Source organism: Indicator indicator, chromosome 23 (assembly GCF_027791375.1).
Source record: "Indicator indicator isolate 239-I01 chromosome 23, UM_Iind_1.1, whole genome shotgun sequence".
Taxonomy (NCBI): Eukaryota; Metazoa; Chordata; class Aves; order Piciformes; family Indicatoridae; genus Indicator; species Indicator indicator.
Window position 1 is genome coordinate 10,172,579 of NC_072032.1, and position 103,767 is coordinate 10,276,345.

The window sequence follows — 103,767 nt, forward strand, 5'->3', positions numbered from 1 at the left end:
AAACCAGAGGAAAAGAGTCAGTGGATCCTTTTATGTCAGATGTGCTCAGTATTCCTTCAACAGTATCCTCTGTCTACTGTATTGCAAGCGACCTCAGTAAAAGCACTGGGGAGAGCTCTGCTTCTGCAGTGCTTTAAATAATCATGTTAGTAATGTGATTCACTGATGAAAGAGGAGCAGATAAATCCCTGAGCTCTGAACTTGGAAAGCAGAAAGAAATGATGGATGAACCTTCTGCAGTGGCAATTCAATTGGATTCAGATAATGAATCAAAAGTTTAGCTGCTTTTCCCAACCCTATCCCAAAAAGCTCTCCAAACAGTTATGTCTGATACTGGGACTCCGTCCAGCTCCCTTTGAAATCAGTTAACAGACTCTCACTGGCTTCGACAGGGAGGACATCAGGCCCTATGACTCAGATAGCTTTCCTTTCATGTGACTTACAGACTTTGTTTCCATTTTGGCTGAGATAGGGGCAAGACTGACAGAACACTAATCTAAAGGCAAATTTCTAGTCAGGGAGAAATGGGATAAGCAAAAATGACAAGGGTTTCAAATTTCTTCTAAGGAAATCCCTAGTGGCACACCGTTATTATGTATTTCTTTTCTTAAGAAAATATTTGATTCAATTCAGACTTTCTGAGGGGGGAAAATCAGATTTATTTTATCTTGACCATTCTGGATCTCCTGCAACAGTAAAATGCATTATATTTCATTGTCAATAGATTTGAACCCCATATCTGAAAGATACATTTTGTTAATGAGGACCTGAAAGAATCTTTTTGGAGAACATTCAGATTTACCTTTGTGTTAAATAATGGCAGCATGCATAACAAATTCTCCACCCATGGTCAGGGAAGAGTTTAGAGACTCCTTGTGGCAAACAGCTTCAAACAAAGGAAGCTGGCCAAAAAGGTTAATTTGCTGGGACACATCGTCTCAAGGTTTTGCAGTGTCATTACTATCCAGAGATATTCAACAGGATGTGGTTCCATTTTGTCTTCTTAGAGTTTCAGAAATGTAGCTGAGATGGCATCGTTGAGCCCTTTTCTGATTTAAGAGCTGTGAGTTCCAATACTTCTGTGTGACAGTGTAAATAAGAAAAGGATGTATGTTTATAGGGAACTTGTCAACACAGCATTCATGTATCTGGGGAGGAGGGAATCTCTATATTTCTATTAACTAGGCATTTTAAATTTTTGTTTAGGGAACAACATTAGCTTTTTGAGGTTTTGGTTTTTTGTTTTTAATTTTCTTTTCCTAGCAGAAAACATAAAACATTCCTAATGGAAATGCGGGGGAGGGGGGGGGGGGGTTTCATGTTAGGATTAAATATATTTTCCTCATATTTTTCTTGTAAAAAAAAAACTTTCAGTCAACAATTTTCTCATTAAAAAAAAAAGAAACAGATACAAAACCCAGACTCTGATCAACAAAATTACACTTTTTTGATAGGAAGAATCTTGGTGCTAAAAAAATGAGCCAGTTCTATTAATAACCCCTTGGATCTTCATAACTACTTGGGAGATATTTCTGCACTCCTAGTATTCCTGTATTGTATTCCTTCCAAGTTAACCTTGTTAATGTGAAGGGGGAAAGCAAACACAGACGTTTCACTCTCTAAAACAGTTGGGGACAGTTGCAGACCCTTTTTGTTAACCTCTTGGTCCCTGGACACCCCCCCCACCAAAAAAAAAAAAAATTACATAAAGCTATCAGAGCACTGAGCTCATCAGACAAGAGCAGCTGACAAGAGCAGCTGCGGGGATAACTACCTACCTAGTGTGGCCATGCACAGACAGGCTCCTTATCCAGGAGCACAAGTCACTACACAGAGCTGTGACAAACAAGACCATACACATTCTAAAGAGCATCCTAGTCTGAAGCATGAGAATTGTTTCATGAGCTTTTGACTTTGGCTTCTCTGGTGGTTTTGAGGAAGGTACAATTTAGTATATACCTCTACAAAGAGGCACAAATGACAGACAAAATTGGGTCCAAAACATTTTTTTAATCCAATTTTCTTATTATTAGCTTTCATTTCAGTTAAATGCAAATGGAAAACAGAGCAGTCCATGTTACTCGTTTTTTATAGCTGTTTTCTGGCATGGTTCATAGTCTGGTTCTCAGGCACTCCTAGGGTGTTAGCTGGTCTCACAACACTGGAAGGGTATGTTCAAATGCAAAACATTTCCCTTTATAATGAGCATAGATCATGGCAACATTTCCATTCCTACTGTCTTTCAAAAACCAGCTTCATGAAACCCAATATGAGGCCCCAAACCACATGGCAGAACCCCATCTTAAATAAAACGTTCTTTTATCTATTTAGTTACTATTTCTGAAAAGTGTCACATATTTTTTATTTCCACAGTTGAGGGTGCAGTGGAGGATGTTGTTCTCTTGAGGAAAAAGGCAGACCTTATGTTGGTTCTGCTAAGCGCTAATGTGACAACTTCGCTTCTTCTGATGTAGAAAAAAAAATCAGGACTTCAAGAATGTTTTCTTCTGTGGCTCTTCCTTTGTGTCCTCTGAAAGTAATCTAATATTGGTCTTGTCAGTGTCAGGTTACCTCTCATGTCTGGATCTGCTACTAGTGGTACAACATACACAGTGCTTGAGAAGACAAAGCATACTTGATGTGCCACATCAAAACCACAGGAATATCATATGGCTTTTTACTTAGTCTGAAGGAATCAGCCATACAAACATGATTGCTATGAGGTGCAGTTTGGCAGATACTGCATCACAGTGGTGTCCAAAGGCTGTTCTTAAAACATCTCCCGAGAGTGGGCATAAAGATTAGATGACTTCTTCAAAGAGCTGGCCAGTGGGGATCTCAGGTAAAGGAACCATAATCCACCGGAATAACTAATGAGTTTTTTGCACCCTAAGTACAAGGTGTTAGAACCCAGGGCACAGACAATAACCCTGTTCAGAATCGTTTGTTGTGAACATCCAAATTCTACAAAATTTACAAACCATTCCTCATTCCTTGTTTGTCACAACACAATGAAGCTCTCTTTCAGACTGTTTTGGACAACAGATGTTTGTAGAAAACCATTTTGTGTTGTAAGTAACCTCACAGGAGAATTTATTATTCCATTTAGGAAGCATTGGGAAAAATACCTTTGAATTCACATCAGCGTACTGAAGATCAGATATAGTTCACAGGTCAAACATCTTGCCTGTCTGTGGAGATTATTTGGGAAGACTCTGCAGACGTTGCAGTTCCAAGCCTGATGTCACCATTCATGAGAGCCATTGACTCTTTGTTGTCTAATATGCAGATATTAGAACCAATGCCACTGCAGTTTTCCTGATGGAAGGTATTCCTTCTGAGCTGCTCACACTTGTATTTCAGAAGTAATAATTCAGCACAGAAAGCACATGGTTTTTTACAGTAATTAATTAATCCGGTTTTTAAAAGAAACAGTGGGACATTTCTTCATAATGAAGTGTCTCAGGTGATGTAATCCTTAATAGTCAGGTCAAACCACACATTGGCAAGTCTAACTGCTCCCTGGAAAGGCATCCTAGAGCACAACCATGACTGAAGAGCAATTTAATTGAAAACTGGAAAAGCAAACCAGCATAATGGACAGAAGAATGGCAAAATTATATATCATTAGTCCTTTTCATTTGCTGTCATCAGAAGACCATGTGCTGAAGTCCTTATTCAGTTCTTACTACTCTTTCTAAGTAAAACCACTGTTAAAGTTAAAAAGTAATAATTAAATGATAAATCAACACAGGAGGCAGATTTGGGGATGAGGGGGATAAATTGACTAAAGTTGAAATTTGGAGTATTTTATGCATAAGAACAGCCATGTTTTACATACCTAACAAAGCCCTAATTTTTCAGAGAAGTGGAACCCATGCAGAGAATGCTCTTTTCCCACTTGGAAAATTCCATTTTTCATGCTTATTCTTTCCAGAATACCCTGATCTTCTCTTCTTTTGGCCTTCTTTGCTAAAGACTATACCCACCATGATGCCTAGGTGTTTGGAGAAAGAAAATGTGTTGATAAACCTCCTCACTTAATTATGGGCCGAAAAGGCGATTGCAGCAATTACATATAATAGTGGCAATATATTTTTAAAAGCCTCCCTGAGACAACTGTTTTGAAACAATAACAAACATACATGGTTTAAATCACTTCTGACTGAGATTAGCTCTTTTGCCTTATTTATGCTCCCCTCCTTCCAAGAAACGTTTCTGGGAAATATTTAAGGCAGAACAGCACAGACCTGCATTGAAGTTTTGTGGCAAAACATGCAAGAAGCAGAACTTAAAAGCAGAGATTACAGTCACCTACTTAATTGCTCTAATTTCTTAATTACTTATTCCCACAAGTAGAAGTCAGGTTCTTAGGGAGACATGAACTCCTTTTGTGCCAAAATACATGGCTGTTCTTCAAGACTTCAGCACTGCTTGACAGAAGAAAATCCCTCCCCATAAACTCTACTGTGGGATCTGCTGTTTGCCAAGCACATTTGAAATCTAAATCCCACTTACCTGTCTAGGTGGGTGCTGAGCTTTTCTGAAACTTTGATCCTCTGATATTCCAGTGCAGAATTATCTAGAAAAATCTAAGAGTTACACTGTTTCTTGTGGCTTAGATGACAAAATACTTTCCAAGTGTTTATCCCCTAAAAACTCTTTTGGCTCTTAACCAAATTTCTGCTGACTCCTTAGAAATGCCTACAGATCCAAGCTGGTTTCCACTTCTTCATTCGACATCAATTGACAGACACTTCCACCAGAGGTAGTTTTCTGTAGAGAGGGAGTATACAATCAGCATACAGCTACAAAGTTCCTGCTTTACCTCAGGCCTCATATTACCTGACTCACTATATTTTCAGACATTATCATCTCATATTTTTAGACATTTTGTAATTAACGCTTTACAATGACTGGAGACTTCTGGAAAACTTGGATAACACTACAGCATTAGTGTAGTGACAAACATTGTGCAGTCTTTATTCTGTACAAACAGGTGTCACTGCAGTAGGCATGTGCAGTAGATATGTATCTATTTGTGTATATTTACAGTGACTGCAGTATGGTGGTGTTTTCTCACAAATAAGGACTTAGACTCCCAAAGTAGTACTTAAGTAGAATTAGAGACTTTCTGTCTCACTCATTCTTAACCTATAATCACCAGTTAATAAACTTCATCTTTTTTCCCCTTCATTGCATTTGTTTTTTTAAACATCATTCTAAGTAATTTAACTTCTGAATTACATGAGAAGCTTTGCAGTATTAAACTCTTCATTTCAGAGGACAGATTCGAATTTCACTATATGTTAGTGTTAGCTATAGCACTGTCTTGGTTTTAACTCTGCTGGCAGCTGAGTCCTTGCAGCCCGGTTACAACAGAGGGGCTTTTTCCTGCCCACCATCTTCTCTCTGGGTGGGCAAGGAGGAAAGGATCCAGGAAAGCCAAAATATCAGTTGAAATAAGGACAATTTACAACTTTATTGCAGGGATATCAGATTACACAAAGGTGAAACAAAAGAGGAGAAAAGGTACCAGCTTACACAGCAGATGAAAAACACAGAAAACAATGGAAAACCACAGAAAACCGCTGCCACCACGTGCGAACCAAAAACAGAACAAAAGGGACAAACCCCAGCCCAGAAACTGGGAAATAAAAACAATAAACCTGGAGCAGGAAACTTTACAAGCTATAGAATACATTACAAGTCCCATAAACCCCAGGTAATCCCTTTCCTGTCATGCAGTGAGCATGACATCAGCATGGTGTAGAGTATACGACCCAGCTTGCTCTGTTGCTCTGTGCCACTGGGGAAGGGAGAGGTAGCACCATCCCCACATGCCCCACCCCTCATCCCTCCTAGTGGGGCCAGTCAGTTTAAACCAATACAAGCACTCTTAAGCATCTTCTGAGATACAGTTCCTTAAGTATTGTAGGTGAAGTTTTCAGAGGAAGAGCAGGTGAAAATGGATATAGTACAGATAGTAACATTGGACAGTAATGTTTGAACAGGAACATTTTAGTCATTAAAAATGCATCAACATGCAACAGGTGATTTATAATCCCATGCAACTCAAATGCATTTGGAGATCACAAGGAGAGCATTTGAGATGAGTTGGGAAGCATTAGGTGTCTTGCAAGATGAGATCTGCATGAGGTTGTCCTTAGAATTACCTTTTTCACTCATCACTAATCACTTCTAACTCCTTCTTTAATAATTTTTTTTTTTGTGTGTGTATAAGGGGCTGGTAAGATCCTTAAGGCAGACCCATAATGATACTAATTAATTAATAATTGCTGGCAATTTGAGTGTGCTGAAGAGCTGACCTCTGATAATTCATGCATTGTGACATGATGTTCTTTACAGTGCCAGCAGCAGAAACAGCAGGAGTGCCATCCTCCAGCTGCCAGAACTAATTATAAGTAGTTTGTCTTTTCTCTCAATGGCAGATTCTGTTTGTTTCACAACAGCCAGTTTTAAAGTCACTTTTAATAGCAGCAGCAACAAAAGAATACCTGGGAAAATGTGCTTACTTTTGACTGAGAAACTGCAGAATGAGTTGGATTTCCATGGTCATTTTTGTTAATTCAGAGAGTGAACAGAAGGCAAAAAGCAGATATAAATTCACTTACAGGAAAACACAAAAACTATTACTGCTCTTGCACAATCGATGTGGTACTGATGGCTTAGTTAACCCAGCAACTTAAAACATGAACTCCCTTCCTGAGGCTCTTAGGTGACCAAGAGTCTGACAAAGAACCACAGGCTACATTCTGTATGAAAACTTACTCTGTGTAAGCCTTAGCTGGGAGAAGGTGCTGAGAAAGTCATGTAGTCCTGTAGAACAATCCAGTGTTCATTGAAGTCAGAGATAACTCACAGTTATGAATTCTATTACTCATTACACTCACACTATTAAAACCCCTTCTTAAAATTTCATCCTTCCTCTATAGTAAGGTGAAAAGGTTAATTCCCAAAAGACTAATCCTGTGAGGTGCTGGGCTCTCTCCTCTCCCACTGACTTCAAAGCTCAATATTTGGTTCACATGAAAGCCTCTTTAATTCCCCATTACTGTAAGGTATACTTGTATACAACAGTGGGAGCAGTTGTCATTATAAATCAGACAGTTTATCAGGGGAGCTATTCTCCAGGGCAGAGCAGATTCTAACACACCACGACATACTTTATTTGTTAGCCTCAATTCCACAGGAATTTTATTCAAGCAGACACCTCAAGGCATGCATCTTTTCAAAGTGTTTAGGCAGGAAGTGAAATTCAAATTAGATACACTTAGGATGCAAATGCATTATTATTTAGCTCAAAACGACTGAGGCTCAGGGGTCGTAAATCCTGCCATAAAGAGATCTTTCAATTACCTTCTGTTCAGTGAATCAGAGGAGAGGAACCTTTTCCCTGGCTTTTTCATGCAGAACAAATTTGACTCCCAAACAAATATCAATCACCATAATACTCTATATTTTGGCTTCTATGTAGATTTAACTCCAACCTGTTTTATATGGGGTTTTCTTTTAAGATGGTGTCAACCCAAAACCTTGCATCTTTAGTGTGACTGAAATCTGAACCCAGTCTTGAATGGCTTCTCCCTCTGTGAGCTGAGCCAAAACTCCAGAGTAAAGGACGTTTGAAACCTGGAGCCAGATCTAGATCTGACTTAAGAATTATTTGCTTTCCTTTGAAATTTTATTTCTTCTTCAGCTCTTCCCTGTCCTTCATTCCAAGCATCCAAACTACAACTACAATGTATGACTGCTTTCTCCCCGGTGTTTCCACAGCATGCCTTTCTTCTGATAGCTCATATTTCCCTTCACCTCCTTGCTTGACTTCTGGCTTTTCTAACATGCAGTTTCTTCTCCTTCTCCTCTGCTGTCCCCAGCTGTTCCAGTCTGCTCTATATACCATCTGCCCACTCAAAACACTATTGCTTTGCTTGTAATCCAGCATATTGACCATGGTATCGATCACAGGCAGCTTGAATTCTTTTCATTAGTTACTCTCATTCCACTGCATAAAATTCACACTTTATTCCTCTCATGATGCCTTGAACCGATCTCCTCCTCAGCAGACAGATTTTATGTTACCATCCTTGAGTTCTGTTGCACAAAACACTGGGAAATTTTTTATGTCTGCTTCTGCTTTGATCTTCTGAACAGGTATAAGAGCAGACAAGAACAACATCTCTTTTCATAGTTCTTTAAAAGCCGTGTGAACTCCTGTGTCCACAGACAGTGCCTTGGCTGAGAGTGCTGCAGTAAGAGTGAAGTGTTTGCAGCCACCATAAGGCTTCAGGCAGTACAGCTGTTGGCACATATATCCACTCTTTGCAGAGTCTGTAGGACATGTCAGTTTTCTCATTGCACACTGATGATTGTATAAGTGGTGTTTTAAAGTTTCTGTATGACACAACCAAAAGCAAAGAAACATCTCTTCAGATATAAAAAAGCCATTGCCCAAAAATATCTCTATTTCTCTGACATAGAAAAATCCTTAGGTCCATATTGAAATATTATTTGAGTCCATATTTATAACAATACATATTCCAGCAGCATTTTATACAAATGTTTATCATAGAATCATAGAATAGTCCAAATTGGAAGGGCTCTCCAAAGGTCATCTAGTCCAACCCCCTCTGAAGTAAGCAGGGACATCCTCATAGATCATTTTCAATGATCTAGTTCAATAAAACAATATGTTCAATGAAACAGCATTTAAAATATATCTTCTCAGCAAAACTTGCTAGTGAAGTCCACAGTCATCAGATTAAGTCCTTGGTTTATTCATCAAGTTAAGTATTTTGTTGTATTCTAACTGTAGATATGCATTTTCTCACAGAATAGATGGATTGCTCTGGTTTCTAGTGTATTTAAATGGGAGTGTGCTTTTCAAAAAATAATGGTGTGACTGCAGTGCTAGTGAAAGGTGCCAAATAAATATCTTCAGAGACTGCAATTTTCTATGGATTTCATCTAGAGACTATTACTTTACATCAGCTATTATAGAAGAAGCACAGATCCTGTGGTTAGGGAACAGAAGTGTGTGTCAAGAGGTCAGGTCTCCATTCCCCATCCTGCTGGACCTGCTGCTTCACCTCAGGCCTGTCACCTGATCACTTTGTATCTTGGTTTGCCCATCCATAAGGAGAGCTTACTCTTTCCTGCCTACACTGCAGGAGAGCTACAGGGCTTATTTTGCTAACATTCATAAACTGCTTTTAAATTTTTGGCTTGAAAGCAAAGCATCTCTCTTCTTGTGGGGCTTTTATCCATAGAACCAGTATTACGGCCATGGTACTAGCTCTCCAACACTACTAATAAAACAAAATTCTAATAGAAAGAATGACTCCTACATTGTAACTTTCTCATTTTTTCTTTTCTGTTTCCAGTTTTCCTTCTTGTGCAGGCGATTTATTTTTTAATTTTTAAATTTGTTTTTCCTTTTCCGGACTAAACCCAAAAAGGTTCAAAAGCAAACAACATACTTTTCAGACTACTTCTCCCCATTTCAAAAGAAACAAACAAACACAAAAAAATCCCAAAATATTTGGACAGTATACATTTAAATTTATTTGTAAATTAAGCTTTATGAAGGTGCATAGCAAATAAATACAGTGGAAGCAACCACGTTGCCATAACTTAAAGGATAATATCATTGGTTCTTGAGTTTGTGCAGGCCTACTTAGGTCTTTATCTGTGATTCCACTATCTAAACAAAAGCTTATCTTTCTTTTGGTCTCCTTATCTTGTTCGTCAGTTGATTGTTTGCTAAGTATCTCAGTGAACAAGACCTAAATGAAAATGACTGTTCATGTATAATTTGTTTGGATCAGATTAAATTGGAAGGAAGGTAAAAGTGAGAGACAGGGAAAGTAGGATGGGCCTTTGCAGGTCAAAATTAATTAGCAAACATTATGCTTTTCTCTTTGTCTTGTCTGACTTTTCTCTCTCCTTTCTGGAAGAGGCTAGCTATAACAGTATGTCCATGGAAATTCTTTAGGTTTTGTGAATTTGCAGTGTCTGTTATTACTGTAAAATAAGAAAATGTCTTGGGAAGAATGAAAGAATTTAACACAATTAAAGTTAACCTAGTTAGCTCCCTTTGTCACACTATTGCCTGCTGACAGTTCTAGTGGTGGCTGTTACCTTTCTGTTCTAGTGTGCATTGCTCATACTGATTTATTTTAACTGTTGTATCACTGAAAGTCTTTGAAACTGAACCTACATTTCTCACAAGAAGACTCAAAAGCCTGACTGGGATGTGATTTGGAAAGGAGGAGATAGCCATGTTGAAGTCCTTTGTTGTTGTTTTGGTTTTGTGTTGCAATAATACCTGTATCTGAGATTTGGACTCTGTTCTGTTCAGAAGCAGCACTATTTTATGACTTTGTTTCAAATAGATAAGGTAATCAAAGGATGCCTGGGGAATTAAAAACCTTGCAGGATGTCATGACTTGCCAAAGGCACAGCAGGCCAACAACAGCAGGGCCAAGATTCTGGAGATCTGTTGTGCTTCAGCAGCATCTGCAAGCTGCTAGTATATGCATCTTTCCCACATCTCACTCTCTCCTCAGCTCCTCTTTACTTCACCATCTCAAAGATATAGATATAAATACAGAGAAAGAAAGAGTATTTTCTAGTTAATGCTCCCTCGTTCTACAATGTGGATAATTTTGTTGTGGTGTACTTATTTCATCCTTTTTGGTCTATTTTTAATTAAGACAGACTTGTTTATTTAAAACCAGAAAGAAAGCCACAACTCCCTTATGTAACCTTGCACCCATGCACAATCTCCTTCAATTTTCTAAAATGTGTGATTTACTTCTATTGTGAATTTGTCAGGTTTTGGTTTCCAGATGCTGATCCTTGTTAAGCATTTTTCTGATAAATTAAGATCTCCCAACTAAATGGATGGGTTTGAAAGGTCTTAAGCTTCTTTCAGATAAATTAAATAGATCAGTATGCTTAGTCTTCCACACAGATCTTTCCAGCTCTTTTCTGTACTTCTACCTTGTTAGTACTTTCTTTTGGGAGAACAAGTATCCAAACATGGTACAATAGTCTGCTTCTGCAGTGGTTCCAGAAAGACCATGTACAGTTGCAATACTTTCTGGCTAGTTTTCTGCTAACACATCCAGAGATTTTCCAGTCATGTTATATTCAGTTCATTATTTACCGTGATGACTAAAAGTAGATAACCTCTGCATGCCTCAGACCACACAGTACTGCTGGTCTCTCACTGACACAAGAGACTAATATTGCTGGATGATTCAACCACCCTATTTAACTGAATCCCATCCTCCACCAGGTTACCTTTCCTCCCATGCTTAACCTCACAACTCCCTGTCATCCTAATTCTTTCCTTGTTTGGAAACCCACAAACCCACAAACTCCACAGAGCATCCTGCATCCCTGTTGTGAGCATGTCCAACAAGATGTGATCAGTGCTAGCAATAAGGAAATTATTTATGTCATAGACCTCAAAATGAAAAGTCCTAAATCACAATATTAAACAGCTTTCAGTCCACAAAATGCCACCTCTGAAAAACCTCTGAAGCTCCAGGATAGTTAGTAGCCTGACATTTCCAACAGCACACCCTGATTGTCTCTTTCTAACTCCAGTAGAAACTGGAACCAGAAGGCTCATTTCAGTAAGACTCCTTCTCTGAGAGCTTTAACAGTTAGTAGCTCTCACCTTAGCCCCTTTCAAGAGAAGGTGATGGAGCACATCCTTTTCCAAACTGCTATGGTTCACATTCAAACATGAATTCGACCTTTTCTGTTTACTGTGAGCCTCGTGCAAATTTCAAAATGCTGCCAGGCAGGCTATTCCTACAGGGAATATTGCATCGTTAGAGAGTGTATAGAGGAGAACAGCTTATCCCGTTGCAGTGGAGGAACAGCAAGTGTGCCTCTGCTCTGCCTCGGTGTTGATGGACTTGTTCTGGCAGAAGGCAGTGTCACTAAATAAAGAGAATCATTTATAACTGTGCTGGAAACGTGAAGAGTTGTTTAGCAGGACGTTAGAGGTGAGGGCTAGCCCGGATGGGTTCAGTTTTGCAGTGTCTCTCCCGTGCAGAGCAGGCTGGGGCCCTGAACAGCAGCTCGGACTTGTCCCACGACAGCTCCGCCCGTCGGACACAGCCCCGGGACGGCCCGGGCTGGCTGAGCTGAGCTACACCAGGCTCCTCTGCCCCTGAAACCCGGCATTCTTCACTTGAAAGGCAGACTTGCACAAACAAATATTTTGTGTAACTGTTATGATTATTGTCAGTAACTGTCCCCATTGTTCAGGCGCAGGAATTCCTTTGGTCTCATAAATGCTAAACCGAGTCCTCCCCTCCCCCCTTTAACTGTCAGATAATTACACAGTTGGCTTTAGAGTTTAACTTGTCAAAGGAGTTTCATTACTTTGTTCCTTTTGGGCAGCTTCCACTATTGTGCTTTCTGAACACTAAACAGAACCTATATTAACTGTCAGTTAATTACACACCGTTTTTCTTCAGTATTTACCAGTCAAAGGGGCAGGTAGGCTGCAATCCTATCATCTCAATCACTGTCTCTGCTCACAAAAGAATCAATAAAGATGAGTCACTTAGTGTCACCCAGTGTCTGATACTCAAAGCCACCCATTCCTAATTGCCTTTAGAGATGGATGATAATACAAACTTTGAAGTGATAATCAGCCTAATGAGTGGCCTTGCTGAGAGGGTAGATCATGTGTCAGAACAGTTTGCAGATGCTTACAGGCAAACAAAGCCAGCTTTCCTTTTAGACCTGAGAGGACCATGGCAAGTCTGGTACCCAGAGCCCAGCACAATGGCAGAGACTGGAGCACAGCAGGACGCTGTAGCCTGCTGATCACAACTGACTCCATCCATCTTGCTCTTTGCCTTTAATCAGCACAGTCAGAACAAGTCCTCCAGATCTCTGCATGTTTATGCTGGATGTTTAGGCAATAACTGTGTAAAAGATAAATTCTCCGATTCTGAGTCATTGGATTTAAATAATAGTGATTGGACTTGATAGGTAATGGCCGGGGATCCCGGCTGAAACTACTGAGTAAATGTAATTAAATACAATCGGGTGCAGTCAGCCAGGCAAAGGCAGAGACTATAAAAGGCTCATTCAGACAGCAATGAAAACAAACAACGTCAGCAACAAAAACAAAACCAGTGTTTGGTTTGCTAATAAGAGCATGATCTGAGGTCTGATCCACATTCAATTTTTGCACCCAACAATTTGACCAAATCAATAATTTGGAAAAAGCCATCAGCAAACAAACAAAAAGACAAATTAAATTGTTATAATCCCTTAGTCTGGGTGCAGTTATATTATCATAAAGATATTCTCCTTTCAAAATGTTAAGCTGTCATAAATTCAGTCAAGTGTGAACAAAAAAGTTTTGCTCGTGTTTGTGCTGATATAACTGTCTCAGTATAAAAGGGTTGTTTTGATTTAACAATCTTTTATCAATTTAGCTAAATTTTGGCAAGGGTTGACTATGGACATGGCTTCAAGATCACCTCACACAAATACTGAGAATCTGTAGGATTAGACCAATTTGATTACAAAGTAGAAGTGAAATGTAAGTATAAATCAACTGAATGCGTATAAATGGAGTGGTGAACATGTTTAGTCCTTTGGATGTAGCAATTTAAAACTGGTTTGGGGGGAAATGCTAAAGTCTGTATTCACTCTTTTTTTTTTTTTTTTTTAGCACTAGTTTTCAATGATTCTCTGTGTGTCAGGGAAAGAGGGGTAGTGAAAAAGCTGAACAAGCTGGTTCAGGATTCAACACTTTTAATAAGATGCTGTCAGGAGTTTTAATGTTTTATAGTCACTATTTTGCTTGTAAAACTTGTGCAAACAAGGAATTATTTTGATAAATCAAACGAAACCCAAAAATTGTCGTAAAAGCAAATTTAAAATGAAAAACAAAACTATTGTTGACTTCTGAAAAACTACAGAATGAGACCCATTTCAGATAAAACCAAACACATTTACATATTTTTTACCAGCTTTACATCTGAATTTCTTCCTAGCTTCAAAAAACTGCAGTGTTTAGGACATGAATAGCAGATTTTTTTTTTTTTAGCTCTTGCATGAGTATAACAGAAGTGTCAGTGGAAAGGTCTTACAGCTGCCTGATTGTACCAAAGCTTTCATTTTGAGGCAGTGCTCCTTAATAAGTGATGTCTATTAATACCTGATGTATGATCATACAGAAACCTACACCTTCAAGATCTCTGCCATAATTAATACCAGTAACTAGCCTAACTTAGCACTATCTGAAACTGAATGTTTCATTCTTTTGGTGAAGAACGTGAGAAAGAAAACCCTTTACTGAATTCCTAAGTGGGCTCCAGAAATATGTTAACATCAGAGGTCACAGGCTGCCAGTGATTACGCAGGATACCTAAGATTCCTGAATTCACAGAGCTGTAAACACATATGACTGCCTGCCAGCACTGTGCTCTCAGGCCTATGGCAGACAGGCTAACGCAGCTCTGCTGAGTTCCCTCAGTGGCAGCTGTGAATGACATGAGTTCTCCACGAGTTGAGGCTGTGAGATTGTCCCCTGCAGACTGACTGTCACCTTGTCCCTGCCTACAAAGCAATGCAGAAAAACAGATTTTTCTAACAATGTCACCACAGATTTTTTTAGGAAGTGGTTCACCTTCCTTCTTACCTGGGGAATCAGATGGGAAAGACCACTCTGGCCATCCTAATAGAATATATTTCTCTCCAAGGCAAATTCTAACCCGTTGTTATGGTTCTCCTACAGGTAAAATTCCTTTAAAATCATTCCCATTTATGTGTTATATGACTCAAGTTATTTTTTTAAGTAACAAAGTTACTAAAATTAAAAAAAAAAGTAAAAATCACTGCATATGCACTGAACTGAAGGAGCTCATAGGTCAATGCTCCTTTGGTTAAACACAAGCACATTCACAAGCATGCAAATCTAAAAATGGCCTTTTGAAGCACAAAATGCTGCTATCATTACATGTCTTATCACTTATAATCATATTCAAAGTCCCCACCTGAGCTCCAGAGTTGTGTTGGACAAAAGGAAAACTTACCTGTGGTCAGACCTATTGAAATGAAGTTGATAATTTGTGATTAGTTAATGGAAATGTGTTGACATATGAATTACGGTTGCAAGTTTAAGCATGTACGTTACAGGCAGCTATGGGATGGAAGTGAAAAGGGACAATGATTTGAACAAATAAATGGGTTTGATGATGCATGATAGCTGATACCCACTCACATAATCTTGATTCAAAATTTGCATTGTAGGTACAGATGTTAAAATCCATGTGATAGGATACATTGCAAGGAATTTACTAAGTTTTTTTTTTTTTTCACACAAAACAAACAGAAATTTTAATGAATATTTGAACCCCACTCTGTTGACACCAACCTTAGAATATGAGTTTAGTGTTATTTTGATATCCTCTATTTGTATTATTGCATCTCATAATCATAAAAGAGGGGGATTTGCTGCTCAGCTCTGTACCGGTAACAACCAAGTAATCCATCTTTGAAAGATTTCCCTAAATATAAAGTCCTAAGAAAGACAATTATAGCTGTGGCTTTCATAAATTATTAATTTTTTTTTATTATCTCAATTTGAGCACTTTAAAGGATGTAATTATTAAGGGAGTTTGAATTAGATGCCCATAAACAGAGACAGCCAGAATCAACAGTGGTCTTCAAAAATCACAGGTGTGGTTTCTCCATCAGTTTATGTCATTCTTACACAGGGTCATTGCTGAAAAGGAAATCCTCACCTCCCAGTTGCCTCTGGTTATGCACTCTCACTGCATTAAATATGCCTGCACTCATGGTCATGAGCAAGCCAATCTGATGGAAATATAAGCCTACAGAAAATGCAAGGTGATCTGGTTGACTGGGCAGCCACACAAGTGGTAATGACAGCACACGGGCACAGGCTGCCAGGGCTGGCAACAGGCAGGACGGGTCTTTCAGCACCAGCCTGAATTTACATTATCTTAAGAGTGGATGTAACTGCACCCTGAGTCTGTGAGCATTTGCTTCTTGTAGCAGGTAAGCAATCTGCTGATGTTTTCCCAACAGCAAAGAAATGCTGTAATGAAGTACCTCTAACAAAAAAACCACTTTCACTTCATATTAAATTGAGAGAAGAACAGAAAAGGAAAAGACTGGAAAGCTTACAAAATAATGTAGAGAAAGTATCCCCTTAATTTAAGCTTTTGATTTACATATTGAGATTTACAACAATTATGAGTTTAAACCATCATCTCTGAGATCTTTTTCAAAGAAGCACCTCTAAGTGTTTCATAAAGGCATACAAATTCCATAAATCTTTCCACGAGGCAACAAAGTGTACCAGGAGTTAGACAGCTGCCAGTGGAAGGGAAGTACATCTTGAACAGAACAGAGCAAGGGAAGTAAAACCTATTGATACTAAGTAATGGAAATCGTGGGAAGAAATAAAAGGGGTTAAAAATAGTTATTGAAGATGAAATTTCTCCTAGAAGTGATAACGTACAATACTTATCCCAGGCTTAGTCCTATTAAAAGTGCCACAAAACTGTTAATGACAATCAGGAATGGGAAGCTCCTGTTGTCTCACCTGAGATGTAACGTTAAAAGCTTGTTTTTAAAATAGTTGGCCCTGTGTGCATTCCCTTTGAGCCAGTGTAAATTTTACCAATGGTTTTAATTGGACCAGATCCTTAGTGTGCGTGTTACTGAAGAGATTACCAGACCCTCTTCCTACTTTTCTCAGAAACGTCTCCATTTCCCATACTTAGTACAGCTCTTCCCTGAGCTATATCTCTGTCAAAGTCTTGCAAACTATTAGGGCAGGAGAGAACTGTACTGTGGGACTCTGTAGCAAATTTTGGACATTTTCTTTGCCACATGCTGTGTGGTAGCATAGTATTAGGCAGCTAAACTATACAGCAAAAGTCATACTCACAGAATCAAATGTGGCTTTTGTGAAGGCTTTTCCTATTTTTTAAAGAAAATACAGTATATGACTGCTGTTATGTTAAAATGCAGCTTGATTCAGCACTGAGCTGTATTGCCTTTCCTCCCATTGACTTCAAAATGAATAAGCTCAGCCTGGGTATTTGAGAATTCATCGCTGCTAAGACATATTCTGGCAGGTCAACACAAGCATTATTCATAGGCCTCAATTCAGTCTGTCATCTGAAATGAAAGAGAGTCTTTCTTTAAAAGGCTAAAATCCATCTTTAATTTGTTATCCTAGTAACTGTATCAAAACCTGGTTTAAAATAAATATTAAACATGAGAGCTAGCTGATGAGCAATTGAAACATAGTGAAACAAATCTGGAAATGACTGCAGGGCCACCAAGCTCATGCTCCAGCTATTGCAGGCAGCTAGCTCATGTAATCTTTTTCATAAATATATCAAGCTTTGTCTTAAAAGCAGCTAGTTTTCTTTCTTTAGTTACTTCTATTGCACAATTATTTGTATTTCCTCCAGTTAGAGTTACAGACATACAGATTATATGCCATGGGGGACCACTGTGATCATCAAGTTTGACCTCCCGTATAACATAATCTCTAGGATTGCCCTGAGCTTGTTTAAGAAGCCAGTGATTTTGCAGCCATGAGGTTACTGGATAAAGGGCACAAAAGGCATAGTATCAGTGTTAGACTGGTGGGATTAATCAGCTCATGTTAACACACTGATTATCATATAGTAAAGGGAAATGTTTCAAAAGAATACTCCAGTCTGAAATGTAAAGTGAAATCATTTGGACTTCCAGAGAGGTCATGGTTGAAATACCACAAAATTCTCTTTACTCAAAGCAGATGCTTATTAAGATTAATTTAGTGTGAAAAATGAACCAGAATGCATATAAAAGACAATGCCTCCTCAATTATGTAATAGGACACCTCCTCATTATATTGTGTTCACTGAAGATGATGGTATTTTCCTAGGGGATGTATAACTACAGTTTGCCAAAGTCCCTCTCCCTCATTTTAGATTAAATACCAGACTGCAGAGCATGAAGCCAAGTGAACAGAAACAAGAGAACTCAAATAAACATCAGTTTCAGTGAAGAAGAAAAGGCCTGTTATGTATGTTTTTAAGTATATGTGTTCAAAATAGAAAAGTTATAATGATACCAGGATACAAACATAAAGAAACAAAAAATACCTCTTTCCTGCATTTGCACATGCATGGAAACAAAATGCAGTCTATAGGTGCAAATATTTACACAACTTTTCACATAACTGGAACAACTCTTTCTTGCTACCTTTTCTATTTTGCTTTTCTTGTCTCTTTCTGTGAGCTCCCTCCAGTGTTCTCAAGGAAGTACTGAATCATTTCACTTTGATATATTCAATTTGTATCACAGGAAGTACCAGGCCAAGAAAGATTGCACCCACCTAACCGAAAGTCATCTGCGTCAAAACTAGATGTTCAGTTTAAGCTGGAAGTTTAAACTAGATTGTGAAAATAGGCATAGCAAGAAAAGGATGCATCTCACCAGCCACAGGTGTCCCTTAGAATGAATGGCACACTGTATCTAAAGGACTACTGGTTGTGGAGGTGGCTAGAAAATGATCTGAGACTGTGTACCAGCTGCGAGGTAATTTAAACAGTACCAATTCTTTCCTTCTTTCCCCCTTAGAGACTAACAAGAAGAATTTCTGCTCTAAACTAGAAGTTCATCAGGTGGAAAAGACAGATGACTAGGAAAGCCTGGACACCAATTCTCAGTTATCAACACGAAAAGAACAAGTTGGCTCTAAGACCCCATCAGGTAAGGTACATTTTGTATAGCAATAATAATGCCTTTGTACAAGACTCAGCTGAAAAGCTAAGGGGATATGATTACACTCTGGCAGAAAGCATTCACACACTGAATCCTGTATCCTGTGGACATCCTAGCCTGCTTGGAGCCAGCTCAGGGATCTCTATACAGTGCTGCTATGCAGGCTGTAAACATGCCACAGGTGCTCTACAACTCTTTACACCAGTTTAAATCCTGTTTCTATCAAGATAAGCAAGAACAGAGTCAGACACTGCATTTTCTATGCCTCTTCCACTGACTTTGTGAAGTTACTAAACTGAGCTGATAAAAATAGGAATAAAATTATTCTCTAGAAAGCTAGTCTGCCTGGTTTACTTCTGTTGGATTGGGTTTTTTGGAGGTCTGTTTACTAAGAGAACAAACCAATACAAGCTGGAACTGTTGCAGTCCCTTCCTACTCTTTCTTCCTCAAGCTGTGTGCTCCTACCCCTTTCCTTGTACCCACACTAGTGCTTTGTGCATCTCAGCTCTGAAGAAGTTCAGGGAGCTTAACTGCAATGAAACTAAGGCAGTATTGTGAGAACATGCAGAAGCCTAAAGTCATGAGCAATAGAACTAAAGAGAACTTAATTTTGAGTACTGCAACGTCAATTAATTTGGTGTCTTTACTGCTGCTTTAGTTATTGTGAAAGCCACTATGACAAGCCACGGTACTACTAATCTGTATGATACTCAGCAGATAGTGAGCCATTGCCTAACCTCAGAAATGTCAGAATGGAGCTATGGAATTACTCCAGTCCTTTGTGGGTTTGGCACAGACTTTGTAAAATCTCTAGTGACGTATACTGGGCCTGATTCAAATCCCAACAACGGAAGTGTCTTTGATTTGGCTTATTGTTATTGCTGACCCTACAAATGTGGGAAGCACTCAAGCATTAAGTAAGATATTGTTTCTCTGACATATCAGTTAGTCACTGCAGAGAATATCAAATGAAAAAGAATGAAAATCCAAGCTTGACTTTTCCTCTTTTATTTTTAAAGCACTAATAACATAAATTCAATGTTTGTTCAACCATAATGGTTTGTTATATACACACTGAGATTTGAATTTCTTATGAGAACATTGAACAAAAATGGTTCATACTGCACAATTTTCTTTCTTATACAAATGTCTGTAAGTAACTTCAGAGAAACTCTTTGCTTTTCCTCTCCTCTTCTCCCTTAAAATAGCTCTTTAGGTTCTTTTCACATTTTAATTTTTTTACCCATTTCGCATTTTTGTTCTACCCCACCACTGTTTCTGCCTGTTGATAACATGGGCTCAATAGAAGATTTCATTTAAACATAATTCCTCTTTGGAATCAGTGGCTTTGGAAGGTCTGAATATATTTTTCATTCACAAAGCATTTTTCTTACAAATATATGTAATGTGCATGCACCCCCGGAGATGAAAGTGAAAGGTTTGCAATAACAGCAAGAAGAGTAAGAATAACAGCAAGGTAATTTTTTTCTTCCTCACTTGGAATTTCACCTGCTTTTTACCTCCAAAGGAAGGTACAGTGTTTCCATTTATGTGAAGAAGAATCAGCATGCCTGAAAATTATTCTTGCATGCAGTAGCCAGTTGTTTAACATTTCTATAGTTTAACTGCATTGAACACACACTTCTTTGACAATGTGGTTTGGATAGCATATATCATGTTAGAAGTTATGTTATAAACCACTAGAGAATGGTTTTTACGTAATATCTCTAAAAATTGAACACAGTTCTGAATAACTGGAAAATCAAGTGGGTTTTTCCCCCTGAATTTCTATTGCTAGACATCATGCATACATACATACATCTTAAGCAAAAATACATTTTACCTTACAGATTTTCATCTTTAGGGTTTTTTGGTGCAAATTTTGGTGTGATAATCTAATTTTGAGAGGAATAACAGAACCTCGATGTTACTGCCAATTGAACTGGTTTCTAGTGGTCAATATTTCATAGAATCATAGAATCAACCAGGTTGGAAGAGACCTCCAAGATCATCCAGTCCAACCTATCACCCAGCCCTATCCAATCAACCAGACCATAGCACTAAGAGCCCTATCCATTCTTTTCTTGAACATCTCCAGGGACAGTGACTCCACCACCTCCCTGGGCAGCCCATTCCAATGGCAAATCTCTCTCTCTGTGAAGAACTTCCTCCTAATATCCAGCCTATGCCTCTCCTGGCACAACTTGAGACTGTGTCCCCTCGTTCTGCTGCTGGTTGCCTGGGAGAAGAGACCAACCCCCACCTGGCTGTCTGTTGCCACAGACAACACAAATTGCTTATAGCTGTGCAGTTCATATCCATTCTTGCCACAAAATGTAGTTGCATTACACACAGGGATCATATTTCCTTTGTACAGGTTGTACTGTCATCCAGTCCTGTTTGTAAATGCCAAAGATTTCTTTCCACATCCACAAAGTTGTTGTATTTACTTTGAGTTTAAGCCAATAAGGACGTATGCAATTGGCTTAAAAGTTTAAAGTCATCAGATAGAGCCTCTCCCCTTCTGACTGTTCTTGATTACCAATGCATGCTGGAAGCAAATTGCCTTCCTTTTGATATTTTGTTCAGGAAGTTGACAGAAGAAAAAAAGAAAAGAGAGAGAAAGAAAGATAAATGCACCATATGTCTGTGACCAGTTAGGATCTGTTTGAGAGATTTATCCCTTTTGTTTACATCTCACACAAAAGGAAATCACAATTTGAGAAGTTACCTGTGTCTGAGTGGAGATGAGCTGGCCCTCTTTTTAATGGGCATGTTGATTGATAACCACAGGGAAATATTGACTCCTTTCTGCTGACGGGTTTGTCCAAGATATTTTACTGGACATGCCTGCTCAGCAGGTACACCTAGACCTGGTGATCAGCATGCTGTTCTCACATTGAACAAAACAAAATGTTGTAGTTTGCAAACTCATAATTCCTCCCCTTCCTCAGACACGAATGAGTGCACAGTGCATGCTTTCTTGCAGACTTACCTGCACTGCCTGTGGTGGGACTGTAGTCCTTTGTATGTGTTCAGGAATTTTACTCCAAATCTTACATTTCAAGGTTAGTGTTTTTAGCAATTACAGGAAGTTCCAGCATGTGCTATTGAAACCTATCTGCTACAAAGTAAGCTTTAAGCTTTCAATACAAGATGGCTGTGGAAGTGCAAATGACGACTGAGCAGATGCAGTTACTGTATACAGGAAGCCAGGATCAAGTTCAAATAAAAGCTTTGGGCACTAGCAAATGATTTTAAAGTTGTTAATCTTCAAAGCTATCTATGTATCTCTACAGCAGAGGCCCTGGGTATTATATACCTAAGGAATTAGACCATTTGAGCAACCTTCTTTCACATTAAAAAGGTACTTTAACTTTTTGCTTTGCCAGATTAACTCTGTAGCCCATTTCTGACAGACGAGATCAGCTTTATGGAATTTGAATACTGTGTTTCTTTGAAAAAGTGCTTCTGTCTATTTCCTGGTGCCCAAACTGAAGTTTTAAGATTGCTGAGGCTCAGACTGGCTCAGTAATTTTACTATTACTGTTTTGGGGTGATTTGCAGTAACTACTAGTCGCATACATAAAGCACTAATAAATAAAAGTAGAAATACAGACATGATTGTGAGCCCAAAGGATTCCCAGTTAAGGTCCTGATTCAGCAAAAGGGTTCTGTGCTTAACTGTAGGTGCCACGTGTGGTTCCATTTACCTCATTTAATGAACTGCAGTTTCTTTTTTTGCATCCAAAAACACATAGAGTATTCCAGTTATTTTAAAGTATCTAAATTTCACCAGAAAATTAATAAACTATAGTATCACAAAGGCAGCAACAGAGCTTTCTTTTCTCTGAAAGCAGGAAGGGAAGCTGAAATTTAACATTTCAAAACAACTTTCTTATTTGTACAGTTTAAATGTAGAAAAGCAGCACTCTCATAGTAAAAATCTGTAGATTATTATCCAATGCCAACATAAATAAGAATACTTAAAGGGAGTGTAAATGTTAGCTTCATTAAATGTTGAAACAAGCTATATGCCTGAATATGCACAAAACCAGAGGTTAATTCCATCACCTGCACTGTCAGGAGCAAACTCCATAGGCCAAGCTGTGAATTTCTTATTTGTATTGGCAAGAGGTTACCTGTGCAAGTGCCTATGAAATAATATTTGTGGAGTGAGGGATTCGATATTGTAAGGATGTCAGAGCCTCAGCAAATGAAAACTACCCTAACACGTAGCATTGGTGAACATGTCTTTAGGGAGTTGGAAATCCCAAGCACAAATACAGGCTGGGCAGTGACTGGCTAGAAAGCAGCCCTGAGGAGAGGGACTTGGGGGTGCTGGTAGACGAGAAGCTCAACATGAGCTGTCAATGTGCACTTGCAGCCCAGAAAGCCAACCAGAGCCTGGGCTGCATCAAGAGAAGTGTGGCCAGCAGGGCAAGGGAGGTGATTCTCCCCCTCTACTCAGCTCTGGTGAGACCCCACCTGGAGTACTGTGTCCAGTTCTGGAGCCCCTATTACAAGAGGAATCTGGACATGCTGGAACGTGTCCAGAGAAGGGCCACCAGGATGAGCAGAGGGCTGGAGCACCTCTCCTGTGAGGACAGACTGAAAGAGTTGGGGCTGTTCAGTCTGGAGAAGAGAAGGCTCCGAGGTGACCTTATTGTGGCCTTTCAATATCTGAAGGGGGCTACAAGAAAGCTGGGGAGGGACTTTTTAGGATATCAGGTAGTGATAGGACTAGGGGGAATGGAATAAAGCTGGAATTGGGGAGATTCAGGCTGGACGTGAGGAAGAAGTTCTTCACCATGAGAGTGGTGAGAGCCTGGAATGGGTTGTCCAGGGAGGTGGTTGAGGCCCCATCCCTGGAGGTGTTTAAGGCCAGGCTGGATGAGGCTCTGGCCAGCCTGCTGTAGTGTGAGGTGTCCCTGCCCATGGCAGGGGGGTTGGAACTAGATGATCCTTGTGGTCCTTTCCAACCCTGACTGATTCTATGATTCTATGATTCTAAATAAGTTTCAGACTGAGCATGTTGGTGTGATCAATATATTCCTGGAATTTTATTAAGTGTGTTTACCTTGGTTTTGGTAATGCGAAGAAAAGCAAACCAACCAATTTTAGGAGACATGCCTGAAAGAGCCTGATTTACTACATGGGAATGCCACACAGCTTTATTATTAAACACATCCTTTACTAAAGTACCTTTATACTGATTGTTTTAATCTTGAAAGAGAAAAGGCATTTGGATTGAGGTTCAAGAAAACACTACTGGCACTCCTGGAGTGAAAAGTTTCATCTCCGTCGTTGTCCACTTTTATAGTACCTTAAATGTGTTTTCATGGTAAATCCAGCACCGAGGACAGGGACTTAAACCAGCCCATTCCTCTCCCTAAAACCACACATCCCTACCACAGTAAACCCACAATTTAAAATAGAACAATAATAACAAAGTATGAATGAATGCTAATCACAATACAACTATGAGACAACCACTAATCTGTAGCTAAGGCTGAACTGATGAGAATTGAACTTAAAACACAGTACTAATCAACAAGAGATGAAAGCCTGATACTCTGGAGCAGATAGAAAACATAGCAGTGGTTAGCTAAGTTCCATTCCACTGGGGACAGATAGAATTTTAAAACTGTATTCTTTGGAGACTATCTCAAGGAACACGCTTTCGGCCAGTGAGACCACAGTTAAAAATTAGATTGTGCCTGCAGTGTCCCAGAGTATTACATGGCACATATATGCATATATATGTGTGTGTGTATATATATATATATGTATACACACACACACACACATATATATATATATATGCTTATTTGGTCAAAAGTTTTCCCCTCTGTGCCATCAGGTTTCACATAGTACACCGCACTGGACACGACAATAAAGTTGCCTCAGAAACAAAGATTATTTCACAAAGCAGAATCAGTTAGATCACAGAGCTCTGTGTGGTACCTCTTCTAGGCACCAGCATGATACTATCTCCTTGTTGGATGGCAGCAGACTGCAGCATCTCAGAGGATAGATTCCATTAGATGTCTGGATGAGGTACTTCAGGACATGGTCTAACAGTTGTGTTCAGGGAGAGGTTAGGCTATGATTGGATTCAACGATCTTAAGGTCATTTCCAACTTGGTGACTTTATGATTGTGTGATTCCTGGTGGAGGAGAACTCACTGCTGCATGTCCCAGGCATAAGCAGCTTGCTCCACTTATACAGCTCAGGGACATGTACTGAGGGGATATACACGTGTGAGCACTTCCTAGGGGAATCTCACCCCAGCGCCAATCCCAGATCCCTGTGCAGCTGTAATTAACCTGCATTCCCGTGACAAGCTTCCAAGCTCAGACTCAGGAGCCCGCATCTCACAGCACCGCCTGGCGACAACTGCCACCAGGCCGTATCGGGGGTGTTCGGGATCCCGACCTTCTGTTGTAACTTTCACTCCACAACGTTACTATGGGGTAGGAGGGGGAAGCAGACAAGGGGCAGGGTGACAGCTCTCCTTCCTCGGGGATGAACTGCGGAGGCAGGAGGCAAACTTTTCTCTCAAATTCCAGCTCCCCGTAGCTGCCCAAATTCAGCCTTGTTCTGCGGTATCTCACGAGAAGCTCGACCCCGCTGCAGGACGGCAGCAATGGATTAAAGCAGGGAGGAACGCGCCGTGCGGGGCCGCGTTGCGCAGGGAAGGGTGCGCGGCGGCACCGGCGCCGGCCGGCCGTGAGGGGCGGGCCGCCATGGCGGTGGATATCACCCTGCTCTTCAAGGCTAGCGTGAAGACGGTGAAGACTCGCAACAAGGCGCTGGGGGTAGCGGCGGGGGACAGCGCCAAGGATGAACTGCTCAAGCGAAGCGCCGCCCGTTCCAAGAGCGACTTCACCAGCCGAGCCCGAGAGGTGGTGAGTGCGGCGGCTGGCGTGGAGGCCCCGGGGGGGGAGGACGAGCGGCAGCCGGGCCCGAAAGCGGCCTGCGCTGGACGGTGTCTCAGCCGCGGCTCCGCCTGAACGCCGCCGCGGGCAGCCCGCCCCCTTCACCCCCGCCTCGGAGCTTTCCCTGGGGAGCCTGGGCGAACGGGCCTCCCCCGGAGTCGCCCACAAACAGCTCCGGGGCAGCTCTTTCCCACACGGGTGTGGGCTGGAAAGGCGGGAGGGCAGCGTGAGAGCCGGGATCCCAGCGGCTGATCTAGCGGCTCCGAGCCTGCCTGTCGCCCGCGTTCCCCACGACGCGGCTTCTCCAGGGCGGGGGCCCGCAGGGCCGTCCCGAGGGGGGCTCTGCTGGCTGCAGCCCCTTCCTGTGAGGGCTGAGGCTTCTGATCGTACAGAACGCCGCGGTCCTGTGTGCATTCACTCGAGTATTTCCGCATGCTAGTTGCCACGTAGGAGAACTGACATAGCAAGTATAAGAGTTTGCCACGTTGCATCGTATATGCTGTCTTTAGTTTTGTTGCTTTACCCTGTCACACAGCATTTAGACTGCGTTGGTAACGAAGTCTCTATGAGTTTGTCTAAACCCGTTGTGATATTAGCTGCAGAGAGTGCAGTCGATATTGTTAAATTGTGACGACTGGTCCATTTACCTGTGGATGCTCTTCTAAGTCAGGTGTCATGGTCATGAACTTATGCAAAGATTTTCTCAGCCCCAATAGTGATCATCACTGTTTATGTAGTTTGGGTATTTTTGGTCTGCAGCTCCATTGTACAATTAAGTTGTCTGATATGTAGTGGAAAATTACTAATATTCTATATATGGTGAATGTTTTTGCATCTTTCCACCTGTTCACCAGTTGCATATTGACTAGGACCAGGTAAGAAATGATTATTGAGGGATTCCTTACAAGACAAAACTGTAGGCCCAGTTTGTGACACTTGCTCATAGCTTTACCGTGGTCTTAGACTTGCAGATTTGGATATTTGGATATTAAAGGATTGCCTTTCCTGTTAACCTTTTTTTTTTTTTTTTTTTTTAATGGCAAACATGGGCTGTTGGGAGTATCATCTGTCAAAAATCCTTGCTTCTTAGTTATTTAAAAATCTTGAAGGAGTGAGAACTTTTTAATCCCTGCTGACTGTTCAATGTGTGTTGGAGAAATTGAATCTGCACTGGTACAGCCTATGAACAGAAATAAAGATACTTTAATGGTCAAGCAGAATTTCATGGTGGGCTTGATTACAGCCACGAATGAAATTTTGTGTTTGCTAGGGAGATGCTTTTCTGTAAAGTTTTGCAAAGAGCTAAAAAACAAAGTGTTGGAGCATGAATTCTTCAAAAGTGATTCTGAACATATCTGGAAACATATCTTTGAGAATGGAAAACTTGAAAGATTAAATGTTTCTAAGTCTTTAAATGCCAAATTTCAGAATGATCAAATGTCTGTGTTTGAAGCTGTTGAACGCAAGGATGCCAGATTCATGAGGCTACAGCATCTGTTATTCATAAAACCTTTGTGTATGGATTCTGTAGGATGATTAACTGATTCTTCAAAAATTTGGTATGATAGGCCAATATTCACATCAAAAATATGTAACGAGGAGGAAAGATCTCTGCATAAAACTTGCCTACAAAACTTGTAGTAGTTCTTGTGAAAGCCAGAACAAATGACATTGAATACAAATTTTGAGCAAACTTTCGTTACAAGTCCACCTGACTTTCATAGTACACTGCTCTGGTTGCACATGGGTAGTGGTGGCCTTTTTGTCTGTTGTATTTTTGTGGCTTTTTGTTTGTTTTTGATTTTACGTGCTGTGTGTAAAACAACTTTTCATTCATAGCTGCATAAATCTAACATATCTCATTGTTTGGATGCAGCCCATGGGAAATCAAAGAGCATTGCTATTAGAAGAGATGGAGAGATGGTGTTTTGTCCTTGTTCTCAAATATGGGATCTTCATGTGCATCTTTGTACAGTTTGTTATTTAATAAGAGGATTCTTGTAGAATAGAAAAGGGGTAGGAGTATTTCTACATGGTGTTTGCATTGGCTTAATTGTTGCCACTGTTACTGCATTAATTAAGCCTAAAAAAAAAAAGTGTGGGGAATGAGCAAACCAGTAGCTGGGTCCCCAGGTTAACCATATGGGACCACCTTGAATAGCATGACATAATTATTGACATAACACAATTCAGAGTGAGCATTTTTAAACATAGATACTTTACAGTGCCTTTCAGACTGTTCAGGATTGTTTGAAGAGGTATTAAGAATAAAAATTGGATACCAAAATTGTCTAATATGATCAGTAGCCAGCCAGCCAGTATGTGGTGCTGGTAGAGAAAGACAAGTCTGCACCTCACTGGAAAATTTCTAGGGGTTTACAAACTAAAAACAAAACAAACATTAGTAGGTGGTTGGATCTAGACTTCAAACAAAGAATTCATGTTCAGTACCATTTCAGTATCATAAGAAACAAGAGTTGGCTTGCAGGCTGGGAGGTCTACAGGTTCTTTCTTGGCCTACTTTCAGATAAATAGTAGTTTCAATGGTAGGGAGGTACCAATCTGCAGGGAACACCACCATCCCTGTCCTAAAAATAAAAAAACTATATGAAAATAAAAATATCAAGTATTGAATGTTTTATTGGAATAGGGCAATAGTTATTATGGTGTTGGTTCTGAGTTTGGTTCAGTTTGGTGTCCCCAGAATGTATCAAATAATATCTAAGCTTTTTAAAATACTTGAGAAATATCCAAAATAATGAAATAGCCATCTTTTATGGGATGGGACATGCATATGCCAAGTCTAGAGTAGACCTGAATGGGGCTTAATCCTGAAAACTTCCATGTCAAGAGGGGCACCATTAAATTCCATGGCAGAACACAGGCAATGCATTAAAGACTGCATGACCTAAATATGACTGAATAGCTGATATGAACCAGTGCTGTAAGGAAAATGGCCAGAAATGGTTAAAATGGCATTCTTTAATGGGTTTGGGTTTATACTCAAAAAATTCTGATTTACTAAGGTTGGTTCATGCGATCGATTTGACTCTACTGACTGCATAAGAGCAACCCCCATGAGAGAATATTTGGATGCAAAAGGAAATATATACTGCTTGTGGTATAGCCAGTTATAGTCTTCATTAGAAATTAATGGCTATGCCAAAGTTTGGATGTCAAGTGATATTTCAGTTTACTTCACTTTTAATGAGAAGTAAATTCTAGTAAATTAGGTCCATAGCTGAGGGTCGTTAGAATTAATTCTGACTTCTTCCATGTACAGTTACGAACAGCCACTTTGAGGAAAAAAGTTCACCAGTGGTACTACAATTTGTACTTGTTTACATGCGCATGGGTTACCCTTCCCCTTTTACGAGGCAGAAAATACGATTCTAAATTACACCTCTTTGAATGAGAAATTGGTGTTCTGCTTTGTAATGTTTCAGATTTGTCTCTCCCTCTGCAAACAGTGGTTAATATTAGGTTCTTATTATGAGCATTTGTTGATTTTACTTCTTGTTTCCTTCATCTTTGTTAGAAAAGAAATTTAGCCTTAGAGATGGAAGCAAAAGATGTTGGTAATTTAAATTGCTAGAGGAGAAACACATAAAAAGCTAGTTATGGCAAATTTTTTTTTGGTTGTGGTTTTTTGTTGTTGTTGGTTTTGGTTTGTTTTGTTTTTGCAGGGGGAGGGAGGAATGAGATGCTGACCTTGCTTAATGCAATAGGATTCAATGTCAAATCACTAATGTTCCCTGTGCAATGCTTCTGGTTTTAGCAGAACTCACACCAGTAACAGTAGTGAGGGTGTAGGCTCACCTGGGGGGAAGAAGTAAGAATTTACATTTTGGGAAATGTCTGTGCAAATGTCTGTCCTTGTCCCTCCTGCATTGATTGTTTGGTTTTAAGAACATTCTTAATCACATGGGAATTATTTTCTGAATATAATTCACTAGCATGATTGAAAGTTGCCTTGGGAGACAACTTTCTGTCGTTGGCTATTAGTTTTGTTTTAACGAACTGCACCTTGCGTTCCAGGTTGGTTGTGGGAGCTTCTTTCCTGACTTACAGTGCTTGGAGGAACTGTTTTATCATATAGCTGGTCACTAGGAATTCTTTCCTGATTGTGGTTGTCCATTTAACTGACACCTCCTGTGAATTCTTATATTTTGGCTTCTCTGTGTCGTTTAACAAACAATTTCTGAGTCATCACACATTAATTACTTTGAACTCTGAAGTGTATTGAAAGTGGAGAGCTATTGTCATTGAGAATGCTAGCTGTGCTTCACAGGTATGATCAGCAGGGAAAGTTCCAGTTCTCTTAATCTCAGGGAACAGTTATTTTAAAAGATAAAGACTGCAACTTCTCACAAAGATCAGTTACAAATCTTTGCTTTCAATAAGTAGTGGTAATGCTTGTGTTTTTGCTAATTAGGATTGGGTTTCCCCATCATGATTAGTTATTGCTGTAATGGTGAGCTGATTCCTTGTGATTTTTGGTAGTGAGTGGATTGTGGTGGTGTGTGTTTCACCATGGACACAATGGTATAATTTTTCAGGATTACGTAACTATGCTCTGTTTGCAATGTCACACCACTATACTGGGAAATCCCTTTCAGACTGGCAAATATTAAAAGCTGATAGCTGATAAGATAGCTTCAACAGTGAAAGCTATTAAAGGGTGAAAATTGGAGTTGTGAAGCATTTCCAGCAATTTTGGGAAAATGTTCTTTAGTGTTGAAAATACTCCAATGTGATGTAATTGCATAGAATTGTAAATGATGGGTACTTCTTGAAAATGTAAAATTCCTGACTTCAGGGTGGTGTGTCCAAGCTTTGTCTACCAAAAAAACTACATTTTTGTAGTGACAAGGTATCAGCTTTTAGGTGTGTGCTTGTCCCTTTTCACCCTTTCATTCTGTTTCTGCCCTCCTTTTTTTAGGGAGCTTTTGAGAAACAAACAAGCAAAACAAAAACCAGATACAGTTAAATGTAATCCAGCTTCTTTTCAATCTTTGCCTTTCCACTATTAAAAGTTTACTTGATGTTTCTCACTGGATATTTCCTATTTTGGTTTATATTTAAACAGTTTGGAATGTAGGTGTAATCTCACTGATTCTGAATTGAATATTTCTGTAGTACAAATGCAACTGTCTGGTGTTTCCCACCTCTCCATATCTCAGTTGGATAGCAAGGGTGAAAGTGATAGAAGGTTTTCAAGTTCATCGGGGTTCATGGAAATTCTGTGGGGATATCCATCTTAATGTTCTTAATGTGATCTTGGTCTGTGGTTGAAAATAAGAGAAGAGTCTTGGTTTGACTCAGTTTATTAGAGCCATAATGTGGAATCATATTTTAGTGTTCTAATTAAGATTATAATGTGTTCATTCAATGATGTTATTTTTTTTTTAATGTATTTAAAAAATACATAAAATAGCTGGAGTCCTCAAACTGTGTCCAGAGAAGGGGACAGGAAAACAGGGGAGCTTGTCAGCCTTGTGTTGAAATCAAGGTGTTGTACACAGTATTGGTAGTTTGGGGAGAAAAAGATACTTTTGAGGTTCTAAGTTGTGCTAGAAGTTTTACATGTGTAAAATACAGACCTAATTGCATTATGGATTTTTTTTTTTCTTGCCTGTTTTCAGGTGGTTTGGGTGTTCTTGCAAAATAGAAACAATTTTGAATTCCTAGGCTTTTTGAGACTTTCTTAAAGAAATTCTAGCTTTCCTTTGAGAATTATTGACTGAACTAATGGTCTTTCTTTGCTCCTACCTTATCTCCAGTTTAACAAGTATTGTGTGTGGTATTTTTTCCCCCCCTTTTTTTTTTCAGTCTTACTCTTTCCTGGGAAAGAAGGAAAACATTGTGTGAGCTGCAGAGGAATGTAATGCTTGCTCTTGTGACACTTGATGTATAACATAAGGCATGTTGTATATTATATCTGCTTTTTTATATCTACTTCACTTTTATTAAAAGGAAATGCTGATAGTGAACTGACATGTGAAAGACAAACATGTAATGGTGATGAAAACCATTAGTAGGGAAACAAATATTTATTTAAAATAAAAACCATGTCTAAAGGCTCTAATGCTGACTTTTGGAAACACTATCATGTTATGGCATTTGCAATATTGTATGTTCTGTACAGTAGATACTGTTTAAAATTGCTTGGGAACTGGAGCTTGCAATTGTGAGCTTGGAATGTCCTGCAGATAATTAAGTTGTGGTCAGGCTTTAGAAAAAAAAAGTAACTTCTCGAACTATGATTTTATAAACATGCTACAATAACATTTCCATATATTTAACAGTTTCTTATAGAAAGTTGATACTCTCACAAGGCATTGACTAAAGGTAAAACATCAAGAAAGAAAAAATATTAAATTAAAACTTCACTTAGGATGTTGACAGTTGGCTTGTAATATTAAACAGATGTGTGTGTTCTTGGGATATTCTTCTTTCAGAACCTTGTTGCATACCCATTCCCAAGTGACAGCTACAAATTTTTGATTAATTTAAAATTCTCCTTTCTTCAGTTGTCTTTGTTATGGATACTTTCTGTGGGTCGGTTCAGCTGGACAATGTGCTGCATACTGTAGTTTCTGCTGTGATATTCAAGGGCAAGTGTTTCTTTATATAGACTTAAATTGAGGCATGGCTTTTACAACTGTATGGAAAAACTAATTATGTATATGCAAAGGTTTTTGATTGTGGTATTACCTTTGTATGTGTGAGTGGGGCATTTATCAGTTCAGATTGTTGACATGACAGGGCATTATTCGGTCTGTTTGGCTCCCAGTAAATACTGCACGTAGGAGTCAGTAGCAAAATAAACAACTTTTAAAACTCTGTAAGTTTAATGAAGCACAGAGAGAACCACTGATGAAAGGGAAGGTGTATAGCACTGTGAAAAGGACAAAATGCTCTCACCAGTTCTGATACCAAGTTTTTCTGAAAATATGGTGGTGGAAGGTTGTCCTGGTTTTGACAGAAAAGAGCTACAAAAATGTTCTAAAATCTAAAAAAAGCCTACTCTGAGAAATTTGTTTTGTTTTGTTTTTTCTACTAGGGGACATGATCACAAGAAAAAAAAACGTCCAGCTGGTTCATAGGTCTTAGGAAAAAGCAAAGACACAATGCTGAGAACAATACACATTATTTTTGGTGTGATTCTGCTGTCCTTGATTTGGTGGATTCTGCATCAATTGAAATCTCAGAGTCAGGTGCATATATTGTAAAATGCACACAGTACTCAACTAGTACTGCAGGAGTTAATGCACAGGGGTGGCTCAGGAATTCCTTTTTACATATGGGATACTAGATTATACCAAAGCAAAGAACTGGATACTGGTTTTCCAAATCCCAGGCCATTGCCCCAGTGACCTATGACTCTGATCAGTCTGACCTTAGACTTTGTGAATGTATGAATGTTCTGTCTTCGTTTTTCATAATAAGTGAACTTACAGGAAAACGTGTTAAAGTATTTCTAAAATAAAATACTCATATTAATATTGACAAGGTGCTGAATCTAGTTATCTACCACAGAAGTAAGCAAGCATCTTTTAGTGTTGTGGGTTGGGTTTCTTCCTCATTCTGGTTGCTTCCTCACAAATTTCAGAGGATGAATGGATCTACAAAGACAGCAAAGACAATTAATTTTTTATTTTTGGTTTTCAAAGACTGAAGGAGTTGTTAACCAATGTGAGGTAAGCATTGATTAAGTACTACTATGCAGCTGTAGTCTGCATGCTCACTGGTTTTATGTAATTGAACGGGGCATCTCCTTTCTTTGTTTTTAACAGATGTGTGCAAAGACAATGATACAGCATAATATAAGCAGGACTAGCTTCTTGTAAGCATGCACTTTTTCTTCTAATGATGTTGTTTCCAGTTTCTAAGATTTGTAGCTCATAGTGGAAGCTGTGAAGGTATAGATATGCAATACTTCTGAGAGCTCAGACACTGCTGCATATGTTTTTTAATGTGCTATAAAGGAGCATTCAGCAAATACAGGAAAACACTTATTTAAGATAATAAAAATATGAAGGAGAAGAAAAAAAAGGGGGAAATTAGTCAAAGAGTTAATAAGTTGGTCTAAAACATGGCTTAGTATAGCTTCTTGTATTTTCTTTTGTGTTATGGCATACATAATGCACAGTGCTGTGGTCTGGCTGTTACTTCAACATTTCTTCACAATTTATTGTCTGAAAAATTACAGTAGTTTCAGGAGGAGTTTGTGGGTTCACACAACACTTGAAATACTATAATTTCATTTTTGTAGGGAGGACAAGGGATGTGCATTTTTTTGAAAGAAGCTTTTTTGTTTGTGATGAAGGAAAAGAAGCCTTTTCTCTATTGCTCTTACAGACTGATTCTTATTTTATTGAATTAAGCATATATACCCTATAGAAATTTTTATCTCAATGTCATTCCAAGTTTATAGAAATAAACTTAAAAGCATCTGTTAGAGATACAGGAAGGAAGATAATGCAAATATTACATGGATTTTATCTTTTGAGTACATTTGTGAGTATGTTTGTGTGTTTGAACACTGATAATCAGAAGTCACTTCAAAGACCATTAAAATAATTTGTTTATATGTGGTTATTACTGATGTTTCTACACTTAAAAAAGAGCTGTTACTACAAAAAGGTTTGCGGCATTTTATCAATTGAACTGTTTTAAACAAATTAATTTAGTGGAAGAGCTTCTTCCTTTAGCAAGACCTGCAAGTTGTGCTGGGGAATTCTGCAGAGCTTGGTGATGATAGGCACCATCTTCTGCCAGAGCAGGCACATGATTAAGTCTGTTACTAGCATGCATCTTTGTGCTGGACTTTGTGGTGGTTGATTTTGACTTTGGATTTTGTTCCTAATGCTGATGGCTTAAAAATAGTACAAATAAAATGTTCATGTGGAAATTATATGGGATACCTTGCTGTACTCTTAAGCCTCTTTCATTGGCACACTTGGAGGCAAAAGAAGATAACACTGAAATATCTTCTACTGTCCTGATTACCAGTGCTTAAATACTACATCTCTGGCAGAACAACTCTGTAGGTGCCCAATCCTGCAAAGACAATCATTTGAGGCTGCTGTCAGTAAGATGTTGTTGTTGGTTAAACACAAATATGTGTTGTAATAAAAAATGCTTTCTTATTGGAATTTTATAAGCAAGAAGATGGTTGTAATGCAAATAAACTGAAAGTTTTGAATAGCAAGTTGTTCAGAATTAAGTTTCTTACCTCTTCTAAGACTACGAACTGAACTATTACATTGCTTTCTGATTGCATGATGTGTTTTCTGCTTTAAATTGCTCTTACGGTATCTCTGAGAGCCTCTAACTGAGATCAGAGCTAGATATCCTTTGTGGAGCATTTGAACTTTTAACTAAACAAGCTAGATATCCTTTGTGGAGCATTTGAACTTTTAACTAAACAAGCTAGATATCCTTTGTGGAGCATTTGAACTTTTAACTAAACAAGACATTTTTAAGATGCAAGGTGAAATCCTGGTTGTACTGAAATCAGCTGGAAAGCAATGGCTGATTTATTTAAATGATTTTTCAAAAAAATTATTAGCAGAGTGAAAATTCAATGCTCATTTTAGCTTGTGAGAGTAAGGATGAAAGCTCAAATAAGAGGTTACTAAAAGAAGTCTTCTCAAGTGCATTTTAGGATTTTCTATGAAGGAATGTTCTGCCATTTATATTTATTTTGTTTGTTTCTAAGAAGTGAACTGAATTCTCTGGGACTATTCCTACATTGTTGAACCTGGTCCTAAAAGAACATTGTCAGAAACTTGTGACAAGTGGGAAGGAATTCTGCTTAAGGACGTTTCTAATTTGCATTACTTACGTATTTCCAAAGATACTCTGCATAAAAGTTGTTAGGTAAAACTTGCAATGTTTCAGTGTAGTTCTGAAACTATGTATGAGTTGTAGCAATTAACCTACATGCACATCTATAATTCTAGAAAATGGACAGCATATTACATTCAAAGACTGGATCTGATAGATCCAAATTGCTTAAAACATCAGTTATTGAAGATGTCCCCCTGGGACTTTGAGAAACCATTTAACAGATGAAAGTACATTTTGAAAAGTTTGACCTTACAGGCAATCATAAAATGAATCAAAACAGTTCTTTCCTCCCCTGAAATGTACAGAGCCCATCTGTATCTAATCCAGTAATTATAGACTGAGCTCAATTACCTTTTCAAACTTGGAGCAGACTGGAGACTAGGCAGTGAACAAACATTGGGTTTTGTCTAGACCTCAATTGACTACAGTCTAAAACTTGAATTTATATCTCATTTTATTTTTAGCTTCGTTTAATAGTTTTTAAAGGATTTATTTTGCTACCTAGTTGCTAGATCATGAAAGTTCTTTCTTCTTGACCTAGTGTTTATAGCTACATTTTTACCTCAGTGAAGTCCTAAGGCTTTACTGGATGAATCATTTAAAATGTAACAACAAATAGCTTAACTGGCTCTTTTGAGTCTTTAATATTGCTGCAATGAAATTGTGAAATAATCTGTACAGGATTATGTAGTAACCTCTGTGCTTGTATACATACATTTAATATCCAGATTAAAACAAAACAAACAAAAAACTTTGATATTTTTTTTTTGCTCTTTTAGAAAAATGCACCCAAATCTTTCCTGTCTGCAGTATTAGAAACTGATTAGAAACTATGCTGAAAATAAGTTTTGCAGCTATTTATTTCAGTTAGAGCAAAGAGCCATACATGAGTGTTAGAGAACATGTGCCAAGCTACAAGTTGTACCAGCTAATACAGGTTATCTCTGACTGCCAAGTAAAGCCCAGGCATCTTTAGAAATTACCCTATGATCAAAACAAAACAAACAATACAGATCTTGATGAGAAGTATCTTGTGCTGTGTTCCCTGTCTGATGTGGTAACACTGCCAACACAATGGTCTTACTCCTGATGTGATTATGTGCACCCTTCACTTGAAAAGCATTCTTTGCTATAAAGATGCATGTGTAGTTTGTGGAATCTGACCACACTGTGCAAGTCTTTTGTTGTTACAATAGTGCATTGCCTATCTCTTGGGTAGCAGTGGAGGAGCAATGATTAAGGGCTGAATAAACATTATATTTTTAGCTTTTAATTGTGCAGTGTGCTTTTGCTAGAATGGTGTCTCTTAGCAAGTGAAGGCAATGGTAATTGGTGCATTAGTTGAACTTAATAGTAATTTTTAGTGATTTTTTTTTTTAACAGTAATCAGTATTTTGTAGCAGTTGCTGTAATTAGTTAAGAATGTGGTTCATGATGACAACACATACTCAGTGAGTAAGGCATACTGTTCCAGTGAATTGTAAATTTGATGTGACAAGCAGGGATTTTTTGATGTTTAATTGGTTTTCCTTGTAACACTTGAGAAAAAAACTGATCTAAGGAAATGTGGCATAACTGTAAAGCTGAGAAGCCCAAGAGATTACACTGATTATTCTGAGTGTATTTTGTCTCTGTATTTCATAAGCATGGGAAAAGTCTCTAATATTCGTCCTTGGGGTTTTGGTTTTTTTGAGGGTTTTTTTGGTAGTGTATAGTAGTTTTCTGGATGAATGATAGTGTTCTGAAAATGTAACATGGAAATATATCATGTTATTTTCATAATTGTAATTTAAAAGCAAAATTCGTAACAGTATATGATGAGGAAACATAGTAGTTCTTGGTATATAACATTAGTCTTTTTTTTATTATTTAAAAAAAGGAGGACTGTCATGCACTCAAGAAGTCAGGAAATCAGGATTCAATTTCAGTCCTTCATCAAAATACTATTTACAAAAGCACTGAGAACTTCGTTTCCTTCATTCCTTAACACCACATCAGGAGCTAGGACAACCTTTCAGTTGTTGCTAATAGTGAATGTTATAATCTGTTGTACAATCATATTTGTTTTACTAGATTTATCAAAGAAGAGAGGACCATACACTGTCTAAAAACATTGAGCACTTAGCACCTTTTTTCCTCCTCTTTGCCATAATGACCTTAAGAAGTAGACAGTACACCTGGAAATTCTGATGAAGTTTATGTTACCATTCAGCATAACCACCAGACTTTGTAATTGGAAGTAAGGATGGCTGATAGAAATACCTGAACTTAGAATTTATGTAATAAAATTGTGCTAGAGCTTCACAGAAAAAGGCTGCTACATCTAGGACACAGAATTGGTCACTTGTGCTCCCTTTCATTTTGTAGGGCTTCAGTGTTGCAAAGAACTTCAGAAAGGAAAGCTAGATTCAGTGAGTTCTGAGAGTAAACTAATGCAATGCCTTTAGTCTGTAGTCACTTGAATTGAGAAGCCCAGATTTTGCACTGTATGTAGTCTGATCTGGATAATTTTAGTTCTAAGGTGTTGTGACATGCCTCCTCTCACCCCAGTTGCTAACGCCAGTAACAGTTAATTGTCACAAGAGTGACACCTGCTACAACAGACAAAAATTGGGCTACAGCAAAAATGGAAAAATTACTTTCTGTAAACTCTCTTGAGAGTTTTTCATGTCTTTGTGAACTCTGTCCCAGATGAGGGTTTGTTGATACGATTCCACCTCTTTGCTCATTAGCAAGAGGACTTTGTATGACTGTTATAAGAAACTACCCAACTTTTTGTGGGGGTGACATTGAACTAATCCTGCCCAAGAGATTTTCTACTTGGTGTGTAGCACACATTTTGTATTTGTAATGTAAGAGAAAACCAATCAGTACTATTATTTTTTTTCAGCTTCATGGAAAGGTAATTTTAAAAGGAAAAGTATTTGTGCTCTGTACCTCAGTAGGTATTTTTGTGTTGACTTTTCAAATCAGATTCCTGAAATCAGCTCTTACAACTGTATCCATGTCCTCTGAGCTCCAAACCAGGCAGTGAGCATGTGACTTTTAGATGCCTCTGTTCCAGTAAATGCATTTAATTTTCCTTTTAGGATCATTTTTTAAATCTAAAGGGAATATTAACTATATTACCATTTCTCTGGATTTGACTTTGACAAAAAGTTAATGGCTCTTCAGGAGTCACCCCATTTTCTCCTGTTTCGTTTTAAAGAAATAGCTTTCTTTTGCCTTCATTTGTTACTTCCAACTCTTACTTTTGACAGCATTGATTTCTGGCTCTGTTATATTTCTGTTGAAATCTTGTTCTCACAATTGTAGTGTCACTGTTTTCTTATTCTTGGTGTTTTCTCCATTTTATTGATTCCTGTTCTGCACATGCTTACCATCAAAAAGCTATCTACTATATTAAAGCGTGGGCTCCTATAAATTTGTGGCTTTGTAGGGATAGACATAATGCTCTCAGAATGGAGTAATACCCTGCAGAGAGGTAGCCTGTTGCAGTAAACAGGTGAGTTAGGTAGGAGACAGGAACAGGTTTGTATGGTCGTGTCTTGTGTGGCCTTGCAAAGTTCCATTCATCGTCTCATCTTTCCCATTTATATTGTAGGTTGAGTTATCTTATAAGTCCATGTGAGCTTCCAGTTTGCCTGAGTCTCCTAGATCATGCTCCTTTACAGACTGGGGTGAGAGGAGACCAGAAGCTTACATCTTTCATAGAATGATTCATACAATGGTTTGTGTTGGAAAGGACCATAAAGATCATCTAGTTCCAACTGCCATGGGCAGGGACACCTTCCACTAGACCAGGTTGCTCAAGGCCCTACCCAGCCTGGCCCTGAGCATCTCCAGGGATGGGGGGTATCCACAGCCTCTCTGGGCAACCTGCTGTCTCCCCTGTTAGCACTGGTTAGGATCATGCATGCTCAGGTCCTATATTACGAAGATGCTTAGCTCACCCCAATCACATTCAAGTTTCTTTTCAGCTGCTTAATAATAGTAAATTTGCAAGAGGAAGCGTCAGTTTGAGCTAGTACACTCTGGGCCCTGAATGTGTGCTATGGTTTTTAGCTATGTTGACATATGAAAATGTTTCCCATTTTGTGTTTTATTCTGTTTTGTTTTTCTCTTCTATTCCCAAACTTTTTGTATGAAAAGCTCACAATTTATTTTTTTTTTGTGCTGTGGTCTTGTTGGCCTCATAATACCATAGCAGTTTCTCATGATTGCTTTAATCATTAAAAATGTTTCTTGCACTTAACTTCAGCTTCTTTAATCTGAAAAGTCTTCTAACATTTTGCTTACTGATTGACATCTGTCTTGAGTAAAATTAAAATGTGCAGAAATTTAAATGCTTTGTTCAAATTGGTTAAGTAAGTGTGATTAAGCTGTAAGATTTTACTTGATGGGCAACTTTTTGCAACAGCATACAAAGCTGTCTGCTGAATTAAAAAAACAGAAATCCAACTTTCATTTGTAATAGCAGTGTTCTGATTTCCATTAAATAAATTACGTTTTACTCTATTCTGTTTCCACTCAAGATTAATTTCTATGGTTACAGAAGATATAAATCTCTAGATTGCTTTTAAAAGGGATTGTTTATTCAGAACTGGGTTGACAGTCTTTCCTTAAGAGAAGCTATTACTTAATTTTATTTTTCTAAGTTTAAATGCTTAAAAAATATTTGTAATGGTACCCCAAAGGCATCATAAAAATGTAAAAATAATTATACCCCAAATTTACCAAAATTACAGGAAATGGACATTTAAAAAATATTACTGAGATTCATGGCTGAGGAAAAAAGTGAGAAAGGAAAAGGGCCTTCCTTCACAACTTAAATTCTTGTCAGGAGTTTCTGGTTGCAGTGATTAAAAATACACTTTTGAATTGTCAGCATGACTCAGATCTGAAAGAATAGCATTGATTTCCCTTTTAATTACAGCTGAGGTTTACTGCTCTCAGATTGTGCAAGCACTTTTTTGGGAGAAATTTCTATGTGACTATCAACTAGAATTTTTCAAGTAGAAATTACTCTCCCTTGTAATTGAGGGGTGACCATTTTTTCTTAGGCCAAACCAGTTGGCAAATACTCCTAGGTAGATCAAAGTAAACCAGAGCATAAATGCTGGGGTTCAGAGACACTTTTTTCATGCCATGTCATACATTCATTATTTTGGGAAGCTAATGGTCATTTGGTAGTTAACTTGTGCTCTGAAAGAGGGGATTTTTCTCAAACGTTACAGCTGGACTTTGGCCTCATCCGAAGATTCTTGAGTGGGGACAAACTAAGGTGCCTTCGTTCTCAGTGATGCTTTTAAGCCAGCTTGTGCTCTGATAAACTTTTAGCCCTTTCTGTAGAGTTGAGAACCTGTCGTGGCTTGCCTTAATTACCATTTTATAGGAGACTTCCATTAGGGGCAGAGTGGAGGGAATAGTATAATCTTAACAGCCTGGGTTTCAGACTTACTCTGTTAGTACCCATTTTTTTTCCCCCTACTGTTTTCCTCACAACAGTTTAGCCCAAACTGTGCTGTTACAAGGACTAGTGGAGAAAAGTCATTTCCCCAGGGTTTTTTGAATCTACTTCCTAGGTGCTATAACAGAAGAGTAGTAGCTTGCTCAGAAAACACAACAAAACAATCCATGTGAAGTGGGGTGGCAGGGAAGAGATTTGTGTCCAGATGTACCAAAGCTGTGCATAGCATTTATCAGTGCATCATTCCCCATCAGCCATGGAAAGACTTAAGAGTGACCATGGCCCAGTAAGTTCCTAAAATAAAAGGCAGGCGATCCAGGTCTTGGAGTTTCCTGTTGTATTTAAGGGCTCTTTGTCTGGATACGATAAAGCACATGGGTGAAAAAAATCTTAATGTGTACAGAATTGGCTTCTTTCTGGTGTATTTATTTGCTTTTGTGCCAGTTCTATGCATGTCCTTTAAATAAAGAATCATAAACTTCTCATTTCTGACTGGGTGTTTCGGTGGTTCCTGTCCAGTATTTTAATGGGGGAGAAACTTACTTGGTATAAATGCTAGAGCAAGTACTAAAGTGATGTTTCATCTGCATGATACAAATGCAGGTGTTGAAATACAATAAAAGGGGTTTTGTGCTAAGAACTCTTATTGTGCTGATGATTAAAATCCATAAAAATGCTAGCAAACTAGAATGGTGCTTGTGCCCCTGGATTGTGTTTGGCAGAGTGGCAGGATTTCGAGTCAAAGTGCTGTGTCAGTTCATGCTGCTCCACTGTATAGGTGAATTCCTGTAAATGCACCCAAAAAATGAAACTCTGAAAGAAAAGGGCCTGGCAGAGAAGCGTGGGACCACGGTGTGTGGGAGAGAGGGAGGCTGTGCTTCAGCCGTGGCTTCAGCAGAGAGCACGTTGGCACAGGCTGAGCTGCTCTGGTGCCCATGATGGCTTCTGCTGAAGCTGAGTCAGTTTAGTCCCGAAGGGAAGTGCTTGCACATGCAACTCTCACTGAATTGCACTGCAATAACTTGAATCCTGAATTTCAGGATGATGGTCGGACAGAGTAAGCTTTATTAATTGTGTTTCTGTTAAAAGAGACTGGAAATCTCTTTATATTGCAAAAGATCTTTGAGTCAAGGGAACGTAGTACTAAATGACTTCAGAATGTGAGAACAAGGGACAAGAAAAGTATCCCTTAAAGAAAGGCATAAGCAGAGTTGAATGCGGTTACTGAAAGGTTGTAAATGGAGCATTTGAACAGCAATAGTAAAGGCCAATTATTGCAAATTCGTGTTTTTGACCACTTCACTTTTATCTCCCAACCAAAACATTCCCCACAATTGTTGTGGGGGTTCATATTTTAGTCAGTGAGGTTTTGGATGATTGTGTGAAAATATAAACGTTAAAGAAAGTTATGATTAGAGTTGGACAATGAACAAGAGAAAGGGAAATAGTAGCTTTTATTAACATCAGATGTTGCCCTTTTTTTAATTTTATGTTATTATTGAAAGTATTTGTTTCCACAGAGGAGAAATGAGGACTGGTTACTAAAAACAATTAGCATGAAGTTACATTGTGGAAATCCTACTGTTTATTCTGGAGGTCACCTCATGTTCCTGTTCATTCTCTACAGATCCATTTACAGAAGCACATCTAAATATTCTGAATCAAAATTGTGTGTTCCCACAAGACTAAGAAAACAGTGACAAAATTAACAGAGATATCTATATCTTTGAATTCTACATGTATCGCAGTTTTCTGGTTCAGGAGTGAAATTCAGTGTTTATAAATAATTATAATCTAAAATAAGACCTTTTTCCCTTCTTGTATTTATAAATGTCTGAGATACAAAGCACTAAAATGGTTTTAAGAATATACAGTATACTTTAGGATAATTTCCATCTTAAAAAGTTCAGTGGCTTCAAAATAATTTTTCTATGCATTCATTTTGAGTTTGTTGTAGGTACCCTACACACTTCTAAAACATACAGCAACCTCACCCCTAAATAACACACTGGTAAAACATCACCCACTGATGATATACTGGGTGCTTGCAGTCTTTGTTTTGGTCTATGGGCATCTGGAGCTTTCAAGCTCTTAGCTCTTCGTTTTGCTTTTATTAAAAGAGTCTTGAACAAAAAATGGTTTGCAGTTGTGTTACAAAATTCCAAAAATCATCTTGTCATTGTGCACTTGACCAAGTCTTACACCAGCTCTGGATTATCTTTTAAGAAAAGTACGGTAAGATGAAATGTGAGGGGTTTAGGCTTACAGTGAGTTATTTACTACCAACTTTCCCACTTTGTGTAATAAATAGTGAATGAAAAAAAAAATCAAAATTGCGAAGCAGCTATTTAAGGTGCACCTCAGAGGGCAAATGTTTCAAATGTGAACTGACAGTAGCCAAAATCAATGTGTGACAGTTTGCAAACCATAGGCAGCATTTATAAATATATGTTAAGGAAATCAAGAATTAAGAAAACAAAAAATGCTTCCTTTTGTTTTTTCTTTCTTCTGCAAGACAGTGCTTTTTTTATTTTCTTTTTTTTTTTCCCCTCAGTTTGCTGTTAAGCAAGAGGAAGCATTTTCTGCTCCAGTCCAGGTGTTAGGAAATTGGCTTTGCTTCTTACTGCAGTTTAGAGCTTTCTTAATCGCTTTGTTAATGATCATCGAATATTGGCTGTGGTAGTTTGCAAACAGATTGTGTCTTCCAATATCTCACAACGGCTAATGCACAGTTCTGCAGTGATTCCTTAAAATTTTACTTTGCTTTTGCACAAAACCCCACACAAAACCAAAAAACCAACCAACCACCACAAAAACAAAAAAAAACAGAAAAGCAAACAAGTGGAAAAAAAAAACAACAAAACCCCCAAGCAAAACCCAGAAACCAAACCAACAAACAACTCCAAACAACCCAACACTTTGGTAATTTAAAGTACTGACTATATGCCACATTTTATTTTTAAAATATTTTTTAAAGTTTTGTACCAGCTTTACCATGAAGGACTCAAAATTCCTCAGACTTTATTTTTGTGCCTTTAATTCAGTTAATTCATTTTGAATGTTCTTATGCCATGGACCACACTTTATTAATCTACCACTTCCATTCTTGGTTATGTTAATTTCTTTACTCTGAATGCAAGACTACTAATAAAATGCAATTAGAATGTTTCCCTGCCTGTTTCTGCTGCTGTAATTTATATGCTGATGTAAAGCAGAAACTGAACAAAGTCACAATTTTCCTGAGATTAGGGTAGCCAGGCTGGCTGTCTCCTTGCCTCCTGCTACCCACTTCTGGAATCAGGCCACCCCCATACCACAGTTTAGAGATTATTTGCTCTCTTGGGCGTCAGATTACGAGAGCAATTGATCTGCGTGACCTATTTGAGAAACTTTCACGTTTGCTGGGGAAACCTAAACCAAATGTATCCCCTCAAGAGACAAATCAGCTGCAAACTGGCCAGTTGACGTTCAGTGGCAGCAGTGCTCCTCTGGATTGACTTGTGGTAGGACAGCACCACCTCATGGCTGACCACCGCATCACCAGCCAAACCCTTTTAAGTAAAAGCTTTTCCCACTGTAAAATTCAGATTTGAAGCTTCAGCTCTGAATTTAATCTTCGGTTTATTTTAACTGTTTGATCTTTATTGCATATCACTGTATTAGGGAATGATATAATTTCGTCCTTGGAAGGCTGCAGTTTCTGAAATGCAGACTCCAGGTAGCAGTATTTTAAATGCAAAATTGTCTGTTCTTAGGCAACATCCTGCAGGAGCCTGCATGCATTCAGTGGGCTGATAGTGCTTAAAATATAACAGAAAGGAAGCTGCGTGGGACCTGACCTTTCATCTGCTGTATTTTTAAAAAGTAAGGTAGTTGGTAGTGGAAAACTTCTCCATAGTAATAATTTCTACCTCAAAACTCTTATAACTAGTCTTTCCCAACTGTAAAAGTTTAGGTAAGAGCCCAAGATCTTAATGTTAGAATTTATTTAATATAAATTTGGGTTCTCTTTATATTATCTATTCTGTTTGGGGTTTAGTCTAGATTTCTGCAAACCCTTGCCTTCATTACATGCACTAACCATGGGAAATTTCTTTTTTCTTTTTTTTTAATGTGGTTTAGACATTGAAAACAATTTAATTTTTTTTGTAATCAAACCAAGTTTTATGCCTTTACACCAGTTACTGCATCTTCTGCTAGTACTGAGACTGTTTGTTTCTTTTTTTTTTTTTTTTTTTTTTTTTTTTTTTTTTGGTTGGATACATGCAGTCCCTGTACATCACCTAATGTCTTCCTGAAATTCTTAATTCCTTCTGCAATATGCAGTTGGGTGTGTTTGGGTTGACTGGAACTAAAAACATGGTAGGCCTTTTAGATATTAATATTAAAACAATGTTAAGTTTTCTGCTTTCTGCAGCGAATTGTAAAATGTAGTCACCTTTTCATGAATCTGTAGATGGAATTATTTAGATAAGGCAGTTGAAGATCAGGCTATTTGAACACACTGAAAAGTTTATTTTTGTGGTTAAAAATACGCTTCCATCAGCAGTGCTTGCCAGTACTGCTGAATCAACAGTAAATGCCACGTCTCTTACTCCTTTTGCAAGAGCCTTTCTATTATGTTTTTAAGTTTCCTTTAATAAAGTACATATTTTTAAAACTCAGAGTGGCAATACAGAGTGAAGTGTAGCAGTTTTATGTGGTAGTAAGTAGCTGCTCATTGTTCTGATGGAGGAGTAAACTCGATGAAGCCCTGTGTTTGTTCAATGAAAATGACTATTCAGGGCCGTTGACTTCTCCCTACAATATGTCACGGGAACCTACTCCAATCATTTTAATTGTAAACAATGCTGCTGCTCCTTGCAGTGGGTTAAACGTATGCAAATTGGAACCTACTGTTTCATGAGTGATCAATTCTTTGTGGGGAGTGGAAAGAAATGTTGGATGTATTGCTAAGATACTGGAGGAAGTGTAGTCGGTGCCTTTGCTCCGAAGTACATGCATCTTTTGAAGATGATGCTTCCTGTTTCTCTTATTTAAAAGTATATCCTGCTCTGAAATCATAAGAAAAATCTTGAATAGAGGAACATCTACTATTTCTAGTGAAGGCCCTGAGAATAAATAGAGCTGTGCATGCCACCTGTGGTAGCAGATGGCAGCCATTCACAGCTTCCTTTTGTGTTGGACCTGCATTATCTGCAATGTTTACTTTTATGTTTTAATAGGAGTTATCTTAAAAACCCTACAGTGACAATAAACCACAGATACCGGCGTTAAACAGATAGTTGTAAAAAAACTACCTGCATTGTAAAGTGCAAACTGGAACCTACAGCAACTTTAAAAAAAGTTACAGGCTTTAATGTGAATTTCTAAAGTGTTGTTCAATTGTGACACTGACACTTGTTGCCACCCAGTAGAAAACTTCTGCTGCTTCAGTTTTGAGAATCATCTGTATTTTATTGATCAGAATTACACTTGGGAGTTTTAAAATAACACACTAAGTCCCCAGATTCAGTTCCTGACCATAGGAGGTTATCACATGAAGTTTCTTAAGTCATAACTAACTCTGATGGTGGACGCTTCTTTTAGGAAGGTCCCGACTGGTGCAGTCCAGCTTCTGTTATCCCTTGTGCTGATACAGGTATTTGTGGAGCTGAAACGAAATAAACAGATTCTTTGTATTTGATCATTACTGACCTCCATTTCCAGAAGAGTAATTTTTCAAAAAGTCTCTTTGATGTTTGGTATTGACCCTGCAGGGAGTGCCAATGGGAATGAGAAGAGAAGCACCTGAAGTTCTTTAAGTGGTCTTCATGTCAGAAAGAACCCAGCCTTCCATATCCTGGTAGTGAACAGAAGGGAGAGAATTTACTTTTATAACAATGTAACTGATGTTGGCAGTAGTGGGAGGATAGTGATTCTCATACAGGCAGTTATATCTGGAGTTCAGTAGTGTTCTTCCCCATAAGTTTAGCCCTGAGAGTGCTGCAGCTATGAATGGCATTTCTCTAAGCCATCCTATACTTTTGGGGAAAAAGGAAATCATTTTAATTATTTGAAGGAGAGGCTTATTTTTCTGCTTCACACTTTCAGAGAAGGAGAAAGCTGATTTCCAGAAGTCAAGAATGGGAACCATGACAAGAGGCCAAAGCTCAGATGTGTTTGTGCTTTGTTTTCAAACTGCTTTCATCTATCCTTTTGTTGGCTGCATCAACTGGTGGTGTAATTGTTTTGAAAATGGGTGTGTACAACAAATAGGAAGTTGCAGTTATGATGGATGGGTAAATGGGGTGGAAAAACATGGATATGCTGAAATTCAAATGGGATTTAAAATTGTTCTGGGTCTGCTTGAGAGGTTAATAAGAGAAGATACAAAAATTTAGCCCAGAGGCAGTGAAAAACAGGGGGACATAGAGAAACGCCAAGAAAACTGTTGCAGGAGGGAAGGCTTTGTAGAGATAAAGTCAGGTTTGGCAAAATTTACCAATGGTATTTAACTAATGGTATTAAACCTCCCCAAAGTTAAAATACTGCTTAGCAATGTAAATAAAAAATAGAATTAGCAAAAAAGTGGATTTGTCATGTGACTGGAGAATAAGTTTAGGCATGGTCTCCAGGCTAAAGTAATCAAGGACAAAGCCACAAACCAAGCAGGCTTTTAAAAGCAAGGTATCTACAGGGAACCAGAGCATGGAGTTGGGAATTTTTACAAGATCTCAGAACTTTAATGCAGCATAATTTTGTTTTTCAGATAATCTCTGGGTTGAGTTCAGACCCTGTGGATTTGAGAAATTCCAGATTCTGAAGGCACCTATTTTCAGTGAAAATACATTGAACTGAAGATGACACACTTTGATCAGAGCAAAGGAAATTTAGTCCTTCTAATTACGTCAGTGGAGGGAAACTGATAATAGCCTGACCCAGAAATGGTCCAGCATTCAGAAAAGATTTTAAGGGGAGAAAGATAAGTAGAAAGTCAGATGCAATGGAGTATAATTTGCTATCTTATTAAAAATTCCCAACCAAGTAGATACTTAAAGAAAATCTGCTTTTCCTTCATTAGGATGGTCTGGTTTCCGATGGTAAAGTGCCAATTGGAAGTCTAGAGAAGATTAGCAGAGAAAATGTCAGCTGAGTAAGATGAATAAACAGGAACAGTGCTTCCATATTGAAAGAAGTGTTGGGCTAAAGAGAGGTTAATAGCAGGATTACATTTTGCATTCCCCAAAATAAGAACAGTACTAATAAGGTGAGTTCTAAAATAAATCCCAGAGTAAGATGGATCAGTAAACCCTAGCGATGAGGGAATGCTGAGGAGGAGAAGCCTAGTACATTACAGCAAGTCCTGAATGACTCTGGGGTCTGGAGTTGTGAGGAGAAGAAATTAAGCAGTAGGATATGTATTTGGAGACAGGAACAAAGAATAAACTTGAAACTGAGCAATGAAAATAGTGGAAGAAAAGGTATTTCCACCGAGTTACAAACACCACTGAATGCCCTTCTATTAAACTGCCTTGGAAAAGGATGGATACAAACTGGAGCAAATGTAAAACAAACTCGTGGGTTAGGCAGCTTCAGAACTGCCTTGTGAGAAGAAATGAAAAGCTTGAGGTCTTTTTTTTTTTTTCTGGGGCCACAGAAGTTAGAGGAAGATAGGCTTAGTGACAGTAAACTCCAACACATGCAGGCAAGCAGAACTTTTATAGGAAGGGGCAGTTTTGAAACAAGAACAGTTTGATGGTTCTTATTCATTATGAAGAGCACTGGGATTCTAATAAAGCCATTCACTTGGAATAGGGAAATGCTTGATTACTTTTATGCTGGAGCTTCATAACTTGGTAAAGAGTGTATGGTGTGCCTCTGATAGCCCAAATGTAATAACAGGTTCATGACCTTGGAGGTATCTTTGGGATTTATATGTGTATGATAGGGATATTTTGTATCTGCAGAATATTAAAGTATTGTACCAGAAAAACATTTTTTCCAATAAATAAAATGCATATTCCCTTTAATGCTAGTGAGACCACCTTTTTCGTTGTAAAAGTGGTTGAATTTTGTTGATACGACAATGATAAATTAAATTCACAACTCTGCCAGTAGTACACAGTAAGAAAAGGCAAAAGAGAAATAGCAGTGCAGGATCACAGAAGATGCTGTTAGAATTTGAGGGAAAGTAGAACAAGAAGTCTCACTTCTGATGCAAATCTTGGGAACTGAGAGCTTGATGTGAGTATGGGCATAATGGTGTCATTCTAAATTCATGAAAATAGCTTTACAAATGAAGGAGAGGCAAAGTGGGGTCAGTGCAATTGAAACACAGGATGACAATTTTAGCCTAAATAGAATGCTCTTTGTGACTAGATGAATTAATTACTGTAAGACAGTGTTCTTGCTTGTCATTCTGATTCTTTCTGCTTGTTAATCACTCCTAAATTGTAGCTACTGCAGTAATATCAAGATTTGTTACTTATAAAATGTTGCTAATCTCTTTTCTAGTTTAGTGTTTGGTTCACACACTAATGTAAATGTTTTGAAATGTGTTTCTTTATTTTACATTTCTACTTTGCCTTCTGTAGTCCTTTCTTTCTGCCTGTTAAGTACCATTGTTCTACTGAAACACTATCTGACCATTTAAAATGTTTTGTTTTCATGGGCAAAGTTTATTTACCTATTCAGCAGATTTCATGACATACCAAGTCTGAGCTGAAAAAGATTGCTGTACAAGGAACATCTGCAGAATGGTTTAGCTTATTCTTTGTGTCTCATTGATCGTGTAGTAATTTCAGCATTTCCCTTCTTGCTGCATATGATGGTGCTAACATGCTTTAGGAAACTTACAATCTACTGGAGGCAGAAACAGAACTGGTTGTTGTGAATGGGATGGAAGTTCCCATGCATGGAAAACTTTAAACATGAACACTGGGAAAGCTCTTATCTAACATAATGAGTTGTAGTAAAAATGAATAGCAAATAATAATAGGGCAATATTGCATGTTTATTTGCACAAAGAAACACTTGTTTTTAGGTGTACAAATCGCCATGGTCTTACTAAGTACAGTTTTCCCCCCTTTTTTTTTTTCAAATAGCTGCTGATCTTAGAAGATTAATTCCCTCTAGTTATTTCAGTTTATCCAATCTATTCTGTGTTCTTTTTTTGTTGCTGTTTTGTTATTGTTGTTTGTTTAATTACAGGGAACATTTGCATGAAAATAGGATTTTAAGACTTGAACAGCTTCTGATACTCTTTTTTTCCCCCCCGAGTGAACCACATTTATTTTTATTGTAAACGAAACCAACTATTGTTTTGTCAAATTCCTTGCATGCTTTTTACCACTGAATTATTAATGAATATTTAAGAATATGCTTTAGAAAGATTCCCCTTGCCCCCTCCCCTCTGAAAATATATACCACTAATGTATATATTTCTCCCCCTCCTCTTCCCCTCCATCATGTTTCCTTCAAGACCTGCCAAGGAAGTCATCCTGGCAGTCATCTCATTTCCATAGCCAATTAGACTAGATTTCTGAAGTTCCTTCATTTTCTGAAATAAGCAGCATCCTAGGCTACACCAAAAATTGTTCTATAATTAGAATCATAACATTTTACAAATTCATGTGTGAAGTATGGAATATTGAGCTTTAAAGGATAAAAATAATCAGTTATGTGACTGAAGTTTAATTTTGATTTCTATTCATTTAGATTTCTCATATTGGAAAGCTGAAAGATTTTCTTCTGCAACACAGAAAGGATTACATTAATGCTTACAGGTAACTGCATTGTGTTTTAAATGTTTGTTTTCAGATTCATAAAGTGAACTGCTCAAAAATCTATAGGCATAATGACTAAAACCAAAACACAGATGATGGGATGAACTCTTCTTAAAGATGCCAATGAACTTCTACGAAGTGAAGTTTCCACTTCGATGCCATCAAGTTGTTTTTGAGATGACTAAGGTGGGTGGATTGTGGCAATGCCCTTTGGAGGTTCCCTCCAACCCAACCCATTCTATGTCCAAATGAAACAGTGTAGCTTTCCATTTTAAAGGATCCTCTGAAACCTCCCAATGTCCTGTGCTGTGTTTCTCTAGTCCCTCAACTGCAGTATTGCATGGGGAGAGGCAGCCCTGTCTTGTAACTCTGGCTGAAGCTAAGCTGGTGCTGCAGTCATGCTAGAGGAAGTGCAATCCTAAGTGATAGTGGGTTGAAGACAGAGGCTCAAGGCAGTTTAAATCCTTTCTGCAAAAGGCTTCAGAAGTGTTACCCAGATAGATATCCACCCCCCAGGAGAAGATAATAGAAATGGATGAGCCATCTGCTGATCTGTAGGCTTGCTCCATACTGGAGGGGCAGTCTGAGAAACAAGTCATAGGCCTGAAAGGCTATGTCACAATAACAGCAATGCTATCCAGTCAGTAGTATCAAAAATTTGCACCTAAGTAACTTACCAGAGGAATTCTGGCGCCTTTCTTTGTCTCCCAGTATTTTGTTGTTTCACCAAGATTTTTGGCGTGTTTTTTTTAAGTGTAAGGCCCTGAGAACTATCTGTAGTCCATGCCAGTGAAAATGAAGCTTGGAGCTATGGGTGGCAATTCTGTCTGCAAGGAGTGTGAGGAGCTGCTTTTCAAGCAGTGAGCAGAAGTAGTGTGCAGCTGTATGTTACAACTAGCTCTCTGCTTTTCAATTCCTCTTGGAATGGATCATAAACAACACTAGGTGGAGCTCCCAATTTAATACAGAAATAACTGAGTTTACTGTGTGAAAGCTTCATGTGAATGCGCAGGCTGAGAAATTAAATTACTGCAGTAAAAGTAAACAGTCAATAGTAGGTAAATTTTGGGTACTTCTTGTATTTTATTAACAGTATTGTGCAAAAAAAAATTTAAAAGAGTAAAAATATGGTTTCTAAAAGTATTTAATGTTCCATAAACTTTCTTTTAAACAGTCATCACAGTTAATTCTCAGTGATACTTTTTTTTTTTAACCTCCCCACACCCCAGTTATTAACTAAGGAGAGAAAAAAAAAGAAGTAATTTCCTTTATTAAACCATAAAATAATCCTCCAGGTCTTATCTGTGATTGCAGTCGACCCTGTCCTTAATGGTGAAACTTGAAATAGATAAGACTGTCAAATTCTCTACTAGGTTGCTTGTGCTGTTTCACTTTGTGGATGCAAAGTGGATCATAGACAGCACCCATGCTGTCAGTCTTAGCAAATGCCTCACTTGTTCAAGTCAGCAGTTTTAATAACTTTTCAGTGCCTAAGCTATGAGTAGAATCTTAAAACAATTTAATATTAAAAGGTTGTGCTGGAATTTAGGTGGGAGGTTTAATTTTGTTCATGAAATTTAACCGCTTTATATTTTGTCAGTCCTTCTAATGGTGAAATTCAGCTTTTGAGTTAACAAGTCAAGTTATTGTAAGCCTTTTCAAACTTCATAATGTGTTATATCCAGGCCCTTAATTGCTTCTTTGACCTTACTTTTGTAGGCTATAAATTCTTTAATAATGGAGTTTTTATTTTTGGCATACATAAAATATCCTGCTACAGAGAGGATGTCTTTAATTCATTTTTAGAGGAAGTTCTTTAGCAATGAGAAAGACAACTAGAAGAAGGGTTAATTGAAACTAAGGCCCTGACCCATTTTACCAAACTTTAAATATTTCGCTGACATACCTAAAGTGAGTCCAAGCAGCTGAAGAATTAGTAATTGCTTATTCACCTTCTTTCTTCTTGGTATGACTGTTAGCTCTGGAATAGTTTAATGGCAAAACTCATGAAACCAGTGATGCAGTGGTCTGCCCTTGCTGACTTACAGGCCATTGCACGTTTGTCCTCTCGTGTTTACCTGGATTCATTTGCTTTCTCTTTCACCTTGATTTTCAGCTTTTTGGTTTGCATCTTGCCTGTTTTATCCTGCCTACCATGTTTCTCTCCTCGGGATAGAACTTCTGAAAGCTTTAACTGTACCAGAGATGTGGTTTCATCTTCTACTGACAGCAGGAGTTAGGATGGAAAAAAAGGTTGAAACTGGTCTGTTGAAAGACTTATTTACAGAGGTGCACATGCAGAAGCTCCTCTTTCAATCCTCTCTCCAGGTGTATGGTTATTTCTTGTCATTTGGCTTGAAATTTGGGGGCTGTATCGGTAATAATAGTGAAAACTTGGAAAAAGAATGAATAATGAAAACACTGAGCTAGGAGCAAAGACTATGAGTGACTCATTATTGGTTACACTTACTAAGAGAGGGAATAATAACTTTATGTAGCAGTGCTTTTACTTAACATCTTAAAGAATACGAACTTAAATAATTTAAATTATTTTCATACCGAGGATTAAATATATTTTCTAGTTGTACATTGTTCTTCTCTGTTAGGTATTTGATTATGCTCAAGATGATAGCATATATTGATTTATGTAAATCTTTTACCAGTCAAAAGTTTTAAAATACAAGTTAGCAGTGATGGGCTTTGTACTTTTTACTTCTTTTTCTTTGGAAACCAGTGTTACAGAAAAGCTTCTGTGGAGAAGGTCTAAAATGTGTACTTGCAGATTTTTATGTTGGGGGTTTCTTAAGTGACAGTTTGTTTTGTTTCTCAGCCATATTATGTCTGAGTATGTGAGGATGACAGATACAGAGCGTGACCAGATAGATCAAGATGCTCAGATATTTATGAGGACATGTGCTGACGCCATTCATCAGTTGAGAACAGAAGGTAAATTGAGCAGCTCTTAAATGCTTTTTCTTACTTAGTGATTTTGATTGATAAAGGTTTACTATTGATAAAATCTAATGTAATATTGAACATTGGATGGTGAATCTGGAAAGCTTTTGGAAAGAGAAAACTCATTGCCTTTTTGTTTGCATCTATGTAATCCCTTTGGCTGATTAGTACTGTACTTAACCTTCTTTGATGTTAGTGGAAGGAGAAGGCAGAGCGTAACATTTTGTTTAAATACAGCAATTAGCAAGTAAAAAAAAGATAGACTTAAATATTTGCTACTTAAACAGTAATTCAGGACTGGGCACAGAGGCTCACTCCTTTAAATGGTTGCCTCTTTCTAACTTGCCCACCTGTAAGGTATTACAAATATGATCTTTCCAACTTTGCATAATTATAACTTTAACAGAACCATGGTAAAGGAACAGTGGTTTTGAGAACTTGAGTGTGGGATCATACCCTTACCACACCGTATCTTACATCAGCTGTAGAGAAAGCTTCTGCTTTCAGGTTGACTGGCTCTATGTGTGTGTACCAAAGATTTTAATCAGCTTTGAAAAGCTATCTAAACATAGTTGCAGCATTATTTAGAATCACTGAAAGTCATGCATGCATAGGAGCTACATAGTATCAAAATAAGAAATGTGAATACATGTGAGTTAAAAGAAAGCTTGCCACAGTAACTCCCAAAGATTTCCACATAGTATATATACTGTTCAATATTTTAAGCAAGCTAAATCTCTTGCTCTGTTTTACTGTGCTTAGCTTGGTGATGTCTGTTCTTGTTTAGACATTTAGTTGACATAACATGACTCAGTGGGATGTATAACAAATCAATAACATAAATACTGTATGACACGAGTTGTTTTCAGCTTATGGTTTGTTGTGATGATTTGGTGTTGTACGGAACCTATATTTAAATGTGGCTATGTTTAAAATATATAACATCTATAAAATGGCAATAGGCTCTGGAATTTAACTTGCATATCAACTGAAAATGCAAAATTTGTGCAGCTGAGTAAAAAGCTTGTGTAATGTATTTCTTTTTGTATTTCAGCACACAAGGGTGTCCAATCCACTCAGGTAAAGGAGCATAGAACAGCTGTCTTGGACTTCATTGAAGATTACTTAAAAAGTACTTAGTGCTTATTGAATGGTTAAAAATGACTGATTGTATATTCCAAGAAAGAAATCATGCTCTTCTCACCTGAATTGTGTTTCTTGCTGTCCTGAACAGGAGTGTGTAAGCTGTATTCTGAACAAAGAGCCATCCGCGTTAAGCGAGTGATAGATAAGAAGAGACTGTGAGTAGTGGCAAAAGCCCAGCTGAACTGTGCCTTTCCTTGTAGAACATTCAAAAAATTATTCATGTTTAGATTCTAAGGAGATACTTTTAATGGAAACCTGTAGTTGGATGAGCAGCTTCTCCTGTCAGCAGGTGCATTCCAGGGCTCTTTTAAACTTCTGGCATGTGAAATTACTCCTGTACGTGGCAGAATGCCAATACAGTGCTGTACTTCTCATTTTTTTAAATCACCAAATCAGGAAATTGTGGGTTAATAAACCTACTAGGCTTCTACAAGTGCAACCAAATATTTTTGTGTGTCCCACTAAGTAATATTCTGCAGAAAATAATTAGAATGAAATCCTGCATATTGGTGATATGTCTCAAAGAAATATCTCCCATGTGAAATCCAGGTTCAGGATTTTTCAGACTGAATAGTTAAAACAGCTCAACTTGATGTACTCTAAACATGGAGCAGTGAAAGAGCTATTTCAGAAGTTAGAGTACCACTTATACAGAGCAATGAGGCATTAAACAATCACCCAGAAGATGCAGTCCTTTTATAGGATACTAGAGGATACCTCTGCCTCTTTCTGTGGATGTAAGAGTTAGAAAACAGATGTTGACCAGGTGGACTCTCTGTGGATTGCAGATGTGATCTAATGGCTAAATTGTCAATTAAATGAAAATGCAATTTAAGTAAATCACGGTGCATAAACAAATCTTATGATGATTTGAAGAGAAATGGTCTTTTTTATATGCCTTCACCTAGCTGATGCATAATTTCCCTGAGGATTTCAGCAGACACTGGATGTGTGAATAAGATGATGTTCCATCACCTCAATGAACTCAGCATTCTTTCAGTAGTGCAGCTCAGGCATTTTGTTCATTTTAATTGAAAACTTTGTACATTAGCATACTCTGAAAAGTGAGCACAACAGAGAATGAAGGAATGCATTTCTTTAAAAGTAAATTAACCCTAGTGCAGCTCTTCTTTATTGTAATTCAGTCAACTTAAAATGTTCCTATCAGAGAATACTGAAAGGTTTGCAGTAGAATTGTACTTCTTCACATTTCTTTCTGTTTAGATAAACATCCTAAGCTCGTCTACAAGTTGCTTGTTACAATTTTCTTATATAAGTTGCCTTTATGTATCAATTCACATGTTCTGATTAAAAAGTTCTGCCAGTTGCAAAAGGGCTAGTTACCCAGAATGGAAAACTGAGAAATAGAAACACAAGCAGCTTTTTTCTGTAAAGGTTCTTGGTTGTGATTCAGGTTTCATGTTTATTGATATTCAAAACTGCATTTCATTGCAATTTAAAACTTTTTTCCATTACATTATCTTCTGAATTATGCATGCAATTATTCAAATCAATCTGATACTTTTATTATCTGGGGAAGTGGTGTTTTATTAGTATCAGAACTATTATTTGAATTGCATGGAGATCCAGATAAATCTTTTTTTCCCCCCTCATTATTAGGCAAATTTGGGACTTCAGAGGGAGGAGATGAGAGAAGAAGAGTTCTTATTTTGTAAAATCACTAAAAGCCCAGTACTTGCAGATTTTTTACAACTAAGAAAGGTTCCCTCTTATTCTTTTTTTCTTGTTTAAATTACATAGTCACTCGATGATGACTAATTCATTATATTCTGTTTTTCTCAGAATCTTCTAATTATGGGCTAGAATTTAGACACAATATAAAGAAGGAAAGGAACACAAAATGCAACACCTTCTGTTAGGCAGCAGGGGAAGATTGCAGATCATAATGAGATTAACTGTTGATTATATTTAAGAGAGGAGGAAGCGATGAAGGAGATCCAGCACATTGCTTATTTTTCGTATTGTTCTTTAGCTTCTTTAACAGTCTAATTTCTGGGCATTTAACTCTGTCATGAAGCAGTTGCAGAATTCATTTTAGAAAAAGAAACCACAGAACTTTACTGGGAAAAAAATGTTGCCATTGTAAACTTTTTCTGGTGGCACAGTGAAACGTACTTGACAGGTACTCAATATCATCTCTGAATATGCTTCTCATCTTTTGCATTGCATTAGTATTAAAATTACACAACAGGGATTTAAATGTAGTAGGTATCAAGTGGTGGAGTATATGTAGTAGTGGTGTTGGCTAGTGGTGCTAGAAAGAATTTTCAGTATGACCAAAACATTCATTTGGGTTTTTTAAAACACATGTGTTGTAATACTCTGGGTTTTTGAAGGGGAGTTTAATTCAGTATCTCTGGTTTTGTGCAATAGAGTTCTCCTCAGCTCTGAACATGGCATCTGTTTTGTTCAGGAATGCTATCCATGCTTTCTTGGCCTTTGTAGTAAAATGTCAGTGAAAGTACATTTTGTGTCTTGACTGGGAAATCCTTAACGTGAAGTTAGCAAAAGTTACCAAGAAGTTAACTGGTTGTTCTCATGTTAGCCAAATTCAACTGTGTACCATCAGTTAATGTAAACCACCTGCTTCTAGGTCCAGACTTGAACCTGAGCAGAGCAACGTGTCCAAAACCCCTTTTTCTCCTGATAAACCTTCACAGAATCCTTTGGATGATTCTGAAGAAAAGCTTTCTGCTGAGGAGAACAAAGGTAAGAATAAAACACGTTCTGTGGCAAGGCCTGTCAGTTCAGTAGCATTTTCTTCACGGTACAAGGGACTGTTCTTGTGACTTGCACCTTTTCTATTTTCATCTTGCCTGAGTTGTCAGGCTTTTGTGAAGTACATTGTGAGACTGAGGAAGCAAAATCTCAAAACTTCTTCACTTGCTTATTTCAACCAGCTAAAAAAGTCTTATGCCAGCTAAAAAAGTCTTACACCTTGCTGTATTCGTCATCCTCTCCATGAACTCTGTGTGAACTCTGTCCTTTGAAAGTATTTTTATCAATGTCCATCAGCTTGCATATCTGCTGAGATCTGATTTTTCCACGTTCCTTTTATTCCTGTCAAGGAGTTGGAAAGTAGTTCAACAGCTTTCTGGGAACATTTTCTAGTTTGCAGCTAAGCACAGATGCCCTGAGTTGCACAATTCTACAGGCAGAATGTGCTCGTAGAGGGAATGGCCAGATCCATTCCACTGGTTTTGTGGATGGTGTTCTCCACAGCATTGAATTGCCCCACTGGAAGGACTGCATCTCATCTTTCAGTGGGCAAGGTATCCAGAAATCCAGAGAAGTATCTCTGCCCCTGGGGTCATTTCAGCTGGTGCTGTTCTTGGCAGGACTTGGCAAACATTGCTTCTGATTCCTTGTTGCCTTGCTTTTGAGGCTGGGGCATTTAAGTGCCTTCTCTTAGCTCTTTCAGTCTGTCCTGGGACATGTCTTCTGGCAGAACTTGGTTGCAGAGTGCCTTTCACTCTAATACCACTCTGCAGATGTCGAGTTTCATACCCAAAGAGAAATCTTTTCTTGTCATTCTGGAGCTGCTTTCCCTGGCTTGAGTTCTCCTGCTGGAGAGTCCAAAGTACTCTGTGATGTAGTGTGACATTTTTGATTGGGGTTTTGGTGTGTGAGAGAAACAAACTCATCAAGACAGAAAAAATTCACTGCATGGCCACATTAGTCTGATAATTGGTTATTGTTTCTTTGGTGATTTTTACTGAAAGAGTAAAGTTCCTCTGGCTGGTGGCTCTAGGGCCATGGATTCATGTGAAGTGGGTACTCCATTTCTAGATGAAGTCTCTAATGCTGAATTACCTCACAGCATTCTCAGGGTTTCATGTTCTGATGTGGCACTGCTTATCTTCGTAACCAGTTTGTACTTCTGCAGCCCTATCAGGATGCTTTTTTTTCCCCTGACACTGAATTTGTTGTAAGTAAAGGATTTGATGATGTGTCATTTCTAGTGCTTACTACATTTTTACAGTAGCCAACACAGACGAGTTTCACCTTCACACGTTATCAGTGTTTTGCAGCTGTGAGCTGGTGCCAGCAGAGAAGCAGCAGTAGTAGCATCTTCACTGCCCTGTGCTCCTGCCTCTTTACTGATGTCTCTGATGTCTCTGCAATCTCTGAAAGCCTGTGCTCCCACCATATAGTGTCATGACAGTTTTCAGCTCCAAAAGTCTGTGATACACCATGGAAAATGCTGTTCTTTGGTTGCCTTGGACACACCTCACCATTGCAATAAACAGAAGTTAAGCTTTGTTTATTGCACTTTACTTGTGTTTCCTCCATTTTTCAGGTTTATTGGTTTATGCTTTAATTTTTTAATAAGAAAGTAGGGGGCCTGTCACATAAGTGACACTGATGCAATACTTATAAGAGATTGCTGACTAGTCTTTGAGAAAACCATGATACTTGTGTATCACAATAAATCTATCTGAAACAGTTTGTAAACGCACACAGCCTGTGATTCCTCACATAGGGGCAAGTGTTGGTTGCTGCTGCTTTTAGAAATCAGCCTTGTGACTTGGCTGGTAGGTGGTTGTCAGAGCATGGAAATAGCAAGAACAAGATGACTAGGAAACAAGAAGTTCACTTTAAATCTTACAGCCTTTAATTTTTTTTCCCAAGTAACTTTTCAAATATTTAAGAAACTGGAGAAATTGCCATGTTTAGAAATAAACTCTTTAATCCTCAGGATGTTGGTGGTTTAGAGAATAGTAATCATTTGTATTGTATGTGTGAATTAACCATCCTCAGCATCCCTGGGGCCCGTGTGTGTGTTAAATATCTCAGCTGTAAAGTTAGTTCTTCTGATATCAGCTTGTGGTCCTAGTGGTAATTTGAATGTTATGATGAGCAGCTGAAGGTTTTGCTTGGTGTGCTTAAGCACAACTTGGGTTTTGTCTGTTTCCTTGGCAGAAACCAAATAAAATGTGGTTACTTTTGTTTGGAGGCAAAGCACCTGCTTACATTAAATTATGCTGGACATGTCTCATGGTAGGAAATTAGTCTGTCTGGCGACTGCTTTTATATGCTGACAGTGTTTATTTACATATTACAAATTTGACATTTAGTTTATGGAAATAAATGTAAACAGTGAGTAGCTTTTGAACTGGTCCACAAGCTTAGCAGCTGTGTCCTTTCAGCATGGAAAATGGTTCAGAGGAATTCATCATTACTTTGTATCTCCATCATGCCTCAACTACTTGTCTTTCTGCACAAGAAATGTACTTTGGCTTTTGCTGGATGGTTTGTAGAAAAGTTTTAATGTTGGCTCCATGGAAGCTGCAGAACAACTTTCTCAATACCCAGAACCATACCACAGTGACAGGAGGAACTCTGGGGAGATAGGTGTGTTTCTCACTTACCTCTTACCATGAGTGCATTTGCTTATTAACAGTCATGTTGGATACAGCTGCTGCGGTTTTGACCATGCCTGGAAGTAATTGGCTCCTCTGGGGTAAACCAGGAATATATTTTTCTCTTTCTTTTTTTTTTTTTTTGTCTCTGTAAACTAATTATCTTCTTTTCTTTGAATCCAGTAAATAATGAATTATCATTTGGCTACAATGTGAATACCTTGATTACCTAAACAAGTAAATTCTGTGTTTCTGCGAAACAGACTTGAAATACTGATGATACCCCTTGGAAAACAAAGTGAATCCCTTCTACCTTTAGAGATATTCTTGGATTTATTTCTTATTACTTGTAAGATAGAACAAATCTATTTTTGGTGTTGGTTTTTGGCTGTGGCTTTTGCTTGTTTGTGATTTTTTTTTTTTTTAATTAACTCTATTCCTTATCCACATCCTTAATTTCTAAGATTGTCGTTGTACATCCTGGTTTGGTTGTTGGAAAGCACAAGAATACACTTTTATAATGTTTTCACAAATATTATAGTGAAGGAGAAAGAGGAAAGCTTCTTCTAATGCATTTCATGTGTTTGTTTATAAATAGGACTACTTTCAGAGGCTTCCCAAGACAAGTCAGTAGCTGATTGTTGATGCATCAGTGCTGCTTATGCAATTGGAAAGCATTAGGTTTGAAGGTTATAACAAAACAAATGAAAATACTTTAAAATGCATGAAGAAAAAATAGCATAAATGGGAAGTTTGAAGTCTATGAAAAAGTAAAACCAAAACCTTTCTGTACTTTAATTTGTAAACTGCATCTGGTAAGTCAAAGCAGGTTCAGCTTTGATCCATTGTGGGGTGGTGCAAATCTGTCTTCTGGGTTTTGTGAAAATGTCATAGCTTGTGGGAAGGGGAGGCCTCAGGAGAGCAGTCTTGTTGTTAGGATGTGAAACACTGATGCTGGAACAGCTTCAGAAGCAGTAGGTTCCTGTAGCATGGTTTCTTTTCTTTCCCATTCTAATTTTTAGTCTATAATCAGAAGTATATAATTAAGCCTAAAAATAAATCTTCCAGAAGGGAATATCCCAGAAATAGCCCTTCAAGATCTTTTATGCCCAGCTCCTGCTAAGATTTATGCAGATGATTAGCTTTAATCAAAGGGAAGTACATCAGAAATCGTTGAAGCAGCCATGATGAGTAAGGGTTATTTTGTGGGATCAGATCTAATTCCTGTGACTCGCAGGGAGACCCCTTAGCCAGCATGCTGCAGGATTTGCACTCTGGTAAGCAGCGCGAACTGTGTGAGACAATCACAGATCCACAGATTGCATCAGGTTGGAAGGCACCCTCAAAGCCCATCCTGTCCAACCCCCTCTGCAGTTGGCTGGGACACCTCCAACTAGATCAGGCTGCCCACGGCCTCATCAAATCTGATCTTGAAATGTCTCCAGGGACAGGGCATCAACCACATCCCTGGGCATCAACCAATCCCTGTTCCACTATCTTGCCACTCTCATTGTGAAGAACTTCCTGATGTCCAATCTGAATCAACCCTGCTCCAGTTTCAAACCATTGCCCCTCGTCCTATCACTACAAGCCCTTCTAAAGAGTCCTTCCCCAGCCTTCCTGTAGGTCCCCCTCAGATACTGAAATGTAGTTATTGGGTCTCTCCCCAGAGCATTCTCTTCTCCACACTGAACAACCCAGTTCTCTTAGCCTGTCTTTATAGGAAAGGTGCTCAAGTCCTCTGATCATCTCTGTGGCCTTCTCTGGACCCACTCCAACAGGTCTTATGTGCCTTTTGTATTGGGGTCCCATAGGTGGACACAGTACTTCAGGTGAGGTCTCACTAGAGCAGAGTAGAGTGGCCTAAAGTGTGAACTTTGCTCAAAATGTATTTGAGATTCTGGTTTGACTTTTTGGAATGAGGAGCTGCTGGTTCTGTTGAGTCTCACTGGAAGATAATAGTTTGCCTATAGACTTTTTTCCTGTTAAAAGACAAATGCTACAGTATTGTGCCCCAAACACATCCTAGAGCATTGTGAGTTGTTTTACATCCTTCCCTGTCAATATCTTATTGAAAGTCCTCGTAGTTCAGAGTTAAACATGCTACTAACAAGAGTTCAACTTTTAGCCCAGTTTAGAAGTTAAAGGTTATTGGTAGAATGTTGTGCTGTAAATACAGGGTGAATCTCAGCTCATGCCAAATGAGATGTAACTATTTTGTCAGCATTTAAAATGGATGAAAATTATTTTCACTTTGCTCTTTAGTGTCCTGCATTACCTCAAGTGCTTGGTGGTTCTTTTCCAGACAGGAATTTGCCTGATGCCCAGAGTAACCTTGGGATATGGGGGGATGGCAAAGGTGAGGATGAGCTGTCCCCTGAAGAAATACAAATGGTAAGTAGATCGTGTGTCTTACTGTCCATTTTGTTACATCTCCTGCTGTATTCTTGTGTTAAAAAAGGGCAGATCTTCCCAAATTCATTTTCAGCTTTTATGTAGAATAATGCCATATCAAGATACACCTTTTGCACATGACTTCTTGGTTCTTCTAGCAGCTGCTAACATTTTAACTTGCTACAAAATACTTACATGGAGCTGTGAAATTGGTAGCAACTATTTTTCAACAATTGAAAATGGAATTGTTTTTAAAATTATTATTTGCATTTTTAGTCAGGAAACAACAGAAGTCATCAGCAAAAGCATTATGAAACTTCTGAAAGGCTAAAGTGTTGGCTGTGTTATACTTGGACTATTTCTAGAATGTACCTTAAATAGTTGTACTCCTGAAGAAAAACTATGAAGTTATACTTTTTTGTTCCTCTCTATCTTGATTATCCAGATCAGATTGGTTTACTACAAGGAAGAGCTACAACTTCTGTGTCACAACAGAATCTCATGAATTTTAAGTTTTCTGCATTTCCCTGTTACCAGCACATTTATTTCAATCCAATTCTGCAGGCAGTTGAACTCATCTAATACAAAATTTCGGATGTAGTCATGATTGCTGACAACCTGTCTGTCAGACCTTGGCATATTCCTGAAATCTGTCCTTTTGAACACGGCTCAAAATTATTCCATAACCTAAATTAGCTGCCTTTTGTATAAAGAAAGAAAAACTGATTTGTAACTAGGCAGCAGTTGTGCAGTTTTCCAAATGGTGAGCTTTTACTGAGGCACAGGGCTGCTGCAGCATGCATATGTGAAGTTTCCTTGGCAGTCATCAGAGATGTTCCCAAACATGATTTGCATCACTCTTCCCATCAGGAATGAGTAAGTTGCACATAATTAGGGTATGGTTTGTCAAAGAGAAAAGGTTCTGTAGAAGCTGCTTTTGATGCTCTCATGCTGTTATTGAGTACCAGTGCCTGCTTTCTGTGTCTTTTTAAAGAGAATTCTTTACATACTGTGTCTAAACACAGAAGACTGAAAACATTAGTAGCCCTCTTGCTCCAAGCACCAGAGCAGGAGGAAGCAAGCATCAGAGGTGATGGCTCTGAGAGGACTTACTAATAACCTGACTACTGAATGTTGGATTGCTTTTGGTAGGCCTTCCACTGTACATCCCTTGTCATGGTACTCTGGGAATGAATAAATATTTTTCTTTACCATGAAATCCTTTTTACTTTTTCAAATAAGGCCCTAGATACCTCATGACTCAGATAAGTTGCTGAAGTCTGTGAGGAAATAATTTGAGTATTTGACCGTGGATTGCTTTTTTCATTGCTCACGTGAACTCTTCACACTGACTTGGTGCTTTTAATGTAGGAATCAAAGGCTCTTTACAGGCACCTAATAAACCCTCACAGCTCTAGTGAATTTATTCAAAGGACAGTTTATTATTTCTCCTTTGCATTATATTTCTGTTAGAGAGAAGGCAATTTCTTCCTTTTGAACACTTGATTTGTGAAGCGTGGACCAACTGCATTTAAGTTAGTCAGAAAATCCTGCAGCTCTTAGAACAGGATAGAATACAGTGTAGAAAGTGCTGGCTTGGTTTTAAATTGGAATGTGTTGTCAGATCATACTTGATATTTCTCAGTCATGGTTCTGTGATCCTTCCTGTGGGGAAAATAATGACTCAAAGCCCTATCGCATTGTTACAGCAGCAATTGCTATCAGTGATTTGCCCACAGGAGAGAGCTTTACATTGTTCAAAATGGTTGCAGGCAATTGTATGATTTGCACAATAAACTTCAGTTTAGAACCCCGAGTACAGGTATATTAATGGGTTTTATAGTTATTGTGAGCAGATGTCTTGTGGTTGCATTGAGTGGGAAAAAATCTGGCTGTGCTCTTTTAAGTTGTGAAAATATCTCATTTTCCCTTTACCTCGGTTTTTGGTCTCATATTCGAGTACAGGAGATATGACTGATCTCATGGGATAGCATAAAAGAAGTGATTCTTTCTTGCATGCAGTAGATTTTTAGATGCATCTTAAGCAGTTTGTCACTTCATGCCATACTTTGGTAACAGAATATTTCACTGTCAGAAAAAAGCCTGCTTCAGTAAGCCACAAATCACTGAGCTGTGCTGATTGCTGGAGTTTATGTTCCCATCATGTAAATCCCTCTGTGACACACTGCTCTGTGCTGTGTTCTGTGCTCTAACCTTTGGTTCAGCTGACTGTTTTAGCACAATCTTAGTACTGTCTGTACCATCATTTCAAACCGCAGAGCTCAGTTAGCAGTTTGAAAGCAATCTGTGCCAGTGCAGGGCTTTAAATATCAAAGGGGTTTTGTAAAGAATACTTTCTCAAGTGGATTTGTGCTATTTGTAAGGGATTAAAATCATTCACTGTTTCTTTATTGAAAATTTGCCTTCTAAATTAGTTATGGTCTCAGTTTTACTAAGGCAGCAAAATAGGGAATTTTTGCAGTTGAGTATTTGTGCAGAAATACTTATCCTTGCAGAAGTCAGAAAAACAATTAACTGCTGGCTGGCCCCATTTAGCCACCTAGGGACCAGCCAGTCGACTCAGGACTAAACCTCGTGGCTCTGTTTCATTTCTCTCTTCCTTGGCTTTGTTCGGAGGTGATTCCGCTAAAAGCAGAGATGTACAATGGATGAATGTAAAGGAGTGCAGTGATGGAACACCTTTAACCACCTGCCACTGTGAAGTAGCACTAGTCCATGGTAGTTGAGCAAATGCTCTGCTCTGTAGGAGGAGACACTACAGACAGCAGCAAAAGCTTTGCGACATGCTTTTATTTAACAAAACCATAGTCTTTAGGGGTGGAAATCAGAAAGACTTCAGGGAGCGGTGCAGTATGTTCTTTTGTTCCTCTTCTACCTATGGGGCTAAGCGCTTTCCCCAAGGCCTCTACCCTGCAGTGGAGGTGACTGTGCCTGACAGCCCTCCTCTTCATCTGTGATCTTGGACCCTCTGGAGTCCTTTAAGCAAGGAGAGAAAGCTGTTCTTGCCAACCAGCTAGGCAATGAACAAAAAGAAATTTGTATTTTAAAATAAATAAAAAATAACTTTTCATTGTTATTCATGACATAGATCACCAATGTCAGAAGACTGAACCTTGTCCTGTGAGATTCACTGTTCCCCCTCTTGAAGCATACCTGTCATTTCACACTCACTGCCAAATGGAACCCACAAATTTGTGGTTACCATTCCCCCCCTCAGTCATGCAGGCTGACATTTAATTTACTGTTGGCAGAGAGTCAGGTACTGTTCCTCTGAGATCCTGATGGGCCTGATGAAAAATGTTACAGCAGAAGAGTGGGGGACAGCAGCGATGGAGTAGGGTGTGATAATGGAGGGGATGTGGGTGAAGGGTGGGAAGGGTGGCTGCCTTTTGTCTTCTTGCCTTTCTGTGATGGTCTGTGGTTCAGCTCCTGATCCACTCTCTCTTAAGCCAGCCCTCTCACCCGCTCTTGGGGTGGGATTCAGTTTAATAATCTAGCAGAAAGCTCAAGAGGACAAAGTGGTTAGTTAGCCAAGATGTCAGAGTGTGAAATCAGATGAGCAGCAGCACTTGCTTAGGACTCTATTTGGGGAGAGAGAGGAGCAGGACAAACTCCTCAGTGGTTGCACTGGATCTCTCTCACCTCACCCTGAGTAAAACACACATTGTTTCTTCTGTCTTGGTATTCTGAAAGTACTTGGTGTGCCACTCTGGATCATTTGCAGAGATGCATGCAGCAGCATCTGAAGCAATGTGCATAAGGAGTTGCACAGGTTCTGTAAGGAAGATCTCAAAAGCCCTGGGATAATGACCCTGGTGGCATGATTGGGGCAGGGTGAGGATCACAGTGGTGAGCTGATCACCAAATGTGGCAGCACAGTTACTGTGCTTTGGCTGTGCAGATTTTGTTTCAGCAAATTGTACGTGCTGCATGATCACTCCTCCTGTGGTGAATCCCAAATGGTCTGCCCATCAAGTCAAAGCCTTTTTTCCTTTATAAAGTCGTCTGTTTGTGCTTGTATTTGACAATGCAGTGCCAGAAGTGTATGTAACTGTGTCACTGATTACTTACAAGTTTTAAATGGAAGCAGTCTGCTGGAACAACTAAAGCCAGTGCATTTGTGAAGTATGAAGAAAGAGAGATAAAAATATTTCATATTGCAGCAGAATGTAAAAGCTCTTTACTTCATGCCATGGGCAGCAAATGAATAATATGAAGGACAGTGCAAAGAGGCGACAGGGAGAATCATACTTTTGCAAGCATGAAAGCTTTCCTCACTCCAATTTCTCAGATAATAAAAGGCAGTTTTCCCCTACTGCAAAGTAACTGGAGCAAAATCTTGGCATTATTTTGGGGTTTGTTTCCTTAATGGAAGACTGACAAGTGTTGCAGTGATTGGCTGCAAATTAGCAATTTGTGTTGTTCATGCAGGCCAGGACTGGTAACTCTTGGAAGATCTTTCCAGTTGAGACACACTGGAGATAGATTGCAAGGAAGGGTGGAAGTTTGTTGATTAAGGGGTGGAGGGACTGAAGAAAGCTCCCTGCAGCTGAGCATGTGAACTCATGTGTGATTTCCTTCTTCCAGTTTGAACAGGAGAACCAGAGGCTCGTTGGTGAAATGAACAGTCTCTTTGATGAAGTCAGGTATGGTTTAGTGTTCCTTGACAGAGGGCTGCGCACACCAGTCCTGTAACACAGGCAGCTCCTCCCTGGGCATTTGCTGCAGGACACCTGACTTTGTGAACTGTAGTGCTGTGCTAGAAGGAGGGACAAATAGGAGCGTGCAGGAAACAAACTCTGCAAGCTTACACATCGTGCTGCCCCATGGGAATGGCTCCAAGTGCCACACAGGCTACCTCTAGTAGCACTGGTTCCATTTGGGATGCCTGCACTCTGCCTTGCTTAGCTAAGTTGCAGAAGATGAAGATTTCCATTCATACCCTGTTGTCCTCTGCATGCATGGACAGCAGTGGGGAGGTGCAGTCACAGACCCCCCATGCAGAGACCAGGCAAGGTGAATTCCACACTTCATAGTAGCATAAAAAAACAATTCACTACTAAGGGTCCAACATGGATTCTGTTACGCTAGACAAAAAACAGAAAGTAGGTGCAGCTCTAGCACCTCACTGGGGGGCCTTTCCCAGAGCTTCACTGCAGGCTGGTTGTTTTCCAGCCAGGAATGGTTCAGAGCATTGATCCCAGGCCATTGCTGCCTAGCAGACTGCTGACACAACAGGCCTGCTGTTTGAACAGCCCCTATACTGGGCTGGAGAACCTGGGTCTGCAGAAGCAAGAAATGTTGCACTAGTTTCTAATGGAGTGTTTTTCTTCTTCGCCAAGACAAATTGAAGGAAAAGTGGTGGAAATCTCCAGGTTACAAGAGATATTCACTGAAAAAGTCTTGCAGCAGGTCAGTGTAATTTAATACTACTGCAGGTGGAAGACTTTCTTGGGGGTGTTTTGGCTGCATGCAGGATGTAAACATAGTAACAAACCTTTTGACTTCAATGTGAAGGAAAAGGTATTTCTGTTCATCTTTCAAATGCAAAATCAAGACATTTACTGTTGTTACTTATTAATATATACTGGGAATGGAATGTTCTCTCTGCCTCAGAATTAGTGTCCTGTTACATGTGTTATTTAATAGCATCTGTCCTGGAAATGGTGGCACCTCTTCCAAAAGAGCTGGCAAAAGTTAGGTTAGATTTGATCTGAGATAAATCAGACACTTCCTCTTGATTGTGGTGGTCTCCCTGCAGGCTCATAGAATCACAGGTAAAGAAATTACAACTTGATTGCCTCTGAACCTTTGCATCACTGAAACTAAGATGTTAACACCAGCTTTTATGGGTTCTGCTTGTCCTTCAACTCCTTGGAAGTACATTTTCCTAGCATTCATCACTGTTTCTCAATTTCATGTTTTTAACAGGAAACTGATATTGACAATATCCATCAACTAGTTGTGGGTGCAACAGAGAATATCAAAGAAGGCAACGAAGACATACGAGAGGTGATGAGTTTTAAGTTGTGTTTTAAACTCAGGTGTTTGTCTTTCAGTTTTACCCAAGTTCTGCTTAAAACAGCAGGGTTGAGCTTAGCCCAGTATGGGTGGGGGCTGTGCTAGGGTGTCAGGAGGTGGTGGTGGTAAAACTGCACACAGGTTGGCTGAGGTTCTCCAGTCAGCACTTGCTGTTTTGCCACCATGACTGAACAGCCATACACTCTGCAAAAATCCTCTGCATTTGAAACCTGAAGGTCACTTGTTAGGTATTTAAGCACCTGTGAAGCTGATTTAAAAACAAAAGAAAACTGCAGAGTAGGAATAAAAGGCAGTGCTGAAATTGCTGAAACTGGAGCGAAATGCTGAGCATTAGCAGAAGAGTCTCTTTACCATGCTGAATGCTTCTTACCTGCTCCTAGTCAACAATCTATCCCATTGTCTTACTAATTAGAGTGAAATGATGTTTTGGGAACTCAGATTTCAGTAAAACCAGAGTTCTAAATTAAGCTATTTGAATAAACAGCTCAGGGTTGTTTTTTATTTTCTCTTTCCTGAAAGCTCACAGAATATGGAACTTGAGGATGAATTATTTGGTGCTCAGCTCTCCCAAGAAATGCATCAGACATGGCAGGAAGGTTTTTGCTTCATTTTTCACATTTGTAGGTAGACCAAAGTTTCCTAAACCACATTGAGAAATAGGAAAGAAAGGTGATAAATACAAAACTGTCCTTCACATTCATGTTTGTATCACCCAAAAAAAAAAAAAATCTATTCCATGTGTAACTATGAAAAATGAGAGAAAACCAGGCCTCTGCTATATGCAAGTCTCAGTTTTGGGCAGGAGAATCCAAGGACAAAGCTTGGTCCTTGCTTCCAGACTGAAATACTGACAGTGCTCTATCAGGCTCTAGGAGGAGCTGTCAGGTTTTGGGGTTGGGTTTTTTCCTAGTCAGGTGCTGTTTATTAAAATGACAAATTCTTTCTGATCACAGAATTTCAATTTTGAAACTTAAAAATAACTTTTAAGGCTGTACGTTTTGCCATAGTTATTGATGATTTATTTTTATTTTGGGGGGGTCTTGGACCTTTTTTTTATTTTTAATTTAAATGACCAATTTTAAGATGTTGAAAGAAACTTTAGTGTGATAAATCTAAAGTAGTAAGGCTGACCTGACTTCTAGTCACCTGAAATTAAGGGTAAGTTTTGTTCTTCTATGGGAGGGAAGAGTGAGACCACTCATGGTCACCCTGGGATGCCATTGTTGAAGTTCTACTGTGTGTTTGGTGGTGGTGGTAATGGAAATAACTTTTTCTTTACAGGCAATCAAAAACAATGCTGGCTTTAGAGTATGGATCCTCTTCTTCCTTGTGATGTGTTCATTTTCCTTGCTTTTCCTGGACTGGTATGATAATTAATTAAAAAGAAAGATTATCTACTTTGTAGAACTTCTGCCATTTTTTTCAGTGGGGTGGGGTTCAGGGGCCTTCCTCTCTAGCTCATGCCTTTGTTATTCATGCTGCCATGATGGGATTTTTCCCAATAAATACAGCAGTGTATCTGTCCAGTAGTGCAGAGGGATCTGGGAGCATCCATTTGAAACCCCTTCACCAAACATAAAGCCAGACCTAATCCTGCAAATAACACAGAAACCTTTGAAAGAGCTGGGAGGAGAGCTACAAGCTGGAGCACAGCTGTCATGGTTTCAGCATCCTCACTCACGGCTCTGTGATGTTTAATGTCCAGCTCCCAGCGTGCAGACCCGATCAAGAGAAAACTGCTGCTGTGCAGAAGCAGCTACGCTGTCTCAGGCTTTTATTTAGTCACACCACTTGAGTACACAGTGATCATTTTGCACATGTATGATCTCTACTTCTAATCCTTTCAAACTACTCGAGCTGGAGACCAGGTTGATTTCATAGCGATAATAATGGTAAGAAGCCAACTGAAGAGCTTTACTTGTAGGTGAAGAGAGAGAATACAACACAGACTGTGCAGTGAAACATGGAAACAAAGCCAAAGGATAGACAACATTAATGGCAAACTCTTCCAAGTACTAAAATTAGGAGCAATTTGTTTACTTAAAAAGTATTAAAACCAACTAGATCAGAATCAATAAACTGCCCCCTGCTAATTTAGGGGAAGAAAAAGGGGGTTGATTTCAAGAAGCATCAGCAATCTGTTTCTCTTAGATCATAAAGCTTAGTATTTTTTAATGTTTATTGTTACGAGAGACAGAAATAAGTTGTTTCTTGTCAGTATTTACTTGTGCATTAAAGTTTTTATTGTCCTAAATTTAAGGGGAAGAGAGTATCATGAATCATTTCTATGTAGGACAGCCTTGGGGAAAACAGATCTTTCCCTCTTGTAAAATCTGAATGTCCTCTGTAAATATCTCGATACAAAAATGTGTTTTGCTATGTCTCTTCTGCAATGTACATTTCTATACCTTACTTGCAACCAGCAGCCACAGCCTTATTCTTTACTCTGCATGGAGTGAAAATGTCAAAAGTTACATGGGACTTAAAGTCTTTTGTCTCTTGGAGGCTACAAACAGGGTAGGGTTTGACTGTCTCAGCATAAGCTTGAAAATTTGAAGGGCAAAGAATTTTGGCACATAATTTATTGCTTTTTATGCATTCCACAGACCATGACTTACTAAAAGCTTTTTCCAGCTCTATTCTGTAACACACACTTCATACCTAATCCAGAGAATTAAGTACTAATGGTTATTTTTACTGGAGTGGGAAGGAAGATTGATAAAGCAGTTCTACTGGAGAAAAATAAAAGTAGAGCTGACCATGTTTGCTTGACCATGTCTGTTCTTGAGGAACAGCCCAAACTGATGTTTTCCCTTCAGTTTTGTAGCCTCTACCACATAAAAGAACTTTTGACATGTCCACTCCCCATTGTGACATTCAAGTTACATGAACAAAAAGGTGACATGCTTGCCCAGATGCTTCACACACTTTTGTCTGTTAAATTAATAAGATGTCATTTTTGTAATATATATTTAAGATTTATAATAAAAATGAAAACATGGTTTCACACAAAGAATAGGTTAAGTCTGTAATTACAATGGAACTTTAACGTGCATCCACAACAGTACCTTTCTTCTACAGCTTTTTCTCCTCCCAGGCCGTACACACACAGTTCTACTCTTCACTCTGTAACCAGCCAGGTGTGTTACACCAGTGGTTCACTTAACGATGCTCTGTGGTTTAAAAAGTATCAAACTGCAAACCATACATAAACTGGAAGATCTAATTAATAAAAAAGGCAAATTATTAACAAAGCAAGAGAGAATTTTGACACACTACTCCCTCATTTGTATCCAACATATGACATAGTGGACTACAGCTACTGTGAATAGGCTTTCTGCCTCCTAAGTATGGTTGGAAGATGTCAGCGTTCATTAGAACATCCCTAACTGTCTATTATTTTTACACTACCATCAACACCCACCACTACAACTGCCTGTGTTTTCCATAATGCCTATCTAGCTTGTGGTTCAGTGCACATCCTTACCAAGATGCTAAAGCCACAGTGGAAATGCAGTTAAATTCTGTTGACAGCAATAATAAAACATTGAGCATGCCTTGTTGCAGAGAACTTCATTATCACTTACAAAGAAACAGCAGTAAAGAAAAGGTAAGAAAAATGCTACCTGACAGCTTCTTTCTCCATACAAGTCATTACATTATGCCCTTGACATCCATGCTGACTACCATTCTTGCTTGAGCCAAAATGAAACATTAAATACAGCTTTCAGCTAAAGAAGAGATCACTCTAGTTATGGCTGGGATGTTTCAGTTTGCAAAATGACAAAGAATTTTAAAAAGTTAATAAAGTCATCAGTTAGGACAACAAACCACATGATTTCTCTAAGGTCCTGAAAATCCAGTGAAGAAATCTGTCAGTACCCAATAAACTGCAAGAACATATCTAACATTGGTTTTTAACATTGAAAATGGTGTCAAAGCTCTACGACAATGCTGATATGCACCTTGGTTTACACCCATGAATGTTTGTTCTGCAGCACTTTTTTTGTTTTGTTTTGTTTTTGCAAAGCAGTATCAGCAAACAGAAGCAATTGCACCATAAACATGAGTAACCTCTAAATTATCCATAATTATATTTAATGAAAAGTTCCTTAAAGTCCCTTAAGTTACCTTCAAATGACAGTGTTACTAATTAGCTTATCCTACTAAGCTGATTTCTCGGCAGCTTCAGTCTCCTGCTCAGACAGTTTCTCTTCTGACAGTACTGTCATCCAGGGGGACACTGAGCGCGTGATGGTTTGCTTGGCCAGGTTGTAGTGGTTTATGACTGTGTAAAATTTCCCTCGGGTGCTGGAGTCTTGTTCAGAGTAGTAGTTTTCCAACCCGGCTGGAATGCACTGGTTGTTCTGGAAAGAAAAATCCATCACTTAGTTGACAGATACTGCCCCACATGCACCAAAAAGAGGTTTGTTTTCTCTTCCTTTTAGTCTAAGTCAGCCCTCACTTTCTGTGAGTCAAGATGCACAGCAATTAGCTCCAGTGTTGTTCTAGTGTGTTCAAAATGTTCTTCCCTGCAATCCTTAAACTACTGTGCATGTGCCACGAAGACCAGTCTGGGTCTGCCTGCCAGAACAATTCACATATAAGAAATGTGCTTGCCTAAAATGATATTTAAAAGCACTCAAGCTCTAGTTCCAGCTGTACTTTCCTGCTTTTTCCTCCCCACCTAGTTCCAGCTCTTTGGTCTACAATTACAGCTGTCTGCCTTCTACCATTAGATCTCCAGACACTTCAACAGGCTGTTTCCAGTCTGAGGGACAGAGGCATTAATACAGGCAATTGGTGCCAAGGTGTGCCCAGTTTAACAACCCAGTAAATAAGACCTTCAGGGTAAACACTGTGGGCAGCCAAGTTTCTGTGCCAGTGTGTACAAACATTCAAGGTGCTTCACTCTCAGCTATCAGAAAGATAGAGCCAACAGCAGGCTTTTAAGAGGCTCCCTTCAGTCCTGGGACTATTTTATTTTCCAGAAGCGTTAAGAGCACTACCCAGAAACTGCTGGCTGCTCAGAGCTTTTGAAAGTCAAACACCTGATTTAGAGTTAAATAAGTACCAAGCAAGAGCCCAAACTTGCTGTCATCCTATAGCAATCGTGCCTGTGCAGTGCCGTAGTCAGCAGGTACCACCCAGCCACCGTCCCAGTGATGATGCAGTAAAAGCCTACAAAGCAGCTGGTTGCACTGATGGAAAAAGTAATTTAAACACATCCTATGACCCCCAGGTTTTGCTCCAGAAGGTTACAGGTCTGTCTGCAGGTCCCCTGTCATACCTGCCAGCTCAGACATCCTTGCCCAGTACCTCAGTGTTAGGCTATTCCCCCATGGCAACTGAATTGACCCTCTATAAAATACAGGCTATTGAGTAGCTGCATCTTGAGGAAAAGCAAGTTTAATAATTTGTGCTCTGTTTTAAAACAAAATATGCTATTTGGTCTTCCTGCCTCCAGCACCAGCAGCCTAAAATTTGTATTGCCACAGCACAGCAACTTTGAACTGCTACTGTTCTCACAGAACTTTGCAAACCAAAATGATAATTGGAAATCGTGGAGCACAAAAAGACATGCAAAAATATTACTGCTTTTAGGACCAGATGCTATCTCAAATACATCCACATTTTTACTTTTGGGTTGATTTGTCAGAAAACAACACAGAAAGCCAGTAAAGTCATGTAAATAAGCACCAAGAACAACAGCTTCAAATGGTTTAAGTCATAAAGCACAGAACATCTGAGGAAAATTCAGCAGACAGCATTAGCTTAATTTAGATTTTGTATTCTAAGAATGACAGAGTGAAAAAAAAAAAAAAGCATCAAGAGGAATGAAGGAAAAAAGGAAGACTTCACAGAACAGGCCTACAGGTAGTCTGATGAACCTGCCTGCTGCTGGTAGCAGGGGCTCATGGCAGGTTTACTGCTGAAAGAAGAGTGGCTGCCACAGGACTAACAGCCCTCCCACAGCATTAACACACCATTGGTTCTAACCTGCTTGTGTGACAGAAGCCTCAGATGTGTGTCAGACTGGCAACAGTGCTCCAAGTTACCACATCCACCCAAGGTTCCCTCTATTTGTCATCTTTTGTCAGTGTAGCAGCCAGGGCAAACCTTCCCTCACAGCTTTGTTTGAAGTAGCACTACAAAGCAGATGGGAGTTAACCCTGGCTAAGCAGACGCTTGTGTCTTTCCGGCACTGTTCAAGCCAACAGAGGTTTCCCTGCAGTTGCAATCACTGTTACCTGCCAGCCACAAGACTGGGACCTAGATTAGAAACAATCATCTGGAGTAGAGCCATTTGATGGGCATGTTCATCCACATCAACCATGCCATCTTCTGGAACCATTATCCATGCTTCCTCTGGGATAACTGACACTTCTTCTAGTGTGGTAAAATGACTGAGAAGTACAGACATCTTAGTTGTGATTATCTCAGCCAGTCAGGGATGTAGTCACAAGCCTAAATATTTTAAATGGGGAAAGGAACACAATCTACTGATCTAATGAAATCTGCCAGGGAAATTCAAGCAGATGTAATTATTAGTGCTGAAGACAAGCCAAGACTGCTGCCAGTCTGAAAAAATGCCACAGAATCTTGCGCTGCTTTTAGAAGTAATTTGCTTTGCAACGGGCAAAATGACTCAGTAGTTAATTTTTGTTGTATTTTGTAGTCACAAACATGCACAACATCTGACAGAAGAGCCTAAAGAAACACACTGCAGTTTTCATCTTGACTGCTTTTTTTCCTCCTGGGATTTCATGCTTCTAGAAAAGACAGGAAAAACCTCCTCTTTTAGTCACTGCTCTTTCTGTAGTGCCCAAGGATAGCCCCCTTTGCTTAGCTCCCAATCAAGGCTAGGTATGCAGCACTCAAGAGTAAAGGGAACTGGGGCTGATTTTCATTCTGCTGCTTGCCTGAGACCTTCAGCTTAAGCAGAACTTTTCTGTCCATCCTTTTTTATTTGTTTCCATGGTTCCCAGGTAAGAGAAGCAATAAGGAGACCATGAGGAGAAACTGAGATGCTCCAGAGTGACTTGGTTTTTGGTTTCTTTCACAACTCTTCTATTTCAGAAATAAGTTAGGAGTAAAAGGCCTGTGATGCCAGAGAAAATCCTGATTTCCAATCTGGCCATATCAAGATGACTCCTTTTGTTGCCATGACATAAAGACCCCAGTGGCAATCACTCACAGATAGTCTGACTGGGTCAGAGCCTATTAATGATGGTGGTGTTTTTAATGCACTGGAATGACCATGTTGTCCATGGGCTGACAGAATGCAGGTGCCTTGGCAACAAAATCTGAAGGGTAACAGATGCAGCATGAAGCATTCTGGGGCCCTGGAGAAATTCCTCCAGGATGTAAGTACACTCAGGTCTTTGAGGAAAACTCCAGTGAGTCACACCAACAGCCAGTAAAGGCTGCTTCACAGGGGCTGTGTTGGAAAGCTTGAGCAAGCACAAAATTGAGGCTCAAGCAGTTTAAGATTGCTGTACAGAGAAAAATTAGCAGGTTTTTAAACACACCTTCAAACCCTAGATGCGTAGGACAGCAGAAAGGCTGAAAACACCAAAACCTTTGGAACTGCTCCATGTATGAGAGCATAAAACAGAGAAGTGCAAGTCTGACTCACAGCTGCAGTAGCTCAGCCTTTATGCAGAGATTCCCATGGTACCAGGCTTCCTGAGACAGAGGACATCTCTGCCCTTAACCAAGAAGTCACATCAGCATCCAGAGCCTGGGGACATCCAGGCCAGAGAATATAGCTGAGTACCCCTGGAGCCCAAAGCCAGTCCACAGAGGTATCGGTCACAAGGTGACAGACTTCATCTCTTAGGACACCTGCACCAAGCTGTGCCATGATCATTATGGACTTTCCCAAAAACAAAGATGCTAAGGCAAATACAAATCCATGTCAACACTGCTAGTTTCAGGTCTAGTTTCACAGTTCCTGTGTCATTTGCTAACCTGAGAGTCTATCCTGTAAAGTCCTCAGGAGTTAACATGACCAAAGCTGCTCTGTCTCCTGGCATTATGCCATCAAGCCACCTCCAAAAAAACCCAGTGCTGGGAGAGAGCAACAGTAGCACAGCCCTGTGTGTGTGCTGCACCTTCAAACAAATGACCTCTGGGACATGCTGCCCAACTTCTGTTTCAAGCACAAGGCCCTGAGGAGAGAATGCAACCGGATTCTGTTCACAGTGTAACTGAAATCCAGCTAAGAAACTCTGCTCCCCTTAAACCTTTGTGACACTCAGAAAAAAAATGAGAAGCCAGAAGGCTGCAACTAAAAGGAAGGGACAACGTGATATGAAAGTGAGCAGAAGCAGCAGACTGTGACAGCACCTAACTGGCCATTCCTGTCAAGTCAGGCTCACATCAAGACAGGCTCAGTAGGAACATACAGTCCATATCCCAAGCTGTTCAAAGCCAAGAGAAAGCTCAGAAAGACAAGGCTATCATCCCACCAGACATGAGCACAGCAGGGTTGCAGTACTTGTCTGAGGCAACACAACCAACCACCAGCAGAACTAAGAGTTGGGGCTCCTGAGTTACAACAAAATACTCTAACCACAGGATCTTTTGCCCTTGAAGCAAAGGAAAGCAGCAACCTAAGACTGAATCCTTAGAGCTAAGTTAATCCAGCAGGACATCACTGATTGCAACTTTGGACTGGATTCTTCTAAGATAAAGGATCGTCAAGATGCATTGAGGAAACCATTCTTTCCTAAATCCTTCTGAGGACCATACAAAAGTACCCATCTGATTCATTATGTGACCAAACAGTCTTAAAAAGTGAGAGGGAAGAATGCCATCATCACTTTTCCTTTTCTTAGCTAATTACAGCCAAGGTCAGCCCTGCAAAATTTACAACTGAGAAGTCAATGTCACCTTTCTGCCTTTCAGCCCAGCTCACAGCTGAGGAGCCAGCACTACCACCTCACACTACTGAAGTAAGGCCCAGCCTCCCTTTCAGTCAGTACCAGTATTTTTTCCAGTAATTGTGTTCTCCCTTTTTTGGCATCACTTTTGGCCTTGTGGCAGTAGGGCTCGGAGGTCACTGTTCTAGAAAAAGAAGTTCTGTCTGCAAAAATATCCCTAAGGTAACTCTGCTACTCGTAATGAGAGCATCACTCTACTGTTTCTGTGACACTGAATCTTTTTATTTTCCTTCAGGTTTTATCATTCTCTTTTCTAAAACATTCGAATTTGGAGGAACATGCAAAATTAAACCGTAAGACCCAGTAAATGAGGGCTTTGTCCAGACAACTGCAGATGTAAGCAGGTTTGAAGGATGCTGGTTTGGGTACTTTTGCTACATTTTCAGTGTTTAAAGCATTAGCAAAATAACATTACGAAAACTGTGCAGTAGTACAAGCTCAATTATAAATTAAGCAGAGAGAAACACAGCAGGAAGCACACTGATCTAGGAAAATAAACACAAGCTCCTATGCAATACTGCAGGGCTTAATCAAGGTTATGCTGAAAACAACACAGAAAATTCTTCTATTTTTCTAGAACATGTAAACAATTTACCTTGAAAACAAATCCTTCTGGACAGGTGTGATCATACTTGTAAACCTTGTAGACTACCAGAAATACAACACATGTTAGGAATGCAAGGGCAAAAAGGACCAGCACAGTAACCTGTAAAGAGAAATAAAACAAGCTTGTTAGTGATGCTCTGCTTATTGTATTGCTGTTGGTTACTGTAGGCAGCAGACGCCAGCTACAAATGCACTTTACAGTAAAATCAAGCAAAGAATAAAAACAGCTTCTAAATTATTGAGAGAGAACAAGGAAGCAGCATGTAAGTGCTTCTACCTCCCCCTTCTTGGAGAAGAAAAGCAGATGATCTGGTCAGTGGCCCGTGGCCTCTGCATTGCAAGGCTTTTTTTGGTTACGTTTTTGTTCCTTGCACACAGGAGGCCAAAAGGACACATTGAGGCAGCTCAGATCTGATGCATTTTCAGTATTTGGATGATGTAAGTGCAAGTCTAGTTTATGTCAGCAGGTAAGCATGTTTGTTGTCCCTGTGCCTGGCCAAGAACAGGTGGCAGCAATACTACAGAGGTGGTTCTGTCAGGGCACGTCTGCCCTCTCTTGTTAGGATGAGAGTTCGTTGTGCCTGCTCTGGACATATGGAGAGTACCAGTAGTCTGCATGCTTGGATGCTCAATGTCCCTTAATTTATAGGCTGGAACAGTGCTTCTTCATCACAGAAGCTGTACAGGAATAGTTTGCTGCCAGGTCCATAGGGAATACAGCATGTTCCATACAGGGCAAGTCTCAGGAAGTTCTGTTGCACCTCCTTCTGCAGTGCTTACAGAGGCACCTTTGCAGACTGCATTACATGGCACTGACCACACACCACGTCCATATGGACTGCTCTGGACCTGAACTCAGGCTGGAGTGAAATCCAAGACACACCTTAAGCTGAACCTGAAATCAATGTCAGTATCAGGCTAACCTTGCCTAGGAATAAATAAGGAGCAGCTGGAGAATGTCAGCCTTTTAGGTGAGGGAGACAGAACTACCTCTAGAATTACCTCACCTGTTAACAAGAGAAAGCCCAAGATGTTAGCCTGGCAGTTACACTGCAAAGCTCCCTAATTCAGACCCGTATTTTGTGGAAGGTATGAGCTGAGCAAATAGAATTCATTACCTGGAAGAGCATCCCATGTGTGTGGTTTAAAGCTTCTACTGACAGACAAATGAATAGCTCAAGGAGATTACAGAGTAAGAGCTGTTGAGCTCTGGGCTTTTTTTTTTTTGTGGCAAGTTAGAAGGAAGCCAGCATGTGCTACAGCATAAGAAACAGCAATAAACAGAAGCAAACAAGATTACATGATTACTTAAATAAAACAAGGGACAGTATGATCTGAATTTTAAAGGAAGATGAGTAAACCAGCAGTATACAGCTTCTCAAAAGAGAACTTAGGCACATGCAAAACAGAATAATCTGGAATTCGAGAAAGCAACAAACAAACAAATTGTAGCTTTGCCTCTTGGTTAAAAAAAAAAAAAAAATCCATCACACACTTTATGATAAACCCCAGAACTAAGAGGATTTGCAACACTGCAAACGGCAGTGGGACTAGCACACTAAAGGACTATGATGGACTTCTAGGGACTTCTCATGTTGGGGAAACAAACTTCACCATGGGCAGACAATCCTGAGGGCTAAATCTTCTGGCTGAAACAACAATGGGGAATATCATGTACTGCTGAAGACTTTAAGAATTTTTGTTAGACAAAAGAGAGAAGGGAAAAAAAAAAAGGCCAGAGAAAAGGCAGGAAGAGAATTGCAGATCAGGAAGTAATTTAGCAGAAAAAATGTAGACATTAATGCAACAATGTCAATGAAATCAGACATGGAACAAAGGACCTTTCTGGTTAATAGCAACATCTTCAGTTTCTCAGAACAGTCACTGGATTACACATACCAAAAAAAAAATAAAATTCATATTCTTAATCACCCTCCAAAACCCTCACACTGATACCAATTTTCGAATCCAATTAGTCTTTCCCCAAGTTTATTACTCATTTGCATACACAAAGGTTAACATGGATAGATCACTCTTGTCTTGCCAACCTCCTATTTTCAGCTCACAATACCATGTCTCAGTATGTCCTGCATAAACCCAAGTAGCAAAGGGTGTTTTCATTTCTGGTCATTCTCTGTGGTCCAGCTTAATAATAAACAACATGACCCCCCCCACATTTCTGGCCAAGCTATGTCCCAACTCAGCCCTTCTCAGATGTTTTTAATCAGGCTTCTCCTTTTTTTCTGCTGTGGTTGTTTAGGGCTCCTTCCCTGTGCTTCCTCAGCCATTCCCAAGCACACATACCAAGGCCCTCCACACACCGGCTTGGCCCAAACCCTGCATCCCATCTTCCACTGTCTTCCCCTCCCCACAACTGTAACAAGCCTTATTCTCTATTCTCCCCTCAAAATTCCCCAGGCTGTGGGAAAACTGCCCTTTCTCCTCTAAGCTTGCAGAGCTCTGCATCCCACCTCCCCAGCACCTTGCTGTCCCACACACTGTACTCACAGGCACATGTCCAGCATCCACCTGTCCCCCTAGGCCAAGGGGCCCTACCCATGCCCAGGCTGCAGTGCAGCTCTGCATCCCTGCTTGTCAGCAGGGCCATGGGCCCAAGGCTGCCTTCTTTCCTACAGCTGTGGGAAGAAGAGGAACCAGAAAGGAGGCAGCACTCCTCAGCCAGCCCAGCAGCTCTACAATGTACACATGGCCCAGTCCCAGGTGCAGATTTTGGGTCACTCACTCCCCCTCACTCAGAATGCTACACCATGCCTTTTGCTCTGACAGTCACTGCCTTCTCTCTTAGAGAGGAAATGGAAAAGGGAAGCAAGAACATGAGGAGAGAAAAGATAAAATCCAAATAAGATTATCTCTGAGGCTTCCCATGCCCTACAAGATACCTCCCTCACAGCCTTCCACCAAGGCTGCTCTCTCTAGAGCACAGGCCTGGGACATGGCGGACGGGCACCAAGCAGAACAATTGCTACGGTGCAGATTGAATCAGCTCACATTGTCTCCTCTACAGACAGGTCTGAACAGTTTAAAATGCTTTGAGTGATTCTCAAATCCCAAAGCATTTCAACCACATTCCATGGCCTTCCTACTAGGCAGAGATCAATATAATTACAATGTTATTTCCCAGTCTTTGCCATTTTGACAGATGAGGCTCCAGGAACATACTGTAAAGCTAACGAGCTGGTCTGTAGTTGAGACCAGCCATTAGACAATAGAAAAAGATTTGTAATTCCACAATCACTGCAGGGTCAGTCTCTTCAAGGCTTGGGAACTGGTTTGAAAAGCAATTATGTTTTTTGAAAGAGGTCAAAAGCCCAGCGCTGTGCGAATTGCTGGAGCCTGGCAAGCTGCAGAGCCACAACCTTGGGGCTGATGTCCAGAGACATGAAGCATTTACCTCTTTCAGCAACCTCTGTGAAGGTTTGAGTTCTCACTGTTCCTACAAGTCACACCCAGAATGGTCATTCCATTGCCACACAGTAGCCACTGAGGAGAGCTCTCAAAGTTCCTGGCTCGTAATTCTTACAGAATCTTCTTCTCTCACTATATTTCCTAATGTTATTAATTTTGGTATTAACATGTAAGTTTTTACTCTCATTACCTCCAATAATTTGCAATCACACTTCATTTGCAAATCCCTAATCAAGTGAGCTCTTGTCTCCTTCCTATCAGAAGAGAAGCTCCCTTCTCTTACCATCCTTTAGGTTACAAGTAAATTCTGTTTAAGTAAAGGACAGTCATGCATGCAAATGCCATAGATGGAAAGAAACCCAACAGCTTCCAAGGTGATTGTAATCACCTGTTAATCCAATCCACTTCTCCCTTATAAACTGAAAATCCTCTGCCTTCTATCAGCCATTTTCCTTCCTTCTCATAACCACCTACTACTGAGGGTCTCCAGTTGTCAGATTCCTGGGTTTCACTTCCAAACCTGAGCAGTCAGCTTCTCTCCCCCAACAGTAACACTGCATGACCCTACCTCTCTGCCTCACCTTCTAAGCCCTCCCCTTCCAGGTGCCTTTCAGAAATAAAAGCACAGAAAGAGGCAAGGCAATGAACTCTTTAGACCAGAAGTGCTACCAGGGCTGTCTCATTGCTTTCTTCATTAGCACATTCACCATAAACTAAAGTTATTCTCTTCTTGCTACTGAGGCACTATCAGGAACTTGCCCTCCTCCTGTGTTCCAGGTAGGAGAGGATGTAACATGTGTGCAAGCACTACTCTCTTTTCTGGAAGGAAATCTTGAACAGCTTCTCCTTGTGGTAGCCATCTGGCCAAGTACAGGACTCTAGAGTGGGAGCAAAATTCTTTTGAATTACTGTGAGCATTCACTGCCATGCAGATCCTGAAGAACTGCAAGAGGACGGTCACACCACACCAGTAATGAGCTTTTAAAATACTTTTTATGAAAGAGCTACAAGACAGCACAAATAACCTTTTCTTTTAACTGGGAACTCAGCATGTGGATTTGTTTTCATCTGGAGAATGTCCTTTAAAGCTGGTTTTAAAGGGATCTGGTAGCAAAACTAAGTGAACAGAAAAGATGACAAGATATTCTGTATGTGGCAGATTTTTGAAGAGATTGTAAGTGAAGAGCAGAAGAAGGACAATGTCTACCCAGAAGCCATTACAGTAATCAAAATGAGAGATGACTAATGAATGAACTAAGTGCACCCACAGAAAAAAAGCTGTCTTCAGACTGTAAGCATTTAGCCCAACAAATGAAAAATCACCAGATCTGACAACTACACCAACATATAAACAGCTCTTGGTAAGGCCTTACCATCAAGATCTCCTAGATCTCCCCAATCAGTCCATCCTACTTTGCTGCAACTGCAAAATATTGCCATCTGTGTTTTCTCTGCTTGGCTATTGCACTCTCCCAATTCCTTACTCCACTAACATTCATTGTGCTTCCCTTATAATCAAACTGGAATACTACAGCAAAATTCATCAATTGCACCTACTGTGTCTGCTTCTCCTCACACCCCTTCCTGTCTCCTCTCCCTTTCTGAACAAATTACAAGCCATGTTTCAAAGCATGAACAAGTCTGCTCCTTTTGCTCCCCGTAGCTCTACCTCCTTCCATCCTGCTTGCATCCCACTGTCTCACTAAATCTGGGTGCCACCTGTTTTTTCTCTGCCTTCACCTCCACCTTTCTCAACATGACTCCTCTTCTTGCCTGAAATACTTTCAAGATCCTATTCTTACTGTGCTGCTTTGTGCTGCCTGCCTTCATGCTTTTCTTTCTGTCGTGAACCTTTCAGCATATAAACCCACCTAGGAAAAGAGGAACTAAAGTGAAACTAATAAGACATACAGTAATTTTCACTGCTCAATCACTGGCACTCGGTCACATCTCATCTCTGCTCAACATCTTTGCATTACCTATTTCAATTGCAGCCTCTTGGGAGCACAACTTTCATTTCTGATTTGTCTGTGAAGTGCTTGGTGCTAGTATGAAAGAGTGAAGACATACATTTAGAGAGCACCTTTCATAGGAAGTGATTTACAACCAGTTTATGCCTTCCTCACTAGTGAAATGCAAATCCCTCTGGGACTGATATACAGCAACTCTGTATAACCATTTAGGGCAGGAAATTAAGATTATTGCTATCTAATTTAAACTACAGGAGAATTTTAGGTAGGCAGACTGTAATTACAGTAGATTGGGTCTGGCTACATTACACAGACTTAAATTCCTAAAACATCACATTGTCTTCCCTGCAAATGGCTATGACCTCCACTTCACCTCTCTCCATTAAAATCTTGCATCTCCAGCTGCACAATGCCCTCTACCAGCATGGTGAGAACACTGGAATCAGCTCTCCACTACCCCTAACATTCCTGCATTTCCAAAATTCTGTTCTTGTTTGCTATCACCTGGGCCTGTGCCTAGAAATTTACATGAAAAACATGTCTGAAACAATGCACTTAAGGATTAAGAAATGTTCAAGTAAATGGCAACATGAAAGAAAAAAAGGGGCATCTCCATCTATAGATAGAGCATTTGACTCATTAATTTAAAGAGCAATCCAAAGTACACGGAACATTGGTACTCTTTTCTATGCTTGCTATGGGAACATTCATACATTTCCAAGATGCAAAAGGCAACCAGATGCCTCATTTCAGAAGAGTTTTTCTAACATCACATGTCAGCTTTAGCTACATGCCTGGTATCAATCTATTAAACTCAACTTCACCAGAACATTCCTATCAAACCTTTGTGCTTAAAGAACATGAGAGATTTGGAGTACACTGTACAGAAAAACACAGGAGAAATCATAAACTGTCCTCAGAGAGGTCAAAGAGGAAGAGAGAACTGGCTTGGAGGCTTATCTAGAGATGACTGGGAGAGCAGCAGGAAAAGCATGCAGATTCATGAAGGACAGTAACTGAAAAGAAGCTACAGACCCAGTGCTTGTTAACAGCAGCAGTGCAAGACAACATTCCCAGCGAGGGAATCAATTAATGAAACCTGAGGGAGATACTGTTAGACAAAAACAGGTTAACAATGGCTTAACATGGCTGCTCATGACAGTGTTGCCATCACAGGACACCATGTATTACATTTCTTAAGTATGGAGATCCAAGGAAGCAGTTCAGATAAGAACCTTCCTACCTTCCCATAAAAGCACAGAGGACAAGAGAAAGGCTGGAAAAGGTTATTACTGAAGAGGAAAGGCTAAGTGTTAAACCTGGAGAGATCCATATCACCTGTGTTACCAGTGATGATGGTTCTGCTCTAAGAAAAGGATTTCTAATGAATGCAGTGGCAGAGGACACCTGACTTAGAGGCTGCTGTTAAGCATCTACTTTATTTAAATCTTCCAGGTGTAACTGCAAAAAAAAAAAAAAAAATTCCTTTTAGCCAGAAATTTAGCAGGATATTCTCATATCAGAGAATAGCAAACATTTAAAAAAAATGGGAGTAGAAGAGTTGCCATGCAGTGCCTTTACTCACATCAACTGTTTTAAAATAGCAGTTACTCTGAAAGAAGCATCTCAGTTTTATTTTCCTTTCTGGAAGTAATAAGGGGGGGAAAAAAAAAATATCAAAGCCTGCCAAATGCTTATACTTGTGAGCAACTTTAATCCTTCAAGCAGTTCCACTGGAAGAAAACAGAACTACTCGTGGCAGTGAGTACCTGTCACTCTTCCAGCACTAAGTGACAAATATTAAGGAAGTGATATCCTGTATGGGAGTCATCTCGTGCATCTAACAGACTTTTTAAGTGGGAGCAAAGAGCTCCTCAACACACAGAGTAATCACACAGAAACAAAAATAGAAGAATTTTCCTTGACTCAAATTATTTTTGCAGCAATGATCATCATCAGTATTACTAAGAACAGGTAAAAAAGGTTTTGAAGCAGAAATGTTTTAAAGGACGCCCCTTGAAGACAGATAAAAATTGGAATACTTAAATGTATATTGCATACCTTTTAAAATGACCAGGTCAAACTGATTCTGAAAGGAAGTCTCAGCTGCTTTTTCTTTTTCATTTCAACAGCTGCTTGCTACTTGATAATACATGGCTTGCACCATATGGCCTTACCACTGAAGTAAGCTGGAGGCTTTGGCTCTGCACTGAGATCTATGTAGAGATGTCAAGGATAAAGTCTGAAGAATTGAATTGCCTTTGAATAAAACCAAATGGCTGAAGGCACACCACAACTTGGGTTTACTTAAGGGCTTGAAATTTATTGGGAAATGTGTTTGCTTTCAAAATACTTCTGGATGTTCTTTACTCAAGTTTCCCCAAAGACTGAGGAAAAATCTCCTGCTTTGATACAACAGAGGTTTTTTTCCAATTGATCTGTTTGTGCACAGCTGTCAATTGTACCCGATTCAGCGAGTGTCAGAACAGACATCCCACTACCAAAATCCAAGTGGAGTTTATAAAAAAATGCTGCTTTGTCAATAGGGGAGGCAAAGGTTGGGCCTTGGGTAACTGATACCATCAATTTTCTCCTGCAATAGCTTCCTCATATGTCCTGATTCATAAGGCTCCTTTGAAATGACATTTCCAGCCTTGTTGTGTTATACTTACAGAGGACAATTTACAGGAAGGAAAAATCTGCCTCAATGCAAAGCTGCTCTCCAGATGTGAAGGACCAGCTCCCAACATTAGCCTACACTGTTCAAAGAACAAAAGCAAGACTTGTATTTCTCAAAGAAAAATGATCTTCAGTGAAAAGTCACATCTTCCTTGGTGTGGTTAGTGCCATCAACCAAATTAACACCATGAGGTTCTCAGAACCAGAAATCATTGCATTCTCTTGACAGATTCTGATCTGAATTCAGAATGTGACTTCACACAGGAAAAAAATTATACTTGCAGTTCCCTTTGTAAACATTCTCAGCTCTGTGGTAGTAACTGGTAATGTGGAGTGAATGCTGAAAATATGTTTTATGATTTCTCATTCACCCGACTGCTAAAACACCAAATGATCTACATGGCATATGCACATACTGGAGTTGCTTCATTTGTTATAACGCTCTAATGTTTCAAGAAGCACAGCTTTAGATGATCTGCACTGCTGCATCCCAAAAATGCAATCTGCTTGGCCCTCAGCTAAGAAGTACCTCTTCAAATATACATGTGAGTTATTGGTAAATATGACTGACTTTTTATTTTTAGCACAGCATTTGGGCTGGGTATTGTGGCAAGCTTATGCATCAGTGATGTTATGATATTAAAGCCATTAAAACAGCATCTGAAGCTTTTTTTTTTCCATGAACACAAGCCAAAGTCAATATCCCACCAGTTAAATAATGCATTTCATAATTATAGCAAATATTTAATTTTCAAACAAATATCCTTTTGCGCTCACAGAATCAACAGCAGCAGTTAACATGATGGTTCACAATTAATAAAGACCCAGGAGAAAACCTCACACAATCAGTACTTTTCATCTACATATTTATGAAATTTCTTCAATTATTCATGTAATTTACTACTGGGAGTGGTAGATCTGACAATCATCCCTGCTGGAGAACCAATCAATTCTCTTTCAAATGCTGCAAGCAGCATAATTCAATTTGAAAACTGTTAGATAGTGATTAAGTGACATTTTTAGGACCTGGATATTCTGCATGGAACTATTGTTTTCCATTAACTGAACTACAGTTTTCCTAACTGATCAACCCCCACACTCTTCTTTAGGAGCCTAGCCTTACAGCCACAGTGTGAATCACCCTGCAATTCCCAAGAGGTACTCAATCTTACTGAAACCTCTCTCTGATGCAGTAGTTACCTAGCAGCAAAACCTAGCAACACTGTAGTATGAGCTTAATCCCTGAGTGATCATCATAAAGTAGTATCTAAAAGATACTTAAGTATACCACCCAAAGGTATGCAAAAAAATGCAATGCAAAACACTCAGGCTTCTGACTGTTCAGCTAAATAAACCAGAAACACTACCCAACAGCATGACAAGCTATTTATTTGTTCTTCAGGGAAGTCTCATTTGCTCAGCCCTACCAACAAAGACAGAACCCAGATTTACAAAGGGATCTGCAAAACATTTAGGCATGACCAAGATATTCAAAACCTCCCTCATCTACAATTTAATGTTTGAACAATGAAACCCCTTAGTCTCTACAGCTAGCGGGTTAAGTGCAAAAAATCCTCAGGTATAGGTTCTGCTCAGTTGCTTGGAACCAAAATCCTAGCAGGGTACTCAAACTACAACACAAAACACGTTTTCAATCATTTTAGTGTGACCAGGACTTCTACAAAAGACAACCAGACAGGAGTCCTCCTTGTTCTGAAGTGTCTGTCTGCATCTTACCCAACAATACAGCATGCACAACCCTCATCTGAGAGGAAGGGGGTTACTCTCAAGGACTGGTAGTATGGTGCCAGAAGACAGAATGCTACTCAATGTAGCATTTTCCCTGTGGGATGGGATGTCCTTGCTCCAAATTAGGGAACAGAAAAACTGGAACTAGGTTCCTTACCTCCTTAGTAAATCCCTTCCAGACCCCATAACATCTCTTATAAACCCACTGGGATGATTTTCCATGCAGCTTACTGAGAACCTACAGGCTTGACTGTATGGCTGAAGACTCTACCAGGTGACCTGCACTTAAAACATTTATCCTGGCAATGCTCTGCAAAATTCCTTTGCAAATGTAGTTTAAAATGTTCAGACCCACCTGGAGCCTTCACTTTGTTTAGCCCTGACTCGGGGAGAGCTGTACTTCTGAAGGTAAGTCTGGGCCTGGGCAGCTTTTAGAACCACTGCTCAGGCACAGAACTAGAATCTTTGGGAGTGGCCTCAAACTCCTGTCATGCAAACAAAGGTTAGAAGAGTGCAACACAAAGAGAACCCACATCTTTACTGAAGCTGGTTTTCCCTCATGCTAAATGTTAGGCTTTCCAAACATATTTGTACTTGCACACTGAACAGTGTGGTTGTCTCCTGCTTAAAAATGCTTTGGCATCCTTGGTTAAGATGCCAGACAGGTAGCAAAATGCCAGCTCTCCTGCTTTACTTAGAGCAAGAAAAAACCTCCTCTCCAGTGAGAAGGTGGAAAGGTAACTCTGTCCTTCCACCAGTTAAGCTCTCAGCTTTCCTCTGAGACTAATGATGGAAGTAATAAGGATGTGGACACCATAAAGTAAATCGGAGTCAGATTCTGGCTCAACTGCCATCTGCCAGCAACAGTCATCACCAGGTTGTAAATGTACAACTGGACCAGGAAAACTGATAGCAAAGAGCTCTGGTACACATCCCTGAGCTGCCAAGTCATACATTTAATCACACAGAAATACATAAGGGACTATGGCAGTGCTTTTAAAAGTGAACGCTTTGTACCCAGTGAAAAATAAGAAACCAGAAAGAAAACAAATACTCTTGAGGTTCTTGTCCTTCAACACTAACAGGAGCTTTATCCATGCCATGAGGGGTACCTGCATGCAGCCCACATACCCCCTGACCAGCCACAATCTGAAACCCACATGCTGAGAGAGGTGCCTTCTGAAATTATCTGCCAGTGAGGGGTGACAAACAACAATGCTCTAAGATTTGCTTTAGCTTCCAACTGCTAAATACTGAAGTACAACAACATTTATTTTTCTTATGTATGGCTATACCCACAACAGCCACTCTGCAGCCAGTTTTGACTACGATCAGCAATAGAGTTTAAGCACTTCTGTGAGCACAACTGAGTCACTAACATCTCTAGATAGCACTGCTTACCTTAAATCTTTCTGAGACTCCTTCAGTGATGCTGATTGTGAATTCAGCTATTTTAGGCGTGCGGAACTTCCCCTTCTTTCGATCAGGCTCATACTCTGTTTTCGTTTTGACCACAACCTTTTAAAGAAAGAACAACAAAACACACCTGTCAGCTGCAACTAGCTTACAGGCATCTTATTTATTCATTAGCTCTTCCTTTGCATGCTCACAAGTGCATCTAGCACAGTATTTTTTTTTTCCACTCCACTTTGTGTAATTTTTCTTTGGAAATTGTTAAGTTGCTAGTTAGTTTTGTTGATTGCTGTGACAGGAAAAATCTCTCTCAATGGGGTTTCAACAGACCTACAAGCAGATTCTTATGCAACAGTTTCATAAATGTTCAGGTTTTTTAGCTGTGGTGGTATTGTGCTGCTGTACCAGGCAAGCATCTACTTTGTTTAGATGCAAATCATGAAACTTCCAACTTTGTATAGTTTGAAAATAGCCAGCTCCATTTGCTTCAGGAGATCCCATAAATAGAATTTCAAACTGGAGACCAAGAGGATGAGACTATTGTTGAGAAATGGCCATGGAAATCTAGCAGATGATGATGTCACCAGTAACCATTTTGATGGCCCAATTTGCCTATGTGCTAGACTGTAGCTCTTCACACTCTTATTTTTAACATCTAACTTTTCAATTATCAGCTGCAAGGAGCAAGATGCACACAGACCCTTGTGTTAATGAGATTTCTTGAAAGCCAAGGCTCTTCAGCTTATGCCTTGCTATGAGCTATTGCCCCAAGCTACACAATTTAGTAGCTTACCTGTGTTCCTAAAAGATTCATTACATCAGTCGTATCTCCACTACTCTCCTAGGCATTCTAATTGTACAAAATATTTAACATATTTGCCTCATTTTTGTCTTCTCCAGGGTTTCAGGATCTCGTTCAAAGTACAACTCTCAAGATGGGGTGCAGTTTATCACACTGACAGTGCTATTAAGGTTTGTTCCATCTTCTCTGTTGTTCCAAAGAATAAATACCTAGACCCTTTCACACTTTTAGAACCAGACTATCTTTAGAGCAGCCCATGGTATCAATACCAACTACATTATTCTGAAATTAAGATTCTGACACTTACAGGTAGCCAGGCACTGAAATTTGAGTTTTGGGTTCCCCTCTCCTCACTTACCTGAAATGGTGTCTAGAATAGGTAACTGCACTTAGTACCACAAAGCTTATTAGACACTTTGACAGCATTACAGATTTATGTGCAAGATACAGGTTTACAAACTACTTTACTTATTTTCAGCTGCAGTTAGTAATATAATCATTATAAACTATTTAACTTCACAAGTGTCCAGGACCATCATGGAAGAAAGCTGTCTGAAGATGGTTTTTTTCTTTAATGCTTTTTAACATTTTACTTCCTTTCCTTCCCCTTTATGTTGCATAATCTCAGGCAACTCAAATCACATTCAGCTGACACTGAAGGTACAGTTCTATCTGCTTGGTTGTGTAATGTCTTCTTTTGTTTAACATACATAAGTAAGAATTTAAATCAGTTCATTCTTTTAATTTAGAAGCTGTCAAAACCATCAAATTCTTAGTGCTGTACTACTGTTCAAGAAGTTATGCTTCACTACCATACTGAAGCCTGTAAGTGAATAATAAGCACAGATATATGAAGTATGTACTCCTATTCATGATACATGACTCTCTTCAGAATTTGATCTGTGTGTCAGTTTTGACTTAAGTTTCAAGTGTTGGGGTTTTTTTCCACATTACTTGCCCTACTACTGCCTTTTAAGTCTGTAGCAACCAGTAAAGAAACAATGGCATGACTAACCAGTTCCAGAAGGAAACCCATAGGACAAATAAACACATGGTTTCATTTTTTTCCCCCTCTACATTTGCAAAAAGGAAAAGAAAACCAATATACAAATGGACAATGGAAAGAGTAGAAAAAACTCAAATTTTCCTTTATTTAAGTTTCAGTGAAAGAGTAGAAGAGCCAAATATTCCTTTACTCAAGCTTCTAGCCTAGTTGTACATTTGCTTTCATTCAAGGCAAATGCCGCTGTGAAGGTGGGAGAGTTCCCCTCCATTCTAGCAGGAGCAATCAGGCTGGCACAGAACCTCCTGGGTTTACTACAGCAGCTGTGCTCAAGTTAAACCTATTACCACACAGGTCCCTGGGCCAGCCTTCTGCTTAGCAGTGCAGTAATATAACAAATTCCTTTGGACGTTGGTCTGGGTAATCGGTTATATCCAGTCACCAGTTGGCAGGCGTATCAGACAGGAAGACTCAACTCGTTTTAAAGCCTTAGGGTGCAATTTTGTCCTCAGTTACAAGATTTACACCCACATAACCAAGGGCAGAAAATGGACCCTCAGGCTCTCTAACAGCTGTTACAGCTTATTGCATTTATGCTTGCCAACTGGTCACCACATACCACAGAATGATGCTGATAGCAATTAAAACGGAGGTCACAAATGTCTTTGTACTGCCTACAAGCAACATCCTTCCAAGGAAAAATTTCATAGGCTAAAATTCTTTACTCCATGATGTGCATGAGTAGAGTTAGATAATGGTTGGACTCAATGATGTTAAAGGTCTTCTCCAAGCAAAATGAATCTATGATTCTACTCTTTGAGCTACAAGGAACATGGAGCTATCAGTTTATCTAGAAGTAGATTTGAGCTCATGGAAGACAGAATGCTGAAAATAAAAATCAGTATGAAGATATCACTGACCATTTCCCAGGTAAATTCTGTATTTTTCAAAGACTGCTAAGCTTTTTGCCAGATGCAAATGTGAAAAATGTGCAACTATCCTGCTAAAACAGGATACTGAAAAACAGAGTATTGAAATATCTGGAAAAGTGTACTACTACTGTATGCCTTACCTGCAGGAACACTTAGCTGAATTCTTTATTGTGAGAATAAACCTATTTACAGGCTATCACTTCACCTTCCTAAATCCTAAAAATCAAATATTTCACAATCAAGCCATGCCATGAGGAATCCATGATGTACACTTTCCTTCCAACCTGTGAGTAGTGCATTGGACTGCCCCTTTCAGGCTACTGAGCATCTGAATTGGAGGATTTTGCACTAGTTAAGTTGCCAAGGAGAAAACTCTGTGACCTGTTCTCATCTTGTTATTTTAGCTTGTCTGCTGCTAGCACTGATTTCCTAGAGAAGCACATAAGAAACATGGAAGTTCTTTCTGTCTATGGCCAGTCTGTCTACATACATCTTGCAGAGACACAAAGCAGTGCTTTATCCCCCACATTGGGGGGGGCTTTTTCTGATCAGGGAAAATTCACGTCATTCACAGGAAAGAAAAAAAAACATCACCAAAAAAAAAAAAAAATCATGTTACACATTACCTTCCAGATACAAAAGAAAGAAAAGATACAGCATAGGAAGGGCTGTAACAACACAGCATGGAGAAGCTTGTACTTGTACATTTTGTGTACTTCACACAGCAGCACCGAAATCCACATATGCTTATTACTAACATTTCCCGTTGCATCTTCATGCAAATCACTCCTACTGGATTTTCATTAGCTTAACTGTTATTTTTTTCCCCAGAGGGAACAGCATCCCTTAAAATATTCCATATACCTTGCAATTTCCAAGCCACTCACTACACGTAACCCATTCTTTTGTTGTTTGCTTGAGATTTGGGTGTGATTCTCCAGGGTGGAAACTAAAGCCTACTGTACCTTATCAGGAGGTGGGAACTGGAGCTGATTGACATCCAGGGGTGTGATCAAGGGGATGGTGTCAAATCCATCCTCCAAAAGGGGCTGCTTTGTGCTCTTCTCGCTGAAATTATTCCCCAGTTTCACCATTCTTCCAGGATAGAGAGATTATCTGCTGGCACACACAGGCACACATGCACAGAAACGCAGAACGTCAGAAACTCGCGGTGCACCAGATCTTTCCCCTGCCCTCGGGGAACTAGAAATATTTTATGAATTAAAAACAAAAATTAAAAATTTAAAGATTACGCATGACCGAGTTACGTTTTGGTGTTTTAAGAAGCAAGAACCATGGCCAACATTTCAATTATCCAAGTTAAAACAAAACAAAACCCCAAACCAACAAACAAACACACAGAAACCCACCCTAACCCAAGAACACCACATCAAAAAAACAGAAGCAACCCTGAGACCTCGAACCGTTAGCCTGAGCTGAGCGATGACTTCCTGCACGGCCCCGCTGCGGCATCGCCTCTCAGCCCGCGGAATCGGGAGGGCTCCGGTACTGGTCCCCACCCCAGCTCCATCGCCGCACCCGTCCGCCGCCGAGCCCCGGCTCCCTTCGCCGCCTGGCTCCCGCAGCGAGACCGTGCCCGGCGGGCACCCCGCGCCCTTCTGCCGCCGCGCCCCGCCATGGCGCTCCCCGCCTTCCCTCCACAGGCGCAGGGCGACGGACTCCCCGCGGCCGCCCGCACGTCGCCGCGCGGCTCCCAGCCCTTCTGCAAGAAGACGGCGAAGTGTCAAGCAGCAGCCCCGCCACTCACCGCCGCGGCTCCCGGCCCTTCCTCGGGGGGCGGCGAGGCGTCGTTCCGCCGCGGCCCGCGCAGCAATGGCGGAGCGGGGGGACGAAGCGGCGGCTCTCCCTCCGCGGGGTGACTCTGGGCGGCCGCAGCGCTTGGGCCGTGACGCAGCCGCCGCCTGTCTGAGGGCAGCTCTGGAGCAGCAGTAGCACAAAGAGACCCCGCGAGGACGAGGGAGACGAAGCGGGCAACTCCCCCAAGCCGGCTACTGGCGCAGCGGCAGCAGGTGGAGGAAGAGGCGGCGGCGGGGGGACGGGACAGGACGCACCGCCCCCCGCGCCCCTCCCCTGGCAGGACCATACAGCACAGCATGGTAGGGTATGGGGGGAGGTGGCTGCCCCTGCCTTGCGCTAGCAGCTCCCGGGGCGGGCGGGGGCCAGGGTGGCCGCCGCCCTGCTCCTTATGGCAGCTGCGGGTCCCTGCGGTTGGGGTCTCCCGGCCGAGAGGGAGGGAAGCCTTGGTGTGGGCAGCTTCGGTACCTTGGGCGGGGAAACGGTGCTAAAGAAGGTGGCTGCGTGAGGCGGAGAGAGCCGGGGAAGGGGCATCAGCAGTCGGTTGGCTTCGTCCTTCGCGCGTTTGCTCCTTCCCTCCTGCAGGGAAAGGACGCGCGTGGCCGAAGGACGGGGACACCGAGTTACCTCTCTGCAAAACGGTGGGGAAAACGTGACTATTGGAACCGCCGCTCGCGTTGCTTCAAGGAAAATGCGTATTGCAGAGCTTTGCAGCTCCAGGTTGAGAGGACATCTTACGATCTCGTCTGTCTTGGAAGAAAGAAAACCAAACCCGATTCACATTCACTGTGCTGTCTCCCATCACCCGAGGCAACCGGCATGCTTATTTCGTAGTCTTGCAGGTGCATTGTTCCACCGTGCGGAGGGAAAACCGCTGTGGGCGATGCAACAAGTGACTTGGATGGGAGCAAGCTCTTGAGAGGAGAGGCAGAGACGGGGGCTCAGCCTTGAGCTAGGTTTATGCTTCAACAGATGAAAGCATGAGCAGCAACTCTTTTCCCTTCTGTGCTTTGCGCAAGCACAATTTGTAGGCAAAATATTGTAAAGTATTAAAAATAAGACTGTAGAACTTGAAAGTGACTTCAATTCTTATTTCACATTTTCTTGCTCTCAGAGCATCACTGTGTTAGTTTATTCTACCATTTGGGCAAGATTTTTCATGGCACCACAAGGAGCAGGGACTAAAGATTCAGCTGCTCATCCACAGAAATACTTAACAGTGCTGATGCAAATGTGAGCTGCTGATAAAAGTCCAACTGTGCTGCTCACAGCTTCTCTTAGGAACTGATACATCAGACAGGGCTTTCCTGCTTTGCGTTTAAAAGCACCTGGCACTGGTCATTAGTGACTGAATTTTAGGCTAGTTCTAATATTGACAAGGTTGTAGTAGTCTCTGTGAATGGAGAATACCAGGGATATTTCAGCAGTGAGCCCTTCCACATACAAGTCATGTCTTTAACAAGACTTTGGGCTTTTTTTATGCAGACAATAACAAAACTAATGATCAGTCTGCCTTTCTTCTCCCCAAATCTCAAAAAAAAATAAAAATCCCAAAACTTTTGTGATTGTTTTTAATCTCAGAATAAAATCCCATTAACCATCCACATCTCTTTTATTGGTTTTTATGGAAGCTCTTAAGTGAGTGTTAAGAGCACAAATGAAACCTGGATGCAGTTACAGTCACTGGAGAAAGTCCCACTGACTTCACTGGAGTCATGATTTTACTCAATTAGGACTATTTAACAGTCTATTGCTATAAAAATAAATCTCAAACTCACAGTTTGATAATGTAATTAATTTTTTGTTGGTTTCCTGGAGAAAGATGCTCACGTTCCTGTCATCTCTTTTCCTTTTTTTTCTTTGTCAAATAATTGATTTCCCCCCCCCTCCTTTCTTCTGCAGAGAGCACAGAACAATAGATTTTCCTTCACTGGCTTTGGATGGGGCTTTTTTGTCATAAACATCATTGATAATGTCAGTGTCATCAGCACAGTTCTGGGAAGTATGACTAAATTAGTTAAACTTCTGGCTGGGTAACTACCTTTGCAGCAGCTAAATAAACATACTGGAAGATGAGAAACAGTGGGTTAATACTCATTTTTAAAACATTCTCAATGGAATAGATCACTTCAGAAATAGAAGAGAATACCCCCAAACCAACACAAAACATTTTCAACATAGAAACTGATTGTTGTGCCTCTCAAATTACTGATTTTGTTGTTGATTCCAAATGGAGAAGAGGAAGACTCTGAAATAGTGACTTTACCTCTGAGCATTAGAAGGGCAGCAGCATTTATATACCTCTTGATGCCTTATTTTTGCAGCCTTACATGTTCAGAGCATCTTGAGCCTGTGTCTGGCAGATCTGGCTGGCATTCCCTCATTAGGTCTCAATACATTTCTTACGTGTTTTGCTCCAGTTGTCAGATGCAAAATGCATTCCATCTCTCTTTCTCCAAGGTCAATGGTCTGTAATGGAGGAGGCCCAGATTCCCTTCCTGCCTGTAACAAAGTAAGCCATGTCTCTGACCATGGATCATCTTGTCTATCTCATTTATTTCTCCCATCAGTGTTCTGTTCTGAGTAAATAAAGTGTAAAATAAGCTTGTCTTACTCGAGTAGCATTTCATAAATCATACTTGCATGTGTTAAGTAGCAAAAATATGTTATTCATTTTATATAGGACATTGGACCTGTGAGTGGAAATTAAGGGGTTTCTTAGAAAGAAAAGAAAAGAAAACAAAACCCAAGCAGCACTTTAATTATTTAATTTTGGCAATGCCCTTGTCTTACAAGCAAGCGTTCTTGAACAGAACAGATGAATAACCCACAGATGGATGAGTGTAATCCATTCATTTGTGTGTGAAGCCAGTCATTCAGAACACAAATCACATCAGAAGTCCAACTGATGATCAGAAGTATATTTGACAGTATACTATAGGGAGCCAAAATAACAAATTGACTGACTAGGTCCTTTCATCTCCAGCTTCTGTGATTTTATATTTGAGCCCCTCTGTTGTCTGAAGATGGTCAAAAGTGTATATTAAGTGTGTGCCTGAGGAAGTATCAGTTAAGATGAATGGACATAAATTCCCCAGTTGTCTGGTGAGGCTTTTTTTTTTCAGTTACTTGAGCATATTCAAGGGGTACTCTGTTTAAGTGTCTCTTGTAGAGATGATGAGAATTTTGGATAGCTAATGGTGTAAGTTGTTACTCTCTTTGGCACTGTGGTAATCATCTGTTTAGGAGCTTACACTAACTAGCCATATTCTTAGTTCTCTAGTTTTACATCTTGTTAAGCAGGTGGATACTGCCCTGCTGCCACTTGGTACTACTAACACTTGGCTTGCCATTTTCATTTTAAGTGCATTTCACCCCATATACTGTGATGTGACAAAAATAATGTAGGTGTTTGCCTGTGCCTATACATACACTGACTAGTGAATGTCCTTGATTGCCAGGCATGTGGAATGAGCAGAGAAGCGGGATTTCATTTCTGATACCACATAACCAACTATAGTTTGCCACTGGTGATTTTAGAAGACAGGATGAGGTAACTCAGTGAGAAAATTGGCATGCTCCCTACCTACCTACCTACCCTCCCTACCACAGCCTTAAGGATGCAAAAAGGCATATGCAAAGGTAAAGAATATTTGAGGAGAAACGTGTCTTCAAAACTAGCACACCTCTTTCTTCCTGCTGTAGGTCATTTTGCTATGGTTATTCAGGGGGCTGTAAATTTTAGGAAAGGACTGTCCTCTTCTGGAACTTCTACAGAGTAACTCAGCAAGTTCCAGGTGCTTCACAAGTAAGAGACGTCTTTGCTGAGGCACTGAAGTGTCAGAGCCAGCAATCTTTATCCAATGTTAGTGATCTCTGAGGAAACACAAGGAAGCTCCTTGTGGGTTTTGACTGCTATAGAGGCAACAGAAGATGCAGCCAATGCACAGAACTGATGACCCAGCAGCTAGTCTCATTAAATCAGATTGTACCCTGATTTACTTACTCTGAAACCTTAATGGTCTCAGTGAGATCAGAATTCACTGTGTGTACCATCAGCCTAACTATGAAAGCAGAAAATTTGCACTACCATCAAGCAGATGTAGTTCTTCCTAATGAACTAACTAATAGAGGAAAAAACAGTAAGTAATGCCAAGCTTGTGTCTGCTGGCACTCGGTCCAGGAAATGATACAGAAGTCTTCCTTAAATAACAGTAGGCTTGTCTCACAGAAGCTGGAGAAGCCTGCATTCTGACCCAAACCTAGAACAGAAGCCAAGCCTTCATTTGATAGCAGAAACATGAAGAGTGAAATCACACACTGTATACATCTGCAAATTAAGAAAATATTGTCAATAGGTAAGTGCTACAGGGCTGGACATAACAGGCAAAAGCTTTAGAAACTACAAGGTTTCTTTTCCTTGCAAAACACTTTTTCTAAAAATGAGGACAAAAATCATGACCATTAACCTATTATTTGTGATTTGGTGATGCTTTATTCAGGTTGGCCATGTGTCTTTTTCTTTGTGGGCTGTAGTTTTATTGACACAATCAACTGAAATGGCTCTTCTGGAGCTATTATAATTTGTTGTGTTGGTGCAGCTGAAAACACTTCAATGTACCATGTGTGATGCTTTGTCAAGTTAACAGTTGATGCTTCCAAATCAGGATTAGGAACAGTGCTGATGCAGTGCAGTGCAGCAATTGCTTGTGCAATGTCAGCATTCCTGAGAAGGGACAAACTCTGCTGAAGTGAAGAACCACTATCTAGTGCTGTTTGTCAGGTGTCCCAGCAGGCTATTTACCCTAAAGCATGAGGTCCATCCCTTCAGTATCTGAGGTTACATACAAATAACCAAGGAAGAAGAGCATTCTCTCACAAATGCTCATGAACCACTACTCCATTTTAACAAGCCAATAATCATCAGAAATTATATTAAACTCTTATTCAGCAATAAGGAAGCACAGATAAATGATGTACCAAAGGAGATGCAACAAATGCTTGGCAAAGGCAGGCAGGTAGTGCCAGCTGCATGGCTACTAGCAAATTATTTAGTAGGGACTTCACTTCACCAGATAGTTCTAGGGTTTAGATACTTCCTTTAGTCCTTCTCTCTGCCCAATAAATCCACACCAAAACAGCAATGAAGCTAAACTGAACTTCCTCTTTAGAATTCTATTCTCTGACTTGCTTTTGTGATAGGATTATGTGTGAACAACCCTAAAATTGTTGCATTTGTGCTGAAATGGTCAATGGGTAAATGGACAGTGAACCTGTGCAGGATCAAAAGTGATACCTTGTTGATGACAGAAAACAGTAATACAAAATAACTGTGATTTTCAGTTACTGCCAGTGTCTGTCAGATTTGTACTCCTGCCAAATGGAAATAAAGGTATTGATATTGAAGAATGAACATCTGTTACTTCCAAAATCACTGAAAAGGAGGAGATTGAATTCTCCTTTGGGGGAAATTAAGAAATGGTTTCTAGAAAGCTGTGAAGTTCTTTAAAAGATCACACAGATCTTCAGACCTGTCTTTCTAATGCTAGTCATACTGAATTCAAAAGCAGACATCTATATAAGATGTTTCAAAAGGAAAATAGTCTACACATTGGAATAACACTGAGAGAGAAGTTCTAAGTACTCGATTCTCAGGAGCAGGATTTCTCAAATGGTGAAGCCAACATCAGTGAGAGACCCACATAAATACAGCACAGTAAAAGCCAGAAGGACTGCTCTGAGTCAGTGCTCTGAGCAGGAGGGAGAAATTGTGCCACAAGGCAGATCATGTACTGGACCTCCTCACACTGTTGACCTGCAGATTCATCTAGTGAAACTGCTAAAGCACAGCAGGGGAGGTGAATGCTCTGGATCTTGGGGAGAAAGGGAATCAGCACTGACAGATATCTCAGTTGTTCTCCAGGTGTCTTGCCATTCTCAGTTACCAGACCCACCACTTTGCTAAGCTGGGGTAAAAAGGTGACAGTCCCAACAATGAGGAGGCAGAGTTCTGGCAGAAGGATTTGAGGAGACAGCAGTGATGGGATATTCTTAAAGGCAAGGAAGCACTGGCTTCAGGGTAAAGCAAGGTTGATCTTTTCCTGATCTCTTCCTAGGTTAATCCTGATTATGATTTAAACAGTCATTTAAGTGGCTAAATTTATCTGATTTAGGAAAGTACAGTAACATTTTGGCTACTATACAAATGTATTTTAAACCGCAGCTTTAGAAAAAAAAAACAACAACAACAAAAAATTACTTACATTGGAGAGCTGCTGCAGGTGAGGCACCTAATTCTAATAATTTATTACTCCCTAAAAGGAATATAATCCATTCTTTCAGTACAAGTAGCTGGCTCATGACTTGCTTTGCAGGCTCCACCTTATTTCATCTTGTTAGTAATCTGGTGTGAACAGATATTTTGTACATCTCCCCACTTTGTCTTTTGGCATTTAGATATCTTTGTAGATAAGCAGCATATTTAGGAGCCATAAACCAGCATCTAAGTTACAGAAGGTCATGCAGATATCCAAATGATCCTCTATTAGTTTAGAATATTACACAAATTTGAAGGATAAGATTAATTTTAACAGAAGATTGCCTTAACCACCGAACAAAACAGAAAGTGTATAAACAAACCTTTCACCAGGAATGCTAGGATGTGGTCCTAGACTTCTCTCTTTGGCCTTGAACCAAATTAATTGGTTTGGAGCCAAAGGAGGTGCATACTATAACATCACAGTTTATATTTAGGAAAGCTCATTAGAAATGAAAAAGTTACGTAACCCCTCAGAGAAAGCAAAAGAAATGTAGGACAAATTATACTCAAACACTGCAGTTAAATTATTTTAACAGCAGGGTAGGTTTAAAAAACAGACAAACAAACCAACAGCTCCCCTCCTCCCCCCCCCAAAAAAAAAAACAGTTAGGACAAAATCCTACATAGCACGGAGGGGGAAAAAGCTTTTACATCTTACTGTAATTAGAAACTTGTCAGGTTAATGGGGCAGCTTTTAAAAAGCTGCCATTTAAGTTTTTGCACACAGCATTGATCTTGCAGCATTTCAGTTTGCAAAAAGAACTTGTCCAGAGAGAAAAAAAAATATTCAATCAGCATTTTCTAATATACATGGAAATTGAAAACTCTGTATCTTTGTGCCTGTGATTTGTCATTCAATTAGGACTTGTGTTAGAATTCTAAGAAGATTTCACTTTCAGTTCAATATCCAGTGACTGAAATTGCTAAAAGCACCAAATGATGTTGGGGTATCTCAGTCCTGAAAGGCTTTTCAGGAAAGCAATAGGAAGGGACCAGCTAGTCAAGAGCCACTCTTAATCTGAGCACTTAAAATCTGAGGCATAGGAAATTAATGATTCCATGATAGCATCACTCAGGTAGCACAAGAAGCAAGATACACTGGCTTCAGCAGTGGTATTAACCTACATCTCTCTTGTCACTTACTTTCTAGCAAAGATGTAAATAAATACTTATTTCAGTTCCAACTCACTACTGCATATTGCATGTGATACTTGCTTTTGGTCTTCATTAACTTAAGCTCCAGACTAGTTGTATGCATATTCAGATTTAATGCCTGTCCTAAAACCAACACAATTACACCCTGATATTTAACATATTATTAATGATGTATTTTTCCTTAGAAAAGAAGCTGCTATTAACATATAATATTATTAGTTGCATATTCTGAATGGAAAAGGTTTTACACTTGGCTGTTACTGAGAACTGTAAAAGCAAAACCTCATTCACAGCTTTTATGCACTGCATATCACACTCATTTGTAAGATTAGAGCTTTTTCATGGCTCTAAAACAGCAGAGCTTTTCCTATCCTGGTAACAGATTTTGCATTCCTTTAAACTGACAATCCATGCAAGAGAAGATACTTTGAAAAACGATGACAAAAAAGATGTAGCAAGCAGTATCAGGAGTAACTTCAAAGGAACAGTATTAACCCTGCAGGATCTGGATGCCACAGGAATAATTCCTTCTCTGCTAGCTGAAAAAAATGAAAACCAAGACCAGCTACTTCCAGACAGCACAGATGTTGACTAGCATAGGATTACTGCTACTTCACAGTAAGAGATCTAAGAACTTAAAAATCCCAACTATTTGTATTCTGTAAAGTATGCAGCATTGTCACCACTATATCTGAATTATTTTATGCTGTAAGGATTTCATTTATTGACTGTGGCAGAGATTCTGACATTAATTAGTTACACAGTTTTACTTCATTCATTGAGTCACTCTGCTTCTGTGTGGGCATATATTCACCAATATACTTTAAGGCCTTATAACGTTCAAAAAAGCCAACAATATATTTGATGTTTCTTTAGGAAACTGCCACTGAGGGTGTTAAGCACCCTAGATACTAAGAAATCTAAACCCAGTCCTCTCAATTTTAGATCAATCAAATCTCTAAATGTGGTGCACATTTGAAAAAGAATTAATCAAAATGAAAACATGGTGAAAAAGAGAAAATAAAAATAACAAGCGAGAAACAGAAAGACAGGGTTCCCACTGAGCACTGAAGTACAGCAGCTGAGGAAAGCTGCCAAACACATGCAGGACTCTTCATAAATCTGGTCCCTGAATCTCTGTCTTCAATCAGAACTGGCAGTAAAGACATCCAGTTGCCCTGTGGGAACAGAAGGGGAGCGAGAGCTCCTTGAAAGCTTGGCTAAGGGCAGGCAGTGGAGAGCAAATGTTAGATTCCTTTGCCCGAGGAGAATATGGGCAAGTGTACCAAGCAGCTTCCAAAAATACTTCACGTCTTCAAAGCACTGGACAAAGATGAACTAACAATTCCCTGCTCCATTTCCCATTATAGACATACTGAATTCCCTAAGATAAGCAAATCAGGCCTGAGGCTTGACAGACAGAAAAGGAGAGTTTTTCAAGAGTGTTGGGGTGGGCACACTAATTCACAGTAATAGTTTGGTGACAATCTCGAGGTCATAATCCCCACAAAGAAGTCCAAAGTGGTGCATTTTAGTACCTTCCCAACTGCCTAACTGTATTTCACTCACCTGAACTCAATCCAACTGGCTCTTAAAAAAAATAATAAAATTTGCAGAGAATCAAAAGACATAAAGCAGCAACTCACTGGACAGAGAGGAGCAAAGAGGTATTTTTGTCGTTTCCCACCAGTCCGTTCTTGTTTTCACCTATCTCCAATTACCATGCAAAAATGTCAACTACTAGAAAGTCAGAAAGGAGTGCTGCATAGGGAAATACTTGGCAGAGACAAGGAAGTATCTATCACTTCTGCTAAAGGAGGACATCAGCCAGTCAAGAGCTGTCCTGTCTGCTCTGTCAACCTCTCCCTGCTGTGCAGCTATGGATATAAAACATTCTAGAAGCAGCAGCAGCAGGGACTGGTTGCCTTCTCCTCACTGCAGGGGAAGAACTTTCAATCTGAATAGACATTTTTTTTCTTAAATGAGATCATACTGAGCTTCAGTAAATCTAAGTCTCTAATATTTGCTTTTTGGGCAAAAGTTGTAGCCTCTTCATTTGTAGAGGCTTTTAATTACTTTCATGCCCAAGACATTTTTCTAGAGGACCAGCATATTAACTCATGGAACTTCAGAGAACTTTTAAGCCTA

General features: G+C 39.6%; 2 protein-coding genes across 3 annotated transcripts; one reads left to right on the forward strand and one right to left on the reverse strand.

Moving 5' to 3' along the window:
• Positions 1–25,573: 25,573 nt before the first annotated feature.
• Positions 25,574–70,181, forward strand: STX18 (syntaxin 18). Its single transcript, XM_054391563.1, has 11 exons — positions 25,574–25,735; positions 50,793–50,860; positions 53,691–53,806; positions 54,870–54,947; positions 55,050–55,116; positions 57,576–57,691; positions 62,651–62,739; positions 67,348–67,406; positions 68,103–68,172; positions 68,692–68,772; positions 70,084–70,181. Exons 1-11 carry the CDS (start codon positions 25,574–25,576, stop codon positions 70,177–70,179), a joined length of 1,002 nt encoding a protein of 333 aa, XP_054247538.1. The 3' UTR covers positions 70,180–70,181.
• A 2,787-nt stretch (positions 70,182–72,968) lies between these two features.
• On the reverse strand, positions 72,969–93,424 carry NSG1 (neuronal vesicle trafficking associated 1). Of its 2 annotated transcripts, XM_054391620.1 has the most exons (4): positions 93,296–93,424; positions 89,582–89,698; positions 78,346–78,456; positions 72,969–73,169 (listed from the first exon to the last, which is right to left on the reverse strand). In XM_054391620.1, the coding sequence occupies exons 1-4, from the start codon at positions 93,422–93,424 to the stop codon at positions 72,969–72,971; spliced, it is 558 nt and encodes a 185-aa protein (XP_054247595.1). The 2 variants fall into 2 exon arrangements, with proteins under 2 accessions (XP_054247595.1, XP_054247596.1); XM_054391621.1 differs by lacking the exon at positions 89,582–89,698.
• Between the last annotated feature and the right edge of the window lie 10,343 nt (positions 93,425–103,767).

Excerpts from the sequence above, each read along its gene's own strand:
- STX18 (XM_054391563.1), top strand. The coding sequence starts at position 25,574 with ATGGCGGTGGATATCACCCTGCTCTTCAAGGCTAGCGTGAAGACGGTG. Across the intron at positions 25,736-50,792 it reads CCAGCCGAGCCCGAGAGGTG|ATTTCTCATATTGGAAAGCT; the intron begins GTGAGTGCGGCG and ends CTATTCATTTAG. Across the intron at positions 55,117-57,575 it reads GTGATAGATAAGAAGAGACT|GTCCAGACTTGAACCTGAGC; the intron begins GTGAGTAGTGGC and ends ACCTGCTTCTAG.
- NSG1 (XM_054391620.1), bottom strand. The coding sequence starts at position 93,424 with ATGGTGAAACTGGGGAATAATTTCAGCGAGAAGAGCACAAAGCAGCCC. Across the intron at positions 78,457-89,581 it reads GAGTCTCAGAAAGATTTAAG|GTTACTGTGCTGGTCCTTTT; the intron begins GTAAGCAGTGCT and ends TTCTCTTTACAG. Across the intron at positions 73,170-78,345 it reads CAGAAGGATTTGTTTTCAAG|AACAACCAGTGCATTCCAGC; the intron begins GTAAATTGTTTA and ends TTTTCTTTCCAG.